This window comes from Vanellus vanellus (assembly GCF_965231255.1).
Source record: "Vanellus vanellus genome assembly, chromosome: 18".
NCBI lineage: Eukaryota > Metazoa > Chordata > Aves > Charadriiformes > Charadriidae > Vanellus > Vanellus vanellus.
Genome location: NC_138923.1, coordinates 2,152,475 through 2,294,151, shown reverse-complemented (window position 1 = coordinate 2,294,151; position 141,677 = coordinate 2,152,475). Strand labels below are relative to the sequence as shown.

The 141,677-nt window shown below is 50.6% G+C and overlaps 5 protein-coding genes across 5 annotated transcripts; 1 reads left to right on the top strand and 4 right to left on the bottom strand.

Moving 5' to 3' along the window:
- Positions 1-31,886: 31,886 nt before the first annotated feature.
- Positions 31,887-34,709, bottom strand: TOR4A (torsin family 4 member A; the record flags this gene model as incomplete). The annotated part of the gene is made up of 1 exon (XM_082492828.1): positions 31,887-34,709. One exon carries the CDS (start codon positions 34,707-34,709, stop codon positions 33,141-33,143), a length of 1,569 nt encoding a protein of 522 aa, XP_082348954.1. The 3' UTR covers positions 31,887-33,140.
- Positions 34,710-46,962: 12,253 nt separating this feature from the next.
- On the bottom strand, positions 46,963-57,811 carry ANAPC2 (anaphase promoting complex subunit 2). The gene is made up of 13 exons (XM_082492594.1): positions 57,616-57,811; positions 56,217-56,839; positions 55,566-55,698; positions 53,233-53,407; positions 52,965-53,084; positions 52,658-52,775; positions 52,382-52,563; positions 52,100-52,241; positions 51,292-51,367; positions 50,496-50,699; positions 48,711-48,840; positions 48,165-48,400; positions 46,963-47,389 (listed from the first exon to the last, which is right to left on the bottom strand). The coding sequence occupies exons 1-13, from the start codon at positions 57,697-57,699 to the stop codon at positions 47,177-47,179; spliced, it is 2,436 nt and encodes an 811-aa protein (XP_082348720.1). The 5' UTR covers positions 57,700-57,811; the 3' UTR covers positions 46,963-47,176.
- Positions 57,673-61,033, top strand: LOC309679312 (uncharacterized protein). Its single transcript, XM_082492595.1, has 3 exons — positions 57,673-57,817; positions 57,891-58,090; positions 59,992-61,033. The coding sequence occupies exons 1-3, from the start codon at positions 57,766-57,768 to the stop codon at positions 60,118-60,120; spliced, it is 381 nt and encodes a 126-aa protein (XP_082348721.1). The 5' UTR covers positions 57,673-57,765; the 3' UTR covers positions 60,121-61,033.
- Positions 61,034-62,734: 1,701 nt separating this feature from the next.
- Positions 62,735-79,556, bottom strand: TPRN (taperin; the record flags this gene model as incomplete). Its single annotated transcript, XM_082492790.1, has 4 exons — positions 62,735-62,903; positions 63,296-63,423; positions 63,700-63,883; positions 77,481-79,556. 4 exons carry the CDS (start codon positions 79,554-79,556, stop codon positions 62,841-62,843), a joined length of 2,451 nt encoding a protein of 816 aa, XP_082348916.1. The 3' UTR covers positions 62,735-62,840.
- An 11,649-nt stretch (positions 79,557-91,205) lies between these two features.
- NSMF (NMDA receptor synaptonuclear signaling and neuronal migration factor) lies at positions 91,206-136,987 on the bottom strand (the record flags this gene model as incomplete). The annotated part of the gene is made up of 15 exons (XM_082492612.1): positions 91,206-91,340; positions 93,169-93,244; positions 93,637-93,739; positions 95,385-95,464; positions 96,589-96,659; positions 97,246-97,279; positions 97,951-98,034; positions 100,262-100,383; positions 102,057-102,146; positions 104,193-104,245; positions 108,469-108,537; positions 111,304-111,379; positions 115,944-116,423; positions 127,682-127,743; positions 136,881-136,987. 15 exons carry the CDS (start codon positions 136,985-136,987, stop codon positions 91,243-91,245), a joined length of 1,605 nt encoding a protein of 534 aa, XP_082348738.1. The 3' UTR covers positions 91,206-91,242.
- Between the last annotated feature and the right edge of the window lie 4,690 nt (positions 136,988-141,677).

Sequence of the window (141,677 nt, the reverse complement as noted above, 5' to 3'; positions counted from 1 at the left end):
AAACAACACGGTCCTCAGCTGGTACATCACGGGCTGCCTCAAAGATGGGGATGGGAGTAGAAAGAAGGAAAGTGCTTATACCCACAGGTCAGAACAGGTGGAGCAAGATCACTTTAGCTTTAGCTGTTGTAATGACAAAGCCCCAGTGAACATGTCACCCAGACAAGGAGTAAACTCCTGGCACAGAGCAGCACTCAGCAAGGACACACTTGTAAACACTCTCCCTGGTTATCTTTGCTGACACAGCTGTGAGAAAGGGGCAGAGAAAAGCATTAACTACAAACAGACATCCCTCCCTATCCCTGGACACTGGGACCAGCCCAAGCAGGACGTCTCCAGCCTCTCTGCCTTGCTCTCGTCTGCACAATGAGCCAAGTACCCTCTGGTGTTCTGCGATGAGAATCCTCTCCAAGGGCGGGCTCAACTCCCATAAGCTAGTAAGCCTCTGCTCTGGGCTTCTGACATCTAACCCCTAGAAGTAGTTGATATATTCAGCAGGCATAAGGCCTCTTTCAAAGCTGACCTTTCTTCTTGAAGCACTAGACAGCATCTAATGTCCCGAGTATTGTCCTCCTCATGTTCCTCCCCCACCTCTGCAGCAGGCCAGCTCTTCCTGCTCTCCATCCCCGTAATGAGTCTGGAGCAAGGAAGGCAGTGTAAGGAGAGCTCTGACAAGCAGAGCTGCACAGGTCCCAGGATTGCTGGGGACAAGCCCTGCTATCTCACCACAGGCGAGATCTCACCTCTTTCCCAGAAGTTTTCCAGGTGAATTTGTGTTGGGCACATTTCACCTCAAAAACTATGAGCTGTGAGGACCTGAGAAGATCAATGTCTGAGTATTTATTCCAAACCCAGCTCAGAAATAAGTTCATCAGCTTCCTTTATTGCAGATTTTATTCCAGAGACATGGAGAATATGATCAGAAAGCCAAAGCAAACCACAAGCACTGGCTTTAAGCTTCAGCAAGGAGGAGCAGCACATGAGGAATGGAGAGACTGAGCACCAGCCATTTGCTTCCCCCAGCAAGGGACACTGAACCAATGGAACCACCAAATGGGCAGAGCTCAGCTTGTGGCAGTGGTGCCATTACAGCTCCTCCACCTGCGATGCATGAAGACAGACTCCTGCAAAAATAAGCAGTGCATGGAAGAAATGGTGGGAAAACAAGAGCTGTCAGCCAAAGTCAGCCTCTAGCTGACATCCATGAAGTCCCGTACGGCTGTTGCTCCAGGACCGTCCGGCCATACAACCTCAAACCTGACCTCTGCACTCTTGGTCCAAGCTAGCATGCAGAGAGCAGCTGACAACAGTAGTCACCACATTTCTGCGATTCCTCAGCAAGGACTGTCATCTTCAAATAACCAGAAGACTGCAGAAGCCTGCGTTCCCAGAGCTTTTCGCTGGCTCTGATATGGAAACAAAAGGCAGGAGCGTGCTCTCGGGTGCGCAGTTCAGGATAACAAAGGGCCCCTCTGCACAGTGCGAGCAAGAACTCCTAACCCGCCCAAGGACAATGCTGCTTGCTTCATGCCTGCAGACTCATCTGGTCCAACACGAACCTCCAGAGAAGGCAGTGCCAAGCAAGATCACGACCAGCCTGCAGGAGCTTCTCCTTTTCAGCGCCGGTGAAGCGTGCACGCTATTCCCAAATCTCCCCATTACATGAGGGGATGCTGAATCCAGGGATGCAGCCAGATTTGAGTTGAGCAGCAAGACCTTGGCTAGGGAAGCTTTCACCTCCTCAGCAGCTCCTTGCATCTCAGCCATTTCCCTTCCAAGCAAGGCCTCTTGGCCTAAGTAAGCACAAGGGTGTTGCAATCTGCAGCTTTGTCTGAAGAAATCCAGCCCAGCCCAGACACAGCAGCAGGCCTCTGGTCTGGCCTGACTACGTGCCATTCACGGACACCCACTGCGTCCAGAAGCCTGCGGCATTTCTGAAGGCAAGTTTACTTCTCGGATGTAGAGAGCTTGTTCTGCTCCCATTAGCACTCAGGACCATGGTGGGCAACTTAGCTGTGCACTCCAACAGGCACACTCATCTTATGACCCGGTATTTTTTTTTTAGAAAAAATTGCAGCAGGCTCTGGGGAAAACCCTCTCCTCCCACTGTGAGGGGCTGAGAAGGGTAGATAAAAGGCAACGGCATGCCTTGTGTATGGGTGGCCTCAGCCTGGGCACACAGCTGGCCAGCACCCGATCCCACACTCAGCCTCAGGGCTATGGATGCTTGCAGTGCTCATCCTGCACCTCCTGACAAGCCCAGCTCATTATCTGGGCAAACACCATGGCTAACACCAAGGGGAAAAGACCCATGTGCTCATTCCAACAAGGGGACATGTCCTGCAAGCGCTGCCTCACCTGCAATATCCCATGCAAACATGGCAAAACCACCTATCAGGATCCCTGCCTTTTCCTGCAGAAACAGCACCAGGGTCTGCTCGCATTTCCCATACTAGCATGGAAAAGAAAGATTCAGATACATTACACATTACATTATTAGCCCTACTGGGACACTTCTAACAGTTCACTTAAATGTTTTTAAACCTGCAGGATGAGGTAATTCAAACCTAAATACATAACCTACACTATAAGGTGGTTCACTAGGTACAACTCTCAAGCAAAAGCAAACAAAAGCTGATCCGGCATGGTACACTGCTCCATCCCTGGATGTTTTCAAGACTTGGCCAGACAGAGCCATCGCTGATGCGATCACATGCTGGAAACAGTCCCACTTCAGGCAGGAGGTCAGGCTGAAGACCTCCAGATGTCCTTTCCAACCAGTACTTCCATCATTCTGTGATAGCGAATGAGAAGAGGCAGAATAATTATTGCCAACAGTTTTATGAAAGACTCGCATCAAGTTTCTCTGAAGAGATCCTTCTAGATTATATTAAAAGCTTGGCTAACAGATGTCAGCACTGACACAATCAGGGCTAATTCGGTACTGGCAGGGATACTGGAGTACCAGTATCCATGCCTTGATGTATTACATGGGTCTCAAACAGGGTCGGTACACTGTGTCACTGTCCTTGCACAAATTAACACCTGCCATAAGAGATTTCTTTTTAGCATTTAACTTGAGCTACGTGTTCAAATACAAAAGCTTGCAATAATTCCAAGAATACAGGTTAAAAGCAAGACAGCTAATAGCTCTCAAGACGTTAGAAGCAACTAGAAAAATCATTTCCCACTGTAAATCTTTACTTTAAGGAGATCGCAGAAGCACTGCTGCTATTTGGTGTCCTTCCAGTGCTGCCATGAGGCCAAACAATGCCATAGCAGAGACTGAACCACATCTAATCACTGGTGGGTTCTGACCTCAGGAAGAAGGCAGCATGTCTACTCAAGGTGCTGTCTTCAGCGTGATGGGGAAGCAGCAGCAGGCACTGAGATGAAAGAGGGTCACTGGCCACCAGAGGAACTGCCATCAGTGCCATTCCTCCCAGCTGTGCGCCCATGGTGCTGCCAGGATTGACCCATGGGATCTCCACAGGGCACCAACCAGCAAAGCTCATTTTCTCTGGGTAAAGCCTCATCCAGGTGGTCCCAAAACACGAAATAAAAATATGAGATTGCTGCCAGCTAAGTATGTAGATAGACAACACCAAACTGATGGAAAGAGGAAGGACACTTTGGGAAGCTGGGTTATCTGAATAATATCCATCACAATCCAGACAAATGCAAAACACGTGCACTTAAAAACAAAGTCCATGAGATTAATTTACAGCATTGGGACCCTTGTCCAGGGAAACAGCGAGGGAGCTCCCTGCATGGCTAGCTCTGCTGGTCTGATTTGTTCTCTTCAGCAGCTGAATCATAGCACACATGGCCAACACTTCATCCCAAACAATAACATGGCGTTGGAGGCTCATGCTGCACATGTTCTCACAAGCACCCCCAGCTCAGCTCCACTATAAATGCAGAAATGAAAGATAAACATTCTTGAAAGATCACATTACCCAGCATGAAGATGTGACGGCTCGTCAAGAACAGGAGAAACAGCCCTGAGCTTAGTGAAAAGTACTCATTATAGGCTGACATTTTCATATTGGAGAATACTAGTACTCCAGCTATTTCTGCTACAGGTTTGGAGGTTTGGGGTTTTTTTCCCACTTTTTGACAGGCAGAAACAAATGAGCACAAGTGAAATAACACAGCAGTAATACAGATGGACAACAGAACCTGATGCTTGGCTAGTTTAGCTCTCCATAAGAGGGCAACATGAATGACTGATACCACTAACAAATGATACGTGCAACAAAAACATGCCCGGATTCTCACCCTTCAAGGAAAGAGCTGCAAATGCAGTGTGCTCTGCAGGCTCCAACTCTATTTACTCGTTCTTCAGCAGCTCTTTGTTATTGATGGGTGGGACTTTTTTTACACCTTAAATGCTATTCCCAGAGAAACTGAACTAACTTCTCATTTTCACTGCATAAATTCATCTGGTTGGAAGAAAATACCCCGCCCTATTCTTCTGGCCTTCAAATTGCAGCTGGCAGACTCAGGACATACGACAGTTCTGGGGAAGAAACACAACTGTTTACTTTGTTTGTCTGTCTCTCCTCTTGTCCTCTGGCCCTCTCCTGCATGCCCCATGGCACGTACCAGCTGATCATCTCCCTACCATCTCCTGACAGGAGCTCACTTGTTTCAGGTTCATCAGGCACCGGAGCTCTGTGCTGCAGAACTTTGCAGGCATATTTGGGCACAGTACCCAAGCATCAAGAAAGGAAAGTCAAATCAGGTCAGAAGAGCATCATCCATGCTGGGAGCTCTTCCAAGCAAACACCCAGAGAGCTGCTGCGTTAGGAGCGGACAGGCCCCAAATCCAAATTTTGGAACAACTCCACCCAGTTTAATTCCTTGCTCATGCATTCTGCAAGCATTAGTTCTGAGTGGGCTGGTGTTCTAACAGCTCCATGCTTGAAGCTTCATGGACAAAACAAGATTTAGGCAGCACTCTTCAGGGTACAGATCATCACCTCCCATGTGTACGCACTACTTGACCCAGCCAGCAGCCCCGGGACGATCATCAGCCAGTCTCCAGGTAGACAGACAGCCCTTGAACAGACCCAGCAGGATCCCACACAGGAGCTGCTACAAAAAATACACAACCTCACCACAACCAGAGCAACAAGTGTTTTACCAGCCCTTTTCATTAAAAGAAGGATCCTGGGATTATTAGCCAGTGAGTAAGGGCATGGAACCAAACCAACTTATGCTCACAACTATTTTATCTAGGGAATAAAATAGTATGATGTAGAAAATAGATAGTTTAACTTGCATTGCACTACACACTCCCAAGGATGCCAAACGAAGTTTGACAAGGCTGCATATAGGTATTTTCCACTTCATGTGCTTGACTTTCCACCTCTATAAAATACTTGTGTGAAGTTATGCATTGGGAAGAGGTTCTGATGAAGTCACGCATAAGAGACTGGCAGCACAGTGACAGCAAGAAAAACACCACCAAGCTCACAGGAGCGACCCACAGAATGAGACGCCCCTACAGGCAGAAGAACATTGATGTGGAGTGGTAGATTTCAATGCATCTTGCCTTATTCGTTCCTGTCTTCAAGTTACGTAAAACGTTGGCAGATTTCAGGTTTGCGATTTTAAATTTTCCCTGCTCAGCCTCACTCCAATTTTTATTTTTTTAAAGAGACTGGGAACAAGTGGCTCCTATTACCATAATCAATATTAGTAAACACCCCCCCCATCTATTTTTGCATAATGAATGCCTTCTTGATTTGGAAAATGCAATTTTAGCCACAAAGAGGCCCTGGCACCAGGAAGGTGTCTTTCCACCTCGCCTGTGAGAACAGGTTGTACTTAAAAGCTACTGGCAACAAAACCTTTTTGCTTGCTCCCCTACACTGGGAACACCACCCAATGTCACCTTAGAACAGCTTTGCTTAATTTTCAACATTCTTAAACAACAGCTGTGATTATTTTGGAAGAAGAGACCTTTCTATTAAGGACACCTTAACCCATCTGCCATCGAGGGAAATGGAGAACAGCGTCCCTTTTGAGAGTGACTAGAGATTGGAATTTTTCCTCTGCAGCAGAACATTAGCATCAAGTCTTCCCTGCTCAGAATGTTCTCATGCATTAACAGCAAAAATATCATCAATTCTACATAAATTCCTTCGCTGAAGCCAGCAGAAAAACGCCTGTGGAATTAAGGCAGATGAGAGCCTTCCCTCACTTGGGCTTATCCCAACACCACACACACTAAAGAGAGAAACAGAGCTAAGGAAAGATGAAATACTTCCTTGCTATCTCCTGTTGCTGTCCAAGCAACAGGACCCAGCACTTGAGAGCATCCCTTGGTATTCTTTATATTCAGAAGGCTCTTGTTGGAGCACAAAGCTGCCCTGAAGACAGATGCTTTTGCAGTCTCTAGTGTTTTGTATGTGCCATAAGGACACCGGGCATGTGACTTGTGTGTTAAAACTTTCTGGCTCACCAGTCTAAGTTCAGATTCTTTCCCTGCAAAACACTCTGCATGATCTCATCTGCAAGCAATCAGCCTGAGAAATCAGCTTGTTAAAGGAAGCTTCTAGGAAAGGAGAGATGTCTCTGGAGAATTTGGGGGCCTATATAATTTTAACCAGTTTGTTAAACCCCAGCTGCTCTTCTCCCCATTGGGGTCACACAACCAAGAAACCATTTCTCCTCCCACAAAACTCCAGACAGCGGAATGGTTTGCCAACACCTAACTGGAGCATCACATTTTCATTCTCCACAGCCTGAAAGCACTCACATTTTCATGCAAACTCATTTTAAGCAGGCACTGGAAGAGTGCAAGAACAAACTCAGAGCTGCAAGTTGAGTAGCATCCAGAAAAGCAATCCATTAAACATGGAACAGTGGTGACCTGAATGCATAAGACAGAATATTTTCTTCATTTCTGGATATGTATTTCAGCATTTCCCCACAACTATCACTCGGGCCCTAGACACATGCCCAAAGAGAGGAATAGCCAGTACAGTGGGAGCTCTGAAGAGGAGTAAGGGAACAAACAACAAGCTCCCTGGAAAGCCACCTTTACCCTGAGATTGCTTAAAGTGATGTAACAGAATTTTACCTAAATTCCTGGTGATGTTGCAGGAGAATCCAGAAGCCCCATACTCCTCCGCATGCTACATCCCCCCAAGGCAACATCTTTTGCTTCCTGGTGAAAACCTTGGGGAAGCACGAGCACTGCAAAGAGTGTAGTAAATGAAGTGCAGCATTTGATTCCCAGATCACACTCTCAGTTCATCTTTGCAGGGCCAGCTGCACCATGTTCCTTTAAAAGGAGCACTGTGGTAAGTAGAACAAGCAGTGTGACTCCTGTGCCCACAAATTCAGTCACATCTGCATCACCTGAGTTTTCAGAAGAAGGACCACCACTCTTGCACCCCCAAAGGGGAGGCAGGGAAGATCAGATCACAATCCTGTCTTTCTTCCATGAAAGCTGTCACACCATGCATTAGCTGCTCTCAACAGCATCTCCCAGGCAACCCTTTCTTAGCTGCCCCTAGTTGGTCATTCAAGTACTTTGAAAGACTCTCCTTAAAATTCTTGCATAGAAATCGCTGTTCAGTGTTCAACACAGCATACAGAAGGGAGGAAGAAAAAAAAAAAAAAAAAAGAAGAAAAAAAGCGCCAGACTGTCTCTAACAAAAGAGATCAGGAAGCCTGAACCCTTGGCTCTTCCAGGCCATCGATTATTCCCAGCAAAGTGATTATTCACCACTTGCAGCACCTATTTTCAGTTCAACTTCCAAAGTAACCGTTATGAAACAAACAGAAGGAATCAGAGATCAGAGTGGAAAGGCAACACACATTTATTACCGTGAGAGCAGAGGATGAAGTTAACTGCACTGGGTTCTCCCTCAGTTTGTCTCTTTACTAAAGCTACTTGCTACTTTTTAAAAAATATTACCTACACCTCAACCCATAGTTCTTGAAACCACTATGAGAATCACTGTGAGGGACTTTGCCCTGTACAATGCAGCATGACAGAGTCACGTTGAAACTGTTTTGGTCAACAGTGGCACCTTCTAGCTCCAAACGCAACTCTGAACCTCACAGCAGTTTGAAATATTGCCCTAAAGAAGCTTTTTACTCTCTGTGTCTTTAAGAAAAAGAAACACATAGCCTGAGTTTTTGCAGTCAGAGCTAAACAAAATGTCAAGAGAGAAGAGTCTCCTTCAAGCTTTTGACTCCCCAGCCAAGTTCCTAATTTCACAAGATTAAGAGCAGACACACCCCCAGACATATCTCAGCTACTAAAATCAAGGTACAGGACAACCACCCCCAAATCCCTGGGAAACCACATCTCAGAAAATTCAAAGCATAAAGGGGGGGCAATAGCGAAGGGCTCAGCTGTTACCTCCTATGGTGCAGCTTCTCAACCAAATCATGAAGGGGAAGAAGAAAAAGGAGACTTTCCGGCTCAAGTTCCAACTTCTTTTTAAAAATCAGTTTATAACCACTAAAATAAACACAGTAAGAACAACTGTGCACTAACTGGGAACCTGCAAAAACAGCTGCAGTTTAAGAGCAATTCAGGCAATGTCTGGCAGATACAAATGGCCCGAGGGGATGGCAGGACATTTGGGGAATGAAACACCAAATTTCACCCACAGGTTCACAGACAAACAGCCTAAAGTTGATCCAGCCAGGGCGTGCCAGGCAGAAGCAGCTATTCTGTCTGTGCTGTTTACCACTGCGGTGAGCATTTGCTCCCCGTTAGATCTGCCTCTCTCCCGAATTCCCCTCTCCTCCTGGATTCCCAGGCTTCTCCCATGCCCCTAACTGCTCCGCGCTGTCTCAGCCCAGCCGAGAGCATCTCGGTCCACCCAGCTTGCCCCGTGGAGGGTTTCAGAGCGCAGCTGCACCATTCCCCAAGTACATCACCTGTGTGGGCACGCTGCTCTCTGCACTAGTTTCCCATCCGAACGGGCTCTAGACACTCTAGACTCCATTACCCAAAAGCCTTCTCATGGGACATTGCTGGTCCCTCCAGGGCACAGAGCCCCACTGCAGCCACACTCCCCGGGAAACAGCCACCTCGCAGGGAAGGGCAGGAAACTCAGAACAAGCAGGGCATTGCAAAGCACCAGTTCTCCAACATTTCAACCGTTTAGAAGTCACTGACAAGACATCTTCAGAAGAACAGCAACCAGCAATGACCTCAGATGGTACAGAATTTCAGCAGCAAGTAGCACCTCTGAAGAAAAGCCACCCAGAGTCCTGCTGCCATTTCACTTTCAGACTCCAGCCGAGGTAACTCCCTAGCATTTGGACAATCAGGAGACTTTCTGCCACTTTCACCTCATGACTATTTAGAATTGGAAGATCCAAGTCTGCACTCAGTGCTATCCAAAGAGCTACCTCAAGCCTCGACAGACAGCTTTGAACCTCCTCCTTCACTGCAAAGTTGACAGTTTTCAATTACACCCAGTTCCAGTTGTTTTTGGCTCTCGCTCCCTCACCACAGACCTGTGCTCTCCACAGCCAGGCTTGTCACTGTGCACAAAAACCAAATTCAGGCAAGATGCAACAAGTAACATCTTCCTGGCCAGTGAATTGAATGAGAAAGATGGAAGTATGTGGGACAGGCGAGGAGCCAGCTCTGGGGGAGGAAGCAGGTCACTTGAGCAATTCCCAGGGGAGGAAAAGGACAGAGAGCCTCAGGGTCTCACATGGACCACTCCTGAAAGTTTAAGACTGCAATTTTCAAACTGTAGCCTACAACCATCAGAAGGCCACCGATCATTTGCTAGCAGCTAAATAAAGCTCACACACCCTGACATCTGCCCAGGGGACAAGCACACACCTGGGCAATAGATTTAGGTCTTCTTAAAATACAATTACTTTCTTCAATTATACACTAGAGGACAGAACCCACAGGCTGAGCAAGCCACAAGAGGCATGGCGGGTAATTCACAAAGAGCTGCTCTTGATTTCGACAGCCCACATTACCCAGACAATCAGACTAAACGGACATTGGAGCCTTTCTAATATTACGGTCCGCTGAGAGAAGGCAGGAACGGCTGATGGAAGAGCAGCAAGGCCTCTCTGCCCGCACACACCACTACTTCTGGCTCCAGAACTAGAGAATCATTGCTACATTTTTTTTTTTTTTTAAAGAACTTTTTTTTTTTTTTTCCAATGGAGTCAGTTGAAAAGGAAAAGGAGAGCTCGGCATTTTTAAACTGAAGTGTTTCAAAATGTTGGTTTATCTTTCAACCTCAAAAGAAGAGGAATATAAGTGAAACAAAATCTCAGTCACTCCCTTATAACATTTTTCCTTTCTGCCTCCAACAAAGCAAAGCACCCTGAACTCCACTTGATCACTTTTTCTTTTCTTTCCTCTTCGGCTTACAAGATTCCACTAGAGACGCTAACACGAAATAGTCTCAGATTCTCATATTCTATCCCCCATCAAAGAACACTTAGAAGCCAGACCAGCCAAAGAAACAGAAAGCCAGTGCATCTAGCACAAAAAGGAAGGGAAAAGCATCAACAAACAAAAAACTGAAATACCGTGTATCAACCAGAAAAGGCCAAAATAAAAGTTTAAAAGCAAAGTTTTCCCACAGAGGTCTGCTTAAGAAAAAAAAAAAAGAAAACTCGCTTTTTCATAATGGGAAAAAAACCCAAGCAGATGAAACCTGTGTCTAACTCGCAAGCTTGTGAGGAAAAAGCGGATCTTGGGGCCTGAGCGTAACTAACACTGCCATTACATGCCACAGCAGTGCAGTTTACTCCCTCCTGCCCACTTACTCCTATCTCGCACAGCCCCAGCAGCTGCTGGTATGGCCACAAAGGACCTGCCCGAAAGCTCATCCATCTGCAGGAAAGAAAAAGAACAACAAAAACACCCGGTGCATTCCCAGCTGGCTGCGGTCCCCACTCTGAGTTGGTGCCTGGCCACAGGGTGCCAGCAGCCCGGAGCAGCCGGGCAGGGATAACCCGCACCGTGCTGAGAGGCAAAACCCAGCATCACCTTCCACCTGCAGAGAAACCCCAGGCTTGAGGGCAGCGGTGTGGGAGCCTACTCCCAACAACGGCAGGGAACAGGCCTAACAAAGCAAGTAAACCCCGTAAGGACTGCTGGCAGCGTTAATTAAAAAGGTCTCCCACTACATGTTACTGCCTTAAAACTTTCAGCTGGACGGGGTGCTGGGCCATCTTGTCTAGACCGTGCTTTTGCCAAGAAAGGTTGGACAAGATGGTCCTCGAGGTCCCTTCCAACCTGGTATTCTGTGATTGCTTCTACGACTCTAACACCCAACTGCCCAAAGCACCATTTCAAGGAGCTCACGGGCTCCCCGCACACGCAAGTGAGCGAACCCAAGCGCTGCAACTCGCAGCGGTAAGTGTAGCCCGGCACAGAGGGGGCTGCCCGGCCCCGGGGGTCACCCAGCAGCACTGCCCCTCCTCCGCCGACCGGCCCCGGCCCACCCCGGGCCGCAGGAGCCGAGGGGGCGGCCGGGCCCCAACTCCGAGCGGCGCCTGGGCCCCAGGGACCCCGCCGAGCCCTCCTCGCTCGGTGCCCGACGCCGAGGAGAGGCCGAAAGCCCCCCCGGGGTTACCGAAAAGCGGCCCCGGGTTCCTCCCGCACCTGCGCCCGCCCGCGGCGGCCGAGCGCTGGGCACAACCGCGGCGGCCCCGCCGCCCCCGGCCCCACCGCGCCGCCGGCCGGGCCCGCGGGCACTCGGCGGGGCGGGGCCGCCGCCCCGGGCAGCGCCTCCCCCGGTGGCGGCGGGCGGGGTAGGGCCGAGTGAGCCACCGCGCTTACCTGAGGGACCGAGCGGCGGCGGCTGCGGGCGCGGGCGGGCGGGCGCGCTGCATCACGGCCCCCTTCCGGCCGCCGGGCGGGCGAAGGCGGGGGCGGCCGCGGCCTCGCCGCTCTTAAAGCGACAGCTCTCCGCGGCGGCGGGGGGAGTGGGGCGGCGCTGCCGGCCGCGCTGTGGGGAGGTCGCCGCTGCGGGGCCCGCCGGGCCGCGTCGCTATGGCAACGCGGCGCGGAGGGCGGGAGCGGCTGGGGCAGCCTGAGGCCAACGCCGTGTCCCCCCTGTGCCTCAGCGCCCCGCCGTGTCCCCCGTGTGCCTCAGTGCACCGCCGTGTCCCCGAGGTCCCCGTGTGCCTCGGGGCTGTGCCCCCGTGGGCCTCAGGGCCCCGCCATGGCTATGTGTGCTCAGGGCTGAGTCATGTTCCTGTGTCCCACGTACCTCAGGGTGCCTCAGGGCCCTGCCGTGTTCCCAGGTGACCCCACATGCTTCAGGGCCGTGCTGTGTCCCTGTGTCCCCTGGCATAACTCATGGCCCTGCCACGGTCCCAGGTTACCTCGTGCACCCCAGGGCCCCGCCGTGTCCCTGCGTGCTCCAGACTGAGCCATGTCCCCAAGTGCCACAGGGCCCTGCCATGTTCCCAGGTGGCCCCACATCTCTCAGGGCTATGCTGCGTCCCCATATCCCCTGGTGAACCTCGTGACCCTGACACATTCCCAGGTTACCTCATGCACCTCAGAGCCCTGCCATGTCCCCCTTCTTGCACCCGTACCTCAGGCTGCCGCCATGTTCCAGGGCCACCACTGCACACCCCATGGTCCCAAGTCACTGCCGCCTACCCCAGGTCCCCGCCATGTCCCCGAGGGTCCCATCATCGCCGTGGTGCCAGTGGATGTCCTCCTCGTCACTCCCAGCACCCTCTCAGAGCCAGTGCCCCTGCTGTGTGGCTGTGATGGCACTTGGCGTTGTTGGGCCACTGGCCAGCATGTGATGGAGTTGGCAAAGTCCCCCTCATTTTCAAGGGTTTCTGTGAAAAATAATTTACAGAGTTCTTATTAACTAAACAGGTCTTGAGTTATGTCTTAAGGATCACTAACTTCAAAATGCCATTAATGGTAAGTATTGTTAAAGATTTCATCAGAGCTCTCATCAAAGCTGTTCAAAGCGATAGGACAAGAGGTAGTGGTTTTAAACTAAAAGAGGGTAGATTTAGACTAGATGGAAGGAAGAATTTTTTTAGGCTGAGGGTGGTGAGACGCTGGCCCAGGTTGCCCAGAGAGGTGGTCAGTGCGCCATCCCTGGAGACATTCACGGTCAGGTTGGACAGGGCTCTGAGCAACCTGGTCTAGGTGGAGATGTCCCTGCTCATTTGAAGGAGGTTGGGCTAGATGGCCTCTAAAGGTCCCTTCCAACCCAAACTATTCTATGATTCTATGGTGGTGGCCTCCAAGGACACACAGAGGCTCAGTTAAAATGGCCTCTCCCACACATACCTCTTTTTAACAAACTTGACATAATTTCAGCTACTTTTTAGGATTATGCCAACGAAGATGGGCCCTTCCCTGGGGCTGTCTAGGCACATGGCCACGAACAAGCCAAAGAAAGTGAAGGCGAGTGGGAAACTCTCCTGAGCAGGAGGGAGAAAAGGAAGGAAAACACTGGTTAACAGGGAAAGGTGCGTTCAGAGATTTTCATTACAGCCAAAACATTACACTAGCAACCAGCTGGGCAGAGCTACACAGTCGCTGGGTGTAAAGTAGATGGATGTTTTGAAGATATTGTTTATGAGCAAGTAATGGTGAAGAGCATTGCTTTGCTCCAGGAAGTAGAAATGCTGGGTGTTAGGGTAATCCCATGGTCCTTATAATCAAACTTTCTGTCTCCTGTAAAGAATTTTCACTTATATTTTGCAGTATGAGTGAACAAATCCATTTTCAATTTCATGTCTTTGAGCTCTGTTGAGTGTCTTTTTAATGCTGGGAGGCAAGGAGAAGCACAGACCCTGGTATGTCTTCACTAGATTGCTCATCGACTTGTTGATTTCTTATAATTTCCTCTGATTTTTGTCTTCTTTCTAAATCTTATTTAGAGTGATCTTTTCAGGCTCCCCTTTTTCAGACATTGAGTTGTGCAATGGAGTAGTGCAGCACGTAAGATCTAGGTGAGGCAGTGCAACGAGAAAACATCTTAATATTTTCTCCATTACATTCCTGAGACACCATCAGTCCAACAGACGGGCTTAGAGTGAGCCAGAGGGTGAATAATGTGCCTAATGAAAGCAGCTGTGTTTATAATTCCCATGGTACGCCTCCGCAGGGGACAGCGTCAGTGCCCCTTGTGTCACGGTGAGTAGAAGCGGCGTTGTCTCCTACATTTAGTGGAGAGTCGAAAAACTGCTGCAGAGCTTTCTCTGCTAGTGAGGTTATGAACAGCCTTCTTACAGCTCCCTCAGAAAAAATACTGAACAGCTCTGTGTCTGCACTGGGTGAGCATGGGGATGAGGGTCAAAAGGGTGTTTACGTTGTAGGATCGGGGAAATAAGGCAAGAGGATCCGTTTTAGGAGCATCTTTGGAGTGCTGCATCTTGCAGTGCACCTGGTCCCGGAAGACACATCTATGGTACTAAATTAAGCAGCTCCCTGGGACACTGCTGGGTACAGGAATGTGATCATGTGTAACGACAAAGTGCCAGAACGGTCCCTGGCCTGGGCTCGGGGTAGTGCATCCATCACGCTTCCCAGGCACCATTCCCAGGCAGGCAACATGGTGGGAATGTCGCAGGGGCTGCTCCCAGTACACATCTGGATGCTGTTTGCCAAGAGATTTTACCAGCAGGGATGTGTCCTGGAGCAAAGGACTCTGTGCCTGGCAGCAGAGCTGGAGGACTCCAGGGCAGCAGGAAGGGTGGGCTGAGGTGGCCCAAGGAGACTTGGATAAGGAAAGAGGTTGGAAGGAGGGGTGGTATGAGGAGAGAAGGGGCTGGAGCTGTAGCATGCATCTGGAAGGCTCTGGAGTGGGCAGGGCAGGGAACTGAGAGCTCTGGGAGAGGAAGGAGTGGGACACGGGGTCTGGCCCAGGGACTTCAGGTGAGGGTGGAGGTCTCTGTGGCAACAGAGCTGGTGTGCGAGGGGCTCAGAAAAGGCAGCAGAAAAGGCAGCTACTAGCAGGAGCCACAAGCCCCGCACGGGGCTGGAAATGCAAGTGCAGGACTGGGTCCTGGCATGTCCCAGCTACAGAGCCTGTCTGGATACGCTGCTCTGCCAACTGCAGTGTAGCGCAGACATGTTATCCCTCCAGGGCACCACAGGGCTCCCAAAGCCATCCTGCCAGGCTGCCTCGTCCCCTGTGAGCTCAGCTGGAGCTGGTGCATGCGGTGATGCACAGGCCTGGGACCAGCTACAACAGGTCTGGGTGAGGGTTTATTGCGCGACAGCCCTCACCGCACCATGCTGTGGAGCAGGGACATGCGCTCCTAGCAGCGTCCTTCACTCCCACCCTCGGCCGGAGCGGGTCCTGTCCATGTTACATCCTGCCAAAAGCAACCATTGAAGCAAACAGGAACGTAACAGATAGGAGTAGGGGCTGACCACGACGTGAAATGCTAAACCATGCAAGAGTGATTGCAACGGTCCTTTTTGTATTTAGCTCATTGAAGCCACCAGGTCTGAAACAAATTTTCAGTGGTTGCATTGGTTTAGGCTGTCAATGTCTGGCTTGGATGCTGGTTGATGGTGGCCTCTCTTACATCTGTATTACCATATACCTCAGCTCACTGTCCCACACCGTATGGAACAATAAAACTTCTCACCTGTAAGACTCGGTGATGGGGTTTTTTTTTGGTATTGAAGGCATGTCTGTATATATTTGTCTGGGTTATGCCCCAGCATACTAGTTTGTTTTGATAGATTCTGTTTTCCCAGCACATCATCTCTTGGCAAGGGACTGACAGCATCCTCAGCAATTTCTTGTATATGCGCCATTGCGGTTTCATATTTGGGTGTCTGAAACACTGCAGCCCACTGCCTTCTGGGTCCTGCTCAGATTCTGTCTCTGCTGCCCTCTCGTGATGCCTTTGGGATATGCTGGGCTTTGGGTCCTTGATCGCCAAGTTTACAATCAACTCTGAAAGATTTCAACACCAACACCACCATTGCTGAAAGCTCTTTTTATTTTTAATGGTCTTTAGAATTCCAGAACGTTAGAAGACTCCACATTCAGTTATTCCTTGTGATTCCATGTCGTTGCATGTCTTCCCCTGCCTACACAAGGCAGGTAGAGCCCTTCTGAAGGGGTTCTCCTGGACCACCACTCCCAGAAGTCATGTCCCAGCTGCTGCTTGCTCCAGACAGTTCCCTGGCTGCACACAAAAAGATTGCTCCCTTTTTTTCAGAAGAAATTAAGTAGCTAAATTCTGTTAATGATTCAGCTTTTTCAGCTACTTTTTTTTTTTTTTTTTTTTTTGAGATAAGCAGGTCTCTGTAATTGCCATGGGCTGCACCTCCCTGCTCTTCTCTGTCGGGGCCTGCAGTACTGAACTTGGCTTCCCCACACCTCTTCTGCAATCACTGCCTGTGCCATCCAGCTTCCTTCCATCCCTGGGTCACGTGAGGCTGCTCTAGATCGTTACGAAACATTTTGAGTTCTGCTCTTCTCAGGGCCTGAGGAACTAATTGCTGTTGCCGTGAAAAGACCTGCTTTCTCAGACACGTTGCTCAGTGAACAGCTATGCGAGGCACACCAGCTGTCTGTCATCACGTGGCATAGAAAAGATCTGAATTAAGTCCCAGGCAAGTGTAAGAAGTTGGCCAAGGAGGTGGTGAAATCTGCATGCTTGGAGATTTTAAAAGTTGGGCTGGGCACCTGGCAAAAGTTTGAAGTTGTTCTGTAGAGTGGAAGGTTGGACTGGACACCTTAAGGGCAAAGCTGGGGGCTGCAAAGGCATAGCATGGCCTTTTGGGACTGACCCTCATGGGGGGAGCCCTGATACATGAGGGTGGAGCACAGGCCATGGCTTGGAGAAGGTTTTCCAGGTGGCCTTTCCCCAGGCCTGGGCTCCCAGGCATGCTCTTCTCAGAGTGCCGGGCTGGGGAAATCCCCAGCAGACTTACTCAGAGTTTCTTCAGGATGCCTAAATTAGGGCAGCTGAATCACAACCTCAAGGACCAGGTGATAAAACAGCCCAGGGGATTCAATAAGCTCAAAATACTATCCACTGATAATCCTGGACTCTGTGTTTCCAGCAGAGCCATGACTGACTCTTTGCAATAAGCCCTGTGGCTGGACAAGGAGCAAAAGCAGGTCCTGAGCCACGTTTCTTTATTCCTAACTCAGGCACTAACTCTCATGCCTGGGAGGCAGCAGCCCCAATCTCATCTGAACCTCACTATGTAGCCACCAGACACCATCACATTCACTCTGTTCAAAAAAACCTACAAGCATACTGTCTTGGACCAGCGGGCAGTCCCATATTTCATGCGCTGCTAAACTCCCAGTAACCCCCTGATAAACATAGAAATAGTAGAAGTGTTGGTTTGAAGAGACCACTGGTGATCTCTAGTTCAGCTTCCGCCTTAACCAAGCCTCTTTCCCAGAGTCTCCTTTAGGAGCCTTCCAGCTTTTCCCCAAGATATCTTAGCCCAGTGCTGTGACTCATGTTATGTCCCTTCCCATGCCTGACCCAGGTCCATGAACCCTCTCCCCATGCTGGGCACCAGCATGTCGGTGTCCGGGTCCTGCTGTGGCTCTGACCCCGCTATTCTTGCTGGTTGGACAGTTTTATTTCCCCAGGATGGTCAGCACTTTTCAGCATGCGGCAGAGTGGGAAATCTTAAGTTTAAAATCTCAGATGAAACACTTTGTGAAAGTCTGATCTTAGCAGTTTTATTCTTGCAGTGTTACAGAGGGAGAAAAGCACACAAGATCTTTGCATTCTCATCGCTTCAAGAGCTGAGCTACTTCTAATTTGTGAGAACTGACATAAATTACAACATGCAGACGGAGGCACTGAAAAAAGTTATGCAACAGTGACAGTTAGGTTAGCACAGTACAAACCCGCCCCAGCAGTGTCAATCTGATTCCTGCAGCCTTTTTTTACAGCTCTTGGAAACCCCGATCTCTAATTGCAGTCACAAACGAATCAGCAGTAAAAACTGCACAGCTCTTGCTGCAGCCCTGGGCTTTCTTCAGTGCTGCTTCTGGCCACCACTGGCCCCGTGTCACCATCCAGAGTCCTGGTGTCCCCTCAGAGGGGTGCAGGAGTTCATAGGCTACCTCTGCTGCTGACGGTGCTCCAGCGGCTGATGTCCAGGAGTAGGAGGACAGCTTCTCACTCACAGTTTAACGCACTGCACGGGAGAAACTGGTCAAGCATTGCCTGCAGAAGGCGTGCGGTTGTCTCCTTGCTTGTTGTGGCACATCTGCTGTGGTTTGCCTGAGAGGCTGGTGCCCATAAACTGATGAGAAAATGATTGCCGGTGCCTCTGAAACAGCTCTGTCTTCTCTGGAGCTGTTCCCTGCAGCCTCGAGCAGTGCAGCCGTCAGTGATGCTGGTGCACAGAGCGGCCGCTCTCTAAGGCTTTTTCCCCCAGCCAGCGCCTCTTGCTCAGGATCCTCAGTTAAGACCTGCATGAGGATGATGCCAACAAAGAAGAGCAGCCACCGCTTGGCTAGGTCTTTCTCCTGACGTGGCAAGTATTTTCTCACCTGGGCTGGGTACAGCACCTTCCTGGCTTTCCTGCTTCGCTTTGTTGGAAGGCCTGGAGGTCTTCCCACAGTTCGGACAGCAAACATCGGCCTGGGCAGGCTTTCTGAATTGTTTTTCAGCAGATCTGTGCTAGAGAAAAGATTTTCTCCGGTGTACGACAGCATGTCCTTAGCAGCCTGCTGGGGTAGCTCTGAAAGCTGGGAGAACGGTATGGAAATATCTCTTTGCTCAAGGATGGTTTTAATTCAAAAAGTCGACCGATGAAATAATATTAAGAAATATTAGTAATAACAACAGAGCTTTTATTCATTCTTGTTAAAGCAAAAAATGCAGAACCCCAGAACTGAACTCTTGGAGTGATTTATGCGTCTTTCTGGGAAGCTCTTCTTTGATTTCTCTCCCTACTCCTACCTGTGCTATAAATACCTGCTTTGATGAGTGAAGTTGTGATGGGAGGAGCTCAGCTGAGTCAAAAACCGCTCTGGAATGTCTCTACCCCCAGCACCAGGTATCTGCCCGGGGGCACTGGCTGCTAACAGGAGTGTAAGAGCCCGCTCGAAATTTTCTCCTCCCCAGCTCTGTTCTCCTTTATTACAGCTGTCTATCACAAAACTTTGCCTCAAGACATTTCAGTGCTTTTGAGACTGTATCCTTCATTAAAATTCACCTATCTTCTATAAAGAACAGAAATGGAGTCTGAAGACAGGTGTGCTCTCACCTTCCTCCCCGGCCTTCCCAACCCATCTGCCAGTATCTCTGGCCTTGAGCTGGAGGGACAGAGGTGGGAGACCCCAGTTTCTGTTATGACCCTGTACAATCACAGCACTATGCCCCAGAAAATCAGCAACCTCAGCGCTTGCTCTGGCAAGCTCAATCTCAGATATGCCCAGAAAAGGAAAACAACGCTCACGTTCAAATTCTTTGTGCCTTATGATGACTAAACAGAGCCTGAAAGAGCTGAGTGCCCACAAACTTGCTGGAGAGGTCTCCAGCTCCTTTGGGGATCTTTGTCATGAACTTAGAAGATTTAGCTGCAAACTTCATGTATCTTTGTCAGTGTGGGGCACCTCACACCTGCACTGAGCAGGTGGGAATGAAAGATGGACTTCTGTGAAAAGGCCTTGGCCAACCAGCTCTGGATGGCTAATGTAAAGCCAAATATAACTTGATATCTCCCAATTCTCTTCAGGCAGCCTTTAGCCACCACCAAGCAGCAAAGGGCAAAATTTCAACATTTAAAGCTATTCTTTGACATGTCCTCTTGCCCTTTGGCCTCCCTAACACCGCTTGCTTTCTGCTCCTTGGAAGAACAAAATGATGTTGGCTTTAAGTCACAAGGCATCAAACTGTGCTTTCAGCATTGTAAATCACCATCATGTCACCTGCTGTCATGATGTGAAAACTCTCAGTCATCAGGCTCATTCCACTGGAAACTAAGTCTTGGGCAAAACCAAGATGTAGCTGCTAACACAGTGACAACAATACATGGAATCCTATTTCTAGGTATGTACCACCCAGCACCTCCATTAATTCTGTGTGGCAACACTGCTGGTGGCTTTTGCAATCATCCCTAATCCTCATTTAAACCAAGGGCTGGAGCCAGTAGCTCACCTCAAGCCACTTGCTGCTGAAAAACACCTTCCTCAGGGCAGTCCAGATGAGCACTTAAACCTGAGACTCAGATGGGGCATAAAGACAGAACTTTGGTGGTCTTTTCTCATCTTTCCCCCTCCTACAAGGCGAAGTCTGGGGGTTGGGACGCAAACTGCTGCTTCCAAAATCACCTAATCATTGTCAAGTCATGGCAAGGCAACTCCTAAGATGCAAGGAATTGGCTCAAGCAGCCTCTTTAGCCACCATCTCCCATGGAAACTTGTTGGCACAGGGTAAAATAGCTCGTCCCTTAACTCTGATGGCAGAAGCTGTTCTCAGCAGTGTCCTAGCTGCACTCCCTGCCCGGCGCCCACCCATGGCTGGTGCAATATTGTCAGGCAGCCCTGAAATCACGTAAGCGGCATCAAAGAAGCACGCAATAAGAAAATAATTCATGTGGATTGCTGCTGCTGTGTCCTGTGGTGTCTGAGCCCTTGGACCCACCCTGGCCCCAGCCCACAGATGAGTCAGGCTGGGGATTAGTAACGAATCCTCCCACTCCCAGGCTGTGGGTTTCAGGCCGGCTCGGCTCAGTTCGGAGCAGAAAGGGCCACGGGCAGCTGCCCACACTGGACACCAAATACACCTGGATGTTAATGAACGGTGGATGTTAAAGGCCAAAAATCAAACATTCAGCGTTACATTCAACTATCCCCTCTATTTTAACCAGGATCATATCCAAGGAGAGAGACAGATCAATTTAGCTTCCTCCAGCTGTCCCATCATATGAGCTGCATTTACCTCGGTGCAGTTAACGGGCAGCTCCCGATGGACAGGAACGCAGCCGGTCCAGAAGCTGACTCCAGCTCTGGCACTGACAGCATCACTTTGTGGTAATTACATACAGGTTTCTCAGTGAAGTTCCACATCTTGTGCCTCTCATGCACCTAATCCATCTGACCAGCACCTGGCTGTACGGAGGCGAGTAATAACCCAACCTCAAAACAAGTCCCAGGAAGAGGGGTCTCTACCTGTAGGGACAAATCCTGTTCTTATTGGCAATCATCATTACCCATTAGCTTATTGTCATGTGAGCATTACTCAGAGATGTATTTATAACTCACAGGTGAGCTTGTCCAAGCAGGTCACTGGATTCTCCTCAAGTGAGGAGAGCTAAGATGAATCAGCACTGCAAGAAGCAGATCTTCTGCCCACCAGCTGCAAGGGGCGGAAAAACAATTTCTGTTGAGCTGGATCCAAAGAACTAAATTTCATCAACCTCCTCTAACCCAGAGACTTCAGCACGTTTCACCAATAGATCACCAAAGCCAAAAACTGAGCCTTGAATGCATCAGGAGCAGCATTCAGAGGTGGAGGTGCTGGATCTTTGGCATAAGAGTACAACCTGTAAGGCCTTGGCAGGGGTCATGGGAGTAACAGGACCAGCATGGAGTGGCTTTTGCAGATGAAGATGACGGAGCCCGTAGCACTGATGTAGCTGAGGACACCGGGTCGTGTTAGGCCAAGGTGCTCTGCAACATTCAGTACTGTGTTCTGACCTCAAGAAATCCAAGAATCGCAGTGCTGTTTGTGCTCAAGAAGTCTGCAGGGAAGGGCAGAAACGCTCATTACATCATCTGAAAAAGTTGGAGCAAACCCAAGGCACACGAGCCCTTTTTCACAGTGGGGAGAGAAGCAACAACCTTGAAGCCAAGGACGAGCTTATGCTCAAAGCAAGAGCTCAGACCTGACTTTCCAAGGCCCCCGCAGCGCCCAGAGAGGTGGCAGGACCCTGGAAAAAGCAAAGCAAGCCTGTGACTCAAACCTTGATCCCACAGAGCCAATATATGAAGCCATCTCAGGAAGAACCGAGCAGTTTGCTGAGATATATCAGAAACAGCATGCGATAGTACTGACAAGTTGCACCAGCTAACAGGGGTACATACCTCTTCAGTTGCAGCCTTGGAAAAAGCTACCAGGAAACTGAGAGCCAAGCTGTGAAAGTGCAGAAGGTGGGGAGAGCTGGGTGGGAACACAGCACCAGATTCCCTGATTTTGGAGAGTCATGCCTGCAACTCCTTTTGTACCTGCACACAGTTTTTGTGTTGGGTGGCTCAAAAAGTTAAAGAGGAAACTACCATAAGTTCTGAGAACATCTTTTTCCAGGATCTTGAGGAGTTCTGTTGTTTGGTTTTGGTTTTTTTTTTTTTCTTGGAAGAATGGGTAAGGTACTACATGAGTTTGGTTTGAGTGAAAGCCTTTGGATAGTGCGGCACGTTATAGGAGCAGGAAAGGGGCAAAGGTACAGCTGAAAACAGAGGGTTTGGCTGCAGTTAATGCTTTGCCTTTTATTTCACATCTTGCTTGCTGGCCCCAAAAAAGCACACACATTTTATGGGGGTCAGGTGCCAGGATCTGGTGAAGGATGAGCTCCTTAGGACTGGATCCTTTATGCCCCTCTGGGGAAGCTGGAGCTGATGCCAGAAGTTAACAAGAACGAAAGCTGTGGGTGTCTGGTGAAGTGCCCCGTGCGGAAGCGTCGAGGCTGGGAGCTGGGAAAAACACGATGGTCCCTCCAGGCACATCCCCAGGGTAAAGCCCCAGCAGGGAGATGCAGCGTTAGCAATAAAAGCCAAGTGCAGGGCAAGATGCACCCACAAAGATGTCCTGTAGCTCAGGGCAGCAAAGTGATTGCTTCCACGGCTGTAGCAGCAAACTAAGCAGGGCCTGGCCCACAACGGCTGCTTAAGCATGAGTTTGGCCTGCAGGAACTCACTCTGTCCTAGATGGAAGATGTGGGGTGAGGATGGCTGGGTATCGCGGCAGGGTAGCTGGGGGTGGGATGTGGTGGTGGTAGCTTCCCTCCACAGCACGCTGACAGCTGAAGCTTTTGCATCAAGGAGTACAGAGCTGCAGTGGGCTGGAATAACCTGGGGCTGCATGGGCACCACATGGCCGCAGAGGTCCCACCCTGCCCAGGGAGCCCACAGCACGAGCCATGGCTCAGGGAAGGATTTCCAGGTGGCTTTTTCCCAGGCTTGGGTTCCTGAGCAGGCTCTTTCCAGGAGGCAGGGATGGGGAAATCCCAGGCACACTTACTCAGACTTCCTCAAGATGCTGAAATTAGGGCAGCTGAATCCCAGCCCGAGGGATGGGTTGATAAAACAGCACAGGAAGCACAGTGTCGGTAAACTTAAAATAGCATCCACAGAAGATCTTGGACTGCGTGTATCCTGCATGGAGCCCCAAGTGGCTCTTTGCAGTGGTCCCCACAGCTGGAGGAGGAGCAGGAGACAATGCTGAGTCCCACACTACAAAGCTTCGCTCCTGTGGGGTGACCCAGGGAGGCACCAACCAGCTTCACATCTCTAACGGGAAAAAATCAAACCACGCTGGTGAGATCTGCCCCTTCTACAGGTGCTTTCTGGAGATGGCTACAAGTCCTATGAGGTAGCTCTAGATGTAGACCCTAAAATCATATCTAATAACTATTAATAAACTGGATCTAGAAGGGAAAAAAGTGTCAAGGGCAAGTAACCAGGGTTCTAAATTAGTTTAATTACATGATTAACTCTTCTGCATACTCTAGTTTCAATGCTGGCTGATTCCCTTGTCCTTCTAACTCATCCCACCTGGGAAATCCATCCCTTTGGGGAGTTACTTGCTGTTCTCCCCACACTTCCCCAGGCTGACAGTTTTCAGATGCAGGTGCCTGAAGCTCTGCACCTAAATCCAGGTAATTTTAGTAAGTGAAATAAACTCATTACAGAGGAGTAATGTTAAATTGGTATGATCTCTGTGAAGCCTAAGCACTGCAAGTAAGACCAGCTGTGTGCTGGGCAGGAGAAAATTACAGCTGAACCCTTGACAGGCACCAAGGGGTGACAGAAGACAGGCAAAGTGGGACCTTGTGAGACCACCAAGGCAAAGTCCTGTGGCTGTGGCTAAACCAGCCTCCTCTGTCCCCATGTTCAGTGGCAGCAATTCTGCAGCCGCTCCGATCAATCCATTTTGGGGCTTCGCTGCCGCAGCTGCAGCAATTTTCCTAAAGTTTAACCCAAATCTCCCTCTCTGGAGCCAACTCCACACCCTGCCCAAAGAGGACCAGGCGAACCAAGCACTGCTGTCTCCTTTCTGCCTGTCTTTTGCATATTTGAAACCTCTTATCGTGCTTCACCTGAAACTTTCCGCAGGCTGCACAAACCCCCCTTGCTCGCTCCTCTGCAGGAGCTCACTTTTGCGGGCGAGATGGCTGGTGCGGCGCAGCGCCGGGGGCCCCCTCCCCAGGAGGGTGCCCAAATATGGCCACAGCGCTCCAGCGATGCGCCGCGCGTGGCCCCGCATTACTTCATCCCTTGTATATGCAACACACCTATTTATACATTTTAATGGGATGTTTGCCTTTCTCACAAGCCTGTGGTATTATTCTTCGTGTGGAGCATGAGCGCTGCGATCCCCCCCCAGGCTTGTTTTCCTTCCAGCCCTTTGCCCTCCCTGTCCTGGAACGTGCATTTGCTCACTCCCACCCTCCTCTGCAGCACCTTTTTTTTTTTTTTTTTTTTCTCCAGACCTTTCCTCCAATTTATGCTTTTCATCTGCAATGCTTGCACCCCTCCCAGCTCCCCATCCCCTCCACATTCAACGGGCAGGTAAGCTCCCTCCCCAGTCCTCCCCACCATTTGGGCAATAGTGAATTTCTGCAGCTCTGGAAAACTCCTTCCAGTTCATCCCAGCAACTATTAACAGCTCTTCCTTGAATATCCTGTCAGAGGAGGAAATTAGACTATACAGTCACAACTTAGAAAACATTGAAGTGCCTGTCCTCCCTCCACCTTTCAGAGGCTCACCCCGTCTCCACGTGGTCTGAAAAGCTGTTGCAGACAGTTCTCTCTGCACCCTCAGATGATTGCATCATCCACAGCTATTGGGAAACCTCTAACTTACCTGAGCCGTCCTTGCTCTTTTCTCCCCTACTGCAGCCCACTGCTCTCACTGAGGTTAAAATTTGCTTTCCCGGTTGCAGCTCACCTGCTTAGTGAAGACCACAGGAGTTGGAAAAAAGCAACAAAGCACCTCACCTTCTAGGGATCTGCCGTGGTTTGGGCTGAGCTGGCCACTAAAACAAATGACAGATGCAGTCTTTTTACTTCTCTCCCCTTTAGAGATGGGAGAGCATCTGCCTTCAGAGGAGAGAAAACAAGAGAGACTTAAGAGTTAAGAAACTACTTTAATGAAAATATTAGTAATAAAATAATAATAGAATAATAACAAAAAAGAAAATGATGAAATATATAAACCTGTATCGAGCTCCCAGGATGATGATCACATCACCAGCAGGCACTGGGAAAGTCCCAGACTAGACTCAGCCACAGATGGGAGATGAACTCAGGAACTGGATTCAGGAAGGCACGGATCGGGATCAAAGGCAGACGAACAAAGTCCTCCTCAGACACCGGCCATTAAAGAGAGAGGCTGACCCTTTGATCCCTCAGCTTTTATACTGAGCATGAAGCAGATGAGATGGAATACATTGTTGGCCAGTTTGGGCTCACCTGTCCTGTCCCTCGTCCCTATAGGTGGGACCCCTCTATGCTTTTCCATTTCTGACCCTCCAACGGAGCACATACAAAGCGAGCGGACCTGGGTTGTTATAGCAATAAGTATAAGCAGGAGCCTCTCTGCGTACCATTCCCTGGCAGCAACTATAAACATCAGGCATTATCTCTGCTAGAAGCAGATACCGTCTGGAAAAAATACACCATTGATTTCAGAGAGTTAGAAGAGGCTTAACTGAAAAGTAAAATCACTGAAAAGAAAATTGGTTCTATTTTACCTCAAACCAGGACAGGATTATCAGTAGCTTTCCCTTCCTCTGTGTGTACGGGCATAGCATTAGCTGACATGGATAGAGTCGCCCTTGCACCCCCTGTAAGTGGTAGCCCAATTTACTTCTATCTGCAAACACTGTTCGGGTGCCCCAGGCCAATGTCGCACACCCTCTGTGGTTCCTGGTAGAGCCGTCGTGGCCAGAGGCACCAGGCGACAAGGCCAGGGTCCCGCGGGGAGGCACACTGCAGTGGGAGCAGCCCCAGCAGCACCCGGGGACCAGGCAAGCCCAGCGAGGCTGGCACGATGCTGTGGCACCTAACAGAGCAGCTGTGGTCCAGTTCTGTGCCATCACTGTGGCGTCTTCCCACAGCGGAAAGAAATGCCAGGGAGGACTCGGCCTTGACCACGTCAGCCAGCACCCACCTCCAGAGGCAGCTTCAGGCAGGCTCGCTTTGATTAATGGAGGCAGCTTGGATTAGCTCCTTTTTAGGAACATTTAAATACAAATCTCTTTTCCTGGAGGCAGCTGAAGTTAACCAGAGCTCACGCAGAACATGTGCGTACACCTGCCTTCCTCTGGCTGGAGCCAGGCCACGTCCATGGAGAAACACAGGGCAAATCCCGTTTGTACTCCCACAGCCCCACACTGTGTGGAGGAGGCAGCCGTGTTCCCGGTACAGGAGCACACCGAGAACCCCAGCCCCGGTGCTCCTGCCTGGAGTGCTCCAAGCCCATGAGCTTGGTGAAAGCAGTTCGTTATCACTGGCTTTATAAAAAAAAAAAAAAACAAAAACAAAAACAAAACTATGTCCCAACTCTAGTGTAGCGACAAATTGAGGGTCAACTGGTCTCTAACTTTCAGCCCTTTCTCAGGGACAACTAAGGATTCTCCTGCAACTGGAAGATGGAGAGCCTGGCCGGGAGGCTGTCCATGATGACAATCCTACAGGCGACACTCAGGGCTGCAGGCACGGGGCAGAGCAGGGACACCACGCCGGCCCGACGGCTGACTGCAAAGCCATGGAGCCCTGCAGCTGAGCAGGGACTTGGGCAACACTCAGAGGTGCTGGAAGAGCCACCAAAGGCATCGTGTGATCCCAGCAGGGAGGAATTTTCTATTTCCATATTTTGGCAGCTTGCACTTTGTCCAGGCATCAGGGCTCCTGCACATCGCGTCTGACCCGAGCGCCCACAGGCATGACCCCCCAGTGCCACCCACTGCCAGTTGATGTAGTAGGGACAACATGTGCCTGGTGGTCCCTGCAGCTGGGTGGGAGGGACGAGCTTCACCCCATGCACAAAGCGCAGCGGTGGGCTGTCTGTCCGGCACCATGCATGGCTCAGGGGAGCCATCTCCAACACCAGCATGGAAAAGAGAGGACATTGGGATGGAACACGGGTCAGGTAGCCAGGGGCAGGTCTGCAGCAGCAGACCGGAGTGCACACCCACCCCAGGGTACACCACGGGTGACACCTTCGCCAGCCAGGTTGCCGACATGCTGCGTCACCCCAGGCTGCTCCCTTCCCCGGGCAGCCCCAGCAATTTTTCCTGCAACACAAAGCAAAGCTGCTTTGGCACAGAAAGGGGTGCAGATGTTGAGAACCAGAAGAGCTCATGGGGCTCTTCTGGTGCCATGGAGGAATTCTGCCAATATGGATCATGCCCTGCACACAGCTGGTGCCAAAGGGAGGGATGTCACCTTCTGCTCTAGTATTAGGCACCTATGGGGAGAAATAAATTGGGGCCTTGGCTACAAAGTCCCCTTCAGTATTCCCCACCAGCTGCACACTTGACCTGATGGCCTTTCCTGGCCCCCCACACCAAGGTGCCCCCATATCAGGGAACAGCAAAAGCAAGGCTGCTCCCTCAGGGAGAAAGGAGCAAGTGGGACCCCAAATCCAGCAGGGCTCCTCCCACAGTACCTGCATGGAAGACCAGGGCAGGTCTGAGATGGCAGCCAGGTCCAACTAAGAGTCCAGAGCAACCCAAAAGTCCAGATCCAGCAACACTACAGTGATGAGATGGATCCAATGTGAGGTCAGGAAGACAAACCACAGATCAGGGCCAGGTCCAGCAATGGCCAGGCAGGTCCATGGTGGTGGGGCAAGATGAAATGTCAGGGTGCACCAGCAGAGCCCATAGCCCCAAGCACAGATGGAGCTGAACGCCTCCAACACAGCTCCAGGCACTGATAGCTCCAGCTGAGCTTAAATAGGTTTCCTGAGCATGCTTAGAAAATGTTTCATGGGAAGGGAGCTGTCAGGTGAGGCTGATGTGGGGAAGACTAATTAGTGCCTTCAGAGCTGGTGCCAATTGGTGTGTCATCTGTGCTGAGAGGTGCGCTGTCAGGGTCCCGCAGCACCGCATGTGATGGGAATGCAGCTCGTGTCCAGAGGCCCTGGGACCCTCTAACCTGAGCCTGGCCCTGGGAAAGCCTTCGGCACAGACCAGGCCGTGGTCACAGTTTCCATCCTGTGCAAGACACGCACTATTTCATGTTTACTTTTACCCTCCTCTGTCATTGCCGTGCTCTCACGGGCAGTAATGGCAGCTGTCCCCACTGTACACCCATTTGGAATCACTCTGCACCTTCCCCAGGGTAAATGCAAAAAGGGAATTTGGCCCAAACACCACTCTGGCTTTGGGATGCAGTTGTGGGGTGCAGAGTACCTGCTGGTCTCTCCGTGAGCCTCCGCCAGCCTGTGATGACGAAAGGTGCTTTAATTACTGAACAAGCCGTGCTTTGCTCGAGGCCAAATGCAGTGCCATGCCCAGAGTGGGGCAGAAGCTGCTTTCCATAAATCACTGCTCCAAGCACGACAGGAAGGTGCCTGACTGAGGAGGAGCTCTTGCCAACCGAGGAAGCCTCCCCAGTGCCACCTACAGCCACCTCCACAGCGGACACATCAGGCAGCCCCCGTTCCCCTGGGGAATCCAGAGCAGCTACAGGAAGGCACAGGACAAACCTGCAGCCACAGCAATTCTTTTTATCCCTAGCAACTTCTCCTACAAAATCGTAGTTCGAGAGCTTTTGATTACAAAGAAGCTATTAAGAGTAAAGAAGGGCTGAAGAGATCCTTTATAGATGGATGAGGCTATGGACAAGAGAGCACGGTACCCTCTGGAGTCCCCCTACACCGTCAGGTGTTGTACCCTCTCCTGAGTGTACAATGCATCAGGAACCAAGAGCTGGCAACAGGAGGGTGACCCGTCCTGGTGACTTGGACCCATGGGACCAGCTGTCCTGACACGCCATGATGCACATGGCCCAGCGCCACTGGAAGAAAATGAGCCCTTCACCAGGTGAAGGGAGCCGCCAGCGCAGGGGCGGCGTGCGGGATGCTCTCGAAGTGAGGGAGTCCGGGCTGTCCACCAGCCCTTCAATTCACTGCTCGGCTGTGCAGGGGAAGAGCAGGACTAGCACTCCGAGTGCCCCAGCCCAGGGGGGTCTCTCCATCCTTCAGCTTCAATCCCATCCCTTCAGCTTTACCAGCATTTCCCCTGGAAAATGGAATTGGATAAAGAAATCCACATCAGGCTAAGGAGGAAAACGTCTATGGTGAAAGCACTTTACAACACACCTGGTATCTCAGCTGTACCCACCAAGTAAAAGCTCTCCAGGAGAGCCTTGGGTCCTGTGCCAGGAACATCCAAGCCTCCCTGAGACAGAGAGGGACCAAGGACAAGCCACCATGCTCTTTGTGCTTTGGTCCCCAAATTCCAGCCTCAGATATGCTGCAGGAGAAGCTGTTTACTTCTCAAGCTGGGCTCATGGCCCCGGCCCTTCAGCGGGTGTGCCACAGCATGGGCTTGGCCAGGTATGTGTGGGAGCAGCTCCGGTGATAAGCAACTCCTCAGAGAGGTTCTCCTGGCTCTGAGGCAGCAAGAGAGTGCTCCTGTGCGGAGCGGAGGTGGAGAACCTCAGTGGTCCTGGCACAGCCATTATGGGAGACAATGAGGTTTGTCTCCTTATCTGTTCCTTTCCCTTGGACCAGCCTCCTTTGCACCCGGCATTGAGAAATGAGCCACCGGTCTCCTGGTGCTCAGATTGGTGGATCGCCCATGTGCCAGCTCTACTGCCTTGAAAAGTGCCTGGCAGGGCTGGTGGCTTTGCAAAGGGTCTCAGGGCAGCTTGGGGACTGGGGACAGTATGGACATATGTCTGAGCTGGGATTCTGGAGGAGACTGGGGTTGGGGACAACCTGAAGAGCCATTTGAGCTGGGATCCAAGTGCTGGGGCAAGTTGGGACTGGGGACAACCTGGCCAGAGGCCAGACGTCCTTATCTTTTGGCAGGGAAAGTCCTCTCTATCTCCTGGAGGTTCCTGTGCTTTCTGATGGAGGGCTCCAGAGGTACAAGCTGCCGTGTGGGCTGGGAGCGTGGGAAGGGCTGGCATGGGTGCAGCGCTGGCCAGGTTGTCCTCTCCAGCACTGGCCGAGGGATGAGGCAGCAGAAAGCTGAGTCCCGTGTCTTGGCACTGAGAGGAGCTTTGTGGGAGGCAGGTCTTCATGTCGCCTGTGCACCTCGTGCCTTCTGCAAAATAGTCAGGACAGCTTTGCTTTGGGAGGGAGTTGATGTGCAGAAGTGGGGTGAGATGGAGGGGGAGGTGAGAGAGAGCAATATGTTCCCAGTCTCCCCGAGCAGAGACATGGGGGGCCCTACGCTGCTGAGCCGAAGGGTGCTGAGTGCTCAGGGTGCCCCAGAGCCACCCAGCGTGCAGCCTGGGGGGGATACCTGGCATGGGCTGGTGCCTCAGCAAAGCTCAGGCAGCTCACCTGGGGCAGGGTTGGGAGCCCTGGTCTGGGGCAGGGTTGGGAGCCCTGGTCTGGGGCAGGGTTGGGAGCCCTGGTTTGGGGCAGGTGAATCTCAGAGGGATGAAAACAAGCTCCGCAGATGCTCAGCTCCACTCAAGTCACCCTCCCCTCTCGCACGGGGTGATGGTTGGTGCAGAGGCACAAGTGGACACCCTGTGGGTGGGCTGCACCTGCAGACATCCAAAAAGAATCCTAACTCCCCACTAAAACAACTCAGGGATCCCCACAGTACCTACAGCCCCTCGCACAGCCCTCGGAAGCCTGAAACACTCCCTTGCAAAGGCAGCACTGCCATCAGCACCGCTGCCTGTCCTGAGGCCACCACAAAAGCCATCTGCAATCCATCGCCTGCAGGCGCCGGCTTCGGCAGCACCCCTGCAGCCCAGCACTACGGGCGCTGATGGCATTTTCAGCTCCCAAAGCCGGGCGGTGTGGGTGATGCTTACCTCTCCTGTCATACTCTTGGGCTTTGAGCTCCTCTCCCGGAAACGAGAGACTTTGGTAGAAGAAACCAGAAATAACCTCTGTCCCTCTCGCAGCTGGAAGAGGAAGGGAATCCTGGTCACTGAGCTGTTCCTGTTTCTTATCCGGAATAAAAACATACTAACTGTCCTGGTAGCGGAGTCTCGCTAAGCTACGGAAACCAGCTCACACACGTCACTTTTTCTGGACACTCGCATCCAGAAGGTGGCTTAGTTTCATTCAGAGCCCTTCCCTGAAGCCACGCAGGCAGCCCCTCCTGCTCCCTGCCCAGCTGCCCTCGCGGGCTATTCTGCAGGAGCAAAAGGCTTCTCCATGGGGTAATTTCACGAGGAGAAACCACAGACCGGCATCGTCTCAGCCAAGGACACACTTCCCTGGTCTCCAGCCAATTTCCCCCCCTGTGCAGCTCTGGGGGACGGAAGAGCTGTGCGGCACACAGCTTTTGGCACCGCTGCGCTGGGTGGGTTTTGGCTTACCATGAGCGCCCCGAGGAGCTGCACACACACACGCTGCATCGAGGTGGTCTGCAAAAAACACGTAGCAAAGCTGTGGCCCTTGCTCCCAATCTGAGTCACCGGGAAGCACGGGCATGGCAGTGCAGCCACAACAGCCCAGAAGAGAAATATGGGAAGAAACCCACATTTCAGTCACATAAAGGAAATGTACTTTGAATTATTTTTATTCAGGACAGTTTGAATTTATTCCTGACAATAGCTCTGGAAGCAGGAGTTTGTGGTGGAAGTCTTTGGAGACCAACAATTAGAAAGAGGCAAATCAAACAACCAGTGCAAACATCCACAGGATTACGTGTATGATAATTCACAGCAAATTGTAGAAGGGGATTTAGGCACAAAACCAAAACCTGAAAAAGCAATGTCATAAATACCTGCTCAGTTTGTCCACTCAAAACAAAGACATATGCTTTTCCTGAGGTGCTTTTGGGCAGCATGCTCTCCCCAGGGTCTCGGTGGCCAAGAACCTCTTCCTGGCCTGGCAGGACTGGGAACAAGCCCAGGATTCCCACTGCACTCGGCCCAGACAGCCCAAACTGTCTTTTCCAGTGTGTTTTGCTGAATATATGTCAGTTGCGATTTGGGGCTTTCTAGACACTGAGCGTGGTGAAGTGTACCCAGAAGCAAAAAGCAGAAGAGCTCTCAGGACGAGTTGCCACCACCAGACCCGAAACAATCGGCGGTTATTTCTGCACCGACTGGCGCAGCCGAGAGTCTTCAAGACGAGCCCAAACAGACTTGCAGGGCAGAAATCTCACTGGAGGTGCCAAAGGTGAGCTCAGGTATGAGCTCAGAAGAGCAACAGCTCAGGAACAGGTCCAAAAAGCAGTCTCGGGAGCATGTGGTCACGTAAGAGCTGGGGAAAGAGGAGCTCTGACTGCCCACGCATTTGGGGGATGAGGAGCCGCAAAATCTCTCAATTCTCCCAGGCCTCCGGCATGGCCTCTGCTCTGCACGTCACCAGCCAGGACCAAGAAAAGCAAAGAGCTGAAGACTGTGAGCCTGGAGAAGGAGTGAGACACGGCTACATGTACTGCGGGGACAGTAACCCAGTTACTATTTCCTCCTCCTGTTTATATCCCGCAGCGTCTGTTCTCATCTCATAACTTCATAATGACAAAGCATCCCAAACGAGCATGTGAGGAACAAAGCGACTCACAATTTGTAGGAGGTTGCTTGGGCTTTGTTACCTGCGCCCTATTCACAGGACATTAGGAACAAGTGAAGCATCTGGAGAACAGAGACGGTGTTGCAGAGGAGCCTGGGCTGCCATCCCCCTGCCTCGACCAGGACAGAGTCAGTGCAGGCCTGGGTAAGGACACCTTGACCACAGCCTGCTGTAACGTACTCCTCCATCAGCCCAGAATTGTGCAAATCCTGAGAGCAGGACTTGGTCTCTTCAGTAAATCACTACAGCAGGTTGACTTTGGCCACGACCTGCTTGCAGCCCATCCTGGAGTACTGCTTGTCCCCTGTAGTGTAGTAACTGAGCTGACTCGCTAAATTTTCAATATGCTTCTGGTCGGGATACAGCCCTTCCCTCCTCATCTCCTCTAGGAAGCAGTTTATGACATGACTCTTCTCCAGAAGAACGAATGGGATGATATCCGCCGATTTCCACAGAGGATGGGCATCGATCAGTACAGGCTGGACGATGCTCAGCAGTTCTTCAACTCCCCTTTGCTGATGCAGAAGCTCAGCAGATGCATTCTGGATAACAAACTTCGTTATTTCACCACCTCCTATGTTGCTGATTAAAATGTAGATGGCATTGAGGAACTCGTTAGTTTGATTGGGTTCAAAGAATCGGCTGAGTGTATCCAGCAGGACTGGAGACATGAGTTCAACCTCATCCAGAATAAACAATGGTATCTTCTCTTCTATTTCGGCTCTCGTAACCATGTCAGAAATCTTCTTAGACAAATCTATTTCGCAAGTAAGAGGAGCCACCCCGTTGGGGCAGTGATGCATAACGAAGTACTGAAGCACAAAGTCATTGTCCATCACGGAACGAAAATGTTTGGCCAGTAGCCAGCCAACATGACTCTTCCCAACTCCTGTCGGGCCATTTAAAGAGATTACTAGAGGCTTGTTGTGTATGTGGGTAGCCAGATAGTCTTTCAGTAATTCCATAATACTTTCCACAGCAACCTTCTGCCCAAAGACTTCCCGGTGCATTGTTTTCTCCAAACCATCTAGGTCATATTTTTGGAGGTTATCATCTAGGTTCTCTATTGCATTGAGAATCTGGAAGAAGATAATGACAATGAGCAAGAGGAGGCAGCGTTTTGCCTTGCTCTTCTCCTCCGTTGGAAGGTATCTTTTTGTTTTATCTGGATACAAGACTATTCTAGATTTCCTTCGATTCTTTTTCCGCTTGCATTTTTTCATAGCATGTTGCTCCACAGATGTGTCAAAGGTGAAGTACTGGGAAGTTTCGAAGCTGGTCTGATTAAAGAAGGATATGGAAGGACCATACAGGCTAGTTCGGTTCAGGGAAAGCTGCCTTTGGAGCAGCCTCGTGTGGACAAGCTCTGAAGGTTTTTCTCGAGGGAGCTCTAAATGCAGACGGTTTTTCTTTTGCACCCGATATCGTCGTCGCAGGCGGATGATTGCCCGCAAGGGAGAAGAAATAGAAGACATTTTCTTTGAAGCAGCAGGGATTTCAGTGTCCGGAACTTCTTCCCCATCACTTTCATAGCAAGATGCCTCTCCTTTTGCATCACTCTCGGCACAGGGCACCTCCCCTTCACCATTGCTGTCAATGTTGGGCAGTTCTCCTTCCACACTGCTCTCAGCACAAGGTGCCTCTTCTTTTGTGTAGGTCTCAGCACGGGGCATCTCTGCTTCTGCATCACTCTCAGCACAGGAAACCTCTCCTTCGGTATCGCTCTCCACACAGGGCATCTCTCCTCCCACATCCTCCGGGGCAGAGGACACTTCTCCATCCACCTCCGCGCAGGGCAGCTCTCCATCCATCTCGCCTGGTTCTTACAGCCCATTCACATCATCGTCTTCCTTAAAAAAAAACCCGAACAATGTAAAATTAATCTTTGTAAGATTGGGAAGTGACCGATCATAGACAAATTAGACAGATATCCCACTTTCTAAGCAGCAGAACCCCTAGCAATCAGCAGAGGTAAGGGGGCAGAGAGAGAGACTTTCAGACCTAAGCTAACTTTCTGGGAGACACTCTGGACGTGCAAAACTACAGAGGAATTCAGTATAAATAAACACAAACCGATGCATAGAACAAAACCAACCCTACCTCCACACGCAGAAGGAAAGCTCGGAGCTGGCTGAAGCCAAAGCCGTGGGCTCTGCTCCGTTCCGCCATGAACACGAGGACGGGACACCGGGCAGACAGACCCGCGGTTCAAACCAGAGCTGCCCAGCCCTATTTCTTTACATCTGCTAAATATAAGCAAGACGCAAAACCACACCTCTGCACCAGCACACGCACACGCTCACGTACACACCCCCGTAGGAAACAGTCACTCGTACACCCGCAGAGACCTTTCGGGGTGTGGAAGTGTGCACAGGAGTGACTTGCTGTGGAACACCCGTGCCACGCAGGTTGTGGCAGCACAGCATCTCCCTTGGCGGGGGGAGATCTTTCCTTGCTCTGCCAACGGGTATGCCAGGCCGCTCCCGTTGCTGCCGCAGGGAGAAGAGGTGCAGGCAGCGTCTGGCCAGCGCTCAGCCCTCGGTACGCAGCTCCCCGCGCTGCCCCGGGGGCTCAGACCGGTTGCAGAGAACTGATGTGGTTGTGACTGAGCCTGCCAGCAGCACACGGCTCTGGGGAGAGGAGTGGGGCTGCCCACACACTCGCACCCGTGGACCCACAGCGGCTGCTGTGTCCTTCCCACAAGAGACCCCGGAGCTGCATAGGAGAGCATGGGGACATGAGCATCCCCAGGGAAAACCATCTGCATGGGGAATGCATGGACAATCCTCGGTCAGTGAACAAGAAGGAAAAGGAGAAGACACGCTCCGGCAGTGGGACGCGATGACAAGAGGCACGGGTCTGGCAGGGAAGCCCCCGGGAGAAAACAGCTCTCCAGGCCTGGATGCGGCCACACGACGCCGGACCCCACACATGACCACCTCCACGTGCCGCAGTGCCGGGAATGGCTCCGTCCCTGCCCGGTACGAAGCTGGTGGCGGCAGAAGCTGTGTCACGGTGGGAGGGCATTTCCCTGCCACCTCCAGACCACAGCAGCGCTGACGCAAGGGGATAGTTTGCTGCAGCGACATTGCCAACCCGGAGAGCAGGAAGCCGACACGGGCAGGGTGAGAAAAGCCTCTTTCATCCGCCACCCAGAAAAACCAACCCCAGGTCTTGCCAAAAGCACCGCGTCTCTGGGGAGGAGGAGGTCCCCGGAGGATTTGTTATTAACTCGCTTCAGCTCAGCAGGAGGTTACCAACCTGGGAAATGTCACGCTCTGGCGAAAGTTTTACTTCCCCACCGCGGGGCTGACGCAGGCGGCCGCCCACCGGCACGCAGCAAGCAAAAGGGCGGCCGGGGGAGCCCAGGCGCTCCCGTCCACCTCCTCGCTTTGCCCGGCTCCTTTCCCGGCTCCATCCGAGACACAGGGACGCGCTGAGCCAAGGCTTTGCCCCCACCCCAGGGACAAGTTGGTTTCTGGCCCATGTGCCAGCAGCCGGCTCGTTGAGGGAACCAAGCCAGGGCGAGCGGCTGCCCCAGCGCACATCGCTGGACGAGCTAGTGCTGTGCAGCAATTAGCTCCGAGTGCTAATTGCTGACCCTGTGCAGGATTTGGCCATGCCCAGAACAAAACCAGCCGGACGAGATTCCTGACAAGCAGGCGCAGAGGCAGCACCAGGCGGGAGAGCTGGGGGCCGACCGTGCCACTGCCGGGGATGCCACTGGGCACCGCGGGTGGTCCTCACGCCACCCTGGGCACACCCGTGGTCCTCTCTGTCTGGTGGGCTTTGCCTTGCTCACACAACACCCGAAGGTCCCCGGGGAGCAGACCCTGCGGCACAGACCAGCATGGGCCGTGGTCCCCGGGGAGCGGGAACACGGCAGAGCTCAGCCTGGGGCCTGGACAACCCTTCAGGCCATGACACACATTGACGCAAACACGGGGCGAAGCTTTCTCAGCCCCAAACCCACGCAGGTGTAGAAGGGGTTGATTAAACGCCAGGAAGAAGCTGTGGGAGGTTACGGGAGAAGGTTTAGGGAGCAGATGGATGCCAGTGGGGAAAACCAAGATGTCCTAAATGCTCCCCCGCGGACCTGCCCCTGCCCGTACCCCCGGCCCAACCACGACGCCGTTCGGCTCCTCAAAACCGAATCCAACTCTCCTACCACCACTGTGTCCACGGGGGGAGTCCGAGTCCCCTGCGAGGCCGATGGGGAAGGGCGAGGACCGAGCACTCGTTAGCCAGGAGGTGCTCCCGACCCTCTTTCCCAAAAGCCGAGAGCCCAAACAGCACATCCATCCCACCAGCGCAAGATGCCCAACCCTCCAGATGAGCCGGAGGAGGCAGGGTGGAGGGCCCAAACCCCATCCTCAGCAAGAAATCTGTCCAGTCACGCATGTAATAATCCTATTAATAGCGTGACTCAGTTCCTAATACCTGCTGTTATTTACAGAGGACTTAAATTTTGTAAGAGCAGCCCCGCTTGCTCAATGTCGGATCAGGGCCGGGGCAGGTGGCTGTGCCAGCCCGGCGGTGCTGCCAGCCGGCAGAGATGTGCTTTCGGCAGCTTAATTAGAAGTTTGGTGAAAATGATAGGAAAAAGAACCCGCCAATTCGGTCGGCAGCATCACCAGTCCTCCTGGAAACACCGTTAGTCACTGCTCTGCCCCGAGTCCGGCCACACCGCACGAAGACTCGCGCTTCGCTCTTGGAAACGCTTCCGAGAAACCTCCAGCTTTCCCCCTTCAGCTTTTCCCCAAACATTTGCATTCGTGTGTCACCCTGCTCCTGCCAAAACAAGGTTTCCACAACAGACGAGGCTGCGTGGGCAGCCGGAGGCAGCGGGGCCGGGAGGGGAGCGGGACGGGATGGGGCAGCCTGCGGGCAGACGGCGTTTGCGGGTGGAAAGTGCCGGGTTGGCAGCAGACGCTGGCCCGACGCCAGCCGGAGAAACGCATCCCTGGTCCAAGCGCCCAACCCCAAGGACAGCATCAGGGGGGAGGGAGCTGCACCCCAAAACGCGGGCTCTTTGGGCGAGCAAAGCTGCTGGGAAAAGGGACCAGCTGGAAAATCCCAAAGGCTGATCCTGCCGGCTGAAAGCCAACCCCTCTGTCCAAAACCGAGCGTTTCCAACGGGAAAAGCGGAGCAAAACATCCCCTCGCAGCAGGGCACGCGGATCAAAGGGCGGAGGTGGCCGGGAACGGAAATCCTGGATGGTGGCAGAGGCCACCATGGCTCCGGGCACGGCCCCGGCACCCCGAGTCGCAGCTCCCCGCGGCACTGCCTGGAAACAAGCTGAGAAACGTGGTTGGTGTCACAGCTCGAGCTCCGGGCGTACAGGCATCCGCCCTCCCCAAAAACGCAGCGCGAGGGTGACAGCCAGGGCGATGCAAAACCCGCCTACGCCACCCTGAAAGCCTCCTTGCCCCCAAACCCCACCGGCCCCGCTCCCAGCCCAAATTTTTCGCTGAGCTCCAAAGACCGAGACCGACGGGAAGGGCAGCAAGCGGAGGGGAAGAACGCAGAGCATCTAAAACCGGCAGGAATGGGAGGGTCCCTGCAAAACCAGGGTGGGTTTTGGTGGAAAGGGGCCATCGGGGATGAGCAGAAGGTGGTGATGGGGACAGAGCTCTACGTGGCCAAGGGGTGACCCCCTGCGGGGTGGGGAGTGGGACGGGGGACCCGGACCGAGCACAGTTACCCACAGCGTTTCCTTCGGGGCCAGCCGCCGGTGCTCCCCTTCGGCCACCGAGCCCAGCCTACGGCCGCGGACGGGCCGGCCGCTCCTCGGCCCCCCTCTCTCTCATCCGAATAAAAACCCGACCGTGGAGAGGAAATGGCGAGGAGGAGTGGCCCGCGGCAGCACTTCCTTCTCCCCCACCGCAGGACAGCCGCCGACGGCCGGTTTGCTCTCCCCCTTCTTGCTCAGAGCCCTCCTCGGCGACTGCCGTCACGGCGGCATCGTGCGAAGAAACACGAATCCCGGGCGGCTGCGGCGGGATGGGGATGGGGCAGTGGGATGAGCTCATCGCCCGCGCGGCCTTAAAAGCCCCGAGTTTAGGCAAAACATCCCCACGCTCTGGGGTGTAATTAGCCTGTCGCCGGTAAAGGTCAAAGCGGTGATGCTGCAAAGAGAGTGTTATTGGGGCTGACCCAGTGCTGGGGTAGCTCAGGGACAAGGCTTCTCCCTAGTAGGGAAAACAGGGAGAGTGAAAATCGAGTGAATGTGGGGAAAAAAATAGCGAGTCGGGAAAAAAAATAGCGAGTCGGGAAAAAAAATAGCGAGTCCAGAGTAGTTGATTTGTCTGTCCCTGTGCTCCTGCTCTGCTGCGCCTGTCCGCCCCGACCCCACTGAGACTTTTGGCCCCTCGGCAGCCCCCGGCCCCGCAGCAGAGGGACGTGGGGACATGGGACATCCAGGCCATCCTGCACGGCCGCTGCGGAACCGACCTCTGGAGGAGTCGGTGTGGGCAGCCCGAGCCCGCGCTGCACAAAAACTCCCCGGGGAAAAACCACTTCTTCCATCGGCTGCATCAAGAGAGAAAAGGAGGAAGCAGCGGGGTTTTTCCGTGCCCGGCGGTGCCAGGGCTCATCGTGGCAGCTCCTCCTCACCTCCACCTGCAGCTCAACTTTCCTTTAGCCCTTCGGAACCCGCCCCGACACCCCCCGCCTCTCACCTGCGCTTGCACAACACGGCCCAGGCTTTTCCCTGGAAAATGAGCCCGTTTGGCAAAGCCGGAGCAGCTGCAAAGTGACCTCTTCTCAGCCAAACTCCTATTTTTGGGTCAAACCCCAGCTGGAACCTGCTCCCTACAAAAGCAGCTCCTCAGGACCGAAAATACGGGGGAGAAAAAACCACGGTTTGGGGTGTTTTGGAGCACCACAGTGCAGATCCCACCCTGGCTGCAATGTACATGAAGACCCCCGCATCTCTGTGGGGAGGGGATGGGCTGAGCAGGGTCCCCCCGGCCCGGACCCGCAAAGTGTCCCCGACCCCGTGCTGGGCAGCCGGACACACCTCCGCTGCGGCTGGGGGGGGATTTGCCTAACAAATCCTTGCAAATGTGGGGATTTCTGTGTCACGAAAGCGCAGGAGCTCAGCCGGAGGACGGTCACCAGCACGGAGCGGCGGGGGGCTGCTCTCGGGGTGGGGACACCCCGCAGCGCCGACCCCGAGCCGGAGGTCCCCTCTGGAGGAGCTCGGGCAGGAGTTTTGGGAGCAGCCGTGAAAAGAGAATTTTTTTTCTGGCTAAGTCAGATTTTTGCAAAGGAAGAGCTTCCCCCAGGCAGCATGGTTGAAAACCATTAATAATTTAAAAAAAAAAAAAAGCAACGCTCCCAAAAAAAATTAAAAGAAGCAATGAGAGGAGCAAGAAGCTCCCAGGCAGCACCCGACCCGAGGGCTGTCGGCAAAACTCAACAGCCCCGGAAAAAATGTACCGCTGTAACTGGGAAGGAGCACAAGCCGTCCCCAGTGCCCGGGGGGCCCAGGGGGCAGGAAGCCTCCGAAATGCAGCAGGAAACCAAGGGAGGGTGGAAGCAGAGCTCAAAGCGCGCCCACGAGGGATGCTCGCCCTGCTCATGCAATGGGGTGTCTAAACCCCTCCGAAGCCGCGGGGACAGAGACATACCAGGGGCCACGGCTGAAGCAGAGGGTGACAAACTCACGGTTATGGTGGGGACATGGGACTGACCCGCGTGGGACCCCCGCGGTGCTGGGGGAGCTCAATGGCACATGGGGACGGGGACCTGAGAGGGGCAGCATGGCCACCATCAGCCCCTGTCAGACCCGGGAGGGGGGGGCAAGCGCAGCCGTGGGGGGTGATACATGCAGGGTGACACGGGGCTGGCACTTGCTGGTGGGGACATGGTCCTGGCGTCACCACCAACCGGCTCCGAAGTAATCGTCTCAGTCGGGGGGTGGCTGCCAAATAAGCCGGGGGAGCACCTGGGGGGAGCAGGAGGACGGGGCAGGGGCACTGATGGCACCGAGAGGTGTCCCACGCGGGGACGTCCCTCCGGCACGGCCTATTGGGCAGGAGGGGACATGGGACACAGGACCGCGGAAAACAGCCCCGGCTCATGTCCCTGCCCGAAATACCGCCTCGTGCTGCCCCTGCCACGGCCCCGGGCTGGGGGCTGCATCCCCCCTCTGCGGGGCTTTGGGGACCTCCGGCACCCCAACGTGTGGGGAAGGGGCTGCCGTGCCGCTGGGTGCCATGGGGAAGGGGGGGCACACGCAGGCACTGGGGCGATGGGGTTGGGGGGGGGACACAATGCGATGGGGTGGGGGCTGTGTGCAGGCAGGGGGGGCAGTGCATTGGGGGGGCCCCCCATGTGCAATGGGGAGGGCTGTGTACATGGTGGGGGGCAGCTGTGCTACAGGGGGACACGTGTGGGCATCGGGGCGGTGCAATGGGGGAGGACACTGCGTTGGGGGCGACCACGTGTGAGCAGGGGGCAGTGGGGGGGCCACGCATGTGCAGATGGGGGGGGAGGGCATGCCTGGGCTTTGGGGCACTGCCCCAGGGGGGCTGCACACACGCAATGGGGTGGGGGGGGGGCTGTACGCAAGCCGGGGGGGGGCTAGTGCAGGGGTGTGCAGTGGGGCCAGCCCGCTCTCCCCCCAACCCCCGTCCCCCCCCACTCACCTTGGGGGCTGTGAGCCCTGTCCCCTGTGTCCCTGACGGTGTCGAGACTGGGTTCCCCCCCCCGGCCGAGCCCCCCACGGGGAGGAAACGACGGCCGGTCCGGACTTGGTGAGGAGCGGCCGCGGGTGCCACGGCCCTTCCTGCACAGCCACGAATGCAAATCCTGCGCAAACACGGCCTCTCCCGCCGCTCAGCCCCGCCGTGGGGCTCCCCGGGGGAAAAAGGGCAAGAAAGCCCCCAAGATGGGGACATGGCAAACCCCGAGCCGAGATTTTTGCTACCGGTCACTGACAGGTACCCACTGGTGTGGGTACCCCCAAGGTGATGGGCAGCCCCTGATTTTGGTACCCACCGGAAAGCATCGCTGGAGGTCCGGATGGCCACACAGCCCCTTGCTGCTGGGCACCAACTTATACAACTATTTTAGATTTTTCCTCTATTTTTTGGCCCGTCACCTTTACAGCTGAGACACCTCCAGGGCTCATTAGCAGCAGCGGCAGCCCAGACACGTGCAAATGCTCCCCGTCCCTCCACTCCCCCGGGAAGCCAAAATAAGGCAAGTGAACCCCCGGGGTCCCCAATTCCAAGTCCCATGGAGCCCCAAGCGAGTCCCTCTGGGGGGGGGGGGGCTGCGGAAGCCGAGAGCCCAGAATGGGTCCAGGGTGAACCCCGGCAGCGCTGGGACCGGGGATCCCATCCCCGCAGCGCTGGTGTCGCCTGGAAAAACTCTACAAAAGGGAGGAAATCTGTTATAAAAAAACCCCAAAAACTAAAGAAGGCTGAAAAGGTCACAGGCTTGGAGCTGCCAGGAAAATGTATGTAGAGGTCAGAAATATACCCCATGGATGCAAAGCCGGAGCAGGCAGGGAGCAGGCAGGGAGCAGGCAGGGAGCCCTGAAACAGAAAGTGAGAATCTGCAAGTGGAGAAATACAGAAATTCCAGTGCAACCCCCAGCCGCCCCCCCCTGCATCCCCGAAAAGGGAAGAATAAGAGTATATGGTAAAATAATGTTTCCCACGGTGGGCAGCGGCGTCCCCGGCGTGGGGCTGCCCGAGCAGCCGGGCGGGGGGGGAGGGCTGCAGCCCCCAACAGGCATCGTGCACAGGATCTGTCCCCGTAAGGTCATTTCCAGACCCGAAGGTCCTTTTTTCCGAGCGTGGAGCTGCCCTTTTCGCAGCGCTACCAACTGCCCCCGACTCCACAGCCGCATCAGCAATGGCTTAGGCTGTTGGGTGGGGGTTTTATTTTCCTTTTATATCACCCACCTTGCGTTGATCTGCCCCGAATTTCTGCTGCTCCAGGGGTCCCTCCGCACCGTCAGCCCTCCTGCATCCTAAACCCATCAGCAAGAAGACGGAACAGCGGCAACCTCAGGGCAAAACCAGCGGCAGATCAGCGACTCCCCGAGGCAGGGTACAGCCCTGGGGCCATCGAGCCGGACCCCGCGCTCTTCCCAATCTCACTCTTAGCAAAAATTTCCAACCTCCGTAAGCAGCCCTGCTTTAACACGTCCTAAATAACCCAAACAGTTTATCTCTGGGCCGGGGAACGTCCCTCGTAGGGACACCGCATCCTGCTTGGGTTATCATGGTCCTTCTAAACAGTTTATAAATAGACCAAAGTAAACGGGGGCGATCACTGTTTCTGAAGGAAAGCGAAGATTTTTGTCTAGTTTCTTTTTTTAAGCCATTCAAGGAACACCGGACCAGATGACCGCTCCTAAAACCCGATTTAAACCCAACTCTTCTTTCTCCTCCTGCTAAGCTCCATCCTCACCTCACTAAAACAATAAAAAAAGGGAAAAAAAAAAACCAAAGAAGAATTAGTTTGGCAGCTTCAACCCCCTCACGTGCTGCCCTCGGCAGCATCACGGGGCTGCCGGGAAGGTGACGGGAGGCACCGGCCAGGCTCGGTGCCAGGGTGACAACGGGGTGGGCACCAGGGCCGGTGATGGGAGAGGGAAGGGACACGTACGTCACTGTGCCCGGGAGGCATTGGGGTCACGCTGCTTTTCACACTGGGGGGGGGGGGGGAGCGGAAAATTGGGGGAAAAATTTGAAAATTTGGGAAATAATTTGGAAAAGATGGAGAGCAACGAGTGCCCGCAGCCGCTCCTCCTGCAGCGGGTGGGACAGTCACCTACACAGCGTCCTCCCGTCAGCGTCCCAAATGCCACAACTACGGACTCATTTCACAAGGGCTGATCAGAGAAAATCATCGTAACACTTTTCCATGTAAACGAGCGCTGACAGAACAGGTTTATAATGTGCAACGAGAGCATCTGTAAAACACCCCAGAGGAACTGAAGCCATTTCCAAGCATCTAAGGAGTAAAGAAATGAGATTTTACATACGTTTTCAAACTTTTTTTTTTCTTTTTCTTTCTTTCCTCTAAAAGTGGAAGCGATTTGCAAAGGCAAGGGACCGGGGACGGGGCTTCGCCTGGGCCAGCAGACGCAGCTCCGGCCTGAAGCAACGCAGCCACACAGCAAAGAGCGCAGAAAAGAGCCCAAAGCCCTTTTTTTTTTTCTCCAGCTGCCTCCGCTCAGGCTGAAAAACTGTGTTTCCAGCTTGTTTCAATTAATTTTAAGACTTTTACATTCCATAAAATCTGAAGCGGTCGTTAAACCAGGGATTTTGCTATTGTCACACTTTGAAACGACCACACTACAACTCAGCCGGTGGCTCTGGCTCAGCTGCGCCGGGACCTCCCGCGGGGAGAGAAGCGGCTCCAGGTCCCCTCAATGGCAGTGGTGGCACTCACTGCCCGACTCAGAACAGACATACTCATCACACCCCACGGGCCCAGCCCATGGCGGGAGCATTGGGGCGGGTGGGAAAGACCAGGGCAGGAGAGATGCTCGTCCCGTGCCCTTCCCTACCCCGACCTCTGCGGCACCGCCACAGCTGCGGGGACGGCGGGGAGGGATGGAGGTGGCCCTGGCCGTACCGCGAGGAGGCTGGGAACGCTGCCGGGGATGGGGTACAGCTGGGGCACGCATGCCACCCCGCAGCACCCTGCCTTGGGGGCGAGGAAACGCCACAGGAGGAATATATCCACCTCCACTCATGCATAAACAAATAAATGAAGTTTTTTGCAGCTATTTTTTTTTGCATCCGTAAGCAAAGCCGCAGCAGCGGGGGCCCTGGGGCCACTGGCAGCCGCGTTCCTTGCCCCAGCAGCCGGCCCTGGCTCCTTCAGTGGCCGGGGACAGCCCCAGCTGCCATCAGCCCCACTGCAGAGCAGCAAAGCTGGCGGTTTCTTTGATCTCGGAAGATCAAAAAGAGATGTTTCCCCGCCCCGTCGCAGCCACAGCGCACCCAGACGTTCCACGATCAGCCACGAAGCGCAGAGCGGGACGTGCTGCAGCACACTCCAGGCAGCTCCGGCTCCCACAGCCGGCAGACACCCACCCCGCAGCTGCCTGCCTTTCCAGATGCTTCCGTGTGCTCAAACAGCTTTCTTTCCTGGAGAAAAAAAAAAAAAAAAAAGAAAAAAAAAGGAAAATAAAACAAAATAAAATAAGAGCAGCTGTGAAATGGCAGAGCTGGGGCTCTGCACCTGCAGCGCATACTGGAATGAGGTGTCCTCTAGGGATGTCCACACAACCTGTCCACAGCTTGCTGCCTCTCACCCTCTCACAGCGTGGGGGTGTCGGATGGAGCTCAGGCACTTGTGGGCTGCTTTGATTTGTTCAGTGGCGGCTTTGCATCTGAGCAAGAGCTGAGCAAGGGCACGAGGAGCTGAGCAGCCTTTGAGGGAAGGAGGAGAAGTCCCCAGGAGGTGTTTGCTGTGAGGGATTTTCCTGCATCTGAAACTGGGGAGGGAAAAGCCATCAGGACCTGCTGGTGGATCACCGAGCAAACGGCGGAGAGCTCTGCCAGGGTCATACCAGCTGCGGTGCGACAAGATTGTGTGTCTCATGTTCTCTACATCTAGGTCCCAGGTGTAGCTCCCAGGGATGTCCCCAGTCACATCCCACGCTGGCCACAGCAATGACCAGGCCAGTGCCGTGTCCTGGCCCCCCCACCCAACCTCAGATGTCCTACCAGGGTCTGGCGGGGCTACTCGTGTGTTCAGGCATGGATTCCCCTCCCTGCCTGCTGCCCTTTGGCATTAGCCGCTGTTCATCTTGGTTTACCTGGAGTAATATCCTACACGTTCAGACTGGGGTTTATTTGGTTATTAACAGAGCCCCTCCAGCACAAGGAAGATTTTAAGCTTCACAACAGAACATGCCAACCAGCTCCTACTGCCGCAAGACCACGAGCCCGGAGCAAAGTGCCACAGGGAAAGAAGAACTCGTGCTCTCACCCACAGAGGAAAAGCCGTGAAGATGCACAAGGGATAGATAAGCGCCGTACCCCGCTGCCTGCAGCTGCACGAAGGATGCCCACCGTGTGGGACTCCCGGGCCTTTAGGCACTGGAAAACAAGGTTAAATGTTGAATACAGGTTGTTTCCTATGTTCCACAAGTCCCTCATGCGCCCGAACACACAGCAGAGCAGCCAGGGTTACACCTGCTCCGATGTTTTAAGTGTGGCCCTTTGGTACCTCAATTCCAGCTGCCGCGGTGCCCACAGGCTGGGATAGAAGATTCAGCAGAGGAGGGGAAAGGCTCCTTGGGCTCTGGAAACTTCTTCTTTGCTTTGCAGAAAGCAAATCTTTAGTAAAAGCCAGATTTTCCCAGCATGTTCCTCCTGATGAGCAGAACCCACCCCGAAAGCAGGACTGAGGAACCCTGAATGCTATTAAGTGGAGACAGATTACAATCCTGAAACCCACTGCCTGATCTTGTACCCAGGCTGGGGGCATGACGCTGAACCAACGGAGCTCAGGGCTTATTCCATCCAACTGCCTCGTTGATCTCAGTGGTGCCAATAACTCTGAAGCTCACCAAGACGATGTACGCTCGATGGCAGCTGCTGTGGCGTTGGGAGACGTGTATTTGTGCCGTAATAAAGCAATCCTACCAGTGCCTGGGTAATCCACTTATTTTTCCTCCAGGACTAAACAGCTTGTCCTGAAGAACTGCTATGTCTCATCCATCTAAAGCATTCTTCATCCCACAATAAAATTATTCCACACAATTTTAGAGTCCCAAACAAGGGTAAGCGGACCCTGGAGTCTTCCTCCCATGCAAGCCAAAGGAGACAGCATGAACGCTTGCTTTTGTGTAGGGTCTCGCTCATCACAGCCAGCTGCAAGACATTGCTTTAGCCACACAAAGAGACCCAGACAGCAACTGGAGCCAAGAGGCCCCCTCCCAAACCCTCCCAGGGCCACTGATGGAGACTCAACGAAAGGGAGACAGTGCCCGGCAGACTGGGGAGTTTCCTGCCTGCCCTTTCAGTGTGGGAAGGCTGACGCCAAGAGTGATCTGCCGAGAGGAAAGAAAAGCGCTGGTACTGTCTGAAAAAGGAGACTGCGGTTCTTTATTAACCAGTGAAGCGGACCCAGACACTCACGTATGGGAGGAAAAGCAATGTGGGGAGCAGGCCCAGTCCCAGAAGAACCCCCAGGGCAGAGAAACTACCCGGCGGGATGCAGAGAGCTGGCAGCACTCAGGACCTGAGCACGGGCATGAAGTGACACAGAGGGGAAGGCAGGGACGCTCACAGTTTAGTTGCAGTTCTTGGGCAGGCGATAGACACCTCCGGAGTAGATGAGTTGCTGGTCCCGGACCTTTTTCTGGAGGAAACCCTGCAGCTCCTGTATATCGATTTCTGTAACCACCGGGCCTGTCATCACAAACATCTTCAGCATGCTGTGAATCCTCTCCAACGACAGGCTCTCCAGGTTGGTCAGCATAGCCTGGATGTACGTCCAGAACAGCTGCAGAGGGGGGATACGCAAGCAACAGTAAATCACACTGACATCTATACTGACGAAAAGGGGTGCTTCAGTATCCCATATCCCAAAAGCAGAGCAGGGCTGTGGCTGGCAGTAGGTTCTGCTCTCAGCCGTGAGCATGTGGTCTTTAAACAGGAAACATCCAAGAACAGCATCAGGTGGTGGGACACAGCTAGAAAGCAGGATTTGACGTGCAGTACGTGCATGACCCTCAGTGGACAAACACCAGTATGACAACTGCATGTTGCACAACACACACACAACACGACACAGGGGTAGCAAAAGCACTGGAAGCGTCCAGAAACCACAACACAGAGAAGGCAAAGGTCCAGCTGTTAGTGCTGGGTAAAGCCTTTTTGGCAGTCTAAGTGCCAAAAAGCACTTGTTTGGGTGAATCCAAACAAGTTATGACTATTTTCAAATATGAAATCATGTCTCAGACTTTTTCTTTTTTTAAACTGAAAAAAAAAAAACCCAACAAACCAGATTTAGAGATGTCCAAACAGTTGCCTGACTCAGCAGCCGGGCACTTTTCTGGCGAGAAGGCTGCAATCCAGCACCTGCACCAGTGAGCATGAATCAAAAGATCCCCACTTTAAATAACCCTCACGCTGGACTTAACTACTTGCAGTGGAAAATGCAAATCCAAAGTGCAAATTGAATCCATCACCTTAATCAGATTCCCCAAAATCAAAAGCATGAGGTGTTTGCATTGTCCTGCCGGCTTCGCAAGCAGCCTAGACGCACGGATGGGTACCTGCAGTTCTTCCTCTTTCTGGTCAGCCTGCGATGCCATGGCAGAGTCCCCCTCCTCGTCACTGTCTATCAGAACCACCTTCTCCACCTGGTCCTTCTGCTCCTCCTCAATCACAGTGAAGGTGCCTTGGGGCTCTTCACGCAGGACACCCTGCTGCAGCCAGAGAGTCATCTTACGCTTCAGTGATGTCACCGGTACCTTGAGCACTTCGCTGAGCTCTGTCAGCGTCCATGTACCTGCAGAGACCACGGACATCAGAGAATATCCTGCCCATCTGCCCATCTCCACTGCCAGGAGCAAGCAGCTGTGTGCAGCGACTGCCTAAAGCAGACTGGTGCTGAGCCGTGGCCCTGCTGGGTGCTGTCTCCGAGGAGAGCTGGAGACCTGGCTGAGCGCTGTGGTAGATCCAAGCCCATGAACCAGGTCTCAGTCCTGCTGCCAGAGCTCTCGGAGCCTACAGCCCCCCAGGCAACGTGGCCTTCCCACCCACCCATGGGAAGCACAGAGACAAAGGTGGTAACGCTGAGTCTCAGCCACGGCACTCACTCTTGGTCTGGAAGTGCAGGATGATGGCAGCATGCACAGGAGAGACAGACAGGGAGAGAGTACGATCTGCCAGCTCCACATCCAAGCTCACCAGGCCCAGGTGGTACTTCCAGTTCAGAGTCCTCATGGCCTGGAAAGGGGAGAAGCAGCCAGTAAGTGCTGCGTTATTGCAACCACCCCTCCACCAGCAGGGCCAGTTATGCTCCATACGCCTCTGCCAGACATGAAAGCTGCTCCCCTCCTCGTGAGCCACCCAGCACTGCCACCACCCAGCTGTTCCCTACACCTCATGGGAAACCTCCTCCTCGGCACAAGTTGTTGTTCAGCCCTTGCCCAAGACCAATGCCCCTCTCCTGCCTGAAAGCCAGTCAGTCACTCAGCTCGCTGGTAGGGTAAGCACAGGTTGAGGAAACACTGGAAGACCAAGTGGGCTACTCAGGACAAACTCCTACTGGAAAATAAATACTCATCTGGGGCAGGATTTCCTCAGAAGAGACAGAATACTCTTCTGATACTGATGTGAAAAGAGCACTGCTTGCTTTGAAGGCTGAGGATGCTCAAGGATTCTGCTCCCTCCTTGCATCCCCTCCTAACAAATTTTCTGCGGGCACAGAAATCAGCTGGCATCAACATCTGGCATGTAGCTACAGCAGGAGAAGAGACAGGATCTAGAGCTATGAGGTTCCCAGCCTCATGGCGTATATCAACTGATGTATAATAACAAGTTCAAGCAAGGATACAGAAAATCAAGCCTGGAGCAGAGTCAGAGCACAAGTGGGCAGGCAAAGAGGAACATCTGCATGAGACACCAAATTGTGTTCAGGTTGGCTACAAAGAACCATGTCTGTGCCCACAGACACTACGCTGGCATGACAGCTAGATCTGAATCATCCATGCTGCAGATGGGTGCTCTGCACTCCACCAGATAAGAAGGTGCAAGATGAGAAAGCCAAGACCACAGCTCTGGAAGTGACCTAGACCTCCCCTTGACTTCCAGACAGATGCTCCTGGTTCCAGCCCATTCTGTATGTGCTGAACAAAATGGACCTCAGCCTTCTCTAGCTGACTAACTGCCATGATCAAGTCTCTGGAGAACAGAAGAATACTGCATGTTGCTTATATTTGCTCTGTATGCCTCTCTTCCACCTTTCTATGCTGTTTATAAAGGCATGGATTCAGTCTTGGTCTGAGCCACAGTCAAACTCACCAAAACCGCTTGCACCTAAACTGCCTAATATGGAGCTCAGGGCCCCTCCAGGAATGAATGAAACAACGCAGGAGAGACCACAGACAGAAGAGGACGCAACACTCACCTAACTCCAGATGGACAATGAATTTTAAAATGAGACCATGTTAAAAGAACTTCTTTTCAAGAGGACAAACAGGGGAGGAGAATGCCGGGGTACTGCCCTGCCCAACAGGGACAGGATGTCACTCTTACTACTACAGAACTCAGGCCAACAAGCTTAGACCAGACTTAAGATGCCCAAGAACCTCCACCTCAGTATCCATTTAACTAACCAACATTGGCATATTTTAGAAAACTCTCTTCCCTAACTGCAATCACTACAACGATCCAGGCACCCCACAAAGAGATAAACCCTTCTTTCGGCAACAGCTAAGCTAGCACAGCTTCTAAACCTGGTTCAAAGCTGAAGAACGGTGGGGTTCCACCGTAACAGCGTGGGTGTACTAGCAGCGAAAAGGGGACTTTGCAAAAACCATGCTATGTAACAAAGTCTGAACAGCATATACCTTTTTTAAGGAGGGTTAAGGTTGCCTCACCTTTAATTTCTCATACTTCTTGGAATAGGCTTCCATGGCTTCCTTGACCTGCTCTGGAAGCTCTAGCTTCTCCTCTTTCAGCGGTGGCCAGAACTCACTCGACAGGATGACGGCAACGAGGCTGAACGGTGGCCTCTCCTCCTCTGGGAGTTTCTCTTCCTCATCACGAATGTTGGCATTAATGCGTCGCGAGTCAGCCATATCCTGGAGAAGGCAGAGGAAGCTCAGGTAGCTCCTTCTCTTCCAAGTCAGTGCTAACCCTTAGTAAAGAAGAAGCTTAAACAAGGTGACTAGTGTTGTCTCCAAATGATGATGGGGACATTGGAAAGGACACGATCATGTGTGTCTCCTAGAAAGTCCGCTACATAGTCAGAAACATTTGTGGGGAGGTTAAGGAAAGGCTTACAACTCAACACTAGCCTACACCAGAGTCTCTCCAGACCTGTGTTCTTCCCACAGTGCTCAAAATGAATTAAAGTCCAGACTCCCAACCCTAGAGGAGCTGGAAGAGCCCAGCTCTTCAATGCCAAAATACTTTACTGCCCAAAGGGCAGGAGAGACAATGGCAGCAGAGCAACCATCCCCCAGAGTCGATAACCCAACCCACAGGGTTTAAAAAACAGACATAGTTTTGAATGCACTTCAGCGTGAGACAGATCAGACCCCTCACTGGGATTTTGGGAACCCCACTTTCCTAAAAGACCCTTTTTGGGTCACTCCTCAAGTCCCTCCCCTTCCCCAATGAGCTCAAACACCCAGGACTTGAATTTTAAAAAAAAAAAAAAAAAAAAGTTACTTTTAACATGACTTCACAATAATGCATCTGAGCTTCCCCAAACCGCAGCTTCAGCAGCTCCACGTTCCGGATTTCCCTGATGAGAGAAACAACAGATCAGACACAGGTCCCTCAGACAGCCCAGCCTGGCTTGGCCCCCACCCCGTGCAACACAGCCAAAAAAGGCAGTCCCCGGCACAAGGATGCTCTTCCTAGGAAGCCTTGCAAGGTCCGTTATCGGAACAGGATGCCTCCTAGCAGCTAAGTGAGGAAGGAACAGCCACTTCCCATGTAGGCCAGCAGCTTTTTGAAGACCTTCCCATGCCTTTCATCTGGAGGAGCATGGCACCTAGCCATCCCCCTCGACAACACGGTGCAGCCTCAGCATTTGGCGAGCTGCTTGCCTGAGACCGCCCAGCCCAGACATGACTCGCACTAGCTGCGTTTCACGGAAGGGAAAACCACTACAAGTGTTGAAACAAGAGACATGGTTGAGTTGCAACCGGGGTTTCCTGATGCTTCATCCCTTTTTTCTTACTTTGACACTTTCTGCTGACCCTAAGCAGCCGGGACGGAGCTAAGAGGGTGTCGGGGCCTTCAGTTTCCTACATGCTGCCCTATTAGTGCAAGCCAAGCGCAGGACTGAGGAGAACATAGCCTGAGAAGAGGCGAGTGCATGAAATTCTAGATGCAAACCCAAAGCTGCAGAGGAAATGGCCAAAGACATTCCTGGCTCCAGAAACAGCTGTTCATAGGACCAGGTCTGAAGCACACCTTTATCGGGTGGTTTCACCATGGAAAGCCCCGGGGTTGGGCACTTGGACCTCACCTCTCAGCGCTGTAGTTGAACTGGTGTAGCAGCCGGTCAGCCAGAAGCGTGCGGTATTCATTGATAAACAGGTCCTTGCTGCCATAGATGCTCACCAGCAGGCTGATGATGTCCGAGGACCGACGCTTGGAACTTGATTTTCCTGGTGAAATCCAGCAGACGACAGTGCGAGATTAACAGAGACCCCGCCCAGCCCTAGAGGACTAGCAGATGAGCTGCTCAAGACTACAGCCCAGCAGGGAAAACGGTGGCCTGCCAGGACTTCTGGTCTTGGCATCTAACCTGGATCTGCGTCAACCGGGTCAGGAACCCAGTCCCCTGGTTCCGAGATGTCATCGTCACTCTCCTGGCCGTTCTCCAGGGTCACCGGGTCAGCTTTTGAGAGCTCGTTTGCAAGATCACTGGAGCCCTCAGCATCCCCTGTGAGACCGGCCACAATCTGCCGCACCGTGTCTTCCCGAGTCCTGCCAACAGGGAAGAGAAACACAGCAAGTGATGGGAAGGGCAGGAGAGGGGAGGGAAAAGGGATGTGTAAGACTGCCCCTGCAAGTCTCTTACCTCAGATACTTCCTGATGGGCTCACAGGCGACCTCCAGGATAACCATGGAGGGGTCAAGCTCCCGCAAGGCCTTGATGGCCGAGATATACAGAGTGATGATGTCGGATGTGTTGACTCCTGCAGGAGAGGGGCAGAGGGAGTCTGAGTCTCAGTGTTGAGGCACTTCGACACAGAGAGCACGCGATGCGCACGGCCCGGCTGCCTCTCACTCATCAAACACGAAATCAGACAATGGCTCCCGGTAGATCCCCACTCACGCCAAGGCTCCTTACAGTGTCATGACATACGCAAGGATGAAAAACCCACCAGGATGCAGAAGTCTCATTTCCAGAGCACTCTTCAGGGAGCTGAGCAGCTGCTGCCTCTGATTAGTCCTTTCCAGGCAGAACTTGAGATCCTCCACAGCAGGCTTCGACTCTGGGAAATCTGTAAACCAAGCAGTGATTAGAAACAGCGCCATTGCTCCGTAGGAAGGCAAGAGGAGACAGCGTGGTGCATCAGGAGGTGAAGACAGATCTATCATTCATCCAGTCCAATTCCGGGAGTGAATGAACACTGAATGGGTCACACCTACCTCGAATAATGCTGAAGAGCTCTTCAATGCGCATGCTGGCATAGATGCGGTAGAAGAACCTTTGGACATGGCACCGCCAGCGCTTCAGGGTGCTGCTGGCTTCTGGAGAGGAGCGTGCCAAGGGACCATCTTGCAGAAAAACCCTGCTGAGCCAGCCAATCACTTTCTCAATCCACTGCACAAGGAGAGGGAGAGTACAGAGATGGTGAACACCACAGGCTGGATGCACAGCCACGTCCCACACTCACCCCATCACCAGGCAGCTACCACAGCAAGCAGAGATGGGCAGCCAGCCAAGGACAGCATTGCCTCCGGCTGCTCTCCAGAGGCAGCTGGGGAAAGCTTAACTGGAAGAAGACAAACTGTAACTAAAGATACAGGAGACAGACTACGCAGATGTGTATGAGAAGATACAGGGTGGCTGAGGGTTGTGCAGAGGCACTGGGCTCCAAAAAGGAAAAGGATATATTCAGCAACTTGCAGACTATTCTATTCTTGCAGAATTCCATTCCATTCCGTACTTGCAGAACTATTCTCTTTAGGAGAATATGAGCAAATTGCCTATCGCACCACCCTTGGCCCAAAGTTTCTACGATTCCTGAAGTCAATGAAGAGCCACCCCAAGGACTCACAGACAACCAGCCAAACCCAGGCACTTGAAACCAAGACCTCAAATACCATCCTCATTGACTAATAAAACAAAAACCTGAACGGAGAGCATCAGAAGGTTATTTTTTTATATTTGAGATTTAATTTTCTACAGGGAAACGTGTAATTGTCAAATTTCAAAGATACTCAACTACAATATCCAGATGTTCAAAAACATTGCTTTTTTTTAATTTCCCCTTACAGGTGGCAAATATGTTTTTGATAACCAGATTCCGACAGCCTGAAACAAAAATGCTACGTCAAGGTCTGGTTTGCTGATCTTAATTTTTAACTATCTACTGGACTGAGGAAATGCTGAAGAAATGCACAAATTTTGCCAATTACAAGGCAGGATGAACGTGAGAACTACAGAACACCTGGGCATCGATCTAGGCAAAACTGCGGAAAAGCTGACAAAGAATTCTCCTAAAGGACGAAAGGAAAGGACTATAAAATTGAGCTGTTCTATAAAATTGAGTTGTTTTGCATCAGTTAAGGAGTACAATTATTATCAAACCAACCCATTTTTCCCCATAAGTTTATCTTCTCCAAGTGCTCCTGTTACAGCCTGATCATCAGCTGACACTCCAAACTGCTGCTGATGCATCCGAAAAGGGGGTTTGCTGTCAGAACTTGTACTTTTAGCAAGCTTTTTTTTTTTTTTTTTTTTTTCTTAAAATTGTCTCTTCCTAATTCTGACCTGCTCCAATATTCTGCGGCCAAACCCCCTGGCCTTTCTGAAGAGGTGGCTGCGAGGGGACCTCCTGCAATGCCTGACAAACGGAATGCGGTTGCATTTTCTCTGGTGCCCTTAAAACGTCCTTAAACAATCTCCAGGTCTTCCAAAAGCATTTCACAGTAGGTCCACACAAAGAAAGTGTTGCACAGCAACAAAAGGGAAGTAAACATAAAATGACTGCCGATGTTTGCAGACAACAAAAACAGCCGGCGTGGCAAACAGCAAGGAAACTGGGGCAACCACAGAGAGCTGGCTGGTTTGCATGGCAACCTGGCTTCACGCATTGTTCTTCAACACAGGCAAAGGCAAGGTCACGCACCGAGGAACAAAGAGTGCAGGGCAAGTGGGCAGAGCCAGGACTGTACCCTGGAAGAGCCATAACCCAGAGAATAATTTTATTTTAAGGTCACACTGGGTAAACAGCCCAACACAAACTCGGTTTAAGGTAGCAGGAGAACAACTGGGTAGGTGCAAGGAAGGATTTTAATTCTGTATGTGGCCCACTGGTGAGATCAATACCAGAGGACCACCTCCCATCCTCGCTATTTTAAAGGGGTGCTGAAAAATTGGAAAGAGGATAGAAAACAGCCACACAAATTCTAATTGTGGGCCTACCTACGCAGAGGGAGGGTCCTCTGCAGGCTAGGTGGCACTGCATGTTCTTGTGGTTTGTAAAACAGAACCACAGAAATTCCCTCATTATTACGGACATCACCAGGTGAACTGTAACAGCCCATTACGCACAGGTCAGAGCAAACCTTCCCCTGCAGCGTAAATCAAAATGGGGAGTTTTAACCACCCCTTCTGCCAGGGACGGTGGGGGTCACAGCCCCAGACCAGGTGTTTTCAGGTGGAATCCGCTTTCAGCCCGAGTTGCTGAAGCAGTAACAGGAGCAGCAGCACATCCCCAAAGGAAGGGCGCTGGCTGCCCGCATGCCTTCCTTACCTCCTGGAACTCGTTCAAGAAGGAGTGCTCGTATTCCCCCCTGCATCGCTGCTCCATCCTCTCCTCTATCATCCTGTGCAAGATGGTTGTGACAGCATCGGCGCTCACTCTCTCCAGCAAATTCAGCCGGCGGCTGCAGACACAGACAGGGACCTGATTCAGAGTGTATGGAAGCAAAGGTACAAGCAAATAAAGAAAATCTACCTAAATGAAGGCACCTTCCTCCCTCTATGCTCCACAGATGAAGGCCTAGCTCTTAGTGTAAATGCTCCAATAGCCCACGTAGATGCGCTACGTATATAACACATGACACTACTGCTATCCCATCTTCCTTAGCAACATTATTTTCTAGCCATCAAAAGCTTTTTCATTTAGAAGAGTTTGCTTCTTTGAGGACAGAAGGACTTAGAGCAAGAGGAAGATATCTCATATCCAGGGAGAACTTTCTGTCTAACGATCTGCTCTAGTTCAACCACCAGCTGGCACCCAGCTGCAGAAACCCTGGTTCAAGTCCTCTACCCGGTACCATGACACAGCCTGACCTCACATGCAACTCCTCCCATTTTCAGATATCAAGAAAACTTGCTGCTGTTCCCCATCCGGACCAGCTGCTTGTTCTGAGTGACAGCCACCACCCCGTACCCTACGTACAGAATGTCATTGAGCTGCTGAAACTGCTCCATGGCTTTGGGGCACCAACACTGCTCTCTCTTGCTGCTGCAGCCCACGCACAGCGGAGTCTCTCCACCACCCTCCTCCGTATCGCTCTCCTGCTCGGTCTCACTCATGCTGCTCTCACACTCGTTCGTTCCATCTTCTCCTTTCTTCCACTGCCGCATGTATATCCTGAAAGTGCGGCTGTAGAACTGCTGGATCATTTCCTGGAAGGACTTGGTAGTGGAGAAGAAAAGGATAGCTTTGAACATGGTGTAGACCTTTTCTTGCAGCATCTGAGCACCCGTCCCCAGGAGCAAGCCCGCCTTGGTCCACCTCTCCAAAAGTTCCAGGCTGTTCAGGTAGGGGTCCAGGCGGCACTTGAGAAGACAAAACGCATCCAGAAGGAGCGCAGAGCACTGGGGCTCCTCAGCTGTGTTTTCATACTGGCCGATGCAGTTCCAGAACTCGGGAGCTATATTCGCTTGAAGGTCTGTCTGCAGCACCTCGATGAACCACTCCTCCACGATTGAGTGCAAGTCATAACACCGCAGCACGTCCAGGGCTGCCCGCAGCTCGGCATCCTTCAGCGGCCCCACAGCATCGGACCTCGGTGCTGCCTGGAAAGCCGAGGGGATACCAAGTTAAGCACACATAAAGACTTCTCTAGGAGGATCTGCAGCAGAAGAGACTGCTGCTCCCAAAGAATGGGGTCCCAATGCACACAGGCTCTGCCGGCAAACAGCACCAGTGGGACACCATTCCCCCATGGACCTGCTGGGTCTTGGCCTGCTGCTGGAAGCCAAGTGCCACCTCCCAGGCCTAACACCCAAACTCCGGCACTGCTGTCCCTGTTGGTGTCTGCTGCAGGACACGCGCTGGCGGGAGTGTCATGAGCCACCCCAGGGTCCCCGAAAAGCCAGGCTCTAGGGTAAAACCTTCCTCAAGCGAGCAGAGCCGCAGCAGGATGGGTGAAGCAGCCCATCTTTCTGGCACCTATGCTTTCCTGGCTGGCGTGCTGGGGGAACAGGGGGACAGCAGGGCCCCCATGGCCTTTCCGTGACAGCTCCCCCAGAAAACACCACCCGCCGCACTGCCAGACCCCCCTTCTCCCCTTCCCCAGCCGCCACCTCCAACCCTTTCACCCCCTCCAGCCCCGAAAACCGGACCCAGGAGCGGGGAACGCGGCTGGGGCCACCCCAGGGCCGGCGGAGCGATGGGGGAAAGGGGGTGTCGGGGCCCGCCCCGGGCCCACAGTGGCGGCCGCCCCGACAGGGCCCAGAGCCGCGATGGCGGCGGCGTGAGGCGAGTGGGGAGCGTCGCCGCCGCCGCCGCCGCCGCCGCCTCCTCCGCGGGGGCCGTGCCCGTTCCCCCGTCCCCCCCCTCCTCCGCTCACCAGCCCCAGGGCGGCGGGCGGCACCAAGGCGGTGCTGAGCGTGTGCCAGGCGGCGGAGAGCCCCGCGCCCGCCGGCGGCTCCATGCGGGCCGCGCCGCAGGAAGAGGCGGAGCGCGGCGGGAGGCCGGGCCGGGCCGGGCCGGGGCGGCGATGAGCGGGCCGGGGGCCGCGCTGCGGGGTTACAACGCGGAGCTGCGGGAGGGTGAGCGGGGCGGGGGGAGGCAGCGGGGCCGGGGGCGGCGGCGGGGCCGGGGCTGACGGGCGGTGCCGCGCAGGGCTGGCGGAGCTGCGCGCCCGGCGGGAGGAGCTGAGCGGGCGGATCCGGGAGGAGGAGGCGGAGCGGCGGCGGCTGCAGGGCCGGCTCTGGGCGCTGACCCAGCGGCTGGCCCGCACCAGCGAGAGCCTGGCCCGGCACCTGGCCGCCCGCGGGGAGCTCGACAGGACCATCGCCGAGACCGAGAAGGCCTACGGCAAGGTGAGGCGGCGTTGGGGTTTGGGCTGGGGAGAGAGCGGTGTCAAAATACAGCCAAACGGTCCAAAAACGGACCCCTAAACAAAACCAAAAACCAACAACCACAAAGATTTTCTCCCAAACCATCATTTGGAGGGGAAAGAGGAGGAAAGCGGAGCCAAGCCGTTGACCCAGAAGACCACAAATTCCTGCAGGTGATGACAGAGCTGTTGGCATACTACACCTTTTTTTCCCAGCTTTTAATGTAACTTCTTCCATCTTTAATGGAATAGTATAATTAAAACAGTAGAACCGTTGCGGTGGTAAAGGATGCCCGGGCTGTTACTTTACAGTTGGCAAACGAACAGTGCGGGGCTGTTACTGGTGTTGGGTACCGGCTCTGCCCTCGCTGCCCTGTCCCCGCGCCCGGGAGCTGCCAGGCAGGGACTGCTCCGTCCTGCCTGCAGGATAACAGCCCAACTCCCTTCCGAATTACACACCCATCAACTTTGTAAAAAAACAGAAGGACTTCCCAGACCGCTTCCAGATAAGCCCTGATCTTCCTTCTGTTGGTGACAAGGAGCTGTGTGGTTCAGAAGCACCCCTTCCCCCATCAGCTGCTGCCAAAATTCTCCTTTTCCCACTTGTTTTTTGAATGCAATCAACTACTCTGTGTCAGATCCTCTTCATCTGCCACCATAGAATCCCAGAATACTTCGGGTTGGAAGGGACCTTTATTATCAGTACTTTCCCATGATAATTATTTTTCAGATGAGGCTGGAGCTGCTTTCTCAGCCTACTCCAAGGCCTGAGGGTTTGGGGCAAAGGGGGGACAACTCACATAAACATTTAACAGCTTAAAAATTGTGTTGTAAAGCTACTCAAACAAACAGCACCTTTCAAAAGTAAACCTCCCCTGAGGTACAAGTCACAACCCCCCAGCCTACAAATGAATTCATGTTTATTGACATTGAAAGACACTCACAGTCGGTAAAAAGCAGAGGTGGTTAGGAGAGGAAACGCAGATGTCCTGCCAACAGAAACCAGTAACAGAGTTCCTTCCCTGCAGATGTACATCTCCTGTCTGTAATTGCAGTTGTTGCCTCCCCCCAACCCCAGCAGGACACCATCTCCTTCCACGGACACGGTGGCAAGATCCCACCAACACGTTCTACCCGTGTCTCGTCCTGTGGGGCACTTACCTTCATCTCTTCTCTGACCACTTAGTGATTTCCACAAGTTCATAGGAACATAAATGCTTTTTGGGACTACAGCCCTACTATCACATTTTGTTACAATTGTCCACCATGTTAAAACTTTAAAATGGTGAGATGGACAGGCAGCAAGATCTCCTAAACCTGCCTTGCTTCCTAGAGCACAATAAGTGGAAATGTTAGATTGTGTACAATATGAGTTAAAAACAGGAGGAAATGAATAAAAGGAAAGATTTAATCTGACTTAAGGTCGTTGTGGAGTTGAGTTAGTCTTGAAGCAAGAAGCCTAAAGCGTGCAGTTTAACAGTGGAAGACAGCTGAAACTGGGTCAGCTGAGCACAATTTAATACTGATCTAAAAAGCCCAGGTATCGACATCTCCCTCAAAAAAAAAACAACCAAAAACCAAACAAACATATAAAGCAACCAAAGGTTCACCCCACAGCCTGCTTTGGGAAGTTCTCTGCCTCCTGCTCCAAGACAGATAAATTGCTTCAGGTGTTTTGTATTCAGAATGTGGGCACGAACCTGAGAAGTTCCTCCACAGATATTCCCACAGTGAGATAGGATGATACGTCACTGCAAATTAGATATTGTAAGAGCTGGAGAATCCCTCTTGCTGCAATGTACATCAGCTGAATTCGAAGGGAACTCATAAGAGAAACAGTTAGTTTATGTAAAAATAAGCTATTTTTATTTCTTTCTTTGCCAGATTCTGGAGAATTCTCAGACATTACTAGACGTCCTGAAGGAAGAAATTGGGAATGCTGGTAAAGCCAGTGAGCCACAAAGCACTTCAAAAGAAAAAGAAAAACAAGCACATGGACAAAAGCATTCCTAAACTTGTTCTTCAACCTGGAAAGGCCTGTCGGTCTGGGACAGCTGCTGTTCTGGTACAAGGATGCTACATTTAATAAAAGTCTTTTGTTTTGCAGAAGTAAATTTTCCTTTCAGATGCACTTTGGTATTAGTTAGAGATCTACTAAAGTTAATCCTCAAGTGCTAGAGATCAGAGTAGGCATCTACAAAAAAAAAAATACCCTTTATTTTGAGCACAGTGATACTGAAGCATATCCCAGGAGGTGACTGATCAGCTAATGCTTCTGCCCTCAAAACAGCATTCACCTTGCTCTGCCAAGAGTGAGCGAAGAGTTCACCTGGAGCAGACAGGGATTAGAGTGCAAAGCCGGGAAGTGCGAAGGCAGCACTCAGCGAGGTGTAAATCCCAGCGACAAGGTAGAGCAGGCACACTGGAAGGAGGAGTAGAGAAGTCAGCAGCACACGAGGGCACCGTGTGCTCCTGGTGAGGAGCAGACTCTGCACTCCCACACCTCCACTGAGCCTGTCCCAACCACAGCAGTTGTAGGCACAGAGCTAATTTGCTGAGAACAGCACACAGAGTACCGGAGCAGCGTTTCAGTTGGCTGAAGTCAGTGGAACAAGCTGCGGGATATTGTTGGCTTTAGCGTTCCTCATTGATCCATAGCAGAACGAAGTCAGGACTAGTTCAGACACTTGTCCCTAACTTTAATTGCAAGCAGCTTTTGCTTTACTGTTGCATTGCAAATCTAGGGACAGAGCTGCCTTAAACTGGCCTGGGCTTTTCCACAGTGCAAGATGCCCACTGGTTCACACTTTCTGCTAGAAAAAAGCTCTGTATAATTTTTTCTTCAAACGTGGTCCCTGTGTACACAGCCACTGGATGTGGGCACTGCTCAGTGTTTAACTCCCCATATCTGATAAATTACTTATCCCTTAAATCTAGCAGTCGCTAGCGGTCCTGCATTCTTCCTCATTCTACCCCAGTCTCAGCATCTCCTCCTGAAGTATTCCATTAACGGGAGAAGCCTTAGCACATAGGATTCACTGCTGTTTCCACAGTGCTTGTGTCATGTCACAGGCAGATGCACTGCCTGCCACATACTGCTCCGGGGAAGTCACGCAGGGAGCAGATCTTGAGTTAGCTTGAGAAGGACAAGCCTTAGAAGCGCAAGAAAGTATAACGTGTTCCTCTGTGGCCCCTCCAGACAGCATCTAACAAGCTGCTGAGTACGTCATTAATTTTTTTGCATTACCTTTCCAGAAATATTTAGGCACTCAGGGCAGAAGAGGAGAACAGCTAGAAGTAGGTATGCCCTAACATTTAGTTCTGACCATATTTTTCAGAACAGCCTTCCTCCTGGCTGCTACAATATAAACCAAAACAAGTGCAAGGTATGCAGGGCATTTTCAGTTCATAGACTAGTGTTACCTTGAGTAGACATTCATCATCTATACATAACAGACAAACCAATAAACCTATCAAATTTAGTCAAAGATACCAGCCCATTCCTTTGGATAGAGCCACACACTGGGGTACCATTCATTTCATAAAGCCCAAAGAGGCTGTATCTATTCCAACCGCATCTCTTTTAATCCCAGAAGTACAAATCACATTAGCAGCAGTGTTCCATCTTTTCCAGAGTGCAATTTTGACCCTGAGTTTACAGTAGTAGAAAACTTAAATGGAAGAGTCTAGCAGATTCCTTTGCATATTGGCTGCATTAAACAATTACAATAGAACTATAAAAATCCTAGAAAAAAACAACCATATTCCTTGTTCAAGTTCTGCAGAAGAAAGGAGTGAAATCACCCTCCTGTGCTTTGCATTAGAGGACCAGGGCAGGCATGGCTAGAAGGAAGCCTTCCCACCAACCAAGACATAAATCTTGGGCCTGGCCCTGTTGGATGCTGGAACAAAGCAACAAGAGGAACTGGCAAACTGAAGCACAATCGGCAGTCACTACAGACTGGACGCCAGAGTTGGGTATGGACAGATCAAAGCTATGGCCAATGTTTGGGAATCTTTAAGAGGCTCGAGCCAGTCTGGACACTCTTTACAGATCAGTGCAAAAATGACACCTAAAGCTAAAGGCATTTATTCCACTTCCCATGCCTCACAGTGCGTTCAGCTTCCTTCACAAGAACATAACTGGCACATTAATTCCATGATGGTTCGGTGAAGCTAGACCCAGAAACATGGCAAGAACAAACCATGAACCTTCAATGGTTTTCCAAACTGCCACCCAATCTAGCAGTCAAATCACAACCACTTCTGTGAATCCAGCTAACTGCCCAGATACTCCCAGTGCTCCAACTCCAGCACTTTTCTTCACTGGGGCCTCTGGTGGGAGAAGTGTTATAAAAGCCGTCCGGACCCCGTACAGTGCCTGGATCTGTGGACTTGGATAAGCACTGAGAGGATCTACGTCCCGGGATTACAGATCTGTTCTTAAGATGCTTTGTCTAATCAGCAGCTGATCTTGAACAAGGAATATGCAAGGCCACAGGCAGAATAAATCATACGCCTTAAAAGCAGTAGTTAGGTCCCAGAATTCAGTGCAAATATTCTCCGAAGATGCCCGATAGCATCTAGTCCACCCTTGGCATCAGGATCCGACGAAAACCGTGGTGAGGGAGGGACCCAGAAGCTCAGTTTCGCGGAGCTTGCGGAGGGCGTTCGGGAGATGCACTGACGCGTTTTGTCCAGCAGCTGCTGCTGCAGGCTAGAAGATGAAGCGATCAAAAATACAGAGCAGGCTCGCTGCTGAAATCGGAGAGTCCGCCCTTTTCTGCTGGGGTGAGCTGTGGAGAAAGCAGAGTTGACATGGAGGTGTCATCAAATCCCAAACAAATGAGTACTCGCACCTTTGGACGGTGAAGGCTGTGTTGGCACCCTGCCTGGGGCTAACGAGCGCATTTAATTCCCCCCTCCAAACCTGCCCTGGGGTACAAAGTGTGCCAACTGCCTTACGTCTCCTTTACACACACACGGAGAGGCAGCTCTGCTAGTGGCAGTGGGACTTTGCGTTGATCGCTTTGTGAGCGGAGGCACAGCTTCCTGGGCAGCGAACATACACACAGGTGTTCAGTGGAAGGCACATCCCATCCCATCCCATCCACCGTCCAGACCAACCTGAGCACTGGGACAGCAGCACAGCAGGACAAAGCCAAGACCTGCTTATTTAAAGTCTCACCATGACTTGGCTCCCGTGGGAATCAGCTTCCTTTGGGAGGGGTCCCTCTGGGGCAGGCATCTCCTCATACTTCTGCTCCTGCCACTCGCTGAACTTCACAGAGTGCTTTGGGGTGTAGCTGGATAAATCTGTTGGAAGGACAAAGCTGACATGAATATTTCTCACTGCCCCGAAAGGAAGCAGAATCAGGATCCTGTCAGGGACAGCATGGAAGCTTCCCATCTGCGGTTCCCTGTTCCGGTTCAAGCCCTGTCCCCACTAAGCCCCAGTTCTGCTGTCAGCTGGTAGAAGTCACCTCCTTTAGCACTTTCACCAGTGTGGAGCCCTGTAAGGGGCTGTAGGAAACAGAGACTGTGTCAGACACCACCAATAACCCCACAGCGCCAAGACCGTGCCTCGCTCACCTGAGTTAGGTGTATTGGGATGCAAAGTGCTATTTGGGCGTGGAATGTAAAAGGTGCAAGACTTGTCCTCCTCTGTTTCAGAAGCATGTCCTTCCTCTTCCTCCTCCTCTTCCTCTGCCAACGAGCTCTCTGATGGGTACTCAAACATAGTCTGCAAACTTGTCTCATTGAAAGAGATCTTCATCTAGACAACAGCAGAAGAGAATTATTAGAAAGCAGCACATGAAACCACTGATCCCAACGCTTGCTCTGGCCATGGCCACCTCCCACCCCAGGGCTTCACTCTGCTTTAAAGGAGCCATTGCATATCCCCCCACCTTTCCCAACGTGCCTCGCCAAATCTCTTGCCATGCTGAGAGAAACCACAAAGGCAGATCGCCAGACGGATGGGATAGAGTCAGGAGGCTGAGAGGTCCAGAGTACCTCTGGCTTTTTGTCCTGGTACACACTTTCCCATCACCTAACACTGATGCCCAGCAGCCAGGGGGAGCTGCCATGCGTCCCTCAAGAGGGATCAGTGTTGCCAAGGAAGAAAGGAAAGCATCCACGTGTTGGAAAGGTGACATCGTTAATGCCCGCCAACTCTTTTGTGTACCCGTGCTCTAGACTATGGAAACATCAGTGATCAGAACTACAGTTTTGGGAGGACATCCTGACAAAAAGCTATTTAAGCTAGATACCAGAAGTGGGAAGATGGAAGCAGCTAAGGAGAGATCGTAGCAGGTGGTAGTAGAGAGGGAAAATAATGGACAAGTGGGAGGTACTTGAAGGTTCTGTTTTGAAACCAGTTTTATTTAGTAGTCTCACTAGTGACCTTTGCACAATAACCGGGATACTGAGAATGAAGATGACTCCCAACATGGGAGTTCACCAAGGGAAAAAATAGAATTCTATGGGTCATTCAGAAAACGGGAGAGCAAGAACACTAGAAATGGGACAACATTTAAGATCAACCCTTGCTCTAAGAGAAGTTCATCGCCTGTGAATAACTGAGAAAGAAAATTTTGCATTGGCTACAGGACCGTAATCATCATTGTAATGCTGTTTCAATAAACCAGGAATAAAGCAGGGCATTTCCACTGGAAATAGGGACTGCCTGGCTCCATCTTCCCTGTAACACGCAGCAGATAGTCGAAGGCAGCAATTGGACTCCCCCTTGCTCTCCTCCACGCCGAACAAACCAGCTCCCTCAGCTTCTCCTCATGTGCCATTTCCTCCAGCCCCAGGAGCACTTCGGGAGCCTCCACTGGACTCACTCCAGTTTCTGCATCTATCCCGTAGCAGGACACCCAAACCCACACACAGAAACTCCAGATGTGCTGTTCCAAGTTGAGAGGAAAAGCTGAGTGAAGGGGTTGTTCCCCTGCAGCCTTTCATGTCCTAATCATTATCTACGATTCTGTTTAGAAGATCTGGTTACAAGTCGTCTCACCAGGTGGAGAGGCGATTCAGCCTGTTCGCACTAGCAAAAATGAAGGTTGAGGAAAAGCATAACAGCTCTCTGTAAGCACACCAAGAAAATAAACACCAAGGAGCAGAGGAGAACTGCTGATGCCAGCATACAACAGATAAACAAGGAGGATAAGCCTGCCAGGAATAAATTTATGCCAAAAGTAGGGAAGTATCTAGCCAACGTGGATCAAGGTTCAGGAGCAGCTGCCTAAAAGGGTGTTGTGATCCCTTTACTTCTAACTACATTGAGCAACCCGGGCTGGTGGGAGGTGTCCCTGCCCAGGGCAGCGGGGTTGGAACTAGATGATCTTTAAGGTCCCTTCCAACCTAAACCATTGTATGAGTCTACATTTAAAATTGAGCTAATAGGGTTATGAACAGAATTAAAAGGGCATGGTTGCTTGTGACAGGCAGTAGGAGCTGGATGGTTCAGAAGATCTCTTCTGATGCTATGTAATAATAACTGGCAAGAAGAAAGCGCAGCACATTTGCCCAGTGTGCCATATTTGCAGTTTCCCTCATATACAAAATACCCCACAAGCTGAGAAACAGCACATGGCCCCGAGCAGCCATCAAGCAACAACGCAGCACGCATGCTGCCCAGATGCACGTATTTCACTGCCTCTCTGCATCTCCTGCACACGGAGCACCAGAGCGATGCTGCTGCTGCCAATGGGGTCTTCTGAAGCCAAACCTGCAACTGCATAGGGGCCAGAGCCCCCAATCTGGCAGCATTGCTACTGAGTCACCCTGCGCTGCCTGCAGACAGACACGCTGGAGCTGTGTGGGTGAGAAGGGTTTTCGAGGCAAACCAGTGAGCATTTCACTGCTGCTTTTCAGAAAAGCAACACGGGGAGCTTGAATCAAACCCAGGCGTCAGAGCGCGGACCTCACACCTCCTCCTCCACACTGCAAATATACACGATGGAGCTGTGTGCTACTCTGCCCGAGTCCGGGATGTACCTCGGACACAGGCTGGCTGCCTTCCCCACGCTCCCAGGAGAAGGCAGGATGGAAATAGCAGAGCAGGAACCAGCTGCCTTTCCCCGTTCCCTGCCCCAGCCCCGGCCAGCGCCACTCTGACCTTCTCCAGATGACACATGGGGAAAGGAATGATTACTTTTCAGAGAAAAGGGCTTGGAATAAAACTGTCCTGAAGATCACAGCATCCCAGTTGCTGTTCCCTGAATGTCTCACCCCTGCTGCTGACCTAGATGCTTCCTGATCCGAGCCAGGCAGCGGAGCGGGCAGCGACTGCACACAATGTGGCGTCTGTACTGCGGGGACAAGCCACGCTGCCAGGCACGAAGGCCATGAGGGTGGAGGTGCCCATTGCTCCGGGGAGCGCAGAAGGTATCCCAGAACTAGACACTGCACGCAGGCCACTTATGCTGGCAGGCAAGAAGTTCTTGGCCAAACATGGAAAATAATAGGGACAGGAGAAAGATGCCTTGGTTTTAGTTCCATCTCCCAAGCTTAAATTCTAAGCGTTGCTGGTTTTCTATTAAGAGGAGGAAGTCCATAAGAAAAATTACTTTGAGTACAATTTGAACCAAAGCTGCATGTAGTGGAGAAGGAAAAAACAGCCTCTCACCAGGGAGTAAACCCAAAGAGTTAGAAAGGAACAGAAATGACCAGGAGATCCCCCCCGTGCAGCACCCAGAGGCAATGCACCAACAGCCCAGCCTAAGCCCTGAACTGAAGCTACTCCCACTTGCCCACAGCCGGTTTAACTGGTGCCACACTGGCTGCCAGAGCCCAGCTTGCATCCTGCAGAACACTCTGCCAGTGGGCTTTCTCGGGTCCCTGCTGCAGAGAGGCTGCGACACCGTAGGAGGCAATGTTGAAGCTATTCAAAAAGAGCAATCATTAACCATGGCGGTGTCAGCCCCACGCACCCAGGGCCCCAGCCCAGGGGAGAGCTCATAACGAGTTAATTTGCTGCTTCAGCAACACCTCCGGCTGGGCCAGCGCAGCCCGCGCGAGGGCTGACACCAGGCAGTCCCGCTTGGCTTGAGTGCGCCTTGGCACAGGCTCCCTCCCCAAAAACCACACTGGCTTGCTCTATGGAGGCATCCCACCCCCTGCATCCAGTGTGGCGCCATCAAGAAACAGGAAGAGCTCTGCAATAAAGCACTCGGACGCACCCAGGCAAAGCAAACACCGGAGGAACAACCAGCAGCTGGCACAGGGTTGAACTCCGGCGAACAGGCTCTGCACAAGCGGCCGCCTTCCCCACACTTGCACACCCCCCCCCGGGGCACCCAGTCCACCCTGCCCACGCAGAGCCACAGCCCTGAAAGCAGCCCCAAAACCCAAAGCGATAAACCCGCCACAGCATGGCCCGGGTCCCCCCCCGAGCTCCCCTCCCCAAGCACGAGGTGGTTTCAGGGGAAGCACAAAGTAGCTCTGCGTGATCCAACAGGAGATGGAGGGTAACTTATTCAGGCAAAACTAGGGGACACGAGTCAGCGTCGCTGGCTTAAGAAACCCTCTGAGCAGCTAATGAGCAGAACTGAGCATTGTGCGTAGGGAACACAGGCAGACTCAGTCCCAGGAACCATCTAAAAAGAAAAATCGAGCGCTCAGACAACAAGTTCGCACAGCCAGCAGCCCCTGGCCAGACCACATAGACTTTTATGGAAAAACAAAAGGCGACAGGGGTCATTTTCTTTAGAAGAAAACCATACCCCAGAAGAGCCAAGCACACTCAAGCCCAGCCAGAGGACTCTGCTCATTGTGTTACAGCAGTGGTTCCCCTGTTTCTGCCTCAGCAGCAGCTGCCAGCTGTGGAAAGGAAGAATTTTGCACCCTTCAGCTGTGGATATTTGCAGGCATTTGTCACTATTTGCTCAGCTGACTGCTTCACCCAGAACTGTGTCACAAAACCAGGGGCCAACCCAAACCCATGTATCTCTATATTAATACTCTGCCCAGCAATCAGAGCCACACTGGGAAGAATACGGCAGGCTTTTAGGGGAATATCATGCTGTGCAGCCACCAGATTCTTGTTGCCATAGCAAAAATAATTTATTTATTTGCTAGAATTTGAACAGTAATGAGTAATAGAGTACCCAGGAAAGAGAAGCCAGGGTAAACACTGCCCAACAAGCATCAATCTGAGTAGTCATACAGACCCTGCTTAGAAAAGAAAAAAAAAAAAAAAAAAAGACATTTTAGAAATAAAAATAACCAGTTTGCAGAAACCAACCTGCGACATGAACAGGCAGCAGACACCTCACCTCCAAAAGCTGAGGTGGGAAAGTCCGCAAGACAAGTTAATGAAACAGCAAACACCTGATGGCTTCTCACAAACCAGGGATATCACCTTAAGTCTCACAAGCAAATCACAGGGTTAATCCGCATCCTCAACTCCAGAAGGAATCTCTCTGGTGTGGCTTTTCCCTTTGTCCATTATCACATTTGCTTCTTGGCAGGTGTGGAAAAGCCAAAGTGATAATGTTGATAATGTAGGGTGTTTTACACATTTTAAACAGGAATGTCTTTGGCAATCCAAACCCTCACCTTATAATAATAAGAAAAAAAAAATAAAATTGTGCTAGGCATTAAAAGAAAAAGAGAAAAGAAAAAAAAATAAAATCATCCTCTAACTATACTCCAGCAAGTAGAGTCAGCATGTTGATCCCCATCACAGCAGCCTACGATGGGACCGAAAATGACTGAGCCCATTTCTCGGTCCCCACAGAGCCATTGCGAACAGCCACATCCCAAAGCCCTGGCTCTCGTGGGAGGCTGCAAGGGCCACCGCTGCCGTCCCTGCCCATGTGCGGAGCAGCCGCATGGGATGGCAAGTCGTGAAGCACAAGTTGGATTTTATTCCTGCCCCTGCTAACATTGCACAGTGCCTCCAGCACAGCAAAACCCTCAGCATGGCTGCCGCAGGCGAGGTAAGAGGGCAGTGGCTGCTGTGTGGCAACAAGAGGGACAGAGCAATTTTTCAGTATTGTGGTTATGCTACCCAAATACTTCACAAGATCCACACAGCCGAGTAGCACCAGAGACCAAGATTTGCTCTTTTCAGGTACTAATTTTCCTTTAAGCATCCTGTCTCCCCAAGCCATGTAATCCTGAAGTGACAAAATTAATGACTGCGCTGACTCACTAGGACACGCACGGGCTGCGTGCTGCTGGGTGTGATTTAAAGCAGCTGGTTTAACAGCTTTTCACACCTGGTCAGCCAAATGCCTCCTCCTTTCTCTGCGGCAGCAGCAGGAGGGTTTCAGCTGAAGGGTGGACAACAATTCAGCGTGAATACAAAAGAGCAAGTGATTGAAATCTCTTGACAGAACAAGCGTGGTTTCAGTGGTTTGAAGAAAAATCACCTTGTGCTTCTGTGCAGTCTCACACTGAGCTTTGCTATGTTTGGTGCTGCATTGGTTGTCCAGAGATTTGGTCAATGAGACAAAAGCACAAGACATCACACCAGCTACCTGAAAACTGCTGAACTTACTGATTGACCCTGAACTGCTATGGCTGAAGCAGCCTAAGTATGCCCAGAAAACTGCAGATGGCGCTTTGGAAATGTACTTTTCTGTCATTCTGTACAAAAAAAAAAAGAGTTTTGGGGCACAGGACTTGGCTGCTCCACCATAGGCTCACTTGATCATGCCTTTTCAAGTGCTTCCCAAGAGTAACCCTGAGTTCTGCACAACAATTAACTGCATCACAGAGTTAGTTACTGATTAGAGCTAGCAGCACTAAAGATTTACAGCAGTAGCATGTCAAGGAAGCACTGTGCTGCTTTGAGAGGAGGGGTCGCCTCCAGGATCGCATCCCAGCTCCCAAGCCACAAGGCAAAACAAGAAAGTCTCCATTTACAAGGCAACCCACAAAGCCAGCTCTGTGTAATCAATATGCTGAAGCACATGGTAGATAGGAGCAATGCATGGAGATTCGAAATATTAAACTCCTCGTACGAGACACGGGGAAGTTTCAAATTCCTGATGAGAAGTGACAGGGTAGGGACAGTCCCGGCGAGCATCGAAGGGCAGGCAGCTTTGTTAACTCTTCCCTTGACCGTGTCAGCCAAGAAGAGATTCCAGCACCCAAACAACCACAGGGCAGTTGGAGTCACAGTCTAACACAGTACAAAGCAGCTATTCACCCATAGATCCCTTCATTCCTTCGCACATCTGCAGAAAGAGGAGCCAGAGCCTTCCACATTTTAACAAGCAAATCAAGTATTACTTACTTGGCCCATAAGAATAGGACAAAACTCCCTACATACATGGAACAAACCTCATCTGAATACACAAAGAGAGCAGGCATAAACAAGATACAATTAGTGCCCACACTCAGTATCTTCATAAACAACGTGCAAAACTCCCAAACAGCAGAGGATTCGGCTACACAGGCGACTGCGAGCCTACAGTTTGTGGCTACAACGTGGCGCAGCGCTGGGAGATGCCACCCACAAACATTTCTGTGCAGCTGAGACTGACCAGAGCAGTCCAAGCAAATACCTCGGTTTGCTGCAAGGGAACTGTCTCCAGCCGGAATGGCACAGATGGAGCATCGTTTCCTGGGAAATACAGGGAGACTGGGAACAGAATGACTTCTCATCCTGGCAAGGAGCTCATTCTAGTCTTCAGGAGCAAAAGGCTTCAGTGGCACAAAGAGTATTAGCTGCACCACAGAGTTCACATCTCTCTTGCCCTTTTTCTCTACTACTAATATGCAAAAGATACTTCCTCAAAGAGAAGTAAGTGCAGCAAGTTCACCATGGGGCTTGCGGATATGCCCTCAGACCTGCATTTTCACTAGCTGCAAGCCATGCAATTTCCCTAAGCACGCAAGCGTTCCGCTCTCATAGCGTCTGAGCTCTTTTCCTCAGCTTGCCTATAGTCCCTCAATTGCCTACAAAAGAGCAGCTCCGTCCTGCCAAGTTCCCAAGGTCATCTGAAGGGCACTTCTCAGAAAACATCAGCACCAAGTTCCTTCAGTCCAGATCTTCCCAGGATGTTTGGGAAGTTTCTCTGTGCGATACAGATGCTTCACATGACTCTTCCTACACAAACTGTCCAAACAGTGATATCGTTACAGCTTCATGGCATACCCACGTCCCGCTACAGGTTTCACTCGGGAGGGGAGTGAGCACAACCCCAGAGGCGAAGGAGATGCTGCTGCGGCAGCTCTGACTGAGATTTCCTTTACTGCCACTGAACCTGAAAACTAAAAATTGCAATTTTTCCTACTGTTTCCCACATGTAACAGCCAAGTAGGACTTCTGCCCTAGCCAGCCTGAGTGCGTACTTCCCCAGCTCTTCTCAGGAACACCGTGACCATGTCCTGGAAAAAACAGAGAGGGGTGGAAAACCCAAACCCAAGACAAACTGAATACTTGAGATGGAGGGAAATTATAAACCATCTCCAATCTGGTCCACAGATTAAGGAAACCGATTAAGATAACATTAACTGTAATCCGGGCGATTGGAATTCAGAGCACAAAGCACTCCAAATCTCCTCTCAAGCTCTGGGGTGGGCTGAGCCCTGGGCACGTTCTCTTATTTGTGTAAGAGTTTCTATTTTAACTCTTCTGTCCCATTCACCATGCTGCCGACGGCGGGGAAGGCAAGCAGGGGACAGGGGAGAAGAGAACCGGGGGGAATTTGGGAGCAGCTTAGACTGTCGCTGTGGCACAAGGCGAAGCAGGGGAGTGGCACGGCCATGGAGAATCTCAGTCGCAGAAAATTTCCCACTACGGAGATGAGATAAATATGACTCATCTGCTCTGCCAGGGGTTTAGTACAACAAAGCACCAGCACTTCAAGGAGTTGGCAGGCAGCAGGGCAACAAAAAACAACCTACTTCCCCCCCGATAGCCTCAGGTCCAGCTTGTGAGGTGGTTTAAAAAACTATAACCGCAATAAGATACTGATTTCTAGAGTCTTCAGCCATCAACATCATAGGCTAAAAATCAGCAGAATTAGAAAAGGGCAGGGAAATTGCACTGTCTGGGTGACACAGCCTGCTCACATCTGACAGCTAGTGGAAATCACCTCCGCAGGGGAGGGACCACACCACGCCTGATCATCTAAGACACACATTTTATGAGTGGGACTTGTCACTGCTGACCTCATCTACCAAAAATTCAATACATCCATGTCAGATGTGTACTACAGCCCCTCCCTTAAAGGTGGCAGATGAATCTGGCCCAGCAGAACACAGCCACAAGACAGCAAATACAACAGGAACACGCAGCTCTCCAAGCTAAATAACACAAATCTTTGCCCTGACCCCTCCGAAACACAGAGAAGAGGGAATCTAAGTGATTTTTGCATAAAGATTTTTGCTTCTACCACCAGGTTAATTCACTTGTGTTATGGTTAATTTACTGGTGTTATACATTGCAAAAAAAAAAAAAAATATACTTCAGGCAGTCACCGGTATTTAGATTCCACACTGTGCAGACTTGCTCCAAACAGGTCTGGGCAACAGTTGGAATTCCGTGTTCCTCCCTGCCAACATCTCAAGCCTACACCAGGTTCTCACAGGAGACCATCTCCAGCAGAACTGAAGAGATGGAAAGCTACAGAGCAAGAAGTACAGCAGGTTAGACCAACAAAACTGCTGCCCAATCCTGCCTGTGATGAAAAGCTGAAGGATGTTTAGGATAATTTGTTAAAAGACATTTAAGTGGGCACTTGGGAACCATATTCAGGCATTATGCAGCTCAAAACGTTAGAAAACGGACCATGCTAAAGTCCACGTAAGCTGGAACTTTTTGAAGTTCAGCTGAACATCTTTGAAGATGATTTTACAAAGAAGCAGGAAAGCATTAGACTCCAACTGTTTGGAGCCCACCAACCTTGCTCCTGTAAGCTCCGTTTGCACAAGGCTGCAGCTCCCCTTCCAGCACTCAAACTGCCAACTGTTACAAGCAAAAAAACATTAAAACTGTCAACAGTCTGATGTCTGTTGGTTCTCAAGTCCTATTATTTACAGGACTCTGGGTGGCCTGGCCAGAAGTCACCTTCCCTGTAGGATCCCCAAGAGGTACCAGGTCTCAGAGGGGACAAACATACTGTGGCTTGGGATAAACTTCAGGAGTGACAAGATGTAAGGAAGGAGCCCAGCGGGGGCCAATTCGGTACACGCAGGACCTTCACGGCAGAGTCCAGCCTCCAACAAGATGAGAACATGAAGCCTTAAGAATGACAACTACTTCCCAGGACCCCAGCTGGCTCCGCCATGTGCAGTCCTTCCCAATCCCTCGCTCCAACATGCCAGTCACATGTTTGACAGAAACCTAGATTTCTATCTTGCTGACAACTTTACTGTACGTTATTCTGGCAGGTAACCAAACCAAGATTAGTTCTTGTCAGCTCAGCCGAGCTAGATTTTATCCTCTGAGATCCCAAAGATCCACAACCTGCAGCAAAGCCTTCCCTTCCTCCTGGGGCTGTTATCAGGCTGAAGCGTCTTTACTACTTCCGTAATAACAAAGTACGAAGACAAGAACCGAACAGAGGTCACCAACAGCGCTCTGCATCCTCTCCCCCACTCCCTGTTTAGAATAAAGGTCAGTAGGTCTCTTCCACCCCTGCGCACGTATCCTGTCCTCACCGCCCGAGCTGGCGGCTCAGCCAGCCTCTCCCCGCAGCTGCCCCGCGCGCTGCTGCAAACCCAGCACATCCCTTCCATTTCGCTTTCAAACTGAAGTCACACCCCCACTGCTTTATCTGAACTAACCATGAGATCGCTTGGAGAGGTCTCGAAACAGCCACAGAGTGAATGAACAGCCCCGAAGGACATCTTAACACCTGTAGGAGGACAAGAGCCCAAACTCCCTGCCCGCATGGGCAGCCCGGTCCCCGGGACGAGCAGGGCTGAGGCTCTCCCCTCCACCTGCAGATCTTGCCTGTGTCCCATCGTACGCAATCCCTTGTTCACCTTCACAGCCCGGGGCGAACGACGCCTGTCCCGCAGCAGCAGCTCTAGCCACACAAGAGAGTTGGGAAACCATTTTTTGTTCCGACAGAGGAACAGCATTTCTCTCTCTCCCTCATCGGCTCAATATCCAGCTCCAACCCCAAAACAAACAGCTGCTTCACATATTTGAAGCGTCTGGAAGGAGCAATAAAGCTGTTTTTCCTGAACGGCCTTGAAGACCAGCAGGCCCCAGCAAAGTCCAGCTGCGCAGTTGAGAGCAGGGGCTGGAGCTCCCTTCGCACAGACCACAGCAGCGCTGGAACCCACCTCCACGCTGCCCCAGCTGCCCTCCCTGTCCAAAAAGCCACAGAGGATGTGGACTGAGTCAGCTCCATTTTGCTGGCATCTCTACCAGTCAGGCAATCAGTGGCCAGACAAGGGGACGGAAAAGGGAGGCTGGATTTCCGCATTTGAAGAAAAACACAATTTGCATCTCGCAGAACAATCAGTCTAACTGCCAGGACCGCCTCCCACCCTCCTAATAAATCATTAGCCCGGACTGCAAGCACAGACAGCCACCGACCCGGAGCATTTCCAGGCTGTGCTAGACTTGCTGTTTATCTCACCCAGATTCCTGCTGGGCACCAGCGAGCAGATGAAGTTTTCCAAGTCATCGAAGTTTCACTAAACACCACTTTCTTGAGCCTAGAGCATACTTAAAAGACCTTTCAGCAAATCCAAGGCAAGGTTTGGAAAGGAAGATGCTCAGCAGGAGGCAGGCTCATCGGGCAGGTCTGCCTGGAGAGAATCGCCCCAAAAGACCTGGGTAGCTACTCACTGAAACCACCATCAGGTTTGATTTTGATACCCCCAAAAGAGAAAGGGACATTGGTTTTACTGAAGAACTGCAGTTTCCAGCTTACAGGAAACTTCTGCTTCTGCCCAATTCAGGCCAAAACCAAGTTTCTGAAAACCCCAACATATCTACAAAACAGAACCCTGGGTTTTGGCCGGTTGCCTTGGCGACACACAGCAATCTCTTGGGAAGAAACCAAGGAATGTGTCCTAATACTAGCTCCTTCCTTTTGAGGCATCAACATTCAGCCTTATTACCCAGAGTGAAAGCCACAAACATCCTCTAGGTTAAGAGTAAACAGAAATCTTTCCATTGGCCTTCCACGGGCTACAAAGTCAAACAGCACTCCATTCTTGCCACCTCCATGAGGAGAAGGGAACGGAAAGAAAATCTGATATTTCCCCCACTACATCGCTACATTTCATTTTACCCAGAAACTTGTGGCTCTTTACTACTTCTCCTTAAGCTGGATCTTATTTTCCAAAGGATCCCCATTTGTTTCAGCCTCCTGAGCTCTGCAATGCAACAGGCAGCTCCTCTTTGCCTTTTCATATCTCTCTTTTCAGATCTGTATGCAGGTTCTCATGCAGGACAGCCCCCACATACCACATTCCTCAGCTGCTACGGTTGTATATGCATCTCGCCGTATTTAGCACACTTCATCTTCAGCGTGCCTGCAGAGCGGGATAGTTAATGCTATTAAGCTGATAAGAACAGAAGTGGAGAAGCTACATGACCTACCCAATGTCACACAGATCCAACACAGAGCTGACAAAACAGTTGCCAACCAATTTCAAAGAATCACATGGCATTTTAGGCCAGGGAAGGACCTCTGGAGGTCTCTAGCCCAGACTCCTGCTCTGAGCAGGTCCAACCGGATCAGTTGCTCAAGGCTCTCCGCAGGCAAGTTTCAAATAGCTCCAAGGACGGAGATGCCACCACTTCTCTGGGTTCCTGTTCCAGCGTTTGACCAGCCTTTAAACAATTCAGTCACTGCACTAGCCGTGTCCTTGTCTCCCTTCCTCCTTTTTGTACTGTTTAAGGACAGCTTCCACCACACACCACTTGATCATTTTTGCTTACTTGAGGCTTTTTTCTTTTACCAGCAAGGCTGCTGCCCCAGAAGCACCGCCCTGCGCCATGAGATCAGCTCCACTGGCTGCAGCAGAAGCCAAACTTATCTAAGAGAGTCTGCCCCGCAAGGTTTCGTGTGTATTTTCTGCTCCATCCTAAGTTTACCCACAGCTGTAACATGTCTTCTTGATATATGCACCATTTATACCATACACCTGATTTTGTGTAAATCCAATTAATACCCCAAACTGCACAGAGCCAAGAAAACAGCTGGAATGAGTGCAATCCAGCAGGTATGTAAACAGCAGAACAATTCCAGTCTGATTAAACATTTCCTTGTAGGAGGACATGAAAAAACTACAGGAACACCGAGCAAGAATCAACACTGCTGCTTATTTGCTTATTCTGGATCTCATGGTGCTCATGCTCTATATCAGCTACCTGCATTAGTCATGATCAAATTAACACAGACTGCGTGCTCTTATGAAGGAATCTAACAATGTTAAGCCATGAGAAAGAGCACTCCCCGCCTCCCTTCTAAATGAGATGCACCCTAGTCAAAGGATTTCCTCAAATTATAATGCTCAGTGCCTCAGGCACCCGTGTGACTTCAGTCCATCAAATATTTAGTCGAATTTAGGTAACGGAATGTAAAACAACTCTTCCCGCTATGGAAAAACATGTCACATCACAGACCCAGAAATCGGGGTTTGTCACTTCGGCGTGCTGCTTTCAGAGCCCAACAATTCACGCTTTTTCCTCCAGCGCAGCAAAATAACCCAATCTTTCAGCATGGCTGTGTCTTTATCACATCCAGATGCATTTCACCACGCCATACAAAGACTAATTCTCAATTTAAAGATCTAAGTTAGATCCCAAGCAGTGAGAAATCCTGCCATTTGCTCCAAAGACACTTGGAGCAATCGACATTTCGCAGATCTTCTGTGATGCAGCTGCACATCCAGAAGGAGCAGCCAGGTGGTATAATCCTATCAAGGGGAGTTAAGTTGTTGCTGATCTCTTTCTGCCTAATAGAGACCTAATTCTTGAGCCTCTATCAATAGATCACTAATGCGGGAAGATGCCAACGCCACACTGACCGCTGTACTGTGTCACAAGCTGGTCAGTGACCATGGGGAGCTCAACGTGCCCAACACCCCCTAGACACAGCAAGCAGGGCTGGAGAGGGGGCCAGTCCGCAGCCTTCCAAACCCCACGACTCGCCTCCATTTTCTAAATATCTGAAATATCTTACTTTCCGTTATCATACCTCCAAGGAGTGACCATAGGAGAGGTCCTGCAGTTATCACAGGTCATACCCCACTCCCATCTACTCAGTGGACCAGCACCCAGTGACCCCCCCGCCGAGGGCAACTCTCTGGCTCTCAAAAGGACCAGAAAAACCCTGCCCATCTTCCCACCCAGCGCCTCACGGAAAGACAAGCCAAAAAGTAGTACTGAGCTACTTCCAGCTTGGCTGTTCAGTAGAGGCACCCCAGGCAGTTACCTTCTTGCGGCGGGAGCCCGTCTTGCTCATGCAGGACCTCTCCAGGGACAGGTATCCCCCAATCACTTCGATCTCGTTCACAGTGGGGTAGCGCTTTTTATGGGACACTGCCGCTTGGGGCCCATCGGCATTCTCCACGGCTTTGCCTCTTCCTTTGCCCTCCTCCTCCTCCTCTTCCTCCCGCTGCGGCCTTCCGCTGGCATCAGTAAGAGTCTGCAGCCCCGAGGCAATGGGCTTGCTTTTGGGCACGACAGTGAAGGTGGTGCCTCCCCTCTGATGGGGGGCAGAGTGTGGCCTGTAGAGGGGCACGGAGGCAAACTCCATCTGCAGGTCAGGGCCGGCTCCCCCAGGCTGATCTGCCAAGCTCCCCGTCCTCGCGGCCGAGCCGGCCCTGGGGGAAAGCTCCCCGCTGTCTGGCTCCACAATGTCATCGATGTAAGTCACAGGTACCAACGGATCCAGAGGCGCCGGTGGGGAAACGACAGGCTCTTCCTGCTCCGGGGCGGAAGCCCTCGGGAGCTCCTTGGGTGCCTTCTCCTCCAAGGACGGTGGCGGTGGCCCTGGCCTGGCGCTTTGGGCAGGGGGCAGAGCTGGGCCGCCCTCCCGGCGGGGCACGAAGAGGAAGGAATTACGTGAATTCAGGCGCAGCTTGGCCAGGGCTTGGGCCTGCAGGTCGTGGGCCGGGATGGCAGCCAAGTCGGGCTTGGGGGCCGGGTGGATTTCAAAGGAGCCCCCGGCCCGGGGGGCAGAGGCGGAGAGCGGCTGAGTGGAGCCGGTGGCACTGGGGGCCGGACTGGCACTGGGCAGGGGGGACACGGCCGCTTCGGCCTCCTCCGGCTTTGGCCTCCTGGCGTTGGCTCTGGCATGAGAAGTGCTGGCGGATGGCACTGGCGGCCCCTTGGGCGGCGCGGGACGGCCGGCGGGGACGGCACCGGGCTCGGGGAGGCGGCTGCCAGGGGGCAGCCCCCGGGGGGTGACGGTGAAGGAGTTGGAGCCGATCTTGTGGAGAAAGCAGTTGGCCTGGGGGGCTGCGGCCTTGGGGGCGGCCGGGGCCACGGGCTGAGGGGGGGCAGCCCGGGGGGGAGCCGGCTGTGGGGCAGCAGGCTGTGGGGTGGCCGGCACCCCGGGGGGGGTGGCAGCCCGGGGGGGAGCCGGCGGAGATGCCGGTCCCGCCTTGGGGGCCGATGCCCGCGGGGAACCGGGTCCCCTCTGGGGAGACGCCGAGGCCCGGGGGGAGCCCGGCACCACCTGCGGAGAGGGCGGCCCGGCCTGGGGGGAGCCCGGCACCTGCGGAGGAGCGGCCGGCCCGGCCCGGGGGGAGCCCGGCACCTGCGGAGGAGCGGCCGGCCCGGCCCGGGGGGAGCCCGGCACCTGCGGAGGAGCGGCCGGCCCGGCCCGGGGGGAGCCCGGTCCCACCTGCGGAGGAGCGGGCGGTCCGGCGGGCCCGGGCCCGCTCAGCGCCTCCCCGCTGCGGCGTCGGCGGCCCCGCGGCCGCTGCCCGAACTTCTCCAGGAGGCGGCTGACGGTGCCCGGCTCGGCCGCCTCGGGCGGCTCCGGCGGCTCGGCCGCCTCGTAGATGACGACCTGGTCGGCGCGGATCTCGGCGAGGGCGGCGCCGCGGCGGGCCAGCAGCTCCCGCAGCGGGTCGGGGCGGCGCGGCGGGTCGGAGGCGGCGGCGGGCGGGTCGCGGCGGCGGGCGGGCAGCGCGTCCCCCTCGGCGAAGCAGGCGGCGGCGTCGGGCTGGGACTCGATGATGAGGATGTTGTCGGCGCGGATGGTGCGGATGCCGGGCACGGCGCTGTACAGCTCCAGCAGCTGCTGCAGCGGCCGTGCCGCCGCGGGGCCGTGCCCGGGCAGCCCCTGCCGCAGCCGCCGCCGCTCGCTCTCCAGCCGCATGAAGGGGTTCTCCCGCAGCGGGCCCAGGCTCTCAGCCACCACCAGCCGCTCCCCCGCCGGGGGCTCCGGCTCGCCGCCGGCCGCCCCGGCCAGCTTGGCCCGCTTCCTCTCCAGGATCTCCCGCTTCCAGGCGGGCTGAGCCCGCGGCCCGGCCCCGAGCGGCGGCTCGGCGCTGCTCATGGCGGCGGCTCAGGCGGCACTGCGCTGCCCCGCCGCCGCCGACCGCCGCCTCCTCCGCCTCCGCCCGCCGCACCTGAGCAGGCCCAGCCGCCGCCGGCCGCCGCGCCGCCCCCGGGCCGCCCTCCGCCGGGCGGGGCGGGCGCCATGACAGGGCCGGCGGGCGGGGGCGGCCCCGCGCGGACAGGCCGCTCCCTCAGGCGCTGGCCATGGCCCTGCCCGCCGCCCCGCCGGCTTCGCGGCCGGTGTCAAGGAGATCCGCCGCGTTACCTGCCTGCGGGGGAAGGGGACGTGGCCGGCCCCGGCCCCGGGGACGGAGACCCGCCGCCGTCCCTGCCCCCCGCGCACACGCTGGGGCACCGCTCGGGGACGGGGCTGGGGCAGGCCCTGGGGGTCTCCGGCCTGGCAGGAGCCGGGGTGAGCCACCATAGCCAAAAAACCCTCATCTACTCTTTCCCCCCATCCTGGACTGGCCCCTGTGGTGCCAGCCGAGGAGGACAGGAGCACGAAACACCTTTTGGGATCACCCCACTGCCAGCTCGGCCATGGTCTGACAACAAGCGGGTGTCAGGACACGAGCAGCCATGGAACAAGCCATCGGCACCGGGGGAATGTCTTATCGGCCCCTCAGCGGGGTGGTTTAGGGAGAGCTCCAGAGGAGGCAAGTGGGGGTTTCCACGGCGCATGGCAGCAGAGCAGGAAAACGTTTTCTCCCACGGGCTTGGCTGTGGGGCGACGGCTGCTTGTTGGGCACAGAAGCACAGGGAAAAGTGCTGCTGCGGCATTATTTCCAGGCAGCGCCTGTTATCAACCACCAGCAGGGTTTTTTTTGGGGGGGAAGTCTGCACAATCAGGAAACAATCGCACAGCAGCTTTCCACGCCTCCGATAACGCAGTATCCCGAAATCCTCAGCCCGGGAGGTGTGGGGGACATGGCATGCTGTGATGTAAATAACCTTTGGCCAGAACGTGCCGTGGTCCCGGCCTGTCCGGGAGCTGTGGAGCTGCACCCCGACACACGGGGCTGCTTTGACATGAGCGACTCACCACGCTCCGGCCAGGCTGCGGAAAACACAGGTGTGTTTACGGGAAAGAACACCGTACCCTGCTGATAAAGCTCTTACCTTTGCACTCCTGAGGCAGAACAGAGCAATTATACCTCCTTCAAATGATAACTGGAAATTATACTACTGAAAATAATGTTTTGTTGCCAAAGCTGCCGGCGTGCCAGGAGCTATGCGATGCCCAGATGTGCTGTGTGCCCCGAGGAGCTGCTCTGCTGCGAGCCAGCAAACCAGAACTAAATGGGAGAGGCAGTTCTTTGCAATTCAGCTTAAATAACACAAGGGTGGTTTAAGGTTTACACCTGGCCCGCTGTACTCGGCTGAAGCACAGGTCCACGATGTACTGTCCCGCCTCCTGGCCCTCGCCAGGGCCCGCAGCGGGTACCCCGGGGTTGAGGATAAAGACCAGGCAAGCGGGTAGTGACATTTCCCCGCCTCTGGTGACTCATGGCTCAGGCACGTACAGAGCCAACAATGTGCCTTTGTACTGGGGAGATCTCAATGGATTTCTCTTTCGTGGTCTTGTCTGGTTGGCTTTTGAGCCCGTGTAAAGCCCATAAATCCTGAAATAATGAATCCCACAGTTTATCTGCACCTGGTGTAAAGAAAACGCCTCCCTTTGTGGGGTTTGAACCTGACATCTGCTAGTTTCACTGCATGCCCGCCCGCCTTGATAACAAAAAAATAAATCCATCCATTATTCACCTCTTCCCCTGCCAGTCAAGATCTGAGAGCCTTCTAGCGTAGTTTCTGTCAACTCTTTCTTTCCTAGGCAGAGTCAGTGAAACAGCGCTAAGGACTGAACAGTGAAACTTGGCTGGCAAGCAAGTGCTTCGGAGCTAATCCCCTGCGTGGCTGTATTTACACCCACAGATAACTCGAGTACTGCCCCAGCGCTGTTACGAGGAGGCTCCCGGGAATCCCGCTCTGCGCTCATATTTTGGCATGAAAACGAACGCTTGATTACAAAACCCAGCTGTGAGGATGGCAGGGGACAGGACCTGGAGGGTGTGATGGCAGCGTGACACCGCGTAGCACAGGCATGAGTTCCTGGTGTCCCGGCAGCGCCAGGGCACAGCTGATGTGGCTGCAGAGCTGGCGATGGGATGTGGCATATATGGCCCATCAGTACCAGATGTGGCACACACTGCTTGCGAGGGAGGTAGGGCTGGCACCAGTAGGATGTGCTGGGACAGCCCCACTTACTGCCAGGTGACAAGGTACTCCGGTTTGAGTGACACAGGACTAATTTCTCTTCTAATACCTGGGAAAACTGCCCTTTTAGAAGACTCTTGTGTCTGAATTTGTGGAAATATTTACTTCATAGCCAGCTATGGTGTGTGGGTTTCGAGGTCTCGGTGTTTTTGAGCTCACCAGGTGCGGGGATGAGGAGGAGCGAGACCTGAGCACTTGACCCAAGCTGGCCAACAGGATTATTGCACACCATGAACGGCACATTCAATCATTCAATATAAATTAGAAAGTTTGCTGCAAAATGTTCTCTCTCCCGTGCTGGCTGCCATCCTGAGAACTCCTCGCCCCGGTGCCAGAGCCCTGAGGCCTTCCCTTCCTCCAGAAGCCGAAGCCGCAGCGCTCTCAGTGTCCCACATTCGCTGTCCCTTGCTGGGAGTGCACAGCTTCTACGGATAGAATGGGCTGAGTATAGTCCTTGTGTATTTTATATTGGTATTGGGATCAATATTGGTTCTTTGGTGCTATTAATGTTAATTATCTATTCTTATTCTATTAAATCTGTTCATATTTGAATCCCTGGGTTTTCTTGTTTCTTCCCAATTCCCCTTCCCAGCTGGGGAGGGGTCACTGGGTGAGAGAATGATTGTCTAAATGACAATAAACTGTTGTGGGTTTTCTCAAACCATAAGACAGGGGAACAGGGGAAGTGCGGGGCCCAGCAGCACTCAGAGACACATGAATTCCCCTCAAACTCCTGTGAGACATCTCAGTTCCTCACCCTGTTACAGGGCAGAGCGAAACTCCGCCTGCCCAGCGCCCGCTCTGGCTTTGTGTCCATCACACCACACGTAAGGGAGCATGAAGGGAGAGGGAAGAATGCAACAGGTAAAAATAATCCATTTTAACTGGGTTCCTGTAACAAATTTGACTTTGTACCCTACGACGCCAATTTGAAAACAGGAAAGTGCTGACATGGGATCGTTCCAGGATAAAGAATAAAGACTGTCCTTCTGGCCACCAGGTACCCCGGGCACCAGCGATGCTGGGAAGGCCTCAGGGAGAACAGTGCCCGGGTGTCTGGCCAGAAGCCGCCTGTGCAGGTGGTGGTAAAGGGTTAAAAGTGAATTCTGTCATCTGTCACACTGCTGAGATGGATATGGCATGTCCCACCCTGCTATGGTGGTGGCGCGTGGAGGAGAAAGTCTCCCAATGGGGAGGATGCGGAAATGAAGGCTGAAAGATCCCAGAGCTAAAGAAAAATGCCTTAAATGACAGAGTTGTCCATCCTGTTCAGCGCTGGGCTCTGTGCTCAGGGGGGCTGCCCTTTCTGCACCGAATGGAAGAGGAACCTGCAGGTGACTGTCATTTGGAGATAAAGGGGAAAACTGCAGCTGGGAGATCAAGTCAGACCTGCTGATTTTGGAAATTAAGTCAAACAGACCCATGACAAAGAAAGCGGCTTATGGGAATGCGATGCCTTCTGCCCTCCTGGGGATGTGCTTTATTTTGGAGCTGGTCCATTTCCCTACAGGGATTATCCGGCCTTTGGCCTCCCTTGAATTTCTCCTGGGCTCTGTTTCTCGGAGTATAGGATGGTGCTCGGAGATTGGCCTTCCTCCCGGGACAAGGGGTAATGCTTAATGCTCTCCAAGTTCCTCAGCGATCCAGTCCACACTCACCGAGCCGCAGATACTGCTGGAACTGTGAATCGCCCCATCCTGTCCCCACCACTGGATCTGCCTCTCTCAGACGGTCCCTTGTTTAAAGCATCAGGAGTTTTTACCTTCCTCCCCTTTGAACTGCCTCTTGCTCTGGAGTTTTCACCGCTTCCCTGGCTGCTACGGGTCAGCGGTGCCCGTTGCCGGTAACCCTCCTCCCATCAGCACAGCAAAGCATCTGCCCGGTGGCTCTTCCCAGGACTGTGAACTCAGCCGGAGTGCAACAACGATGACAAAACAAACGAGAGAAAACCTGCTTTCCCAGAAACATCTCTTTTTATTAAATCACATCTTAAAACCTAGAAACATTCATGTATTTGAAACCTGGTTATCATACACGAAGCAGCAGATAGTCTCAGAGAAACGTGTTAACGTAGGCAGCAGAGACGGCAGATGTCTCCCGCATCGCGGGCGGGTTTGCCCCGGGCCCGGGCAGCAGGCAGCCAGCCAGGAACCACCTCGGAAACCGGGGAGAGCGCTTTGGAGTAACATCCTTCTGACTTCCAAGAAGCCAACCTGCTGGTCCAGGGCCCACAGAGCACTCGGAGCTTACAATCTTTGTTTTCAAAAGCTTCCATTAAGACAGTTTTGGCCTCAAATCAGCATGTCTCAGGTTGAGCTCCCTAACCCAGAGGCTGCCGGGGCCAACGCATCGAGCTCCTCATGCATCTGCTCTGCCTTCAGCTCCCCGCTGAGATGTTTCAAGCGGAAGAGGGACCCGACTGCTCAGACACACACCGGGCAGGTACATGTGGAGCAGCCTCGCCGGAGCGGCGCAGATGGACGCAGCCATGTTACCCTGCGCATGAGTTGTTTGATTTTGAAAGGAGCAGAACGCTGTCAACTCCCTCCGAACTCAGCTGAGAGTAAAGGCAGAATCAGACCACAGAGTGTTTTATCTTCACATGGTTTGTCAAACAGTCAATTACTATTCAAACTTGGGTGGTTTGGGGTTTTACCCCCCATTATTTTGACAACTATGCTTTTTTTCCCCCTCATTTGGATGGAAGGAACTTGCTCAAATATCTGAGTTTAGGAGCACTACAGGATATAACCTATTCCTCTGCACTTTACCAGATCCATTTTCAAAGCCTGCACCGTTACCCTTTCTGCTTGTTACACATTTGCTTTTCTTTTCAGAAAACCGATGATCCCCCCTCGCTCCCAGCGCTGCAGTAGCAAAGGGAGGGCTCGCAGCTGTGCAAAGGAACTGGAAATGAAAACTGGTGCCTGAACCCCAAGAGGAAACAGTAAAGATGCCCAAAGCGCGTTGACTCACAGCCCTGTGAGAGCTCAGGTTTTGCTGTTGCTTGAGACCATAACTGAAGTCACCCCAGTTCCAGGAATAGCATTGTTAAAGAACAACAGGAAACACACAGCGGAAAAACTACAGCCCCGTCTTACTCATGCGGGTACGACTCCAGCCTGGTTTCCCGGGATGGGGAACACCAAACGTGCTCTGTTTCTTCCGTCATCCCCATCTTAACACCAAGCAAAACGGTGTCTCTTTAGCATAGGGGCCATAGCAAGAGCAGGGTCCATGCTCAAGGGGCCTTGCTTGGCTGTACTTATTTATGATGTTTTTAGGGCATTTCAAATATCAGGGCCAAGATACCTGTCCTTGAATTCCCAACTCTGCACCAGCTCCGAGTTAATGGGAACTTATAGTGGGGACTATACTACTACAACTGAGTTTGAGCACTAAAACATAAATAAAAAAAAATAAAAATCTAATAACCCCACACTTTCTATTGAAGCTTTTTGGTTGCCACCACCGTGCATCTGTGCTGGTCCTGAGCCAGAGGCCAGGGTGACCATGGCAGTGCCCAGTCCCTGGCCGGCTGCCACAGCCCCCTCAGCCCCTTAAGTATGTCAACTTTAAGGATACTCTAAAAGCAATACAATAATGTGAAAAATTATTGGGTTGGATTAGTTCTTTAAAGTTTACTAAACATTTATAGAAATATACAATTTAACGTCCTTTCAGATGGATTCTTTACATTTAATGTCCATAATGTTTATTCCCTCCAGTCTTCTCAGTTTTTCACCCTCACTGGCAGTATGGTGGGTTGGATTTATTTCCAAATCAAAGCAGCTACGGGTTCCTATCACTCTTCAATAGCTCACGCACGATCTCGGGAAGAGATTGTGCACTGGCATTTTAGGCAGAGAGAGCAAACTCTGGTATCTCACTATTAATTGAGCTGATTACACAGTAGGATTACCTGGGAGCAACAATGATCACAATCAGGTTCGTGGTCATTAATCCACCCCTTTACTCACTCAGCTTTAATATATGATAGTATGCAATGAGGCTGACTTGTCATCGAGACAGTAACAATTTCCAGTTGACTTTGGCTTGTGTTTCCACAACTGAGAATTAAAACACACTCCCACAGCAGATGCAGAAAGCCACAGATACTCTGTGATCAAGTGGGACAAAATACAGAATCACAAACAATTTTTACAGATGGTGTGGAAAATGGTATTGCCGCTGGAGATCCCTTGGGAGGACACCTGCATGGCATCCTCCAGGAAGGGCTCTGTATCATCACCTCCAGGGACTGTCACGCCAGAGCCCAGAGTACAGAGCGATCCAGCTTTACGCGTACCCGCGGATCTGCACCCGGTATTGGCAGTGTGGCCCAATAGCTCGAGGAAGGATGACACAACCCAGCACATCCTCTGATCGGAGCTCTGGCAACATATGCCAATTGTCAAGGGCCCTGGAAGGACATTTTAATCGTACAGTAACATACCTTATCCTGGACCAATACACCATTAATAACACGTAAGCGTAACTTTTAAACTGGGTTTTGATGGGTCGAATATTTACACTTGCACCAAGAGAGCAGAGCAAGCCTGTCGTTCCCCCTCCTGCCTGGACCAGGATTAAGGACACGCTCCCATTCCCAGACCCCGCCAGGTCAGCTATTTAAAAATCAGCATTTTCCATTCTTTCGACTAGCCCCACTTCTGTTGCCTGAAGGTGACGAAGCAGCGCTGCAGTGACTCTGCCAGCAGAGCCTTGGGAACAGGAACTCCCAGCCACAGGTCACTAACACAGTCACATCCCGAACAACAGCAGCTATTTGTGAAATGGATGCGCGCCAGGAGCCAGAGAGACGCTAACACAGCATGGATGACACCGATAATTCTGCCTCACGCTTTACTGCACGTGGCAAAACAAGTAGGGGCAATCGGAGGGGGAACGTCTCCCCCAGACCACGGGCAAGAGCCCGTGTGCGAAAAGACAATGTGAACACACATACACACGCGTTCCAGAAGCCACCGGAGCAGGAAACCTGCATCAAGCTCCAGGCAACAAGTCCAGGCTGAGAATCAAAGAATAACTTCATTTTCAGAGTTGCCTCCGCAGACTCGGGGGCAGGAGCGGGTGGGACCCCAGGGGTGCGCACAGCAGAGTCCTCGCACAGGGCAGGATGAGTTGGCTGGTTGCCTTTTGCAGTCGATGTTTTGCTAGAGCTACAAGGATTTTTCTGGTTTTGTTGTTGTTTTGGGTTGGGGTTTTTTGTTTGTTTGTTTGTTTTTTAATGCAGGAAGGGATCATCTGCTAACTCATCCGTTTCCCATCCCCGGCCTGGAGTTCAGCGGCAAAGGGAAGTTGGCGGCTACAGCATGAGGAAAGGTGCAAAAAGCTGTATCTCAATTTTCTACCTGTTTCTACATCCCTCAGGTAACTTGAATTTTCTTCTTCCCTTTCCTTCCCAGCCAAATGAGAGGAAGACAGAAAAGCCCCTTTGGAAAACCCTGAATAAGACAAGTGCCACATCCAAGATGACGACTCCCCAGCTTCTACAGCCGGGCGGATATTCTCTGTAGGCACCGGAGAATAAGGCCAGGGGCTGCTCCCAGCGTGTCAGCCAGGCTGAGGAGCAGCAGACCGGACAGCTCATGCACTCGCTGCCCACCCGTCTCCTCTCCTGGAGGTGACAGTCCCAGCTCAGGCCATACTGTGACCCGCAGAGCTCTGCTGACGGTCACCAGGCCAGGCGAGGGGTCTGAGGTCACATCCAGCACTGCCTCATAGCAAGAGCAGCAGAACCTCCCACGCGTGGCTGGGGTGAGCAGCCAGGGCTCAATTTAGTTAACCCAGTTTAATCTGTTTCTTCCCAGGGTTAACCCAGCGTCCCCGTTTCTCCTGCCCTTGCTAAAAGCAAATCCAGACGACGCAGGAGCTGCGGCGGCAGTTCCCCGTGGCAGGGCTGAGCGTAACGGTGCGACAGAGCTGCCAGTCCTCTACCAGAGCAGGTGGGGATGGGAGCTCAACCGCACCGTAACCTGCTGGCTCCAATCACCCTTACTAGAGGTGAGCTCCGCCAAGCCAATTCTGACGGCAATTATGGGCTGCGGGTGAACAAACGGGTTTCAGGGCTTCAGACAGACACACCCCAGGAGCAGGAGCTGAAAGCTGGAAGAAGCAGGTACAAGTGGAATGACAAATTGTCCTGTGTACTCAGCAGCCACAGTGCCCCTGGGCAGAGCGCCCTGCGGGCGAGCCGTGCTCCGCTGGCACTGCCCGGGGCCATCCTCAGCATCCCCCAGAGAAGACGCTGCAGAGGCGCTTGGGGCGCTCGGAACCGGCACTCAGCCTCTGCAGAGGGGAAGTCCTGGCTGCGAGTGTGCTGTGGGCTGGCAGCAAGCGCACATCCAGAGGTCAACCTGTACAGGCTGGTCCAAGGGAGGAAGTTACAGGCTCTATTTTTAACTCTAAAGTTTAAATAATTACAATTTTTATTTAATTTTTTTTTTTTTGCATCCCATCCTCTGCTGATCCCTTCCTTTCCCAGCAGCCACTCGAAAAATTCAACCAGTTAAAAAAGGGAAGAAATTTGTTTTCCTCTTTCAGAAATGGTTAACTTCAATGACGGTATTCGCACAAAGGACTTTAAACATCAAAACACTATTGTCTTTCCAGTCACAGCTTTTAGAGTATTTCATCTCTTTAGTCAAATGAACGCTACAAAGGAAATAATATGCTCATGTCCTAAACATCACAAACTATGAGGAATATAGATCTTTGGAAAAGAGAGAAATGCATTCATTGTTTGTCATTATACTATACTATAGTCAACTGCACCAGTAAAACAGTCAGTAATGTTCATTCAAACATACATCTTCCTATAGAAGTTACGCAACTGTACAATCTACCGTTCTACTTCGCACCCCTATTTCTACAAGTGATCAATGAGAATAGATACACAATAGTTCTACAGAGAAATCACTGAAGTGGATACATAAACGGGCCCTTTCGGAGTTAAGTAAGATTTTCAATAGTTCCACAATGCTACATTCATGCTACCAAGTTCACTGAATTGGGATTTTACTTTAGAAAAGAGAAAGGAAGAACAGTTTGTCTGTCTCCAGTTAGGAGCATAACCATAGGAGGTAAAAGGGTCAGAAAGGGAGAGAGTTTTGTGTAAGCATTTTAATCCTGCCACTACCGTTTCCTTCTCCAAATAAGACATGACTTCTTGCTTTCGTTGCACCTACAGCTCCCACCTCTCTCAAGCGCAGCTGGTGGAAGCTACCATGCTAAATAAGAGAGAATTGGCATGAATTTTGATTTCTTTTCCATACCTGGCATTTTCTTCCAAATGCTACAGACCGGTGCCGATTATCCCCTTCACCTCAAGTCTGGAAAACACGACCGAGTCAAGAGGATAAGTCCAGCCCGGGATGAGATGTAGCCACCGAACCTCCCCAGGTCGGGCCAGCGCAGCAGGGCGGCCGCCCGACAGCTCTGAGCCAGAGCGGGAGGCAACAGCCCACACCTATTTAGTTCAATATGTTGCTTTCAATGACTTTAAACCATCTCTCTCTCCACCTATTCTTCTCCTTACTATATGTACATGATTTCTTCAAAAGTTTTGCTATAGAACTGCTATAAATGTACAGGGTTCAGCAGTTCTAGCCAGATGCCTGCTCCCCAAAAGTACGACCACAGATATGTCACAGGGGAAGGAGTACTCTACACATCAGAACAACTAGTTCTTTTTGTAAATATTAAAAAAAAAGATTTGTACATATATTTTCCTTCACTTCACAATCACCTAATTTTAGAGACCAGGAAATCAGGAAACCAAAGTAATACTTCCCAGTTATTCTCCAGTAGATCTTACTTATAAAAGAAACAACTTGTATCACCTCCCAGAATTGCCAGAGTGACCTACACAGACTGTAAGTAATATTTATCCTCTGAACAGCAGAGTAGAAGATGGAAAAAAAACCCTTCCCAAAACAAAAAGCAACCCCCCCTCCCCCCGACTTAAACAAAAAGTAAATATAGTCCAAAATATATCATCAAACATCAAGTACGAATCTGGGTTCTCAAACGATGGCTGCTCTGACAAAGCTCTGGTTTTACTCTGTCCTACACAGGAAGGGACGTGAGCAGCTCAGACCAATCAACAGGTCTTTTTCGCACTGGAAAAGAGGTGGTTTATGCACAAACAACTGGCAATCAAGTGAAAACAGGGAAGATTCCAACTCATGCTACAAACCCGTGCTGATTCCTCCAGAAGCATTTCTTCCAAATGCCTCAGCGAACAGTCTCCTTGGAGGGGTTCTGATGGCCGTGGCACCGTGCTGCTCCGCACAGCAGACTAGAAAGAGAACTCGTCTCTCAACACACAGCAAAACACTGGCATGAGCGAGTAATTACCATGGCTATTAATTTCTAATTCATTTTTATACCATAGCGAACCTGACGGAGGTTTCTCAGCCAGGTACTGTATTTCTAACCTAAAGTATTTTAGCAAAACTAAGAGTTTTGCAAGCAGCAAAATAGAAAGTAACGAAGTTGTGTCTAATTGGAGGAGAACTATACATTCGTGAGAGCACATACAATTAGTGCAACACAGCTACTCTGAAAGTAACAAACCAAACCGGGTTAATCAATGCAGCAGACATGCAGGGTCTGCTAAGTTACCTTAAAATATGTTTGCTGGTGATTAAATATGTCTACAGAAGATATATTACCATTTTGAATATATTTTCAAGCAGACCAAAAATACCTCATCTATTGGTTACTGGTGTGTTATTTTTAACTAATTAAATATTGGGAGGGATTTGGCCCCTCTTGCTATAAAAATTGCACTTATTTTCTATTAAACAAAACAAAAAAAGAGTTAGATTTCAATTCTATATTCCAGTATATATTCACAATGAAACTGGATCGTCTCGATCGAAGTTTGCAGGAGTAGGTGTAGCAGTCCTTGCTCTCCGAGATCCCCAGACACAGAAGGTCCCATCAGTACAAACCCCTCCTTCCTCTGTGCTCTGGTCACTTCTTCATTGTAGTGCACGGGTAATTTATTTTATTTTGTGTAAGAAAACCTGAGCTTTAAAAGTCTTTAAAAGGACCTGGAATCAAATCTGGCCCATTCTGACCCAAAACAGCTCAGTTCTGCAAGGAACTCCATCCTGTCCTCGTTTCACACAGCTCCTCCTGAGACACCACGGCTCTGACCTGAGGCGAGTGAGGTGTCAAACCCTTTCCCTCCAGTCTCTCTTGACCCAGGAGACTTTCCTCCCAACACACTTCCGAGGGCTCCTTCTTCCCTCCCTTTAGCTCTGCTGCCTCCTATAGGGCTTTGAAGGGCTCCCTGTGCCAATAAAAAAGTCTCTCTGCAGTAAGCATGACTTCTTGGACACCGGTGATCAACTTCCTCTTGCAAAGTCTTCTCCAGCTCATAAAATGTCATCGTAATCCAATAGTTTAGAGTGCTGGCGGGTCTTCCAGAGGCGGTAAAGGCGGAAGTCAAAGTAAGTCTCAATCATTTGCTTACCTAGGAGAAGTGAAACAAAGCAGAGGGGTTACACCCTGCAGCACAAGGGAGGGACGTGAGAGGCCGCGGCAGCAAAACCCACCCCACCTACAGGCAGGGGCCCAGGAGAACCCATCCACACGCTTCGTACGGAGAGTACTGACACTCAGCACCTACCCAGAGCACAGGAAGGTGCCCATGAGAAGCAAACATCTTTTTAGGTCTCCTCAATCCATGAAAGGGTCCTTATAATCCCCTGACAGGGTTTGTCCGTGGGGGCGGGAACTGAACACTAAGTGGGTCTCCAGACTTTGACCCCTCTGCAGTGCCTGCAGAAGGGGGGCCGGGGGCTATAGGGCATCAGACAGCAGCTCCAACAGCCTGCGTGAGGCAACCTGGCACAGGGGCCTCAGGAAATTAAAAATCAAGAGTAAACTCATTGTAAAGATTTGTGGGAAACATTAAAAATAATTAAAATTTAAATTTAAAATAAAAACTGTTTTGTGTTTTGTTTAAATTAACATTAACAGGCTGTCTCTGTGCTGCAGAGCTGTCTCTTCGCACAGCAATGAGCTCAACAGGGCACAGGAATGCGAGTTCTGCGCCGCCGGCAGCTCTGATTGAAGGTGGGGGGTCTCACGAGGCAGTCACCCACCTAAAGCCATGCACAGGGCTGGCGCTGGAAGCGGCGAGCGCATTTGAAAACACAAGGGCAAACAACCCTGGACTCTGAGACAGGGCTCAAGCAGGGATTTTCGCTTTTGAGGCCTGATTAAGATTAGTTTCAGATGACTTTGCAAAGGATTAAAGAGGGTACACTATTGGCACGTCCCAGATTGACCAAGGGGATAAATCCAGACATATTCTTCAGCCCAGCCTCCTGGGAGATCAACTGCTTAAAAGCATGTGCGCAGAACCTGCTGCCTTGCCTGCCGAGCTGCACATAAACCCAGGAATTCTCCTGCAAGTTGCTTCTTGGCACACGTGTACGAGCACATTCACTGTGGGATCTGTACAAGCACTGTGTAAAGCTGGGTCCAAACCTCGACAGGACATGCACAGAGTGCGCTCAACTCCTGTACACTGCTATGACGGTAAGCAGGAATTAAGAATAACCCATCAGTGCTGATGCCACCTGTGAGCAGCAGAGAAAGAATCCACAGTGCTTATAGCCTAATGCTGCATATTTTTAATTTTCCAAGATAACAAAGTACCAAGGACTACAGCAAAGACAAAACAACAAGGGCAAATTCAGAATATTTATGAGTGTCGCTTATGAAACTGCACCCATAATTACCTACATTGACCAAAGAACAGGAAAAATTCTATAGCCCCTTGAAGTATCTTGAGCTACAGGCAAAAAAGAAAAAAAGCAAAGCGGACTGCGGTATAGCAAGGCTGTAATGGGCTATACCCCAGTCGCTCGCTGATGACACAACTCACTGAGTACCAGTGGTTGGAGTCCTGGAGAAGAGACTCCTGCACACTTGGTTATAGAAAAGGTTCTGCTCCCTTGTGCATTTCTCCCACGGACATCACGTCCCCAAATAATACAGTGAATCTCCTAAACTCAGCCTCGAAAGCGGCCTACTATTTGGGCTACTTTGCCACTACCAATAGCCTCAGAGAAGGTGCTGCAGCTTCAGCCACAACAAACAGGACAGATGAAGTGTGAACATGGAGGAATTGCCAGGGGAAAACCAGGTTCAGCAACTGAACTACATGAGGTGGTTACTAGCAAAACGAAGACCATGGCAGGACAGGAGCTCAAAATTGCTTTTTCAGGGAGATTCCCACTGAAGGGGGCAGGTTGATTAGGAAGGTGTGCGTCGCTGTACAGAAAAATTACCTTGAGCTGATAGTTCAAGTGGAGACTCAAAGGCAACCCTATAAGGATTCATTAAGTTTTTCAGATTCTGAAATAGCTGAAAGGAAAACATATTGAGAGTTAGCAGCTGAAAACAAAGATGAAATCCAGGGCCCCCAGAATTGCCCATCCTTCTTCCCTACCTCTAGAAAACCTTCCAGTCATGTCCTTTAAAACATCTAGCTCACCAGTAAATAAATAAAGTGTTTCAAATGACTATTCTCCTCAAAGGCTTCAATATTTGTCCTGCATGTCACTTATCATTCCTACCCTGGGGAAGGCACAATCCATAGGGTGGTTCGCCCATTCACAGCCACTCACAGGACAGGATGGCAGCATGTTCCCACAAGCAGAAGAAGAAGGTTTAGATTTCCTAGTGTGATTGTTGCCTCCCTGGGCTTGGCGCAATTCAGTAGACATTCCCTGAGAGGTGACCCAGGAAGCTCTTACCTTCTCCCCATTGGGGTTTCCAAGAACATAGCAGCCCATGATGTGAATGATATTTGGTTCAGGATTGACTTTACTCATCAGCCGGCTCAACCTCTTCCAGAAGCTGGAAAAAATAGGTATTTTTTGTTTGTTAAATTACGTATTCTGTTTTTTCATATCCCCTCATATGCATGAGTAATCACACAGATGCGTGTGTGAATGCTGCTCAGAAGGGGCCTGAGGCTTGTAGCCTGAGGAGCAAACTAGCTGCTCAAGAAGAGCCACTGGTCTTCAGACAAGGAAGAGCAGGGGCAGGGCAAGGGCCCGAGGACCAGGTCCAAGTCACATGGTAGAGAAGGAGGAGTGGCCCATTGAGCCAAGGAAGCTCCAGGGTGAAGAGAAGGGAGCAAAGTCCACCAGGGGTGCTTTTAGACTGGCAGTTTTACTAAGCACTCTCTTCTTGTAGCAGTTCCTTCCAATTTCCTATCTCCCATTTCTAGCAACAATTGCCCTTTCTAAATATGAGTGTTACGCACTAGTTCATTTCCAGGGCATGGAATCAGCAGAGAACAGCTGGAGAGGTCATTGTTCTACATAGCTAGAGAGACACCACCAACCCAGGCTGTTCCATACTACCCAGTGCTTGGTGCTGCTCAACTGTCAGACCTGCTTTACATTTTGTGACTACTGACCAGGCACATTGCACCTAAGGGACATGAAATACAACCACCTCCCCTGCCAGCGGCTGAGAGCTGACTTCTGGTGGGCTCTAAAGCCCAGCAGATCCTCTGTGGGGTCCGTGATCAGATTGCAGCCTAAGCTTTTCTCAGGACTGCCTCCCACATGCGTACAGGTTGGATGGAGACAGTCACTTCTAAGCATCCAAATTTTGAGCTGTGTGTTCACAGCTTTCTGAAAGTCCCTGAATTACCAGCTTGGGACCAGCTATGCCTGGAACGTGTTCAGAAGCGTGTACGTACACACGTGCTGAAGAATTTTATTGACATTGTTTGTGCCAGAGCATGAGAGCGCTGAACAGATGTTGATTTTAATACTCAGTTCTCATGCCAACAAAAAGTTGTGTAGGAACAGGTTGGTATACATCCTCTCCCCCACAACGAAGCACTGTTAGCCAAGTAAGTTTGAGCCAGCACAAGCGAGCAGGCAGCAAAACAGGCAAAGCTTAACTCTCACCAAGGAGAAGCAAAATTGCCGCAGCAAGCCTGGCTGACAGGCTGGCGTGTTAGCTAAAACCCTCCTCGGTAACGTGCTGGACTTTGAGCAGGCTTTGCAGAGGCAAATTCCATTTCCCCCTGCAATTAGGAGGGCAGTTACCAATCTGACAGCTGTGGGGGGAACGGTTTGGATTTTTGCCACTAGTCGCTTGCTTAGAAATGTGACCTCAGCCACTTCAGAGCAACAGAGGCACAAGTGCATGTTCTGGCTGCTGGTCAGCAAAGCCTTTGTTGGGAGAATATATATATATTCCCTCTTTTGATAGTCTCCAGTCAAGAGACACACTGCACAGCAGATAAAGCATAAATCTGGTGATCCATCCCAGGGCTGCACCACCCCAGGGACGAGCATGGCTCTGTCATCTTTGTGTCTCCCCTCAAAGGAGCTGTAAGCTGCTACTCCGTCCCCCCACAGCCTCCTCTTCCCCTAACCCCGCTCCCTCCACCTCTCCTTCCGGGCCATGCACTCTAAACACGGAGCAAACCGAGCAGAAAAATGCAATGCAAGTCCAGAACATAAACACAGCCACTCACAGGATCATATCTTCCTCCTTCTCCACTTTGGCAAAAGTGGCAACTTTGTTCTTTAACAAGTATAAGTGACCCGGACCTCCCTGCAAGAGAGACACAGACGCAAATCACTTTGCACAGGCCCTGAAGAACCAAGCCCTGGATAGGTTTCTTGCCCTGCACAGCCGTACCCAGAAGTGCCACCAGGGAGCAGAGCAGATACACCAGGCTGGCACGACTGCTACAACCTCCACAGCAGACACCGCAGGCACTTGCTCATGAAATATTCACATATGGGGAGCGTGCTGGGGGTTGGATTCCCTGTTTTTTACTGTTATATGCCCACCTCGTTCTAGCAAGGCACAATAATAGACAAAAATCTTTATTGTGGGTGGCTCTAGAGTAATAGGGAAGACAAGAAAGTCCCTTTCATTTGGGGATGTTCGGGGACTTGCCATCATAGGCAGATGAGAAGCTAAGCAAAGCAGGGATAAGGAAGCAAGACGTCACTGTAGACGAACTGGGCTTTCGCTACTAGTAGGAGGCATAAAAAGATTGAGCACAACATCAGTGCAATCTCCAGGTCTGTGTGCTGCACACCCTGCTGTTTTGCAGCATCAGGCACGTGGGAGGGAGCTCACATTAGGTTACCTTCCTAACTTCTCATTTCAATGTTCCTCGCACAGTTGCTGGGGAAGTCCAAAGCTGACTACCCTGAGGAACAGGAGACTTGCAAAGGAAATCCCCAGCGAGCCCCAGATCCAGCAGGGCCTGAACCTGTCCCACCCACAGCTTGGCAAGCCTGTGCCCTGATCCCTCTGGAGCTCTGAGCTGTGCCATCTGCCGGTCTGATCCACAACAGCCACCACTGTCACTGTCATACTGGAAGCTGTACAAAAACTGTAACCATCACATTGCAAATGCTTGTTCCTTTCTCTGAAATCTGCCTTTTGAGGTCTGCACTAACGCTGGTTTGTCTGGTTTTCCTTGAAAGCTGCTAAGAAGCAGCCCAGCTCTGAAGTCAGCCACACTAAATCAGATTTTATTTCCTGCTGTCACAGCAACTTGAGACTGCTCAGTGTCTGGGGAAATGAGAAGCGAAAGCTGTACATATTCAGTTACTTTAACAGAATCTGACTTTGGAATATTGGTTGCTCTATGTAGTTTTCCCTGTAGAAAAAGACAATTTTGTAACAAACCACCCAAGTGCTAAACAACTTTCACGTACCTGGCAAAATATCAACATCTTCCAGATTTTGCAGCCTTTCCGATAAATGTTAAGCTTCTTCTCTATTTCCTCTGCAAAAAAACATGTTGCAAAAGGTGAACCATGAAGGAAGCTAAAACTTAACCTTATTTCATCCTGAAGGCAGGAGGCTGAGCTGCGAGAGGTGCTCAGCTCCTACATTCCCACTGATGTCAAAGCAAACCCTTTGGGTTTGTGCTGTGGAAAGCGGGGAACCCCAGCGTATCACCAGGTAGAGAAGGTAAGGTGCAACACCAGACACTGCTCTGTAGTGCCCACAGCACCGTACCAGACCCTGCTGTCCTGACCCTCTGTTAACGCTCCTACTCACCTACAAGGGTACAACAAACACGTATCTTTGCTGCCCTGTACCTCGGCTTCCCTTTCATAAACGTGGAGCTTGGCATAGGAAATGGGCCACAGAAGTGAAGCTTTGTTACTGCAGCACATCCAACAGCAGCTGCAGTTGGATGACTGGACGTCACTTGGACAGACACCTGACTGTCAGGTGTCACTGAGGTGATAAAAACACCTTTATGAGTGGCACCACAGGCACAGGGCAGTGGAGTGACTTTAACATATCAATCAGTTACATTTGCAACAGGTGGGAGTTAAGAAAAGGAAATAACGCTCACATACCTAGGATGTCATCAAAGGTGGCGTGTTCATGGTCCTGGAAACCAAGAGAGAAGACATATGAAGGTTCACTGTCCCTATACCAGCTCCCATGATGTTATTATAGTCTCCATGTGCAGCAGGCAGTGCTGGAGTTTTCTGGGCTGTCAGTCCCACCCCTCCCTTTCAAATTAAGTTAATATAAAGTGATTAGGAAAAAGAGACCCACGACTCCTTACTGATGTTTCACGCACCTGCTCAGGCAGGACTAGCAAAAAACCAAGGTTAAATTAATGACAGACATGGATGCATCACTGTACATAGGGTGATGGGGTTCACGGTCCACCACAGAGCTCTGAAGCCTGCTCGTCCTGTCTGAGAATGAGCGTAAGGAGCAGCCCTAAGCCTGGCCACACACAGCTCTGCTTGTGTGCTCAGGCTGCGCTGCCATCCCTTCTTAATATTCCCATGCTGCCTGGCTGAGCCTGCATAGTCTGGTAGCCCACACATGCAATTTTCACTCCACCTTACACTTCCACCTAGACCTGAGCCCCGAAGATCCCAAATCTGGGTTCAGCACACTCCCAGCTTTTCCAAATCACATCAGGGTTTCAGAATCACCATAACAGGAACTAGGGATAGGGACAAAAAAAAAACCCCAAACAATAAAATTTCACTGTATGAAGCCTGCTCCCACACATCCAGACACAGCAGAAGCGACATACTTACGTAGAGAATGGGGATGATAGAGGGATCGTCCCTGCGGATAATTGTCGGGACATACTCTGCTTTGGGCACCTTGGAAGAAATGAGCTGGAAGAGGGAAAAAGAAGCACAACAGCATGAGGAGAAGCCAGTAGAGTCTGGACAGAGGCACAAAGGGCATGATAACAGTGTCCTATTCAGCTGCTCCCACGTGTTACCCAAACTAGCAGCCTATCTGCATCCCTGTGGAAGGTCCTTCAAGCCTGCGGTCCACTACAGAGCTCCCCCAGGCCTGCCAAGTACTCCCATGTGTCACAGTCTCCTCGGCCCCCAACAAACGAGTGCACAGCTCTGCCCAAAAGGCAGGACTGAGTCCGAGGTAACAGTGTAAAGGGCAGATCAGTGCACACAGAGGATGAAGAAGCTTGTGCGTCACCACGAATGGCTATATCCCAGTAAAGATGACTTCCGTACAGCCTTCCACTGTGCAAGGGTCTATGCTTCTGCCTGTAGGGGATTGTTCAAAGCAGGACACTCAGCTGGCCGGTGGTGGGATGGCTGCCTGCCTGAACAGAAGGCAGGCAAGGGATGGAATGGCATCAGGCACAGGCAGGAGCACAGCCGTGGGATGTTGGGCAGATGCAGGTCGCCTGGCAACTCTGGCTGAAGCTTCAGCTGGTTCCATCAGCGCGAGAGCCCGAGACGATGGGGCTGCCATCTGCACAAGCCAAAGGGCTATGGGAACACAGGCAATTTGGCTGTGCTGTGATTTCAGTTCATCGTTGTGAGTGGAGCAGGCAGCCTGGGTTCCAGATTGGGGTCCCAGTCACTCCTTTGGATACATGGGAGTTAACGTAAAGTTGTACCTGAAGAGGCACAATGCACAGAGTCCGGGGTGGACATTCCTCCACCTGGGGAGACACAGTGGAGGGACCAAGGGCTCAGCAAACCCAGGAGTTGAGTTCTTAGTGTTTGGGTGTCACCTGGCCACTTTGCCCTGAGTGTGCCGTGGGGCTGAGACTGCACAGCCAGCTTGGGAACACACATAAAAGCAGATGGTCTTCATGTCCTTCACTCTTCCCAAGTCTAGCAGGACCCATTCAAACACAGTACTGCTCTGCTGGACTGGCAATGCTGCCCTAAGAAAAAGCTAGAAGCTTGAGACCCCATTTTGCCTGAGTACTTGTGCCTGTGGCCAAAGAAGGGATGTGTCAGAACCTGGTCCTGTCGGCCAAACCCCTCAGAGCAGAGCAGGAGGGAGCACAGGGGGAGCCTACCACCAAGGAAGGATAAGAGAGCAGAAAGCATCTCAAGGGATGACATACGGTTCCAAAGCAAATCGGGCAAGTAACAACAGGAGGGAGGGACTGCTGGGCCTGGGGACTCAGGTCTCTTGTCAAGGTTATTGAGACTCAGGCTAACTTGATTCAGTGTTGGTGACAGTCCTGCTCCGATTTGGGGTTGGACTACAGGTCCTTCCTCTTCTAGTTTTCTTTCAACACATTATCCCCAGCAATAACAGATGCTGAATACTATGTCACGTCTTGGCTGATCTCCAAGTGACCCTCATACACACCTGAAGAGTTGCCCATACAAAAGACTTGCCTCTTCCCATGAGGATCCTAAACTCAGCAGCTCTGAAAGGACAGACAGAACCTGAATAGATAGAGTAGCTGAGTTGGAAACCCCGTCCTGGTTTAAGTAACACAGGACTAATTTCTCCTTTAATGCTTGGGAAAACGGCCCTTTTAGAAGACTCTAGTGTCTGAATTTGTGAAAATATTTACTTCATAGCCAGCTATGGTCTGCCGGTTTCAAGGACTCAGTTTTAGGGCTCAGCAGGTGTGGGGATGAGGAGGAGGAAGACCTGAGTACTTGACCCAAGCTGGCCAACAGAATCATTTCATACCCTGAACAGCACATTCAATATAAATTAGAAAGCTTGCTGCAAAGTGCTCTCTCTCCCTTGGTGGCTGCCATCCCAAGAACTTCTTGCCCCAGTGCCAGAGCCCTGAGGCCTTCCTTCCTCCCAAAGCAATAGCGCTCACAGTATCCCACATTTGCTGTCCCCTGCTGGGAGTGCAAATCTTACCACTGATATAATTGGCTGAGTATAATCCTTGCATATTTTATATCGGTATCGGGATCAATATTGGTTCTTTAGTGTTATTAATGTTAATTATCTTGTCTTATGCTATTGAAACTGTTTATATTTCAACCCGTGGGTTTCCTTGTTTTTTCTCCGATTCCCCTTCCCGGGTGGGGAGGGGTCATTGGGTGAGAGAATGATTGTCTAAATAACAATGGGTTTTCTCAAACCATAACAAACCCTCACCATTATTTTTGGTGGAATAAAGTCTTCTCCGTCACATGCCATGGCTTCAAGTTCCTTTTCTGCTTCCCAGTTCAAGTCAAAGTTGCCATCCAAAGTGCTGCAGGAATCCTGAAGGTCATGGCCTGCCAGAACACAGTGTGCATTACAAGGGCAGAACAGTTTGCCTTCCCCACTTGATCCTGTCTGGCAGCTACCTCACAAGACGTACCACAAGCCATGAGACTTGTGCCCTCCTTTCTTCTACAGAGCGACAGACACCACACTTTGGGGCTGGCGTCTCCAAACAGACAAACACTTAACGAATGAAGAGGGTGCACACAGAGCCCGACACCACACATCACACAACTTTTCATCACTCTCACAGTCACCAAGTTTAGCTTTCAAGTGGTAATTCACAACAGTCACCCTGTCATTTCAGAAATGGAGAAGGAGAGACAAAATGCAGACAGACTCTACACTTTAACATTGCCAAGCTGATGAGCAAAAGTCCAGAGACTTCAAAGCTGGTCTCCTTGTAACAATTACTGCTCTGACTATGTCTTCTGAGTGATTATAAAGAAACTCTGCCTTGTTGGTCAAACTGACCCTGGCAGAGAAGTCCCAGAGCGTGACGACATCTGTAGCAAACACAGTAGTATTGCAATAGTATACTTGAATTTGCTCTCCAAATTGACCTTACCTGTGGGCCTTCAATGCCTCCTGGGAAAAAAAAACACATCTGGAAGGAATGTAATTGACCATTAAAGGTTAAAAATAGAGATGGTTCCCTGAAGCCACAGACTGAGGAAAGAGAACCGAGACGCCTCTATTTGTGCCTTTTGGGACGTCTGAGTGTCACTGGGCAGCGCCTGGAGCCTGCCTGAACCATGCCTTTTCCATTTGCCTCTGAGTTAGCTGAGGGAGCGGGGAGGAATCAGACTGCAAAGGAACAATCGGGTCATGTTTTGAACCTGTCCTTTCATACACCTCCCCCTACAACCTGGTACAGTGTCTTCCACAGCAAGGAGAGCTGGATCTCCTGCTTACCTGGTAGGTCAGTGCATTTCATTAGTGACATTCATTTACAGTACAACTCATTTCAACATGGGCAAACTCATATCCACCAAGTCCCTTGCCTACAGGATTTCCATAAAATCTGGGTAAAACAGCCGTTCCCTTCATAAAAAGACAGTGGGAAGATGCTGGCATTTCCTCCTGTAAATTAACACAACAGCACCTCAGTCCCCACAAGCAGAACATCGCAGCATTCCTGGGGATTCCCAGAGGAATTCCTGGCAGCCCAAACGAAGATCATATTGCCCAAAGCCATCATCTGCATAGCCAGCAAGGCCAGGAAATCAAAGCTACATCTCATGGAGCGCTGCAGCTGTCCTCTTGAGCTATTCTAGCCTAGGAAAGTGCTCAGAAGGGGCTCTTGCATGGGAAGCCAGGCAGGTTAGCCCCACTATGGTGAATGTAGCCTTGGACTTGGTGTGCTTCCAGGTAGGTTGTTTTGGTCCCAAGCGAATACGGGATAATGGGAACAGAGGACTGTAAGAGAGCTTGTACCACTGGGTATCCTTTGGCAACTGCACAATAACATAAGGCTAGATGCGTTGTGCTGTACAAATAAATATAGATACACACAGGTGAAGAGGTGCATACACCTGGAGCGTTATTGGCTCAGATCTCATGAAACTAAAAGGATGACAGATAGGACAACAGGGCACAGAGGAATTACTCCAATGGGACTCCAGTCAACACCTCAGCTGGAGGGTTTGGCCACAGGAGGAAGCTCAAAGGACTCAGAACTCACTTTCTCGAGAATCATGGAAGGAATCAGCTTTGATGGGAGTCGGGTCACTCCAGGACCTGCTGAAGCTCCTCTCACGCCGTTCGGCAAATGCTAGGATAAAACCAAAGCATGACATTAACAGACTCCAAAGCCACCTCTGTTGCTGCCAGCAAAACAAAACATCCAGTAGTTTTCCACCAAAGCCACACATCACGGACTCCCCTGTGCTCGTTCTTCCATTTGCCAAATGTGAGTCCTTTCCACACAGCAAACAAGGGTCTATCTTCTAGACAGCAGAGGACAAATGCCCACTTTCTAAGCAGGACCATTACAGGGTATGTAACACAGAAAAAGGAGGACATCTGATGGTCTTTCCTTAAACGCACACAGCTCAAACCTCAATTTAATCAAGGCTATTCCAGTGTCCCAGTGTAAATGCTCCAACTCAAAGGCCTCACAGAAAGATGCCCTCAACAGCTAATGACAGATACATGACCAGAAGAAGGCAGTAGTTCTCCAGTAAGTTCTCCCTTCGTGTTCTAGTGACACCCCAACCAGAGCTGGACCAAACAAAGGAGGGGCCTCTGGAAAGCTCATGCTTTCTAAATTTTGTTGCAAAAGAGGAAATCCTTCAGTTTTTGCTTGCCTGCACTCTTGTGAGCATTCCCCCTTGGCTTTTTTTTTTTCCCTCCCCTCAAATGGCATTATATTGTTTGTACCGGCATTTCCTAAGCAGAATCCTGGGAGCTTGGCCCAGCTGTCTGCGCCGCAGGCAAATTCCTCTGAACTGCCAACCACAACGTCTGACTTGGCAAGCCCATGTGAGAGCCCTTACACCTGGATTAACAGCCACTTATAGCTACTAATACCTATTTCTGGTAGCAGACAGAGCAAGTTTGCTGCAGTGTATCTAGTAACAGCATCTCATGTCAGCAGCACAGGAATTCGCTGCAGATCACATTACAGGAGCTGAGAAGCAACCTGTCCTCTGCTGTAGTGTGTCCAAGCATGGATGTCCAGGGAGACAAATCACATAGGAAGTTCTTCAGGTGATCTCCATCCTCAGCTTTCATTTAAAACCAGGCATTTAGCTATTGTGCACGTGAAGAAAGCTTTGAAAACATGACCCGAGAGTTACCAAGGCAGAGAGGCATGCCTGAACTTTCAGACAGCTCTAGGGGGAGGTGAGCCCTGTTCATTTCAGGCAGTGCTAACTCAGATGCCAATAAAGATACTTTAAAGGGCAATGCTGTTTGCTGTTCACTTCCCACAGCATATGAGAAAGGAGAGGAAGGAGTGCAAATTCAATTCAGCAACGCTTTGCTGTGGGCAGTCTGTACATGATGCCTGGCCAGGGGGTGGGAAGACCAAGTTGTTTCCTCTTCTGGAGCAATCCTCAGCTCTCAGGAACCAGTTACACCATTCTCAGCCCATTTCACAGCGTTAAGGGAGCTGCCCCAACCAAGTTAAGGAGGAGTGTTGTCTTCCTCAGGGAAAGGGAACTGCTGTTTCCCAGGTGTAAGAGGTGATTTCTTCCTCAGTGAGGCATAACACTCTTCCTCCTGCTCCAATCTCTTCCCTGTTCCTCTTCTTTCACCCTTCCACCATCCTCTCAGCTCCCACCAGGCAACCTTCCCCCAGGTCCTGCTGCAGAGATGGCAGTAGAACAGGGGAGCAGAAAAGAGAAAGCTGCCAGTCCACACGGCACATGAAGAGCCAACTGTCCCCAGGGAGCCACAGCTGGTCCGCAGCTTCAGTAAGACGCCAGGTAGCCCTCACCAGCTCTGCTGAACTCTCAGCTCTGGTTCTCCTCAGAAGTATCTATGCCGGCGATCACCAAAAACTACAAGCACATGGGACAAGGATGCTGCAGCTCTCCTTCCAGTCCTCACACTGAGGCCACAGAGATCTCCCACAGCCAAGGCACAGGGTCCTCAGAAATAGCTTAAAGGCTGTTTGCAGACGTCCATGTGTCCTGGAGGCTTACAATAACCTAGCCTTCTATTTGTAGGGTAAAATGGCATCAGCAGGTCAAAACCTTTTCCAGCCCAATGCTAGGTCCTTTCTACCCACATTTGCACACAACATTGGTTTCCCCATGTCCCACCAGCACAAACTCCAACTCCTCACAGCCACGTCTTTCAGGTGCTCACTTACTTTGTGCTTTAACCCTTCGGCTCCCCACCATGCGGAGGTGCTTCCGAAAATTCCTGAAAGAAAGGCCAAACACAACCTCTGAGAAAGGTAATACAAAGTGATACCTGGGCCCAGCAGGGCTGAAAAAAAATGGGAGGAAAAAAATAAAATTGGGAAGACAGCATATTTCCTTCTGGGCATTCAAAAGCTGGAGACCAGGTTCCCAGCCTGCACCTATTCAGTGCTGGGGACTGTTACGTTTGTCAAGAGCGTGGCTGCTTCTTCCAAACTCCCTGGGCTGGTGCTACAGGGCAAGTGAGGTCCTACACAGCAGTCCCCTTCTCACAGCCTGCTTTCACCTTCCAATGACTAAGGCACCTGTGCTGTAACTTTGCTGAAGACACTGCCCATGCTGGAAATGCTCCCTCTCCTGCTGGTAAGCAGCAGTAGTTGCTTCCCTCTCTCCTTTCTTCCACACACGCTTCATCAGGGAAGTGGGGTGTCCCAGCTCTGCCCTGCCAGGCAGCACACACCCCCCATGCCCATGGCTGTGCTCATTCCCAAACACATTCACAGCAGCTGCCAAAATCCCACCCATGCTGTTAGCAACCATGCAGCCCGTACTGCTCTGCAGGGCAAAGAGCTGGGAAAGACTGAAGCAGCTTCTTTCTTCTTGGCTAGCACGGTTCAGCGAGGCTGACTGTCCTCGTGAGCCTGCCTAACCACATGCTTCCCTGCCCAGGACTCCAAGGCAGAGTTCAGTGGGGCTGCAGAGTACACAGCTCCAGAGGAAAATCCAACAGTGGGTAAACCTTGGGGAGCACCTACACCTGACAGGTCTGTGTACAACAGCCTGTCCTGGCCACTCCGGAGAGACCACGGCAAAGGGACTCTTCGTCCAGCCCCTCCAAGTGCAAGGCACACACCTCCTGTAGTTTCTCATCACTCACCTAGAGAGGAACCAAACAGCACAGGAACCAAACAGGACACCAGAGGAGACACAGGGAAGAAGCAGCCGGTGGACTAGCAAGAAAAGTGTCACTCCTCTGTGAACTCTACTTCTGGTGACTTCACCCTGCAGTGCAGCCCCCATGGCCCCCAGGGATGTAAGTGAGCCTGTGTACCAGCAGCCTGCATGGAGTCAGGGAGCCTTCCTAGATTCCCTCCCTCCCCACCAACATACACAGACATCAAGCAACAGAGACCACTGCTGGTGAAAGAGGTAAAATGATAAATTGTCTGGCTCACATACAAGTTAGTGGGATGAGTAAGGACATTACAGCCGTGCAGATGCTTTAGCAAGTTAACCGGACTAGAAGACACCTCCAGCACCAACATCAAGTTCTTCAGAGCTAGTCAGATATGTCTATTCTGATACGGAGAGATCAACGCAAACACTGCCCCTGGGGGAGGGAGAGCACTTAACCCACACCACCTTCTGCACTGTCCCCCCTTTGGCCCCCATGCCGTCATCAGGATCCAAATTCAGCAACTCAAGAAGGAAAACTAGCAGCTGGGTAGCGGAGCTGGGAGCAACATTATTCCATGACAAATTTCCATCTGCACTTGGGCTATTAATGTTCTTTTACAGAGCTTTATTTTAGCTCTACTTGGGTACGTGAAGATTCACTGCTGTGGAGCAGACAACTGCCCCCTTTAGACAAGTAACTAAACCCATTCGCTTCACTAACACATACTGGACTGGCTCTACGCACAAAGCCTTCTGGGGTGTGTGATAACTGATAACGTGAGCTGTCTTACCGTGCATTAGATTCAAATCCATACACACACAGTATATTAAGGGAACCAGGGTCATTCTTTACACAAAAAGGTCTTAGACATACATTGTAACTCATCATAATGAAAATCTTTATGGTCCATGGTGAGACCAAAACCAGACACTGAGCACCAATGTTAATTGCCAAGGCCACTGTTACATCCTTTGGGCTTTTGGCATTTTGGAATAAAATCAATTTTTCTTTTACATGCTTAGTTGTCCTTTCCACAGAGGAGCTTCCTCAGCCCCTGGGGGGAAGGGGAGTAATGCAGTTTTTGCCATAGAAGAGTGATGCTCCCAGCTGCCTAGACAGCTTGGTCTCTCCCATGAGTGCAGGTTGAGGGCAGCTGTCTAGATAAATCTTCTAAATATTGCTGAGAGCAGCTCCAGGGAGAATCCAGCTGCTCGAGGTTAACCACCGCACTAAATGCTCAGACAATGGGACAAAGGCCTTTTCACCCCCCCTCAGCTCTTCTAGAAATAAAGCACTTTGGAAAGGAGGTGCAAGCCAGGGACTGCCTCTTCATTGTGGGCATCCTGTGGCCGTCTAAATCCTTCTGAGGGCTTTTTGCAGCTGTATTGGTCCTCAGGCCCCTCTGTGCTTGCATGTTAGCACCGAAGGAGTGGCACAGCACCCCTGGGGGAGCCGCAATCTGCTCTGAGCAGTAGGGCTACATAAACCTGCCTAGTCTTCCTGCCTGGCTCCTGCAATTGCACCCAGAAAATGCAGTGTTACTTGATCACTAGCAAGATCTCTTCACCCATCAAAAGTCAACGAGCATCCCTCAAGTTACAGCGATAAAATCTCCTTAGTACTCCCTTTCCTGAACAGTCCTCCTCCTGACAGGCTCCAGCTCACCACACGGTCCACACGATCCTATGCCACCTCCATGGTATCCACCCCAGCCAAAGGGTCTCCAAGAAACAGCAGCCCTCTGCACACTGCAGAGAAGCCTTTTTATTACCCAAACAGAGGTCAATGACAGAATTACTGACTTATATCAATACTCTGCAAAACTCCCAACACCACCTCTCACATTCTCCTCCCCAGGTCCTCCTTGCAGCGGTCACAAGGTTCAGCAAACCACTGGGCATCACTTACTCTCGAGGCAACATCCATTGCACCAGCAAACCAGCCTCTGTGCACCAGAGACACAGGGCCAAGCACCGAAGGGGCTGTGTGATAACAACTGAGCTTCTGAAATACCTGAGGCCATGAAGGGCTGCCCAGGCAGCATCTGAAACTGTGGTGGGGCTGGGGTCCTCCTCACCTCCTGGAGAAGAGAGCCGAACACTGTCAGCAATCCCTACAGCTGGCCCGGGTCTGCTTGCATGGCACAGCCAAAACCCCACATTGACAAAAGCCCATCATCGCTATCCTATCTCCTCTTTATCACAAGATAAACACAGATGGGGTCCCACTGTACACTCCTGCCTAGACCTTCAGTGTCCACAGGAGGTGAGGGGACATGCTGGCTGCTCAACAAAAGGATGATGTGACTCCGTCCTCTATCCTGACTACTCAGCACCACCGAGGTATACAACTCTTGCTCGTATACAACTCCTGCTCCTGTATTTGTAAGCCATGTGAACAAGCCTTTTTCTAACATTTCAGTCTAAAAAATTCTGAGAAACCTCTTTCTTTTTAAAGATACACTGTCTATTTATTTACAGCATCTTCTGTTTTGATTCTTATTTCTCTTCATTATTGATGAAAAAAACTCCACCACCCTTAAAGTTGCTAAAAAAAAAATCTTCTTGGCAATTTCCCAGTTAAGAAAACCTGATGTTTTTCTCCCACTTTGCTTTTAACAGCGCTGAAGCAATCATGGCAGTTTTTAACCAATGACAAAAACGCTGTGTTATCCTTCTTAGTAGGCTGCCAAAATACATGAGCCTTGGCATATTTAAAGAACCAGAACAGTTCCGATTACCACAGTGGCTAAGTGATGTGCCCTGTGAAGCCAGCAGAGGGAAACCAGGGCCCTTCTGTAATGTCCGGACAAGGAATCAGTCCCCATTTCCTTTTCTTTCCTTTCTATTATTTTAAACAAAGATTTTTAAAAAATAGACTTCTGGTCACTAGAGATATTAATTTTGCTTAAGTCTCAGATTTTTGAGGTGCATCTGTAGATGCAGCAGCAGCAGCACATAAAAGTTACTGGTGAGATATTCAGCTAACCTCAAACAAATTCCAAATATTTGGGAGAGGGCTGGGGAAATTGCATCTTTTATTTTTTTTATATATATATATCTTTCTGAGACACAGATCCTTTATATTTTATTTGGAAGCTTAAGAGAAACTTGACAGTGTTCCTTTAAGAAGAGGGAGATCAGCTGTCTTGAGCACTGCAGCATCATTCACCTCCACATTTCCAACAGAGCCACTGCTAGTGTCCCTATGAACAACAACACAGACAGGGACAACCACGTTCAACGGCATCAAGCGTCACTAATGACACCCGAAGGGCCCATGCAACACCAGGCAAGGTTAGGGCTATGGGAGAAAACGGGCCCTACCTCTGTATAACAGCTGCAGAATCATTCTCTCGTTTCCGTCTCTTCCTCTCTGCGTAGCCCCTGAACGCCCTGGGAAACCATTTTAAGCCATTAACCAACTACACAGCTTTGAACTGGAGAGGACACGCAACACAGACAGGAAAGCTCTCACCAGACAACAGAGAGAGATCAGGCTGCCCAAGGAAGACAGCCAACCCTTGCAGGACTGTATGCGAGTCAGGGGGCAGGCAAAAGACTCACCAGACCAAGGGTCCTCACTCTCTAGGGTAGGTGGCTGGACAAGCGGTTGTTCCTAAGGCAAACGTAAGCATGGCCAGATCATGGCCCAAAGAATGGGGGCAAGCAGCCATCATCCCTGCTACGGAGGAATGGACCTAGGAGACTGCAAACACAAAACCTCTATACACCAGGATCAAGAGGGACAAAAGCATGCTAGCAACTGTAGTCTCCATTTCCAAGATGAGGATGGTTGGGGTGTGATCCACGTAGGTCTACCAGGTGTAGCCATCTAACCTCTTGCCAGCTGACAAACAGCCCTAGCATATGGAAAGCGTGAGTGAATATGATGGACAGGAGAGGAGAGGAGAGGAGAGTTTATCCAGGACACCAACAGACAAGGAAAAAAAAAAAAAAAAAAAAAAAGATTATACTTACGAGATGCTAGACATTCCAGGAGACGCAGGGAAAGAGAAAGAGAAGAGGAATTCATTAGTGCTCAGCCCTGGCCAGTGTTCTGAGGGAATTCTCACTCCAGAAGGAATATTTCTTGTTAGGTGGAAGGAAATTGCTTTTTAAATTAAACATTTCTCAGTGGTGAGACTCCTGTTTGACTGAGCTAAATCCCCCCTGGGGCAGCACTGGCACGTGGCTTGGATGCAAATTAAGCTCCACGTAGACCCAGAGAACATGCAGATGTACAACTGTCAGCTGAACGTGGCCCATCGGGCTATGACAGGAGCTCAGCCTCATGGGCTTCTGGAGCAGGAAGACCTTTTCCCACAGTGACAAGGACTTGCAAAGTCAGCTCACGCTGTCTTGTCTATGAAGGAAGCAAGTGCGGTGGGCTGAAAACATTAGAGAAAAGGCCAGGAGGACAGAGGCGCCTGCAGGAGCCATTCCAACCAGCTTAGGGAAGTGCTCTAAACTTCTGAAGGTGTTTCTGTGCCATTTCTAGAGGCAGCACAGAATCTCTAGAAACATTAACCCAGGAGCTACATTAACCAAGGGAGCTGTGCTCCTCAAGGGTTTCCTTAGGCCACCATTGCCCAAACCAACCTCACTTCGGCCTCTAGCCACTCCAAGACTTGTAAACCCTGCCATGGGCTACCATCCTGCAACAAACCTTGTGCACAGCAAAGATGACTTCAGATAGCAAAAGGATGTGCCTGAAGGCAAAGGAAACGTGCGTGGCTTGGCGTGTCAGACCAGAACTGTAAAACAGCATCCGATGTTACCAGCCAACATTTCTAAAGAGCAAAGCATCTGTCAAATTGCCCTCAGACTGCCCCCAGGCGCTGTCAGCCTGGTGCCCAGGAATGTTAACCAGCTGGGGTGCCACCGGACTTACAATCCCTGAAGAGGAGGCAGAGGGACATAGAGGTCGGGTAAGAGAAGCAGCACTAGGATGATACAGAGAAAGCAGAAGCCCACAAGGGGCTCCTCGCCACCACTGTCAGGGTGGGATTAGCACCCCACCACCACGCACCAGATTCTGCAGACCAGCACCAGGCAAATGCCTGTCCCATGCTGCTCCCCATGCTGGGAGGGTGGGTCAGGCCTCCAGCTGAGCTGGAGGGAAAGGGCATGAAGATATACTTTTTTTTTTTTCTCGGGGGGATGCAGATCCCTTCCAATATCTCAGTAGCTAGCCCTCTCCCCAGTGCTGGATCCAGCTCTCCCTGCATCGGTCCTTACAGGTCCGACCTAGACTGGGTTATCCCAACATCAACAATCAGCCTCTTTTGGGGATTTGGGAAGGGAAAGGTACGAGGGAAAAAAGAAATGGCAGAGAAATAGATTACAAAAAGGAGACCTGATTAGAAAAAGAGAAATAAAGCAAGCAGTAGAGCTGAAGGTGACACAGACATCGGAAGAAGGACAGAGGAAAAAGGTGACAAGGCTGGAGAAGGGCCTTAGAAGGTAGAACAGTATCTCATTTCCCTCATTGCTTGCCTTGGCTTCCCAGCCAGGTAGGAAATACTTGAAACCAGAAGACAGTATTTCCTGACAAGCTAGGTACAACCTGGAAGCAAGGCTTCCCTTATTCTCTTCAGTCCTTTGAGAACTGCCTCCTCCCAACACACAGCAACCAGCAACACTGAAACCTGCGTGGAGTGTGGAGGGAGAGGCTGTTCATGCTTTGCAGAGATTTTCTGACACCTTCTTCAAATGATCAGACCAGTGCAGAAGCTGTAGGGCTCTACCTCATTCCATAGAGACACACTCCTCTGGAGCGATGGATGCAGGGCAAGCCTGGAATAACGTTCCCTTGGAGCAGTGGCTGCAGCAGAAGCAAGTGGTGGAGGGTCTCAGCTGGTGCTCCCCCAGGACCCTCACTCTGCCGAGGCACCCAGGGACAGTGCACAGTGTCACAGAGAAAATAAGGGAAGCAGAGAAGAGCTGGGTAGGCCCAAGGAGTTAAAGAAGGTAAAACCAAACAAGTGGGAGTAGTAGGAAAGAGAACTAATAAGTGCAAAAAAGAAAATAAGAGACAAGGTTCTCTCTCTATCTCACCCCCCACTGCGGAGCCAAACATACAACTCGATTGCTCCAGGCTTTGAGTATGCCACACACTTTAAGATACACAATAAAAGCTATAGCAGTAGTTTCACTTACGCTTGCATAGTTGTAGTAGCAGTTTGAAAACTGAAGAGGTTCTCTTTTGGGAACCAGGTTCGTATGGGGACATCGTCTGGAAGAGAGAGAGGAAAACCTGAGAAACCAGTGGGCAGAGACATCATTCGGACAGCACGACTCTCCAAGCTCTTTCTCTTTGTACTTTTCTTCAGCATCCTGCCCTGTAACTACACAGGAGAGTCTCATCCTCCTCATATACATGCACACTACTACTGAGTGTTTTGTAAATTTGTCCTAAGCCTGTCTATCAGGCTACTAAATGAACAATGAAAGCTCTGTCCTCAGCATGGAAGATTAGAATAATCCAAGCATTACCAAACAGACATTTGAACAACAACAACAAAAAAAAAACTAGGAAAGGAACATTTTTCATTAAAACCATTTTCCAGCCTCTGCCTTTTCCTTAGTACCATTAGTTTGAATTGTTCCACTCATCTAGTTCTTTCTGATACAGCCTCCCATGGAAGACAAAAAGCATTCATCTTCCTCTCTTCACAACTGTAAGCCTGAGATAGACTCTCTTGCTACGACTGAAGTTTCAATAAACCCCTCAAGAGGTTTCAATAAACCCACCTGCTCCTGATGACCTGGCCTTCATGAGTTTTTCTGGTTTTAGAAGTCAAACAGCACATCAGCTGTACAGTCTGCAGGTAACTCTGTGCTTATGTGGTCCCCCATCTTTGTAAACTGCCCTGTGGATTATTTCCTAATTCCATTGCATTAGGATCTTCACATAACAACCACTAAGACAAAATGTAGGCAGCAACATAAGTCACTAATTATGTGTGTGGGATGGCGGTGACCAGAAGGAGGAATCTAAACAAGAACCAGCTCCTACTGAGACCTCTCAGGCTGAAGTCAGTCAGGCAGGGGACCAGAGGTGTATAAAACCCACTGACACAAGACGTGCGAGATCTCAGTGGACTGGAGCCCTGGGATTTGCGGCTACCTGATTCTTCATCTTGCTTCACTCCCTATTTGTGGCCTCCTTGCTTAATGCCTTGCCACATGTTGTTGATCATGTGTCTTGCTTCACTCATTCAAGTTTTAAGATCATTAGCAACTACAGTATCTTAGTCATTAATATTCTGGCATTGTCGAGAGTATTTTTTTTTTTATTCACTTTCATTGGCCAAAACCCAATCAAAGCCTTCATGCCTACTGCAGACATAATTACTACAGACCAGATATCTTACCAAATGTTTCATACAGATCATCAGCTACTACAGACTGATCCTGCTGTTCTCCAATGGTACAAAAAGTGGCTGCAATTACAGATGCAAAAAAAATGCTAAATGCAACTGGGGAGGCTTCCTTTGAAGTGAAGCTTCCAAGAAATCATATAGAAAGCTGTAACAGACACTCCTTCTCAGCTAACAGTTTATGTCAAGCCTTGTATAAAGACACCCAAAGGAAATACATATGTTAAATGAAAACTGTATTGTAGTATGCTAAATACTTATTACGAAGTTCCTATGTCTGCTCTCCTCCAAAAAAACAGACAGAGAAGAAATGCAAAACAGCTGAGACTAAATGAATTATTTGTTTGAAGTCTTGAATCCACAAAAGTGGTGAAGGAGGAGAAGTTGTACAATGTCCTTTTTAGCCAACAATTCTGTACAGACTTCTCAGGGACTGTGCATCTCAAAGGACTGACAATCTCTTAATATATTTTACAGCTTTTAAGACACTAGCTTTGATTCAAAGCAGAGCTTATGAACAACAGCTAATAGCCTCATGAGGCTGTGCCTGGACAGTCGCTGGAAGCCTCCCCTTCTTTTCTGATAGACAAGAGTCAACATAGGAAAGATATCACGCTCCTACCTACAGCACTCACTGGAGAATAAAGGATTTGTGACCCTTCAGAAGTGCCTCTTTACCAGCCAGAGGCAGAACAGTACCAGAGGAGCACACAGCTGGGGACCACAGCTCAGCTCCAAAGCTCATCCAGCTCATTAAAATTGAGATTATGAGTATGGCTATTTTGCTTCCAGGAGCAGGTAGCATGCTCCTTTTTGGCCAGGCAGAGCATCTTGTTCTCCTTTCCTGTTACCATCAACTGTGATGAAACAGTCAAGGAGTCATGGGCTGGGTAAGACTGGAGGAACACCACCACCATGTTGAGCACCTCCAGCCACTTGCCAGGCTGCATGCAGATGTCAGTCCCTCTGTCCATGAGTGGATGTGTTTCTATCAGACACTGGGAGCCACACAGGAGATGACAGCTTGTGCTTCTCTGGAACGGTGTTAGGCATCATAAACTCGGCATAAAAATCCATATTAAAATTAAATTATGCCAATGTGGCCTAACTGCCATGAGTGTTGGTTTGCAGCAATAATGTGTCATGTAAATGCAAACAGAATAAGCAGCACTGTAAAGTGAACCTCTGGGGAAATTAGTCTCTCTCTCTCGCCTCCATTCGTCTCTGCTCTGTTTTCTCTGCTATCCATGCATGAAGGACATTCCAAGAAATACTTCTTGCAACTGGCGACAGTTGTGCCATTCAATTCTCGGTTTTTCGTTGAGTAACAACGCTTGGATAGAGAGCGCAAACGAGACCAAGCTGAGAAAACTTTCATTGCACAATGCCAGTGCCATAATGGGATTTGGTCTCGGAAGCACATGCTGCCTGTGTAGTCACACGTGCAAGCACTCCGAAGCTCGAGACAAGCACCGAGCTGCTGCCTGCTTGTACGAAACGCGAAATACTCGTGGAGGCATCTGCAGGTTCAGTGCTGTCACCTCTGTTCCCATTTAAGTAACTATTCAAATATATTTTCAGAAAGGCAAATCTCCATTTCACATTGATAACTGGCCCTAACAAAAATTTCTGCCAAGTTGAAAATACATTTTATAAATCCCAAGGCCCAGAAACAGAACATGGCATCTCTCTATAGCATTCGCTAGGCCGTTTTCCAGCAAAAAGAGGTGTTTACCTCCAGCTATGAGGAGTTAAACACCTCCATTAGTGACTTGGAGCTTTCCTTTGGTTCTGTACCAAATAACCTGCTTCAGTCCCACAGTGCAGAGTACAATTTTGATTCATTCAGGAAAGCTTTCAACATAAATCCACCAGCATTAGAACAGGAAAACTTCGATTTCTTAATTCAGTACATATCATGAGGCTGCAACCAGTGCAACGCAGCACCCTGATCTCCACAAGACCAAGCCCCTGGGGTTGTGGTCTCCTTTCCTGAAAGGCTCGGACTGAAATGGCTTTCTTTTTCTATCTTCACACAGCTCTCTGGCTGTGTCGTCATTTAGCAGGTAAAACATGTATGATCATAAAACCATAACAGGTTTTCATACAGGAAAGCTCTTCTCACTCATTTTCTTGAACTTAAGCAATAAAAATAAAAAAAGTCTAAACTTGCACATGTAGTGTCTGATGTGAAGCCTAAAAGTCACAGGGAACTGAGAAATAATGCTTAAAAACTATGTACAGGAATTAGCGGGAACTGTAGGTATTCTGCACACTTGATAATCTATTACTTTAATTATTATTCTTTAGTATTAGTCCATGTATTAATTTAGTCACAGAATTTCAAGCATCTAGGCAAATGTGGTCCAGAACCCAAGCTTTCCGTGATTGCACCTGCAGTAAATTTCACTATGATATTTACTAGAAAACTACGAACCCAGGAAAAATGTACAGTTATCTCCACAGTCTTTATACTCAATTTATTTTCAAGAAGAAAACCTTGACCTTTCCTGGCTGGACACTCCGCTCTAAAAGCCTTGATGTGTGTTTACAAAAAAAAAAAAAAAAAAAAAGACAAATTAGGTCAGACTCTTTGCCAGCCACATATAGAGCTGACAGGCAAAGATGGACTGCGTACTAGCTTATAATTCAAAGCACACAGATTGTGACAGATATTTGATTAATAGTTAAGTTTTTAAAGACAATCAGGATTTTTTTAAATGTAATTGAATAACTACAAACTCTATTCCCTGAAAATATTGAGCAAATGGATAGTAAGTGGGGAAGAAAGTCCAATATTGTGTTATTTGCTAGTATTTATGGAAAGACAGTGAGGTGGCACTACGTGAGGGACCCTGCTAAACTGCTTCCAGCCACACAGATGAGCATTTTGGAGACACAACAAAGTATAGAACACTGCACCTGAGCTGAGGCTCACAATGAGCACCTCAGTATGAAGATTTCACCTGCCTCAGCCCCAGCAGGATACAGAGGAGAGAAGGTCCCGCTCTCAACTGCCTCCTGGATGAGCATAAATATAGGTGCTTTGACACAGCCCCTCCTCTCTTGGATCTTCTTTCAACAGAAAGGGCGCCCACAGAGATCACCCTCTCTGAGCTACATGAAGCTGTCATGAAAACTACCCAGGCCATCTGCTGCTGACAAGCTATAAGCAGAGACAACGGAGCTTGGACGAGCTGGCCTCAAACAGAGCCCAGCTTATTTCAAACTTCTTTGACAATCCCTTTCCATGGACACTAGCACAAGGCACCAGCAAACTGTCGAAGGGGAAACAGTACAGGGCCCAACTCGAGGCACATGGCAATGAAACCTCCATGCTGGGATAAGACGGATGTCACCCTGCATCCCTGTGTCAATGAGTCCCTTTGTGTCCTTCCAGCACCCACCCTTACTTACCAGACACTCGATCGACACTATACATCCTCTCCAGCCTTTTTCTGTGCCACCCAGTCTCGCTGGATTGATGCTGCTCCAGGTCAAAGGAATGCTGGGAAGGGGCAGCCAGCCGGGTGCAGTTTGGGCACTCCTTGGAGCCCTGCCGGCTGCCTGGCCAGCCCTTGCAATGCCTGCTAACTCCGTGAGAGCCACCAGCGCTGTGCACTTGGTGGCCGTGGTGGCATTCCTCTTGGGCAGCCCCCTTCATCACCACCAGTTCCATACTTTCGTTCTCATGGTCCGACAGCATCGGCCTCTCGCCGGAGATCGTGTAGACTCGTGGCTTCGGTCCCTCACTTGGCATCTTCTCTGCCTGCTCCTCAGAGAAGCTCCTCTCAAACTTGCCGTCCGAGATGACGGAGAGCCTGCGCTTGTTCTGTGCTGCCTGCTGCATCTCAGGGGAGTCCTCCTGTCCAATGTAGGAGTCGGCTAACAGGTGATCTGAAATAAATGGCACATTTTCCTTAAAACCAAAGCACCCCAGACACCGATAAATTCAGGAGGCTCTTTGTTACTGCTGCAAAATGGGGACGGGGGAGACAGATATGGTAGGTTCCCCCAGGAACCTTTTCAGATGAACATGTGCCCATAGCCTTCAGAAACTCCAGAGCTGGTATTGAAATAAGAGACAGTTCTCACAAATACACCCAATATTTTAAGCGTGCATGGCCACCAAACAAGGCTAGAAGCAAATGTAGGTCTCATTGCACAGCCTGAAAATACTTACGTGCAAAACAGCCCTTGTTCAGCTGGGCAGTCCTGTCTGCTTCAGTGGGTTTAGCCATGCAAGGGCTATTGAGCTGGTGAAAGTCTACAGGACAAGGACCAGCACCAAATTCTCTAAGTGACAAATTCTGAGTGTTCTGTGCACCAAGTTATTATTTTTAGAACTAAGGGAAAGGTGCAAACCACCAGGGTTTGGCTCCCCCCCAACCTCTCCCGATTTTCTACCAATTGGTTTGACATGAAAGAAATGCAAAAAGACTTCAGCTGACAGCTGCAACGTGGCGTCCCGCTCTCTGCGGCACCCCTGGTTAGCAGCCCTCATCGTGTGCGCAGATGGCGACTGCACAGCCTGCGGAAGTTTTCCTGAAGGAAAACGCAGCCGCTCCCTTTGTAGGGTAGGAAGATGGAAAGAAGAGAGGCCCATGAGTGCAACTATCTTTGGAGCCCACACACTGGATGAAGTGCCAGGAAATCTCAGCATTTCCATGGCAATTCCATGCATGAACCCAACAGTAGCTCCCACCCACCTGGCTAATCCTTTTTTCAAGTGGCTGTTAATTACCTCTTACACTTCCCTTCAGATGGGAAGCAGCTAGGGGACTGTTAAAAAGGCTCAGCAGGGAATGCATTATTCATGTGACTACTACCCCAGAAAAAACACAGTCATTAGTGTCCAGCACAGACAGCAGCATTTTAAACAGAGGCAGAAAGCAAACCCAAGCCTTTACTTCACTAGATATTTAATGAACATCTTTCATTTAGCTACTGAGCCATGACCTGGAAGAACTCAGCAACAATCTGAGGCTTGGCTGCCTCATAGCTGACCATGAAGAGATGAAGGAGGAAGAGACCTATCTCAAGACAAGTCTGATGTAAGTGTGCAACATGGACCTTTCACTGCTGCCACATTCTGCTTCTGATGACATGCCCCTGTGCCCCGCTGAAAAGAGCCCTCCGGAGCTGAGGACGTACACTTTCAGCTTTTGAACCTGAAGCCCTCCTGGCTTGTGCTCACATTGCCAAGGGCCTCTCCCGCTGCTCCCTTTGCAGCCAAGGCTGAACTGGTACTGGTACAGTGTGTCACCCTTATCTCATTTTTCTGCTTGAGATATAATTCCTCCAGCACCACCAGGGGATAAATACATCTCTGGCCACTCTGCTCAAGAAGTGACTGTCAGGACTGTTCAGGCTGACACAACTCAGGTTCATTTAATTTGTCACCCAGTGAGACCTCAGTGTCCGGATACTGTAGCTGGCAGCTGTGTGACTCCTTGAGCTGACCAGGCCTGTAGGAGTTCTAAACAGAGAGCTACGCCTCTTGAATCTATAGCTTTCCAGACTTCATACGAAGACCAAAACGTATGCCTAGGTGTAGTGAGGAGTCTCACACCTCACTGATACTGCTCCAGGTAAAGTGTGAAAGGCGGGCAGTGGTCTACTTCACCCACAGTCTCCTGCACAGAGACAGCATGGACATCTGCACATCGTCCAGGAGGACAGCCTGATGGACAAAGGCCACCACCAGCACAATTGCAAGCCAGTCAAACAGAAGAAGCTGCTCCACCAGATATCATTCAAGAGCTTGTCCACTGAGCCCTACCAGCTGCGGGATATGGTGTCATGGACCAACAAGTGCAGAAAGTGTTCACAGGCTCCAAAGTCTCTCCAACCACTTGTCACCCCTCAAGGAGCAGCAGGCCACCACATTTGCTCTCCAGAGACTCAGACCCTCTCCAGTTCCAAGACTAACTGTGCTCTGGAGTGGGCAAGTCTTGGGAAAACACCACCAAATTACTCTTCAAGATCTGCCAAGATCTGTGCTGGCTAATAGCGCCAAGCACACCATTTTTTAAATTAAAAGCAAAGGCCAGTTCTAAGTACTCATCTCAACTTGTCAAATTTACTTATCTGTGTGGGCACAATGATACTACATATTTTTTAAGACACCACAAAATAGTGGCTGACAGCTGCCCCTGTTCCTCCTGAAACGAATACTTCTGTGGAAGACGTATAGCCTCATTAGAGCAAACACAAAGGACTGTGCACCTTTACCCACGCACTGACACCACCGCTATTCAGAGATCCAAGAATTTCTGAACTCTGATATCTGTGAGTAAATGGAAAAATGAAGTGCCCAAAGTACAGTATGTCTGAAAATGCTGATGATCACAAGTGCAGAGAGACCAATTCCAGCCTCTGTTTTATAAGCATCGAGGTCTGTTCAGCCCCATAAAATTTACAGACATATAAGTGGGGCATACTGGTTTCAAGTAAGAGCCAACTTTTTACTGAAACCATGGCAGGGTCACAATTCTTGACTGGATATATTTGACAAACTACCTGTCTATTCTAGCATACAAAATGCGAGGACAATCCTTTCTTCCTGCCTTGTCCCTAACTCAGGGTGTTTTCATTTGTATTTATCTAGGAGTTTCCAAGGTCTACACTACAAAGGCCTGCCACCATACCAATATGCTTTCTCTTTGTCAAAAAACTGAATAATTATTTCTTTTCATTCAATTTAGCACCTTCAGTAACTACACATTGGAGAAGCAACTTCATATGGAAAGAGAATGTGAAGCTTTATTCAAGACTTCTAGTTAACACAGAATTTATCTACGGAAAAAAAATAGCACGGAAGGAAAAAAGATTCAAACATCCATCAACATGAATTAAGAACGAACCTGCACCACTTCAGGGAGCAAGTCTGCGCCAGCATTCACACACACATGCATTCACGTACACCAGCAGCCCAGAGATGTCACCAGTGGGCAGTTCCCTTGTCTGTGCTTGCAGTGAACTTGATTCAGGTGCCAAAGCACTGCACCTGCTTCTACTACGGCATTTTAGTTTGCTTCTGCTAAGAAAGAAGTCAAGCTGGTCCAGAAAGCAATGCCAATTTAAATCTGAGCCACAGGGATATTCAGTGAAGAGGACCAAGAAACAGTAACAGGAGACTTCAGCAGTAACTGGAATTGCCTCCTAAGAGTCAGCTGAAGCAGACTGCTGTTAACACCCTCTGCCTGGTTACCGCTGCTCCGTTTCATTTCATTTTCACATTGCTCTTGCCACCTCTCCCACAACCAGCTGCTCCATCAAACTGTCACGCCAGCCCAGGACAGCGTGACTGGGGAAGCCTGGCACAGTGCCGTCCTCTCCAGCCATTCCAATGAAGCTGACCTGGTAACAACTCTGCTCTCCCACTCACTTTCATCAGCAACACCTTTGTCTCACACAGCTGCAAAGCTACCTTGGAGCAGACAAAGCAGGTTCCTCAGATTTCTTTTCAGCTAGATTTGTGCTCTATGCAGATTTATAGTGTCCAAAATACTTAACAGCAAGATGAAGGGAAGAGGACCAACATGCTTGATCTGTAGATCACGTGTAATAGAAACATCCAAATCCTATTTTCATCACTTCACTGTCTACCTGGGCTGAGTCTAACAGCCTGTCCAGAGCCTGGGGCTCGACAGTCCAGTCTGAGGGCCAATCCACTTCTCACCCCCCTTGTTGTTTATTTGCCACATGTCTCCTTGGCTTCACTTGCTCCTCTCTGCTATCTCTTCCTCCACCTTCCAAACCTCAGTGCCCAACACAGCTGCTAGGGCATGCATATCACTGAAGACATGAGCACTGACAGCAATGTACTTACTAATTTGCAATATCTTGGGAAAGAAAGAATCCACATTCTCAGTACATGTAGTTCCTGATAATTAGGTGCTTATTACTATTAGATACTTACAATACATCCTTCCTCATCCAGTAACTCTTAACTTGAGCACGTGCTCTGACCCAGGTAACTAACTGTGAAAGTACTTTCACATTTGCTTTCACTGTCACAACGTTTCTCAAGAGGAGGTAACAGGCTGGGATAAGCCTCAGCTGACTGATGCCCATTCACAACAGTGGAGGGACTCACCAGCCAAACTCGTATCTGATGCAGACTGCCTTGTAACCCCATGGGATGAGAAGTTTATAAATCAAGGCAGAATACAGCCACAAGGCATAGACAGAAGCTTAAAAAAAGAAGCCCCAAATTTATTACTGTATTTAGCAGCCAAACTGATGATTAAAGTACCTCAGATTTAAAACCTCAGCTCCAGCATCAGAAGCAAAGTGGCAAAGGGGACTCCAGATAAACCCTATTAAAAAAACATCTGTCATCTCAGAAAAATAAATTTCAGAAGAACAGTTCTCTCTTCCCCACTCCACCTCAGCTGGACCTCTCTGGACCTGATGTTTACAGTACAAACTTTAAATGAAAGAACTGTCTCAGCCACTGAAGATTAATGGAAATATACATATTTATAGTATACAGACTTGCAGCATTGTTCATAGGAGGAGGAATGAAGTGAATGCTTTTTTTTTTTTTTTATTTTACACCAGTAGGAGTCCAGGTGATACTCTCAATGAGGAGAGCGGATGGCTGCACTGGCTAGAGCCCAGGGCACTGCAAAAACATTAACATCTTTTCAAACAGCACAGCACAGCAGTTTCTCTTGCAGTTTCAGTTCTGAGACATCCTGTATGCTTGCCACTGCCCCTCAGGTGTGCTAAGAGGCTGTCAGGTCCTGTTCTCCTCTGCTCCCTCTCTGCGCGTGCATCAGAGCCATAATGCAAAGCTCCCTCCCACGTCAGCTCTGTCCTTCCCAAGGCTAATGTACCGCACCGTCACCCGGCCAGCACGGGGCTCCTGCCTCCAGAGACAGGCTGGCAGCCGACCACGCCGCTCTGCAGGGTTGAAATGTAGTCAAGAAATAGGCATGGTAAAAACCAGGGGATTTGTTCAAAATATTGAAGCATGAGGTAGGGAGATAAAAATGAAGATTCAACAATTAAAAAAAGGTCACAGTGGCATTTCGGCCACGTAGTAGCTTCAGGGTCAAGTGAGCGAATGACATGCACAACGTTTGCTATGGGATTACCTGAAGCCTCACCAAGCCAGCCCCGCCGTGACTCTAACGAGCACCCTGATCCTACCACTCCTAAGGAAGGAACGTCACACGCTTCTCTGCAACACCACAGAGAAAAGGCAAGGGCCGCTTCAGTAAGGGAGCTGCCCTGAGAGAACAGATCATTTAACTATGACAAAATGGTTCCAATTAGTCTTCTGCGCTGAAATGAGCCTAGAAAACAAACAAACTGAAGACACTGTTGACATTGTGCCTCATAGATGAGTAACCTTTTAGTCTGGCCTGTAACACTAATGTGAATAGATGAAATTGTTACTGTGAGACACGACCTAAAGGAGCAAGCGGCAGCTCCACCACCGGCCTTAGCATTTCCATGGTAACACCATGACCTACATTTCGATTCGCTTTATAAGCAAACAATATATTCCATGGCAAGTTTTAGGATACACCCACACCATACCTGTGCTGGCTGATCCTGGAAGCAGCCTGAAACCCTCAGAGATGAGATTTCACACCACCACTCTTCCCTGAACTCAGGCTGCCTACAAAGCCCTCCAGATCATGAACTCTTTCTAGAAAGGCCACCTCCATTGCTCAAGGCCAGCCACACCACATCAGCACAGGGAGACACGGAGAGAGCTGGGCCAGATGCGCTGCTGGGGTCTGTCCTGAGGACAGGGACACATCCTTCAAGGAAAAAGGCAGACTCGGTGCTTACCCTGAATCAGGCCCCACTGGCAGCTCCACAGTCTGAGCATCAGCAAATTGAAGGTCCTCTTAGCTGCAGCCTTACTTCATGGCTTCATAAAAAACACAGCTCACTTGATTGGCCTGAAGCACCCGCAAAGCCTCACGCTGGAGTTCCTCAAGCCGCATGCCAGCTCCTGGCAGTGTCCAGAACCTCCTCTGTTGCACGGCTGCTGCTCTCCACACACACACACACCCCCTCTCTTCTGAAGCTGCAGAAGCCCAGGGTGCAAACAGAAGCGACTGCTTCAGTGCAGTCTCTGCACGTGGCACAATAGCCTCAGCAAACATGTTTTTCTCCTGCCACCACTACCCAGTGCTATTTGGCTTGGGGAAGCTCAAAGGACACCTCTTCTCCTTACACACTCAGTGTTTTCACTGATGGCTGAAATGTCATCCAAAACCAAAGGAAAGAAGCAAAGATTACTTCTTTTGAGCTTAAAAAGGAGCTTATTTCAGTTTCAGGTAACTAACCCCTTTGGTTTGTACCGATGCAAACCAGTCAGAGTAGCCACGCTGCTTCTGCAATAGGTACAGCGAATTTGGGTCAAGACCTACTAGCTCTGGCCTAAGGCCCGTCATCTCTGCAGCACCAAGCACACCTTATGCTTGCTGGGATCTTTCCCTCTCTCTTGCTTCCAGAGCCTTTCATGCGCAGCTTGCCCAGAGCAGCCAGTCTGCAGTGGGCAGACCAGCACTGCATCCTACAGTGACAGTCCCAGCACTCCAGAAGCAGCAGTAGCTGCCCTCCAAATATCCCAACCGAGCAAAATAGAAACTGACTGATAAAGAAGCATCAGGAAAAAGCCCAGCATGATCCCCTTCCTTTCCTCAGCAAAGGATCTTTGTGTCTGAATCCCATCTCACCAGGATACATCACTGCTCCCCCAGAGAGGAGAAAGTTTCTCAAATGCTCCACTTGCTGTCATTTTTAATTTCACTGCCCCATGCCCTCAGTATCTTTTTCCTCTAAAAGCTCTAGCACAGGGAGATAAAGATATTTAAAGCAGTATTCTCTGTGTAGGACCTCTGACATCTAACCTGGGAGAAGGGGACTCTGGGAATGTCCAAAACTCTTTATCCCACAATCACTCTCAGTGATTTTTCTTCTACATTTTGCTCTCTGCAGCCTTTTTACACTTCCCTTTCACAACATTTCAAGCCTTTCCCCTGTCTTTCTTCTAGGTCTGTCCCAGGGGACACCCGCTCCTACACTAAAACCATGCCACACAGATGAGATGCAAAGCCTTTGGAACGTACCAGAAAGCAGTGAGAGTCAGCCAGGACTATGCCAACAGCCTTGCAGTCAGGATGAACGCTGAACATGTGAGAGTACTCTTCTTGGGAACCCTCCCTGACCTTCAGCCTGCGTAAGTAAGCCAGCACTGAACAGAGGCAGGAAGAGAGCAGGAGATGCATTACCACCTCCGCACCAGCTTCCTTAACTTATCTGTGTCCTGCCAGCTGCAGCAGAGTCCAATCCTCCCTTTTTTCTAATTCCTCAGAATATCTTAAAGATCAGGAGAAAAAAAAAATATCTGTGATCCCAAGAGGACAATCCCTTCATCCTCTGCCAACAACTCATACCCTGTCACCAGGCAGCTTCCCCGTTCCAAAAGGGAAACAAAGAGAAGAAAAACCTGTATTGCCACCATCCCTGCTGTAACCTCACAGAACATGGTCAGAGCACTTTGAGCCAAGAGACAGAGGAAAGGTAAATGTACCTCCCAAGTCACCTGGAAAAACCTCCTTCAGAATAAGACATCGAAAGGTTGCATAGGGACAGTCACACAGTATTTCTGAGCCATGGAGTTCCCAGGCCTCACATCAGGAAGAATCAGAAGTCGTAACCAACAACAAATACGCTCCCTCACCTTTTCCTCACTACGTGTACACCCTGCAGTACCCTGCAATCCTCATTACCTACTGCTGATGTTCAATTCCATACCCACTACCCTAGTGAAGGAAGCTAAGCATGGACAGACTGCAATTTTATTGAAAACTGAAAGTAAACAAAGCCTTGCAAATAACTCCCCCCTCATTAGAATGCTTGGACATGGCAGCTGGCCCGTCCTGCTGATACACAATCCCTCTGTAGCTCTTCATTAGCGCTCCCCAATTTCTCAAAGCCGTTCTGCCACACACATACACACAAGCTCTCCAGAGAAGCCACCAGAAATAGATTCTGGGGTGTAAAAGTTACCACCAAAGAATAAGCTTTTTGATCAGTTCTGTAATGTGAAGTAGGAGGTGGGATGCAAAAGCTGTTACACCACCTCCTTTCCTTGGAGTAAAGAGACTCTAAAGATTAAAAAAAAAAAACAAACCAAAATGGACAATCCTCAGGGAATAAAGTGCAGCAGAAATTGAGTAAGTTGCGGCTGTCTGCACACTTGGCATCTCCATCCAGGTGGTGGGTCTCCTGTGTCTGCCTGGGGTGTTCCAGCACTCCACCCTTCTGCTGAGGAGTTGAATTAGCAGGTAAAGCAGCAAAAGAACTGCCATCCCAAAGACTGACACCCACCTCGTTTTCTGCATGAGGATTGTCCCCCACAGGCAGAGGGGAGGGTTCTAGCTCCTGGATCTGCGGAAGAGGAGGATCCTGCCTTTCCCTCCTCCATTTAGGCCTCCACAGTTCCCACCTTCCTGCTCCTCAAAGACCACAACCCTTTCCCCTCACTGCATTTATCAATCACTTTAAACCTTTCTTAAACCTTTTTTTTTTTTTTCTGGACTATAAACTACTGAAGCCAAGGCCCGTCTCCTTCCGTTTACATTTGAGCTAGAGCCTTAATCCCAGCTGCAGTTTGCTGGCAGTGCAGGGAGCATGCACGTATACAGCAGGGGGTATTACTGCAGAAAGCAGACCTACCCCACCAGGTAAAGACACTCATGGTGAAAGCCCAGAGTTCTATGAGCAGTGACATACATGCACCGAGGACTCAGTTCTTCAGTGTGGTGAGCTTTCTGGACCTAAGGCACCAACACATGCAAGTAGGAATTTAACTACAGCATACCAGTGGTCACGTACAGCCATAACACTGCCTCTGCCTACTCTCTTCAGCCAAGCTGATGAGTTGGAGCAGATTCAGGTACTTCTATATACATGCTACATCTTCAACTTATGTGGAAGAGGCCCTTCATTTGTCTCACTGGAGTCACTGGGTGAAAGCTAATCACACAGCTTAAGTGCTCTGCTGAGCCAAAGGTGAAGCATTCAGAAACTTGCAAAAGCGATACTGAGATACACAGAATTTCTACAGGAAGGAAAGAGTAGTTATTGGACTCCTGAGATGAACAAAAGGGAGCCAAATTTTCTACTCTCAACATTTTTATAGGATAGCAACCTTCCTACCATGGTTATTTATAAAGAAATGTTACAGACTGTGTTAAATTATACACTGCAGATTTTCAAAAGATGACTTAAAAAATGATGATTCTTTTTTTCCCTGTTCTATAAACACTTAGAGTAATTTCGAGGGAATTTTATTTCCATGTCAATACTTAAGGATCCCATAAGGATTGTGCTGTATCCATGGGTACCTCTCACTGTTTGATTCTTACCTGTGGCAACTAAATTCGCTTGGATTCAAATACAATCTCAAGCCTAACACACCAAGGGGGCAGTGGATAGGAGAAGGCTTCGCTGGAGACCATACAGATATGTTACAAGCACAACGAACGTGCTTAAGCACTGGTCTGGGGGAGCCTGATAGTGACGAATTATCCAGGAGTCGCATCAGCTCCGTTTCCATGTTCTCCTTATCTACAGTCAGAGAGAGGAACAAGCAACTAGGAGCACCCATACGGCTGAGTAAAACAACAGCTTTGTAAGTGTGCATCAGGGAGGCTCCTACTCCTTGGCTTTGACCAGGGCTCCTAGGTCTCAGGCACCCAAACAGATCTGCTGTTTCCCCTCATCTCCATCCGAGATTCTCCATCTGGCCTGAACGTCACCCCACCGGTACTATGAGGGCACTACAAAGTGAGCAGGACACAACCCTTCTGCTCCCTGCTGGAAACTGGGGTGGGGGACTGCAGAAAAGGACCAGCAAAGACTCAGCTGACAGAAGTAGCAGCAAAAATGGCCATGATAAAGGATGCGCCTGCCATTCTGGGAAGCCTCCTCAGACCTGCCCGTCCTGCCTCTGCACTGTCTGTCCAACCCCTTCCTTCCCTCTGCCTCACAGATGCTTCATCTCAGCTGCATTAAGCCCCAGTCTTTTCTACCCATGGGTTGTTCTTAGACCAAATATTATAAGTAATGTATCACTGGAGTTTCTCAAGCCTGAAGAAAAAAATCAAAGAAAACTGCAGTACGTTGTTTTAAAGCCCTTCCATTCACAGAGTTAGCACAATTCAGCCAAGGACAACTTGAAGGTCATCAGAACAGATCCAAGAAAAAAGACAGGAACTCATTTAGATGGTTGTCAAAAAGACTAGTGTGATTAGGCTTGCTCTGTTAGCAAGAGGCATTTCCTGCCTGTAGAGGTTTAATTAAACACACACACTTACAGTTTACCTAAAATGGTAACATTACTCTAAATTACGTTCTATTTAATAACTTTATCCCCTGCAAAACAGTTCAATCCTACAGAACAATCTGCTACTTGTTCACACAGGATTTTCTGTGGATTCCACAGGATTTTCTATAGGTTTTGTAGTGAATTTATCATCTGCAAAATGTTTTCTTTCCTCACAGAGAAGACACAGCCGTGTTAGAAGTCAAATGAGTTTCTCTCATGCTCTCTTGCCCATCAAGCAGAACTCATCATAGGCTGATAGGGGCAATTTCTGCATCTAAATGATTAACACAATATAGTGCATGTCCTCAATGAGACAAGGCAAACGTCATTTTAACCCCCTTTGAAGGAAACCCTGGGAATAAATCCAAAGGTTACCTTTGCCGGCAAAGACAGATCGCTGCACACACACTAAGCATGTCAGTTAACCCACTGTAACTCACCTTTTTTTATTCCCCAGTGAAAGCAAGACCTAGGAGTGTCAAACCAGTGCAGAAGCCTTGTGCTTCCCAGCTGAAACTTTGCCCAAGGACACCAGCTCTAGGGGTAAATTTATGCCAGGGCATTTGTCCACTACAACTCAACTTGTCCCCACAGCCCACCCAACCCTTGAGTCACCAAACTGCCTTTTCTCCTCAAGGGCTTCACAGATCCAGAGGGTGACTCCTCCCATCTCTCTGCTGATGGGATCTCACACTAACCCTTTATGGTAAACAAACACAATTTCATTTTAAGGCTTAAATAGGTGCATGCACATACAGATATAAACAAGGCACATCAATTCTCTTACCTGAGCCGTTTCTACCTTCAGGATGGTTTTGTGAAAGATATTCTCCAAAAGCCCTTGCCGCTCTGCACATCCAAGCATCAGAGAAGGCAGCAAAGGAGAGAAAGAAAGAGATGGGTAATGGTTAAAGGTTAAGGAAAGAAGGAACAGTTCAATATACTGCTGTTTTCCTGCAGCTGCCTTTCCCTCATCTTCAGGCAACACCAATTTAACCCTGCTGCAACAGCAGTGGGGGTTTCCTGGTTAACACACCTCAGTTTTCCCCTGGCCAAAGGTGAAAACAGAGTTGGACTACAAGCCCAGGACTATTTTAGTCTTTAGGTTCTCTGTTAAAATGGAAAAAAAAATTAAATGCACTTCCATTAAACTTGGCCTTGTTTCTGTAATGCACATAGGAACTGGATCACTGTCTCTAAGTACCTTAAGTCAAACCCCTCCTGGCAGCCCAGGGAAGAAAGTATCTCCACCACAGTCCCAACCATCACCCCAGCCTTCTACTCTGGTTCTGAATGCTCCTATCTGTGAGCTATCACAGCTTAGACATAAAGCTAATACCCATTTCACCTAAGCTCTCAAGCACCAACTATGTCAGTATTTGGATTACTGGACAACCTTATTTGAAAGGCCCCCATAACACCCCACAAAAGCAATTCCTGGTTCTCTGATGGATTCAGGTCCCATGGATGACTGGGGTTTTACTGAAATATATTAAGAATCAACCAGGCAGGGTGTGCTCAACCCTTATCACACATCAAGGCCTACATAAGAGAGCAAACCCATGAACATTCCAACCTCAGAAAAGCTTTCTGCTTCCAACGCACACAGGAAAGGAATCCTTGGTCAAGGCACGCATTCCCTGGTATACAGTAAATACAAACGTCCTGGAAATAGGAGACTGCAAATTGTAACATCCTGCTGCTGTGCTTGTTCTCCTGTACCCAACAGACCCGTGACTCAAGAGAGCTAATACCAGCTTTTCCCCAGCCACCCATTTTCCCCAGGTTCGTAGAACAATCTCTCCAAGGTCCGCAGCAACACAATCAGGCTGGTATTTGCCAAGGGACAGTCAAGGGTGGAGGCTCACAGACAGTGAGACGAAACAGCCACCCACCTCCTTGGCAAGCCAAGCCAAGCCAACAAAACCCAGCAGCCAAGCACTCAGCGCACACCAGCATCTCTTGGGGGAGGAGATGAAGACTTGCTGCAACAGGGAAGACTCTCCATGCCAAGACATCACGTCTACTGTCCTCCTCCTTCAGAGATGCTCAACCTCAGAACATCCATCTCCAGCTCAAGCTCCCACAAAAGGCGATGCTCTTAACAGCCATTAAACATCTAAGTGCAAAATGGCTTTGACCTCCAGAACAACCTTCTGCTTTGCTACCCGATGCAAAAGCATATCCTAGCCTGCGTAGCCAGGATTTTCCCCCACTGCTTTTATACACCTCCTCCCAAAATGGAAAAGATTAACAAAGCTACAACATACCTCCCAGAGCGACTAGAGCTGGAAGGAGTGGGAAGTCCATTTGTCATCCACAGCCAGCAACAGGGGATCGATATGAATGATGGAGAAAGAGTAATTTAGTCTCCCCGGGACTAAATTTCAGCACAGCCAAATGCAAAATGCTTTGGAGCAGCACACTCTGAGCTGTGCAAGAAGTAAGGCTTAACCTTCTCCTTCATTACAGGCTAACCTACAGGGCTGAGGATTTTTCAGTTTCCAGATTCTTGCCTGTCTAGTACCAGGCTGTACTTTTAGACAGTAGCCTGGGGTGGCAGTTGCCCAAACTGTCTTCCTCAATGCCTAAGCACGCCCAGAGATGGTCATGCAGAGGCAATCACCAGAGGTCATGCCTCTGGTCACCTGTGCAATTAGCACACAATCCCCACTACAAAGAACACAGAGATGACCATCATGATTCACCCACATAGGAGGACAAATGACTCCCTCATGGATGTTCCTTGCACCCACTACCTTTCTGTCTGGGCAAAAAGCAGGACGTGGTCCTGGGGCAACACACAAACGTAAAGTTGGGAGCTGGAACATGGCAACTTCAGGGAAGTGGCTGAGTCACCACCCCTGGAGGTATTTAAAAGACGTGCAGATGTGGCACTGAGGGACATAGTTTAATGGTGGACTTGGCAGTATTAGGTTTCCAGTTGGACTCCAGTTAAGGGTCTTTTCCAACCTAAATGATTCTATGATTCTAACATGATGCTATAAAGCTGCAAGAGCACTCCTGAACTACTCCTGCACTCCATCTTAGGGGTGGTTAAGGCTCAGCCAAAGCCATGACTGGTCTCGTGTAGCACTGGCAACAGCCCTGCTTTGAGCAGATGGCTCAGTTCAAGACTTCCAAGATCTTTTCCACCAAGACTTCTGGGACTCCAAGGCTTCCCAAGGAAATGTCTGTCCTTGGAAGGCATCGTCAACTGCCATCACAAATAGGGCACATACACTCTTTGGAATGACTTTGAAGCTTCTCTTGTGCACCAGCAGTCATTCCACATAGAAAAAATAACAAGCAAGTTCTCAGGCAAATTATCAGTGAGAGAACATGGTGATTTACACAAAAAATGCTGAAATATGATGATAAAATTGAGTCTGTAACTAGTTCAAAAGCTCCAAGAGCGTGTTAGTTCATATATCATTCTCTCCATTGATCCCTCTGACAATGCCCGAAGCTGATCTGTCTGCCTTAAAATCTGAACCCACACTTCACCCTTAGCTTGCAAACTACAGGCTCAAAAAATTAGTACCAAGCACTTCCTAAGACCCAAACTGCAAATTGCCAACATGGAGCCAGAGAGAAGCACTGCCGCCCTCCATCCCACCTTGTTCCACGGTGAAAATAGTGTCACTCAGAATAAGAGCCTAAGTTTAAAGGTGCTGCGGTGTCTCTAACCCCACTCTCCCGTTTCCCCAAGCAGATGAGGTAGGAGGGTAAAACCCCAAGTGCCAGAGCTCCCAGAGAACAGGCAACACCCAGACCTCTCCTCGCAGGTCAGAAGCACAGGCAAGGAGCACAGAGCTACTCAAAAACGTTGCTGCCTGGCCCAGGCTGAACCTGCAGTTCTGTCACTACTGTTCCACTTCCACTGCTCTCAGTCGCTGCAGGCCAACCGAAGAGCAAACGAACGTGGACGCTTGATCACAGTTAACTTGCAACTGCTAATAAGGCAATGAAGCCTACAGTACAATGTGTGGAGGGGTTTTTCCAGCCAATTACACTGGAAACTTCAGACTAATTTTTTGCCTGTTATCTCAGTGGTTCCCTTCTACATTCCTGCTTCCCATGTGCCACCAGCTTTCCTTGGCTGTACCTCAGCTGATCTCCCACAGATGTCTGCATGTGCCCTTTGCCAAGGGGACTCTGCTGGCCACGCTAGCTCCTTATGCCCACTCTCTCCTTGCCAAGCCTTTTGTCTTCCTTCACTGCCCTCACTGTGCTCAGTAACCCCAGTTTACCAGCATCTGCCCGTACCGTTAACGTGCCATTTACCCCCTCTCCTTGGCTACCCGCTGACCTGATCAAAATCAAGTCAGAGCAAAATTCAAGCACATGGTAGCTGCTCTGTTCATCCCACTCTTTTCTATTTCTTTTATCAATGCACTGTATTGATACAAGTCACACAATCGTACTCTTGTCTCAGCTCAGTTTTGCCTCCAATGTCACAGTCAACGTAGTTCAAGTCCCATCAAGCCTTCTGATGGCATCAGACAGAAAACCCGTCAACTGGGTTCAGAGCAGGATAATTTAACTGGCAAGAGATAAAAAAGGAAATTTGTTTCACATAAATGTGATGAAGTACAAGGTGCCTTACAGATACTCGGGCCGATGAGCTATAACCCTGAGTGTATGACACTGCAAAAGCTGCATACAAATGAGCAGGTAGTACTGAGAGGTAATCAGCTGACGAGACTACAAGTTTAGCCCTGACTCATCTAGAGAGAGGTTTTCATTTTAGTAGCAGATCAGACCAGCATGTTACACAGTCAGCACAGCTTGATTTAACAAAAGGGACTATAGCCTTGGTACGCTGCGCTTCTGAGTCTAATCAGCAAAGACAAGATTGCCATTGCTTCAGAGAAAAAAACCACCATCTTCTCTGGCTTCTTCTCTATCCGAACCACTTTGAGAGTGCAGAAGGTGGGATGGGGTAGCACAGCACAGGCAGCTGCCCTTCTGAGGGCATTTTTCAGTACTCACTGTGCATTAGATCATAGAATGGTTTAGGTTGGAAGGGACCTTGAAGATCATCGAGTTCCAACCCCCCTGCCATGGGCAGGGACACCTCCCACCAGCCCAGGTTGCCCAAGGCCACCTCCAGCCTGGCCTTGAACACCTCCAGGGATGGGGCCTCAACAACCTCTCTGGGCAACCTGTCCCAGTGCCTCACCACCCTCAAAGTGAAAAACTTCTTCCTAATGTTTAATCTGAACCTGCCCTCTTCTAGTTCAAATCCATTCCCCCTCATCCTGTCACTACATGCCCTAGTAAAAGGTCCTTCCCCAGCTCTCCTGTAGGCCCCCTTTAGGTACTGGAAGATGTTAAAGCTGGACTCAGGTCTGGAAGACAAACTGACTGCGATTTAGTGAAGAAGCCTAGGCAGTCTAGACATACATTTGCTAGAAGGAGGAAAGCCGCCAAATAACAAAGATCTCAATTACAACGTGATGAGCATGGAATGGCCTTCGTGTCTGAAATAATCACATCAAACAGGATAAAAGGGGCCTTCGTGCATACTAGCAGCTATGAGAAATTGATGCACACAAATTTATGCAATCCACCAAACTGACACTGAATTGAGTGAAGAAATGTGTATTGAAACACTCAAACACGTGAAAGACCTGAGATAACTCCATTTAGGGCATAGCAGCAAGCTAAGCAAAACCTGGACTACTCAGAAGTATTACGTGGAAAAACAAAGAACACCCACCACCTTCTCGTGTTCCTTCAGAAGTAATGCCCAGAGGAGTTGCAGCAAGAATCTGTTGTGACAGCATCTGACAGTGCTGCATCTCAGGAAAACAGGAGAGAAGAGACGTCCTGCATCATCAGGACCTACGTCCTCCTACAGTAGCAATCCTGCTCTTGTCACTAAGCAGAGAGGGGAACACTGCCAGCATATCCGTAGTTAACAGCTCAGCCATTAAAGACTGTCGACACCTACGTTGTTTAAACCTAATAGTAACAATACCCTGACAAAAATCAGTTTTCTGAAATATCTATGCAGGGAGATGGTAGCTGGAAAATTTTAAGTTTTAAAATTTTACATTCTCACTCTCAAGAAAGGGAAATGGGATGTCAGCAATGGATCTTGAAGTAAAAGGCCCCATAGTCCTGGAGGAATTTATAGCCACAAAGCTTGGACAGAAGAAAGGACAGAGTAGGAAGAAGTTAAAGCAACAAGGTAATCAAAGCATGAGAGAGTTCATATCACTCACAGGAAAATTCGTAAGTGGAAAAAAGGAATCTAGACTCGCTGAAGAACCCTGATCTAAGCCAAAAATTGCTCCCACAGCAAGAAACCTGGAATAAGGAATGCATTCAAGTACCTCAGCATTTTGTCAGTGAAAGATTTACCCTTTCGCAGCAATTAACGCTTTGTGCCCTTGTTTAGACTCACTCTGTAGCCTTCTCTAAGTCAGAAGAGAGGGAGTGAGACCAAATTCTTATCTCTCTGCAGGGTATCTTGGACTAGACACCAAAGTCCTGAAATTGGGTAAGATGAACCACACACTCAATTCAAATATTTCTTGTGCTAACTATAGCAAGGAGAGATGGTTCTGGAACACCCAGCAAAAGTCTCATGTCTGTTTGCTTGCACTATCACATACACCCAAAGAAAAGCCATAGGCCGGAGTAATACAATGCAGAGCTGCAGGAAAAGACTTATTTTATTGCCCCATTTGGGGTACCCAGTGTTGTTCTGTAGGCATCAAGGCAGTAAGGACAGAGAGAGCTCATTTCTAAAGGCTTTGGTTCATCTGTGCCCTTGAAAGTGTGCTGAGGAAGCCAAGGAGCGCATGTCAGACACCATGCAGGCCAGGACCCTGAAGAGAACCTGCACCAGTCCGCAGCAGCCTGGGAGCTATCAGCAGAGGGGCAGCACCAAGGTCGTGACTCAAGGACAACTGCGTCATCCCTGACTTCAGCACTCATACCCCAGGAGCTGCAAGGCAAAAAAAAAGCACTCAAGAAGGAAAACACAGTACTACCACAGTGAGATCTTGCATACAAGCACTTCAAATTTGATCAAAGCAACAGCACTAAGCCTCAGTCACTTCCCGGGTGCCGTACATGGAATCAGCGCACAGTTTGCTGCAACTCTCTCAGGAGAGGACAAGACTACAGAGACCAAAGTTAGCAGCATCACAGATGCTCTCAACAGTGCTAGCACAGAGCAACTATGCCATTATTTTGTAGGAAGCTATTAAAAAGACCTAGCACACAACAAACTGCATGGAGCTTAATTAATTCTCCTGGGACAGGAGACTCCCCCGAGTCGCTCTGCAGAGATTTTAATTTAAGAATCTAGGGAGCTTGCACCTTCTGCTTAGATCACATTACTCACGACAACAAACAAACGATGCTCCCCGCTCAGTAAGACAGTCAAATGCACACACACGCACTTCAGCCACGCATAATAAGTATACAGCAGCAGCCACTTGGATTTGCAGCAAATTTTAGATGATTTTTCTCTCAAAAAGAAAAGTCAGAAGAAATATGAATAGGGCAGAGCTCAGGAGGTGCAGAGGAACAATCCCAGGGCATCTCGTCCTGCAGCATGAGAACAGGATCCCACAGCTGCCTACGTGAAACCGCAGGGGAACCGGATCATTGCAGCAGTGCTACCCACACAGGTGATCCAAGTCCCCAACCCTCTTAGGAAGGATAGAATAGTCTCTCTTAGTAGTCTTATCTACTGCCCTGCAGAGCCTCCTCGCTGTACCTAAGATAAGGACACAGGGAGTGATACATGGAGGAGGATCCAGGGCAGAGCAGAGGAGCTGTGTGTGATGTGCTCCGGGAAGCCAGGAGGAAGCCTTTCAGCAGGTGGGTCATCACCGCTGTAGAAATTCTGAGGGTGGCAGAGCTCTCACGAGGCAGGGACTGAGACACGCCTGGAGTGGTAGGATGGAGGCACACCAGCAGCGCTTGTCCCCACCAGCACCTTCTCCATGCAAAGAGGCAATGCAGCAAGCTCCTCAACAAGTCCTCTGCCCTCTCCAAAGGCTTTTTCGATTAGGCATTTCTAGAGCAGGGCATGAAAGGGAGACACATAAGAGCACCTGTCCTGTGCCACGGTCTACAGGACCAGACACTCCTCGAGGACTTTATGTTCCCCAGCCCAAGTTCACTCAGCTAACTTTTCTGGTCAAACCACCACAATTCACACGACCAAGAGACACCTCAGAGCTCCCACATAATCATAGCAGCAGCTTGTCAGTAGTTACAGCAGGCAGCAAACCAGAACCCCAGGGGCACCTCCTGGACTCTACACAGTTGACGCTAGTTGAGTAGCATCTGCCCATCCTGGTGTGGGCTATCAAGCCATTGCGTTCAAAACACGTTATTCACTCCCAAACACCCACACTATCATTTGAAATCTTACCGATTACCAAATATGTTGTTTATGTGACTGGATGTCTAATCCTACTCCTAGAACCCCATTACAACAGTTACGGTGCATTTCGTGTCATTTCTGTATATCCACCCAGCTGACATCTGCCAAAAAGAATCCCACTTCCAGATCTTTGAACGCCATTGAAAGCACTCACGGTTTCATTACCGGTTATGAACAGGGTACATCATAACGCGGGGAAAAGTTCCAGGCTCTGTCCGGACACCTTTTCCCAGGGGCACTCCAGACTTTGAAGGATGTACTTCTTTACAACACAGACAGCAATGTACAGACGTCTTTGGATCTCTTCACTTCAAGCTGTAAGACTAGCTTTCCTCCCAGCACAGCAGAGATGCTGTAATGCTGAGTTACACTCACAGAGAGGTGACTGAGATCTCTCAGCAGCACAGATCGAGTCCTACACATGACTCCGGGTTATTCTAATGCAATTTTGTCTAACACAAAGGAGGTGTTATATAATGCAGCTGAAAAGTTTATTTCTTCCTATTTTTTTCAGCAGCAAAGAGCTATTTTAGATGTAGCAGAGACACCGACAGACCTACCCCTTTGCACAGCTGTGCTGTAGGAGCAGCCAAAAGCTGCGCCAATGCCCCCAAACAGTCACCAGACAATTGCCGTGACACTTGCACTGCAGAGTGGGAGAAGGGTTGTCTCCATCTCCCCAGGCAAAGGGCACCGTAGCAAAGCTCGTCCGCAATAGCTTTTTAAACCTAAGTACAATCAAGCAGCAAATGCCTTTTCTAGGATCTCCCATGTTTGATACTAAAAAGCACTGGGACCAGACGATAAGTGAAATTCTACACTGTAGGATGAGCAATATAAAAACATAACAGACGAAATATAGAACCCAAATCTTTTAAGTGGTCAGGGTAGTGGTTTGGGACACTGCCGGAGAGGTCAGAAATGGTGGGTCCAGATTTTCACACGGTAGGTTTCCCATTCAAAGGCACGAGTCCCCTTGACGAAAGCCACTGCCTTTGCCCTCGGACACACAGATGGCATTTCAGCCGATGAGAAACCACTGAGCACACTGACCGCGCTTCCAATTCCCAAAGATTAGAAAGCTCCAGCCCTGACAAATCCACTCGTGACCTGCTCCTTGCCCACCTAGCAAATAAAACCCACGGATGATGTTAGCCGGGCCGGCAGCGAGACACGGGTCACCTCTGAGACAAACCACCTCTCCCCGGGCTGAGGGTCCGCTGCGTGCGGGGGGAGCACGGTCGCCCACAGCCGCCTGCAAAGCGGGTGTCTGCTTTTGGGGGGCACCGCAGCAGCCGCCAGCGAGGGGGACCCACGGCAGGGGTGTCCCGCGGGCGCGAACCGGGGTCCCTCCAAAGCGCTGCCATTCCCGAGCCCCGGGGGGAGAGCACCCTGCCCCGATGGCCCTGCCGCTCCGGCCCTGGGGGACAAGCCCCTTGGCTGGTCCTGAGGGGCTCGGGGCCTTCCCCCAGCCCGGCGCCCCGGCACGGCGGGGGGCGGGCAGTGTCCCCGGCACGGCGGGGCTCCCTGAGGCGCCGCGGCGGGGCCCGCCCGCGCCCCCGGCACCCACCTCACTTTAGCCGCCACCGACGACATGGCCTCGTTCCTCAGCGTCTTCCTTTTGGACACGGCTGTGCCCATATTCGCGCGGGGGGGAGCCGCCGGGGGAGCGCTCATCGCACGACCCCGCGGCTGCCCATGCCGCGGCGGGGCCGGGTGCCGGGGCGCGCCGCCACCGCCGCCGCCGCCCCTCGCTGCCGCCCTCCCTCAGCGCCCCGCCATGGCTCGGCGCCCCCCGCGCCCCGCCGTGCTGTCCCCGGCGAGTGCTGCGCTCCGCCGCGGCCGCTGCCTCCTCATTGACTGCGGCAGGAGGGAGGGCCCGGGCGCGGCCCGCCGCCCAGGAAACGCCGCTATATTTGGCCGGCGGCTCCCTCCTCCGCCCCCGCCTCCTCCCGCCTGACATCATGGCGGGCCGGCCGGGAGGGGGGCGCTGGCCCCGCCTGAGGGGCCGCGGCGGGCAGGAGGCGGTCGCCTCGGCCCGGTAGACCCCGGGGAAGGGCGGCTGTGTGTGTTCCGGCCCCTCTCCCCGCCATCGTAGTCCCGCGTTCACCACCGCCCAGCCCTCCGCGGTTTGTGCCCGCACCTGAGGTGGGGGCACCTCACCTCAGGGACAAGGCGAGGGGAGGCCATGGTGTCCGGGCTCCCTCCGGGCCCCCGTTAGGAAACAGCCCTGCAAACAGCAAAAAAAAACCCCAGTCGTTTTGACATAAAACTGTAGCCTGCCATTGAGTGAACCTGTGGAAGGTTTTACAAAGGGTTGGTTTTCCACAGGTCTGTTGCGGTGGTGGGGCGGTGGGTGGGTGCAGCGGAGTGGACACAGTCACACAGGTCGGGCGGTCAGGCCTTGAACATGGCATCTCTGAAGGACTGACACAAATGCCCATTCTCCTCCACTGGCTTTGTCCCCTCAGCGCATCGTTGCTCACCGCCATCGTGCCAGAGCAGGGTGGGACTGGGACGGGAGCTCCCGGAGGTGGCAGAGCCCTGAGGCACAGCTGGGCATCCAGACACCTCTTTGTTCCCAGTGTCACTTGCCAGAGAAAACACCTTCCTTGGGGTCATCAAATGCTTGAAAACAAACGCAGCACAAGGAGCTGGTCAGCCGCTCAAGTCAGCCAAGGCTCAGGGGATTTTCAATTCATAGACTCACAGAACGGCTTGGGTTGGAAGGGACCTTCAAAGATCACCTAGGTCCAACCCCCCGCCGTGTGCAGGGACATCTTGCACCAGACCAGGTTCCTTCAAGCCCCATCCAACCTGACCTTCAACACTTCCAATGATGGGACATCCACAAGTTCTCTGGACAACCTGTTCCAGGGTCTCCCCACCCTCATTGTCAAAAATTTCTTCCTTATGCACAATCTAAATCTACTCTCTTTCAGTTTAAAAGCATTGTCCCTTGTCCTGTCACTAGAGGCCCTGGTAAAAAGTCTTTCTCCATCTGTCTTATAAGCCCCCTTTATATATTCAAAGGCTGCAAGAAGGTCTCCCTGGAGCTTTCTCTTCGTCTGAACTCCATCCAACTCCTTCAGTCTTTCTTCACAGCAGAGGGGTTTCAGCCCCCAGATCAATGTCATGGATGTAAGTTTTGATCCCTAGGAGGATTTGGAAAAGTGCTTTTCTTTGAGAAAATATTTTATAAATCTGCTTTCAGAGAACCTGAGTGAGTGGGGCCAGCGAGTTTTTAAATATTTTTCACAATATATACAGAAAAAGCACTTGGGCAGTCCCCCTGGCTCTGCAAGCAAGTGCACGAATCCCAGGAATTCAGAGCCAACTCATTCAACAATATTTGACAGAGGAGTAGAAGTTTTATAGATAATTAAACTACCTACAAGCTTTGTGAAAAGAGGCAGCCAGAGGAGGGAGTGACAGACAGACAGACAGACAGACAGACACACCTTGTCTTGTCTGTGCCTCAGGAACGGCTGTAGCATAAGCTTCCATTTCACTGTCCTTCAGAGACTCTGCATGGTAGAGACCGAAAGTTTGGGAAAAGCTGCAGTCCTCTCTCTCCATAGACTCCAAAGTCAAATCTGCAAGAAAACATCTGAGGATTTGAACAAATTAAGTCTAACTATTTGGTCTATTAATCTACAAATTGAAAAATAAAGTAATTCATGTACAGAGCAGGAGAAAAAAGATGAATAAGGTACCCAACTACCCTGGTGTGTGTGAAAACAAGGAACAGGATGTAAATACCTCATCAGCTGGAACCATACACTGGGGAATTCGCGGGGAACTACAAACTTTCAGAAATGTATCTTCGCTTAGACCCAAGCTGTCAGCAGGAAAAGTGCCATGTGGGCAAAATAAAGACATCATGCTGCTTTTTAGCTTAGAACAGCTGACCGAAGGAGAGCTGCTAAGTGACACCCACTGCTCCATCACTGCCACCAAGTGAGCTGGCTGCTGTGTCCTGCTCACTCCACAGAGCTGCTATTGCAGATGATAGTTGCTCCTCTTCCCGCAGGGTTTTGTAACCCAAGCAGGATGAACACAGCTCTGCTGTTAGACAGCACTGAACTGAGCGATGGAGACTTCTTTAAACATTATGGTCTCGATCCCATGTGCTAATATTGGTGAACAGATTTCAGGGCAGGTACACCCCAGCCCTGTGTGTTGGGAGCAAGTGTGGTAGAGCTGATGCATGCTCATCTGATTCGAAGCCTAGCCTTGCTTCAAACCACTAGAAGACCACAGACACATAGAGATCTGGAGGCGCGCACACAGTCAAAGAAAGGGAGAAAAGAGAAATACATGGGAATACTTTAAAAATAAAGTCAGCCCGAGCCTTTTGACTGTGCTCTGCCCCCTTTTTTTCCTGTGTAATTAGAGGGGGAATATGCTCTTTATTTTTATGTTTAAATATTTGGCAGTTGCGGCAAATGCTGCTCTTCAAAAATGCAAACAAGAAACCCCCCCAAACTAACAGACAGGTCTACTCTATCCCCGACATAATGCCCGCCAGATCTACCTGGAAACACCCCAAAGTTGCTCACAGTGACATTTTTCAGGTATGAAACGAAACCCAACATCAGTGTATTGGCTTTCTTCCCACAGAAGATGACTCCCATTAGATTTCTACTCATGACTATCTACAACAGAAAATGAGAGAAAACCCATCTGTTTTTAGGGAGCACCTTAAAAAAAATGTAGAGAAATTGAGCCATGGAAGCAATTACAGACTCAGCGAAGCAGTGTCCAGCACTGTCAATCCCCAAAATTAAAAAGTAGGGATGTCTCCACCTTCATCCTGTTTTCAGACCACACTCTGCCACATTTATGCCTCTTGGAGCTCACTCAAACTCACCCTTGTCTGTTCCCCAGTAAGGTCTCACTCTTTGAGGCTGGGGAGGGTCCAGCCCAGCATAGGGTTCACTTCAAAGGCACATTGGCTGCTCAGGGCTTGGCCAGATGGGTTTTGAAGACCACCAAGGATGGAGATGCCACCATAGCTACGGTCCATGTCCCCAGGGCTGCACCACTCTCTCAGGGAAAGATTTTTTCCATATATCTAATGGGAATTTCCCTTGTTGCAACAGGTGCCCGCAGCCTGTTGGTCTGTGCACCCTTGAGAAGCGCCTGGCTCCATTGATCCATAGCATTCCACAAGCACTGGTCCATCTCTCTGCAGTTTCCCCTCTTGCACTTTGCTCCTTCCCTACCTTCATTTAGGGTTTTCTCCCCGCCTTCGGGTTTCACCCAGGTACTTGGGGGTCTGGATTACCCCAGTGCGGCACAGAAGAGGAGGCAGCGGGCCTCCAGCTCATTACAGCTGGAGAGATGCCTTTGCTTCGTGCTAGGAAAAAGTCAGGCAAGCCAGGCAGACTGTTCTCCATCGCTTCTCCATGGCAACAGGCCTTCCAGACACACGCACGTAGGCAAACAGGCCGAGGAGGCAGGGAGCACCGCGGTCCCTCCGCCCGAGCCCCACACCTCCACTCGTGGGGCTCTCTCTGCTGAACTCACACCATCCTAGGGGAGCACACCCCAAAGCAGCTTCCAAAATAATCATAGCCAGTCAGAGGAATCCTTCCCTCCTTCCACCAATGAAGGTGCAATATCCTGAAGTCCAAGCCAGGCAAAATTCATCCTGGCCAGTGATGATTTTTGTCCATATATATGTATCACACTTGAAAAGTCTGGTATCTCAGTATCCTGTCAAACCAAAGCACATCTCTGTCGAGTGGGAAACCCAGAGCCTTAGACCTGCTTAGGTCTGGTCTTAGATCAGGTTGAGACGAGATGGCCTGATGATTCTCAGAATTTAAAGATATGGTCTTTTTATGTTTAGAAAAGCCATTTTTGTCTAAACAAGCAGAATAATGTGTATGCTGGCAATTTAAATGCAAAAAGAGAAATAAGGCAAGCTAAAACCATCACAGGAACAACCTGCAAAAGGCAAAGGCAAATAATAATAAATACGTCTTCAAACACATCGAGCACAGGAAGCCTGTTGGAGTCTGGAGAGTCAGAAATTGGCCACAGTGCAACAGGAGCATTCGTAGGAGATAAGGTCAGAACAGAAAAACAACGAATATTTTGCATCTGTAGACAGTGAGGAAAAGCTCAGAGAAGTTCCTGTGCCAAAAGTCATCTTTATATGGACGTGGCATTGGATTTGGTTCATATTCAAGTGTCAGCAGAAGAAGTTGAAGAATAAATAGCCAAACCAAAGAGTGCAAATTCACCAGACTGAGATGGTTCAGCTAAGTGCTGAGGAACTCAGAGATGAAACAGTTTAATTACTTAATTGTAACATGTAATCACTGTGCATAACATAGCCTTGGTGTCCGAGAGCTTC

What these genes read in the sequence shown, in the direction of transcription:
- ANAPC2 (XM_082492594.1), bottom strand. Translation starts at nt 57,699, where the DNA reads ATGGAGCCGCCGGCGGGCGCGGGGCTCTCCGCCGCCTGGCACACGCTC. An exon ending in GCTCTTCAGCATTATTCGAG is followed by an intron (nt 53,085 to 53,232) that starts GTAGGTGTGACC and finishes CTTGGTTTACAG; the next exon opens with ATTTCCCAGAGTCGAAGCCT. An exon ending in AATGAGACTTCTGCATCCTG is followed by an intron (nt 52,776 to 52,964) that starts GTGGGTTTTTCA and finishes CCTCTCCTGCAG; the next exon opens with GAGTCAACACATCCGACATC.
- LOC309679312 (XM_082492595.1), top strand. Translation starts at nt 57,766, where the DNA reads ATGAGCGGGCCGGGGGCCGCGCTGCGGGGTTACAACGCGGAGCTGCGG. An exon ending in CAACGCGGAGCTGCGGGAGG is followed by an intron (nt 57,818 to 57,890) that starts GTGAGCGGGGCG and finishes GGTGCCGCGCAG; the next exon opens with GGCTGGCGGAGCTGCGCGCC. An exon ending in CCGAGAAGGCCTACGGCAAG is followed by an intron (nt 58,091 to 59,991) that starts GTGAGGCGGCGT and finishes TTTCTTTGCCAG; the next exon opens with ATTCTGGAGAATTCTCAGAC.